The sequence below is a fragment of the Saccopteryx bilineata genome, chromosome 2 (assembly GCF_036850765.1).
Source record: "Saccopteryx bilineata isolate mSacBil1 chromosome 2, mSacBil1_pri_phased_curated, whole genome shotgun sequence".
NCBI lineage: Eukaryota > Metazoa > Chordata > Mammalia > Chiroptera > Emballonuridae > Saccopteryx > Saccopteryx bilineata.
The window spans coordinates 322,521,175-322,665,353 of NC_089491.1; the positions used below are offsets into that span (position 1 = coordinate 322,521,175).

Genomic DNA, 144,179 nt, shown 5'->3' on the forward strand with positions numbered 1-144,179 from the left:
AATGAGCTCCACCTGCAAATGCAATGGTCAATTCTCCATTCTCATCGAACTGAAACTATCAGTAGCACTTGTCATAGTCTTTCACTCTCAATTCTCTTTGATACCCTTTCTTCACTTGGATTCCAATGTACCACAGTCTCTCAGCTTTCCTCTTACCTCACTTGTCAGTATCCTTTACTATTCTGTCTTTCATTCTCAAATCTATCAACATTGGAGCACCTCAGGGTCCAATCCTCTCTTCTTTTCTCTCCTCTACCTCTGTTTAAGATCACAATCTCCGGGATTTAAACACTATACATATGACCAACCAATTTCAAATTCATATCACAAGTACAGACTTCTGACCTGAATGCTTGCTCTTATATCAAAGTCCATATTTTTTGCCCCCTTGCCATTAGGTAATATAATGTGACTGGCTTTGATCAATGGGCAATCAGGGAAAGTGAATGATGTCATTGGGACAATATATTAAGAGTCATGATTCTTTAATTCTCTTCCCCTGTTTCATGACTCTGGAGGTCATATGTTTCCAATGCAGTTGCAATATGGCAGTGCCAAAGCATCAACTTTGGTCCTTGAGTATTATATGTGAAGCCGAGTCTTCACTATCCATGTTTTATGTGCAACATGAGTGAGAAGTAACCCTTATTAAAGATTAGTGTCAGTGTTAGGTCACTGACAATTTGAGTCTTTGTTGTAACTACAGCATAATTTAGATTACCCTAGATAAGAGGTCAAACAGACATCTCAATCTTAACATAACCACTATGTAATTTTAGATGTTACTTCTTAAAACTTACCCCACCTGCTGGTCTGCCATGTAATGTCTCCATCAGTCTAGTTGCTCAGGTAAAAGTATTTGAGCCACTCTGACGTTTTACTTCTCACATTCCATATTCAATCTAGCAAGAGATGACATTGGCTCTACCTTCAAAACATACCTACATTTCAAGCACTTTACAAGACCCCAGTCCTAATATTCTAGTCTGTTGGTTGACATCACCTCTCTCAGATCACACCAGTAAGTCACCTAATGGTCTTCTTTCTTCCATTCTTGAGCTCTATAATATGCTCTCAAGACAGTGGTCAGAATGGTCATTTTAAAACCTAATTTAAATCATATCACTCTTCATCAAACCCTTCCAAATTTCAAGGTTTACTCTGCCTAATTTGCTTGCTTATGCCAAAATGGCTCATGCTAATGGCTTTGTTTTACTGGCTTTAACAATTGATTTTATCAAAAAATATTTTGATGAAAACAGGTAACAGTTTCAAGACAAGTCTAGTATAGAGATGTGACTTAAATAAATTTGCATATTTATTTCCTGTGCCAGAATACATATTGCTTATTTTCAGGAAAGCTACAATTGGCTCATGATCTAACTTTGATTCATCAAAGTTTCCACAAGGGATGGAAATAATAAACAAGTTGTTATTAGTTATTAGTGATCTGTACTCATAAACCACATGTGAAGTGAAGATAATTCTCTGTTAAGACTTTGATTTTATGGTGCTTTTCTTATATTCAAGAGTAAAGAAAAAGCAAACAAATATTTTAAATATGTTGGCCACATGCAAAATGTAATTCAAAGTCCTCATTAAAATTTTCTCAACCCAGCAACCTTAACTAACACACTAGATCAGCTGGATTTAATTTATGTCTTCAGAGCATTTCACCCCAAAGCAGCAGAAAATGCATTCTTTTCAAGCGCACATGGAACATTTTCTAGAATAGACCACATGTTAAGACACAAAACAAGCTCAATAAATTTAAGAAGATTGAAATTTTATCAATCTTAGCTTGGGGCAGAGGGAGCATGATACAGTGTGCAGATGGTGTTTTATATGCTTGTAAATTTGAAACCTGTATGGTGTTATGAACCAATGTCATCCCATTAAACTCAGTTAATAATAAAATAAATTGTTAAATACTTTTTTATAAAAAAGATAAATCATATCAAACATCTTTTCTGACCATAATAGTATGAAACTACAAATCAATCACAAGAAAGACCTGAAAACACACAAAGACATGGAAGCTAAATAACATGTTACTAAATAAATAGGTTAACAATGAAAATAAAAAAGAAACCAAAAGTTTCCTTGAAACAAAGATGAGAACACAACAATGCAAAGTCTATGGGACACAGGGAAAGAAGTCCTAAGAGGGAAATTGCCAGCATTACAGGTCTCCCTCAAAAACAACAACAAAAAAAGCTCAAATAAACAATCCAACTTTACACTTAAAGGAACTTGAAAAAGAACATCAAACAAAGGCCAAAGTGAGTTGAAGAAAGGAAGTTATAAAGGCTAGAGCAGAAATAGGTAAAGTAAAGTCTTTAAAAAGTAATACAAAAGATCAGTGAAACCAAGAACTGGTACTTTGAAAAGAAAAACAAGGTTGATAAACATTTAACTAGATTCATCCAAAAAAAAAAGAGAACCTAAATAAATAACATTAGCAATGAAAAAAAAAGTAACAACTGACACCACAGAAACACAAAGGATTGCAAGAAAATATAAACAACTAGATGCCAACAAATTAGACAATCTGGATGAAATGGATAAATTTCTAGAAATATACAATGTTCCAAGACTGAATCAGGAAGAATCATATCATCTGAATAGACTGGTTACAACTAATGAAAATGAAGCAGTAATCAAAATCTCCCAAAAACCAAAAGTACTGAACTGAAGGCTTTACAAGTGAATTTTGCCAAACATTCAAAACAGAACCAAAATCTATTCTTAAACTATTCCAAAAAATTCAAGAGCAGGGAAGACTTCCATGCACATTTTACAACACAAGCATTATTCTAATTCCAAAACCAGATAAACTATAAAGAAGAAAACTATAGGCCAATATCCCTGATGAACATACTAAAATCCTCAAGAAATTGTTAACAAACTATATCCAGCAATACATTAAAAAGACCATACACTATGATCAAGTGGGATTTATTCCAATAATACAAGGTTGGTACAATATCTGTAAAGCAATAAAAGTGATACATCACATAAATAAAATAAGGATAAAAACTGCATCATATCAACAGATGCAGAAAAAGCATTTTTAAAAATCTAGCACCCACTAATGTTTACAATCCTCAGTAAAGTGGGAATAAAGGGAACATACTTCAAGGTAATTAAGGCCTTATATGACAAACCCATAACCAATGTCAGAGGCAAAGGGCAAAAAATTAAAATGTTTCTCTTAAAATCAGGAATAAAAGAGATGCCAACTTTCACCACTCTTATTCAACATAGTTCTGGAAGTCTTAGCCACAGCAATCAGACAAGCAGAAGAAATTTTTAAAAAGTATCCAAATTGAAAAAGAAGAAGTAAAATTGTCATTATTTGCAGATGACATGATACTGTGGATAGAGAACCCTTAAGGTTACACTAAAAACCTACTAGAAGTGATAAATGAATTTAATATAATATCAAAATACAAAATTAATGTCAAGAAATCAGTTGCATTTTTATACATCAATAATGAACTATCAGAAAGAGAAACTGAAAAAAAAATCTCATTCACAATTGCTTCAAAATTATAGTACTTAGTAATAAATTTAACCAAGAATGTTATAGACCTGTACTCAGTAAATTATAAGACACTCAAGAAAAAAATTTAAAAAGATAAAAATAAGTAGGTGCATATACCATGTTCATGAATAAAAAGAATTAACATCATTAAAATGTACATACTACCCAAAACACTCTATATATTCAAAGCAATTCTTATCAAGATATCAGTGGTGTATTTCACAAAACTAGAACAAATATTCAAAAAACAAAATTGGAAGAATCATGCTGCCTGAAGTCAAACTATACTACAAAGCCATAATAATCAAAACAGTGTTGTATTGACATAAAAACAAACATATAGATCAATGTAACAGAATAGAGAGCTTAGAAATAAATTTATACCTTTATAGTCAATTAATATTTGACAAAGCAGGTAAATATAGTCTATTTTATAAGTGACATTAGGAATATTGGACAGATGTGTGCAAAGAAAAATAAAAGTAGACCATAATTTTACATCATACACAAAATAACTCAAAATGAATTAAAAACTTACATGTAAGACTCAACATCATAAAAATCCTAAAAGAAAACATAGGCAGTAAAATCTCAGGCATTTCTCATATTTTTTCTGTTATGCCTCCTTAGGCAAGGGAAACAAAATAGAAAATAAACAAATGGGACAACAGAAAACTAAAAAGTTTTGCACAGTAAAAGAATCCATCAGCAAAATGAAAGGACAACTCATTGAATGGGGAAGAACATATTTTCAATAATACATCTGATAAAAGATTAATATGCAAAATTTATAAAGAACTTATACAACTCAACACACACTCCCCTTAAAAAGAAAAACCAATTCAATTAAAGAATTAGCAAAGGGGCCTAAATAGACACTTCTCCAAAAATGACATACCAGTGATCAATAGACATATAAGATCCTCAACATCACTAATCATCAGAAAAATGCAAATTAAAACCTCAATTGGATAGCAACTGTCACAATGACTATCATCAATAAATCAACAAGCAACATGTGTTGGCAAAAGTGTGGAGAAAATGGAACTCATTGTGGAAAACAGTATGGAATTACCTCAACAAATTAAAAATAAAACTGTCTTATGACCCAATGATTCTACTCTTGGAAATATATCTTAAGAAACCCAAAACACTAATTCAATAGAATATATACACCCCTATGTTTATTGTAGCATTATTTATAAAAGCCAAGATTTGGAAACAGCCCAAGTGTCTATCAATAGATGAGTGGATCAAAAAGCATGGTACATTTACACAATGGAACACTACTCAGCTATAAAACAGAAGGAAATCTTACCCTTTGCAACAGCATGGATGGACCTAGAGAGCATTATGTTAAGTGAAATAAGCCAGTCAGAGAAAGAAAAATGCCACATGATTTCACTGGTATGTAAAATTTAATAAACTGATAAACAAAATTGAAATAGACTCATAGATGCAGAGAATAGACTGACAGCTGTCAGAGGGGAAGGGGAATGAGGTAAAAAAAAAGTGAAGGGACTAGGCAAAAAAAATTTTTCACAGACAATAAACTTTATTAAATAATATAATTGCCATTATTATTAATGATTTCTTGCCAGTGTGAGGGCAATTTGTATATCCCATTTTGAAAAATGTTTTATCTTTTGATGCGAAAAATTGAAGCAGTGCTTGTTTGATATCTTCTTCATTTTTTAATTTTTTGCCCTTCAAAACATTTTGTAAGGACAAAAACAAGTGATAGTCGGAGGGTGCTAAGTCCAGGAAATATGGTGGATGCAACAGACATGCTTCTGTAGCATTTCTTCCTTGTTGAAATTCGTAAAAATTACAGTGGCGTACATGAACTTTACCAGTAGCCATGGGTACACTATGGCTTCACACATAAGACTAACGTGAATCAACTTTGTTTTAGTTAATTTGCTACGTCAGTATGTATACATTAAGTAATAAAAATAGAGAGGCGCACATGCGCCAAATAAACGTGCTTACGTGTCGAAACTTGTTGTGATAGAAACGGACAGAACTTTCCGGTAGACCATATATATATATTTGATCCATGAAACTGGATTTAGGGAGATACATTGTAGAGGTTCCTAGGTTGGTTTTCTATAATATAATGTTAATGTTTGCAATAGTTCCATGTCTATACTGTTTACACTTTTAATTTTGGCATGAACTTGATTCATATTTATTGTGTCACATCTTTGAGCCAGACTCTGCAAAATACACCATTATGCCCTTACCTGAAACATTTCAACCTTTTGTGGAAACAGATACAGAAAAAAAAATTAACTGCAAAGCAAAGCAGAATTAGCTTAAAGGAGCTAAGGAATTTGTAATGAAGAGACATTTGAACTAAAATAATGGTTTGATTTCAATCATTAGTGTTTTATCAAATGCAGCCTAGTTTTCTATATAAATACAATTAAGATGTGTTTTCCTTAGGAGTAAGACATTTTGCTTAACACAAACTAAAATAAATTTAAAGCCAAATAAATATGTTAATTATCTTTTTAAATTAAGTAATTGCTGTCTCACCATCTTAGCAGTGCTAAATGAGGTATAAACTCCCAGATGTGCTTCAGGTGGTTAAATGTTGAGTAGGGTTATTACCTAAGAGTTGTTACAGTTTTTCACAATGGTAAATACTGTAGGATTCATCATCAGCTCAAGCATTTTTTAGACATTTCTTTACAAATCTTGGAAGAACTTGGGAATTACACTAAAGAGTTTATGTTTTATTCTAAAGGCAAAAAGAAGGCATTGGAGAAATGTGTTGTGGAGTTGGGATCCTGAAGCCTGTATGGTTATGTTAACTAGAGTCACCCTAATCAATTCAATTAATTTAAAACAAGAATTTTAAATAGAAAAGCAAATTTGCTTTTCAAAAAGATCAAACAATGTGAAGGATAGGCTGGCAGTGGCGAAAGAAACCAAGTGGAGGACGATTTCAGTAACACAGGAGTGAAATGCTGGGCATCTGAAGGCAGGAACAGAGAGGATGCAGAGGAAGAAGTGGATTTTGAGGGATTGTTAAGACAGAGAATTAGCAAGATACAATTACGGATCAAAAATAGAGAATAACAGAGAGGAAAGATCATATTTTTTTTGAGTAATAAAATGTGTGAAGTTACTAATAACAGAAAATTCTGGAGGAGACAATTGGGTCAGAGTAAAAAGAGAGGAACATTTAATAAGGAAATGTGTAACAACCCAAGTGAAAATATCTCAGACCACATATGAAAGTTATTTTATGTAATACATCTAAAGAAATCCTAAATCAGGGGTACAGGGAAGAGGTTGAGGTGTTCAAAGCGAAGATTTAGTTCTTAATGTAAATTTTGAGAAAGTACATTAATAGAGAGTATAGATTTTCTGCAACTGGCAATAAGGAAAGAAAAAATAAGTTCGGAGGCATTAAACACTGGGAGTGTGTGAAGGGGATCATGGACTCCCCTGCAGAAGCTATAAATTGAACAGAAAAGGGAAGAGTTGGATGCAGTTCGGCAAAGTAAGAGAGAGAATGCTGCAGTAAGTAAACTGTGACATCTCAAAATTAACAGAACATCCCTTATGAATAAAGGAGCAAGAAATTTCAGCAAATATAAGCCAATCAGATGCAGCAAAATAAAGATATTACATTAATACCAAGTGAGGTTTTTCCAATACAAGATTGACTCAAAATTCAAAGACCAATAAATATAATTACACTACTATGTTTAAAACCCATATGATTTTAATAGATGAAGAAAAATAATTTGAAAAAAATTAAACAGCATTCATCAGAAAAAAAACTTTTAGCAAACTAGGAACAGAAGCAATTTAATTTTATAAGGGGCATCTAAAAAATACACAACTAACACAGTTCAGAGTGAAATATTGAGAAATTCCCTCTGAGATCAAGAACAAAGCAAATCTGTCACTCCCACTACTCTTATTCACGTAATACTGGCAACACTACAGGGCAAGGAAAACAAAAGATACACAGATTGTAAAGAAAGGACTAGAACTGCTGCTATTTACAAATGTCATGCATGAATGCATAAAATAGCCTACAGAATCAATGAGACAACTGTTAGAAGTAACAACAAATTTATTAAAGTCTCAGAAGCCAAGGTCAGTTAACAAAAATAAACCACACTTCTCTATATGCATAATAATTGGAATATTAAAATTTAAAATTATCATGTATAAAATTATCAGAAAAATTATACACTTAGGAATAAATTTAACAAAAAGATATTGGATCCTTAACACTTTAAAACATTGCTGAGAATATTTAAAAACCTAAATAAATGGATAGATATACCATGTGCCTTTTTTTAAATTTAATTTATTATACCATGTGTCTTGATTGGAAGACTCTATACTTAAGATGCCCATGCTCCATACATTGATTTACAAATTCAACACAATTGCATTTAAGAATCCCAGTAGGTGGAGCACGGTGCACTGAACATATGGTGTTATATTGAGTTGGGCACTTGGAACCTGAATGGTTTTGCAAATCAATGTCTTTCCAATAAATTCAAGTAATAATAATATTTAAAAAGAAATCTATATTTAAGAAAAAAAAAGAATCCCAGAAGCTTTTCACAGAAATTGACAAACTGATTCTAATGCCCATACACACATTACACTCAAGATACATAAATTTACAAGTGTTGGCAAGTGTGCATAGCAACTGGAAATTTTGTGCAATGTTTTGAAAGTGTTAAATTGTACAAATAAACAGTTTTACATTTTTATATAGTCAAACATCTATTTATCATACAACCTTATTCCTTTCTATGTATTTATGTAACAAAAATGAAAACATAGGCACAAGAGGATTTATACATGAAGATTCATGGAAATTTTATTTGTATCAACCAAATACTGGAAACAAGTGAATGAGTAAACTGCTCTATATTCCTAACATGGAATATACTTCAGAGACATTCTACAGTTTCTGGAACAATTCTGGAAATTCACGCTTATTTAATAAATATCATTTCCTCTAGAGTCAGTACAATAAAATATGCTGTCCTTCAATGATTTAAAAGCTGTTTCCATGTTGGTAACTAACAATTGTTTGACATTCTCCGTATTTACTACTTAAATTTGATGCCAGAGTTCTGCTCCAATGTTGTAATGTTTCTTAAGAGTTTTCTAAATAACCAATCAACAACTCAGACAGTGTGGTAGATGACAACACCCTCATGTTGCTATTTTAAAATTTTTAAATAGCTCTTGATTTTCATTACAATCAGGAACACCTTGGAGATTTCTAGATTTAGGTATTGTTTTTACTTCTGCAACACAGGTTTTCTTCATGTCCACTTCCTCAATACTTAACAATGCAACTCCATATGTCCAAAAATTTTAGACAGCAATATACATTTTAGTGATTATTTCAGAGACAGAGAAATGCAGAAAAGTCATACAAATATTATTACACATAGTTCTTTTCCTGTGCCCTTCAACCGTCAGCAGCTAACACTTCTCCATCTCAGTTTCCCATCCTCCCCAATCACCTGCTTTCCTTCCCTCTCCATCCACTTCTCCCATCAGCCACTGCTCTCCCATCAGCCACTGCTCTCCCATCAGCCACTCCTCTCCCATCAGCCACTGCTCTCCCATCAGCCACTCCTCTCCCATCAGCCACTGCTCTCCCATCAGCCACTGCTCTCCCATCAGCCACTCCTCTCCCATCAGGCACTGCTCTCTTTTTCTTCAATAATTTTCTCTCTCAGTTTTCCTCATGAAGAAACTTATTATTCCCACTTGTACTCAATCATGAACATCTCATTCTCTACCTAATAATGCACATTATTCTTTCTCCCTTCCTGCCTTTCTCCCTTCAGTCAGTAATATAATACCAAAGAAGTAAAAACATGCTGTGTCTACTCAGGAGATGAGGCATGCCCATATAAATCTAAAGAATTCTAAAATAATTTGTGTACAAAGGACATCTAAAGGAAGGCATAAATGTACTAATTTGGCTCTTCGAATTATGAAAAATAACTTGTTATTTAAGAACTGGTGTTTTACTAAACAATTTTTTAATGAATGTATAGACAGGATGAATCTTTGATAAACAAATTAATTGTACAATTCAAACATAGCTATTTAATTTAAATGCATGTTTCTTACAATGGTAGAGCAATACTCATACTTCATAAACCTCTAGTGACTTGAGTCTAGTCAAACTAACAAAAATTCCAGTTTACAACAGCAGTGGTCATAGACATTAAATAGTAAAATTCTGAGAGCATTAGTTAAATATAGTTTATGAAATAAATGCCTATAAAAAAACTAAATAAAATAAAGCATAATAAATTACAAAATAGATACTAAAGATAAAGGAGACACTAAGTATGAGTTAGATATGTTTTTTTTTGAAGTAGATGAATTCCAAAAAAGTACTCAAAAAGAATTGTATTAATCTGGTAGGGCTGTCATAACAAAATATCACAGATTAGGTGACTTAAACAGAAATTTATTTTCTCACATTTCTTTTTTTTTAATTTTTTATAAATTTTTATTAATGTTAATGGGGTGACATTAATAAATCAGGGTACATATATTCAAAGAAAACATGTCCAGGTTATCTCGTCATTCAATTATGTTGCATACCCATCGCCCAGAGTCAGATTGTCCTCCATTACCCTCTATCTAGTTTTCTTTGTACCCCTCCCCCTCCCCGTTCCCCTCTCCCTCTGTCCCTCCTGTGTCCTCCCTCCCCCAACCCCTGGTAACCACCATACTCTTGTCCATGTCTCTTAGTCTCGTTTTTTAGTCCCACCAAAGTATGGAATCATGTAGTTCTTGTTTTTTCTGATTTACTTAATTCACTCCGTATAATGTTATCAAGATCCCACCATTTCGCTGTAAATGATCCTATGTCACCATTTCTTATGGCTGAGTAGTACTCCATAGTGTATATGTGCCACATCTTCTTTATCCAATCTTCTATTAAAGGGCTTTTTGGTTGTTTTCATTTCTTGGCCACTGTGAACAATGCTGCAATGAACATAAGGCTACATGTGTCTTTACATATCAATGTTTCTGAGTTTTGGGGGTATATACCCAGTAGAGGGATTGCTGGGTCATAAAATAGTTCTATTTTCAGTTTTTTGAGGAACCACCATACTTTCTTCCATAATGGTTGTACTACTTTACAGTCCCACCAACAGTGAATGAGAGTTCCTTTTTCTTCACAGCCTCTCCAACACTTGCTATTACCTGTCTTGTTGATAATAGCTAGTCTAACAGGTGTGAGGTTGTATCTCATTGTAGTTTTGATTTGCATTTCTCTAATAACTAATGAAAATGAGCATCTTTTCATATATCTGTTGGCCATTTGTATTTCTTCCTGGGAGAAGTGTCTATTCATGTCCTCTTCCCATTTTTTTATTGGATTGTTTGTTTGTTGTTGAGTTTTATGAGTTCTTTGTAAATTTTGGATATTAGGCCCTTATCTGAGCAGTTGTTTGAAAATAACATTTCCCATTTAGTTATCTGTTTATTTTGTTGTCAGTTTCTCTCTCTGAGCAAAACCTTTTTAGTTTGATGTAGTCCCATTCATTTATCTTTGCCTTCACTGCTCTTGCCTTTGGAGTCAAATTCATAAAATGTTCTTTAAAACCCAGGTCCATGATTTTAGTACCTATGTCTTCTTCTATGTACTTTATTGTTTCAGGTTTTATATTTAGGTCTTTGATCCATATTGAATTAATTTTAGTACATAGGGACAAGCTGTAGTCGAGTTTCATTCTTTTGCATGTGGCTTTCCAGTTATTCCAGCACCATTTGTTGAAGAGGCTTTCTTTTCTCCATTGTGTATTGTTGGCCCCTTTATCAAAAATTATTAGACCATATATATGTGGTTTTATTTCTGGGCTTTCTATTCTGTTCTATTGGTCTGAGTATCTATTTTTCTGCCAATATCATGCTGTTTTGATTGTCGAGGCCCTGTAATATAGTTTGAAGTCAGGTACTGTAATGCCCCCAGCTTCATTCTTTTTCCTTAGGATTGTTTTGGCTATTCGGGGTTTTTTATAGTTCCATATAAATCTGATGATTTTTTGTTCCATTTCTTTAAAAAATGTCATTGGAATTTTGATGGGAATTGCATTAAATTTATAAATTGCTTTGGGTAATATGGCCATTTTGATTATATTTATTCTTCCTATCCAAGAACAAGGAATATTTTTCCATCTCATTGTGTCTTTTTCAATTTCTCTTAACAATGCTTTGTAGTTTTCATTATATAGGTCCTTTACATTCTTTGTTATGTTTACTCCTAGGTATTTTTTTGTTGTTGTTGCAATCATGAAGGGGATTATTTTTTATGAGTTCGTTTTCTAATATTTCATAGTTGGCATATAGAAAGGCTATGAACTTTTGTATGTTAATTTTGTATCCTGCAACATTACTGTATTGGTTTATTGTTTCTAGTAATTTTTTTGTGGAGTCCTTCGGGTTTTCGATGTATAGGATCATATCATTTGCAAAAAGTGATACTGTTGCTTCTTCTTTTCTGATATAGATGCCTTTTATTTCTTTCTCTTGTCTGATTGCTCCAGACAGAACTTCTAGGACCACGTTAAATAAGAGTGGAGAGAGTGGACAACCCTGTCTTGTTCCTGATTTAAAGTGAAAAGTCCTCAATTTTATGCCATTTAATATGATGTTGGCTGATGATTTATCATATATGGCCTTTATCATGTTGAAATATTTTCCTTCTATACCCATTTTGTTGAGAGCCTTAAACATAAAGTTGTGTTGTATTTTATCAAATGCCTTTTCTGCATCTATTGATAAGATCATGTGGTTTTTGTTCTTTGTTTTGTTGATATGGTGTATTACGTTAACTGTTTTACATATGTTGAACCATCCTTGAGATTCTGGGATGAATCCCACTTGATCACAATGTATTATTTTTTAATATGTTGTTGTATTTGATATGCCAGTATTTTGTTTAATATCTTAGCATCTGTATTCATTAGAGATATTGGTCTGTATTTTTCTTTTTTTGTGCCGTCCTTGCCAGGTTTTGGTATGAGGGTTATGTTGGTCTCATAAAATGTGTTTGGAAGTATTGCTTCTTCTTCAATTTTTTGGAAGACTTTGAGTAGAATAGGAACCAAGTCTTCTTTGAATGTTTGATAGAATTCACTAGTATAACCGTCTGGGCCTGGACTTTTATTTTTGGGGAGGTTTTTAATAGTTTTTTCTATTTCCTCCCTGCTAATTGGTCTGTTTAGGCTTTCTGCTTCTTCATGACTCAGTCTAGGAAGGTTGCATTGTTCTAGGAATTCATCCATTTCTTCTAGATTGTTGAATTTGGTGGCATGTAGTTTTTCATAGTATTCTACAATAATTCTTTGAATATCTATGATGTCTGTGGTGATTTCTCCTCTTTCATTTTGGATTTTATTTATATGAGTCCTTTCTCTTTTTTCCTTGGTGAGTCTTGCCAAGGGTTTGTCAGTATTGTTGATCTTTTCAAAGAACCAGCTCCTTGTTTTATTAATTTTTTCTATAGTGTTTCTGTTCTCTATTTCATTTATTTCTGCTCTGATTTTTATTATCTCCTTTCTTTGACTGGTTTTGGGTTGTCTTTGTTCTTCTTTTTCTAGTTCCTTAAGGTGTGAAGTTAAGTGGTTCACTTGGGCTCTCTCTTGTTTGTTCATATATGCCTGAAGTGATATGAACTTTCCTCTTATCACTGCTTTTGCTGCATCCCAGAGATTCTGATACGTCGTATTGTCATTTTCATTTTTCTGTATATATATCTTTTGATCTCTGCGCTTATTTCTTCTTTGACCCATTCATTTTTTAAAAGTATGTTGTTTAGTTTCCACATTTTTGTGGGGGTTTTTCCCTCTTTTTTGCAGTTGAATTCTAGTTTCAAGACTTTATGATCATAAAATATGCTTGGTACAATTTCAATTTTTCTGAATTTGCTGATGTTATCTTTGTGGCCCAACATATGGTCAATTCTTGAGAATGTTCCATGTACACTAGAGAAAAATGTATACTCTGTCGCTTTGGGATGAAGTGTTCTATAGATGTCTATCATATCTAGGTGCTCTAGTGTTTCATTTAAGGCCAATATATCTTTATTGATTTTCTGTTTGGATGACTGATCTAGAGCCGTCAGGGTGTATTGAGGTCTCCAAGTATGATTGTATATTTGTCAGTTTTTGTTTTTAGGTCAATAAGTAGCTGCCTTATATATTTTGGTGTTCCTTGGTTTGGTGCATATATATTAAGGATTGTTATGTCTTCTTGATTCAGTGTCCCCTTAATCATTATGAAATGACCATTTTTGTCTCTGAGTACTTTTGCTGTCTTGTAGTCAGCATTATTAGATATGAGTATTGCTACATCTGCTTTTTTTGGATGTTATTTGCTTGGAGTATTGTTTTCCAGCCTTTCACTTTGAATTTGTTTTTATCTTTGTTGCTTAGATGTGTTTCTTGTAGGCAGCATATTGTTGGATTTTCTTTTTTAATCCATTCTGAAACTCTTTGTCTTCTTATTGGTAAATTTAATCCATTTACATTTAGTGTAATTATTGGCACTTGTGGGTTTCCTATTGCCATTTTATAAATTTCTTCCCGTTAGTTTTGTATCTTGTGTGATTCTTCTCTTTTGTTTTTCTATCATTTGTTTTTGTTCGTTTGTATTCCATACTTCTTTCTTCTGTTACTACCTTTTCAAAGTCATGTGCTTCTGTGGTGGTTTTTCAAGTGTGGTTACCAGTAAGTATTAAAAAGGGTACCTACCATATTCATTGTGATACCCTATCTTATGAGTGTTTCTGCGCTTCATCATCCTTTGCTACTGTTAATTTCCGTCCTCTTCCCCCCCCCTTTTTTTTATTGTCACAGTTTAAATTTGGTTTTATTGTGTTCTTGGTGGAGCTGTTACTCGTGATTTTGTTTTGTTTTGTTCTTTGAATCTGGTTGGAAAACCCCCTAGTATTTCCTAGAGTGGGGGCTTTCTGATGATACATTCCCTCATCTTTTCTGTATTTGTGAATGTTTTTATTTCTCCTTCATACTTGAAGGAAAGCTTTGATGGGCATAGTATTCTTGGCTGAAAGTTCCTCTTTTTCAGGGCTTTAAATATTGGGATCCACTCTCTTCTAGCTTGTAGAGTTTCTGCTGAGAAATCTGATGATAATCTAATAAGCCTTTCTTTATATCTTGTATTCTTCTTTTCCCTGGCTGCCTTGGAATTTTTTCTTTGTCCTATGTTTGTGCCATCTTCATTATGTTGTGCCTTGGAGTAGGTTTGTTGGGGTTAAGAAAACTTGGTGTTCTGTTTGCTTCTTGAATTTGAGCCTTTAGTTCTTTCCACAGGCTTGGGAAGTTCTCATCTATTATTTGTTTGAGTTATTCTCCATTCCATTTTCTCTCTCCTCTCCTTCTGATATACCTATTATTCTTATGTTATTCTTTTTGATGGAGTCAGAGAATTCCTGTAGGGCTTTCTTGTTATTTTTTTTTATTTTTAAGTCTCTTTCTTCTTCTCTCTGTTGTGCCTCAAGTTGCTTGTCTTCTATTTCACTAATCCTACCTTCTATCTGGCCTGTTCTATTAGCTAAGCTTGTTACCTCGTTTTTCAGCTCGTGAATTGAGTTTTCATTTCTGTTTGATTTGTTTTTATAGTTTCAACTTTCTTGGTAATATATTCTTTGTGTTCGTTGAGTTTTTTTCTGAGCTTCCTAAATTGCCTTTCTATGTTTTCTTGTATATCTCTGAGTATTTTTAGGATTTCTCTTTTAAATTCTCTGTCATTATCTCCAAGGTTTTCAATATATTAAATTTTTTCTCCATAGATTTTTCACATCTATCTGTATTACTTCTATATCTTTTGTATCCATGATATTCGATTTCTTTTTTCTTAATGCCGTCTGAGGGTGGTCTTGTTGATAGCACTAATGAGAATTATTAACGAATAAAAAGTAAAAAAAAAAATGAAAAAAGAATTTGGGGAAAAAAAGAAAAAAACCCACACACAAAAAAATAATAATTTATTATTCCCCCCCCCTTTTCTTTCTTCTCTTTCCCTCCTCTCCCCTCCTCCTTAGGAAAATATCATGATGACCTGTGAATTATATTATGCTAAATGGAACAAAAACTGCCTATAACAGAGGGCCTGAGTTGGGGGGAAATGTTCAAGGGGGCAAAAAAGGAAGTAGGGACCTACAAAATGCAAAAAAGGAAAAAATCTTGGTCAAGTATAAAATGATTTGCTTGTAAGTGATGGTCAACTAAGAGATATAGTGAGAGGAATAACAGGGAAACAGAAAAAAGGAAAAAAAACTATTGTATTAAGTGGAGCAAAGACTAAATAGAATGGAGATCCTGGGTTGGAAGGAATGCTAATAAGTTAAAAAGCGAAGTAAAAAGCACCCAAAATGCCACACACAAAAAAAACTGAGTCCCAAATTAAATAATTTGTTCATGATTGAGGATTGAATGAGAGGAAAATTAAAAGGAGAAAAAAAGAAACTAATAGAAAGGGAGAAACAAGAAAAAGGGGAAAAAGAAAGGAAGGAAAAGAAGAAAAACAAAGAGAGAGAGAGAGAGTTAAGTGTTTTGGAGTGTAACCCTCATGGAGAGTAAGGAAGAAGAAAAGAAATAAAATGTAACACATGGGTAGTGTAGTTAAAAAAAAAAAGGGAAGAATAAGATGGGCAGAGAATAAAAGGACCAAGGTGGAGGAAATAGAAATAATAATAATAAAGGCAAGAAGATAAAAGAAACAAAAAAAAATGGTGGAACAAGTTATAAAGTCTGTGGATTTTTCTTGATTTTGAGAGGTTAACTTCTTCCTTTTTCTTTCCTCTCCCTCTTCCTGGTCGGTGACTCTGTACCCCAGGCTCTGCCCCTGTGTCATGCTTACATAGGGATTTGCAGTTGATGAGACTCTACAGCAATGTCATATATTTGGCTTCAGTCTTGTTGGTAGTCAAGGCTTGTTAGCATTTGCAGACTCTGACAGTGAGAGAGTCCATTTTCCCGGAGCCTCTCTCCTAGTCTCCCCTTCCTGAATTAGCAGCTTGGTGATCCAGCTATGAGGCTGCCACTGCCTTTGCCTGGGGAGTAAGAGGCTCAAAGAGCTGGCAAATCCCCACTCTATCCCCACTCAACTCAGGCCTCTGGGTAAGGCTCTTTCAGTCAGAGCCACCAGCGTAATCAGGCCGGGCTGGGAGCCAGTTGCTTTCAAGGTGACTTTCTATGAGCCTTTAGGCCTGTTCAACACATCTAGCACTCTGTGGGACTACTCTCCCCAGGCTTCCCACACTTTGTAGCCTGTTTTGGCTGGGAAGAAGATGTCCTAGTCCCTGCCTGCAGTACTGGAGGTCTTAACATCTGCCAAGTCCCTCTTTTTAGTGTATATCCCTGAGTATGAAAGCTCTGCCAATCAGAAGTTGCCCCCACCCCTTTAGCAAGAGGCACTAAAGAATATCACGCCTCTTGTCTTGGATCGATAAACTGAGAGAGATCTTGTCAGTTAGAGCCACGTAGGTCAGTTGAGAGGTGAGCAGACTGTGGGTTAAGCTAATTTCAGCGATTGGATCCACAGATGTGCTCCAGGACGGAGTGCAGGCTTCCCACATGCCCCTCCCCCGATGCTTGATTGTTAGCTTGAATGGCTGGGTGAGGTGCCTCGCCCGCAGAGAGAAGCTCGGGCATAGGGAAGTTAGCTATGGTGCACTCCCAGCTTGCCGCTGGCGGTTGGGGTGCTCTGGTTGCGTGTGCAAATGGGGTGCTCTGGGCGCTCGGGCAAATGGGGACCCTCACAGGATGCTCGGACGCTCCTGGTGCGCCGGCGGTGGCTGGGGACGCCCGCAGCATGGGCGCATGGTTTCTCGTGGTGCAGTCGGCTGCTCAGGGTGCACGGGCTGTTGCTCGCGGAGTGCGGCCCGGCGGTTGCTCCTGTGGGTTGACTCACCACAGGCACACTCCCTCCTCGACTTGAACGAATGTCCCTGCTGCAGTTAGCTTCCTCCACACCCTCAGCTCCCTCCCAACTCTCAGTTCCAAGTGAAAGCAGCCCCTTCACCTTAAGTATGTGGATGGAACTCCCGGATGCTCCAAGGATAGATTTTTCTATCTCTGGTTGATGAATTTGTTGAAATTTTGGGGAGATCTGTCGGACGCGCTGCTCACAGCACCATTTCCATGACATCACTTTCTTTCTTACATTTCTGAAGACTGGAAATCAAAGGTCAAGGCCCAGGCAAAGCGAGTTTCTCCTGAGGCCTGGCTCCTTGGCTTGCAGTTTGCCACACATGACCTTTTCTCCACGCATGCGCACTCCTGCTGTCTTCCTCTTCTTAGAAGGACACTAGTTTCATTGGATTAGGGTCCCATCCTTATGACTTCCTTTAACCTTAATCCCTTTATTCAAGTATCCATCTCCAAATGCAACCACATTGATGATTAGGGCTTTAACATATACATTTTGGAGGAACATAATTCAGTCTATAACATGAATGATAAACATAAAGATTTAGATTAAAATGGTACTGGTGAATGTGTATTAAGTATAACATATTTTTCCCAAGAAAGAGAAACATGGCAATACTCTTACATTACTTTTCCTCACCATCTGTGTTTGCTTAGAATCAAAAGGACCATCCAGAGGAGGGAATGGTATGAAGAAAGGCACAGAGGTAAGAACAGGACAAACAAGCATGAGAAAGGCAAGCAGCCTGACTGGGGAGATATGAGAGCAGAATGGACAAACAGAGTCACAAGAAAAAAGGATTATATTTTAAAATTCAATGTCAATTTAAAGCAGAAATTTCAGCTTAAACTCAAGACTTTGACTTACACTGTTTTTTTTACTTTGAACAGTAACTTCATCTTCCTTGGCCTAAGGTACTGGGTAAAGTACTTTCTGTGTGTTTACTGTTATACTATTTTATTAATTATTCCACTATATCTATGCTTATGTTCACATATTATTTTTATTTCACAAAATAATTGTTTTAATTCAGAGGATTGCTTAAGTCAGTGGTTCTCAAATTTTTTAAAGTCAGGGTACATTTAAAATCTTACAAATAATTGTAGGTGCACTATAATTAATATGTTATAATAATTAAGTCAAATATTAAAAATATATATAAAGTCCAAATGTGCTTTTATGGTAAATAAATGAAACAAATATGACAAAATTTAATTTATTCTGACATTAAAAAAGCATTTTTATGTTACATTTTTTGAGTTATGCTTTTAAGAATTCATAAAAAAGAGGGGTTAAATAAAAAAAACAACAAAAAAGTTATTTTTCTGTATACATAGATACATTTTTAGTAAGATTTAGTAAATTTGGCAGGTCCTGGCACAAATGTCTTGTTTTTTTCATTTTTGTGTTTATGAGAAATGTGAGCCTAATGTGTCCTAGAAATTTCTTCAATGTTTGGGCATATATTTGAAAGGCAAACTCTCATTTCCTTGTTAATACATTGAAGAATTCCTCTCTTTTTACTCTTAATTGTGTTGAGGATAGAAAATCCTAATTCGCATAAATAGGATATTGAAAATTGTAGTAAAATGTTCAAAGCTATTTTAGATATTGCCACATATTCTTCTTTTATAGCAATCCAAAAGGCTTCAAAAGACAATTCCTTATGTTTAATCATCAATCCAAAACCCCCGCCATACATGTCATCTTAACTTACACCAAACAAAGGATAGAAGAAACTTGCCTCCAGTCTTTCCGGAGAACATAGGGGATAGTGTCAACAATCCAGCACCACAGCCTAACAGCCTTTTGCAACCTAATCAAGCAAGTGAGGTGGGAAGTTGGGCAGACTGTCAGCTTACAGCCAATTCCCCACACCTCTGTCCCCCAAAAATCTAAACTCCAAAAACATTGTTGGTTTTTTGGTCCCCAACAGGCACATATTTTTCTGGAATACCATAGGGCACACCTGGAAATCTTCTAGGGTGCACCAGTGCACCCTGACACACACTTTGAGAACCACTGGCATAAGTTATAGTTAAGTTACAGCAGACTTTAAAGACTGGACCTTTTTCTAAGATGAAAAAGAAGGACAATACCACATTAATTCAAAGATGCTTTTACTTCAAACAAGAAATAAATACTATTAGGATATACAAGACCAAGGATCAAATTACTGAATGGTGCAATTACTTTCTTGTCATGGTTACATACTTTTTGTACCCTGTTTCTTGCAATCAACAAGCTTAAAGCAAGTCTGGCCAAGTCTTCCACAGGACTCTTCAAAATGTTTTCTCTCTTCAGCCAAATAGAAGTAAATTGTTTTCCTTTTTTTAATGATGACATATTTTTAATCAACTTTGTTGAGATATAATTTACATATGTGCTTTTCAATGAGTTTTGACAAACATATACACCATGTAACCACTGAAGTCAAGATATGTGTCCATTGCCTCTGCAAGTTCTCAAGTGATGACCCCCAGGCCACTCCTCCCATCCCATTGAACTTTATTCTGTCACTTTAAACTAGTGTTGTCCTTTCTATAGTGTTGTATACTTGGCATTACACAGTATGTACTCTTTGGAATTTGGTTCCTTTAGCAGCTTAATAGTTCTGAGATTTATCTACATTGTTGCAGACACTGGTACTTTGGTGCCTTTTTATTAATGAATGAACATTCCATGTTGTACAAATAGCACTGCTTCTGATGGACACCTGGGTTATTTTCAGGCTATTATAAATGATGTTGCTGTGAACATTCATGTACAAGTCTATGCGAACTTAACTTTTCATTTTTCTTGGGTAAAAACCTAGGAGTGAAATTTCTAAATCACATTGTAAGCATATGTTTAACTTTATGAGAAATGGTCAAACTATTTTCCAAAATGGTCATACTGCCCTGTTTCCCTGAAAAGAAGACAGTGTCTTATATTAATTTTTGCTCCTAAAGATGCACTAGGTCTTATTTTCAGGGGAGACCTTATATTTCTAAGCTTGAAAAATATTGCATTAAATCTTATTTTGGGGGGATGTCTTATTTTGGAGGAAACAGGGTATTTATAATGCCCAAAGCAATGTATGATACTTTCAATTGTTCTACATCCTGACCCGCACTTGTGATGGCCAGTCTTTTTAAATTTATAGACAATCCAGTAGGTAGATGGTGGTATTTCACAATGGTTTTAATTTACATTTCCCTAATGACTAATGATGTTGAGCATATTTTCATGTGCATATTGGTCATTTGTAGATCTTTTTTTGCTTCTCCCTCCTGGCCTTTGTGCTGTTGTTGTACATTTCAAATCTATGTATGTTATACCCTCCAAAGCTATATTGTATTGTTTTTACTTTAAGCAGTTAAATACTTTCAAAAGATAAAAGTTAAGGGAAAATGTCTTAATAATTAAGCATATTTTTAGTTTTACTACTGTTCTTGATATCTTTGTATTGATCCATATTGTCATCTAGTATTATTTCCTCTCTATCTGAAGAACTTCCTTAAACTTTTATTGTGGTTCAAGTCTACCAAAGACAAATTTTTTTTAATTTTTTAGAAAAGAGTCTTAAGTTGGCTTTATTTGGGGGATTAATGCTAATGCTGCTGTTTACAAGCTTTCAGATTGAAAGCTTTTTTTTTTTTTTCCATCACTTTAAAAATGTCAATTCACTCTTCTCTGGCTTATATAATTATAGATGAGAAATCTGATGTAATTCCTGTCTTTGCTGCTTTGTACATCATGTCTTCTTTTTAGTTGCTTTTAAAATACTCTTTAAAAAAAAAGAAAAAGAAAAAAGACTACTGTTTCTCAGAAGCAGGGCTGCCTCACAGACTTGGATCACGAGGAAGAAAAACCTACAAGAAGCACATTCTTTGGTCTGACTCTTTAACTATGACAGTGGTTTTCTTTTTAGTTTGTTTTAATTATTTTTAATTTATTTATTTTATAGAGAGAAGAAAGGAGAGAGATTTTGCAAAGCGATTTATTATTCACTTATTTTTGCACTCATTGGTCGATTCTTGTGCCCTGACTAAGGATTGAACATAGAACCTTAGTGTATGGGAAGACACAAACCAAATGAACTACCTGGCTAGGCTGACAGTGATTTTCAACCAGTGTGCCACAAGACTTTTTAAAATGTACATTATCTGACTATTTAGTCAGAGGCTCTGGGCACTAACCTTGTTTCCCTTTGTTGGTCAAATAAAAAAATAACAGTCAACACAGTAGCCAGCCAGTGTGAATGAATCAAAATTATATACATTTCTTTGTCGGCTTGGCAAAAAATATTTTTGTTGTTGTGTTGCAGAATTATGGTAATCAGTTTATGTGTGCCATTAGAGGAAAAAGGTTGAAAATTGGGGGACTATAACAATGACTCCTGGCTAGGAACTCATGGCAGGGAAAAATAAATAAATAAAATGTTTTTTTCAGTGGCTTTCAGAAATTTGGTAGGGATGTACCTTGATGTATCTGTGTTAGCATGTGTGTGTTCATCATGCTTTGAGCCCATTGTGGTTTTAAGACCTGTGGGTTTAAAATTTTTGTCAAATTTAGAAAATTTAGAGCCATTTTTTTTTCATTTTTACATACTGTATTTTTCATTCCTATAAATTTTAATTGGTTCTTTTTAATAGTTTACATTTCCATCCTTGCTATATTCATGCTTTTAACATGTTTGCTACTTCTAACAAGACTGTAATTTCTCTGCTTTTTCTATTGATTAATTTTTTTGATTATGGGCCTCATTTTTCTTCTTCTTAGCTTGTTTATTAATTTTTTATTGGATGCTGAATATTGTGAACATTATGTTGTTAAGTGTTTGGCTGTTGTTTTCTTCTGTTATCACGTTAAATAAGTTTCAGACCAGTTTCATCACATTGGAGGTCTATTTATACATTTTGCTAGGGTGGGTCTAAAATAACCTCTACTCAGGGGATAAGTTCATTCCTGTTTCTAACAAAGAGTTCCTGGGGTCTCCATTAAATTTTGCAGATGATCATCAAGAGCTCTCCAATCTGGATGGTCAGACCTGAAATGTCTCCCTGCTTTTAATGAACTCTGGGAATATTTCCATTTATAGTTTTATGGTCATTCTTTGTCCATCTTTGTGAAGCTATGGTCTCCACATAGGCAGCTTAGTACTTAATACAGAGTAGAGAGGACACAGTGCACACTTGTGGAACTCTTTTCTTATAGAGTACCCCGTTTTCAAAACTCTGCCCTGTGACTGCCATTTTCTCCAGCCTTCCCAGACTGATGTCCATCCTCTCAAGACAGCAAGGCTTCCAGGATCTGCTGGGTTCCCCTTTCTGTGCCCATGGTTAGAAATTGACTCTGGTTAAAAAGCCAAGATCATAGAGTTTCTAGTTACTTCCTTTCTCTCTAGGGTCACAGTTCTGTGCTGCTTGTTCTCCAACCCCTAAGAACAGTTATTTCACTATTTTGTTCAGTTGTCTGATTGTTTACAATGGAAAGTTAGAGCTGGTCTTTGACACTTTGTTTTTTTAATATATCCCTGGTATAAGATTTATTCCTGGGTGGGACTATATGATGAGTGTAGACTCAGACTAGGTGGAGTTTATGTGGCAACTTCTTCCAGAAATTGCTACATGAAGCAATGTGTTGTTGGTACTGTATGATGAGTGTAGACTGAGACTAAGTGGAGTTTATATGGCAATTTCTTCCAAAAATTGCTACTCTTTGTTGCAATTACAACGTGAACATTTCCACATAGACATTGTCTGTCATGTCATAACTTGTTGTGGACAATCACCTCTAACTAAACACTAAGTTCAAAAGTCCCATACATCTTAAATAAGAAATATGAGCACTTAAAATTAATTTAACTTATTTAAAAGTCATTTTATAACAATTGTATTATTCTAAAGAAATACATAATTTTAGAGTTGACACACACATATACTTATTATTATAATATAGTACAAATGAGTTTTCACTTGGTTTTACCAGTGTGTATAATATATATGTACCCAAATTGTAATACTTCCATTAAGAATTGTATCCTATTCAAAGGTGTGTTTTCTGATTATTTCTAATATTCCCAAATTGATGCCACCAATATTTTCATTTGATAAATGTTCATTAGCTATAGTCATCTAGTGGCAATCAACAACCTCTTTTGCACCATTTCAATGAAACTTACTGAAGAACCTTAAAATTGTTCCTACTGATGATGTCTACCAACCCTACATATATGCCAAGTGCACTATTTCCTGCAGTTTTCAAAGCCATGACATTGTGGGATGCCAAGCAGGACTGAACTTCACAAAAAGTCAAGGAGAATGGTTCCAAAAATAGTTCTAATATGTCCAGAACTTAACAAAGTCTGTCATGAAAACTGTCCAACTTTTAGCATTTTCTTTCTAATCTCAATGATTCAATTCCAGTCTAAAAAGTCAAGCTGTGAAATATGCCATAACATCCTTCCATCTTACGGCTTACCCCATTCTTTATGATCCTTTCTTTCAACTGAACTCAGAGTGTGGCAGCAAAACAGAAGTTCCCAGCTACCAACATATCATAGATGCACGGTGTGTGTGTGTGTGTGTGTGTGTGTGTGTGTGTGTTGTGTGAGTTGACTGAGGACTTTGTGTGTTATGGATGGTTTATACTTCAGAAATACCTGCATCTTTATTCAGGAAGATGGTGGCAGAGTAAGTGAAAGCTACAGTCACCTCCACCCAGAACAAAAGTGGAATTATAACTAAATTCTAGAACAATTAAGCTGAATAACAAACTAAAGACTAGGTGAAGAGAAATCTCACAATCAAGGATTTACAAAAGAAGCCACATCAAGATTGCTCCAAATAGGTTGCCAAGGGCCAGTCACATGCAGTGTCTTATGTTAACTGACCTGCACTAGAGTCCCTTTTAAGAGGTCCAGAACCAACACACATAGAGGCCAGCTTCAGACAACATCAGAGCAGGATCTAGTAAGCTTCACAAGCAGCATATCCCAAAAGAGATTTTATGAGACATCAAACCCTAAGGTATGATGCTAAGTTATCTTCTTCATGTGGTCAGCACCTGCACAACAACTTATAAGCCATGGTAGTGACTGAGCTTCACAGTCAGCTAGCCTGAGGGTCAATCCCACACATAAATGGGTCAATAAAAATCAAGACTTAATTACAACATGAGGGTCCACATAACCCACAAAAAGGACACTCCTGGAGCACCTAGTTCAGTTGATCAAGGAGACAATCACTAGACCTAACAGAACACCTATTACATAAAGCCACCTCTTGAAGACTCAGTCATAGCAGATTTATCTAATTACAGGTGTCCCCAAACTACGGCCAGTGGGCCGATTGCGGCCCCTGAGGCCATTTATCTCCCCCCCACTGCCCCCGCACTTCCGGAAGGGGCACCTCTTTCATTGGTGGTCAGTGAGAGGAGCACTGTATGTGGTGGCCTTCCAATGGTCTGAGGGACAGTGAACTGGCCCCCTGTGTAAAACGTTTGGGGACCCCTGATCCAATACATAGAAACAAACACTAAGAGATATCCAAAATGGGGCCATAAAATAACAGGTCCCAAATGACAGAACAAGAGAAATATCCAGGAAAAGAGTTAAATGAAATGAAGATAAGCAATTTATCAGATATAGAATTAAAATAATGATTGTAAGAATGCTCAATTAGCATAAAAAGACATGTAAACTAAAAAAGGATCAGTCAGAAATAAAAAAAAAAACAGTATCTAACATCAAGAATACACTGAGAGGAATAAACAGTGACATTAGATAAAGCAGAGGATCAAATCAGTGATTTGAAAGGCAAGGTACAAAAAAATACCCAATCAGAGGAGCAAAAAAAAAAAAAAAAAAAAAGAATTTTAAAAATGAGGATTGCTTAAAGGACATTGAAACAACATGAAATGTTAACAACATCCACATCATGGGGGAACCATAAGGAGAGGAAAGAGAGCAAGAGATCAAGAACTTCAAGACACACAAGTCCAGGGAGCACAGAGAGTCCCAAACATAATGGATGCAAAGAGGCCCTCACACCAAGACACATTATAATTAAAATGGTACAGGTTAATGACAGAGAGAGAATCTGAAAGGCAGTAAGAGAAAGAGTAATTTACTTAAAAGGGAGCTTACCTTTAGACTATGAACTGATTTCTCAATGGAAACTTTGCAGGCCAGAAAAAATTTGGCATGAAATATTCAAAATGATGAAAAGCAAGGTCCTACAACCAAGACTACTTTACCTAGCAAGGCTATCATCTAAAATTAAAGAGAAAATAAAGAACTTCCCAGACAAGAAAAAGCTAAAGGGTTTGTTATCATCCAATCAGTATTACAAGAAATGTTGAGGGACCATCCTTAAGAATGAGAAGGAGAAGAAGAGAAAGAAAAGAAACAGAGAAACATAGTTAAAAGAATAAAGTGGCAATAAATATATATCTATCAATAATCACTTTAGATGTAAATGGCTTAAATGCTTCAATCAAAGGCATAGAGTAGCTAAATGAATAAGAAAACAAGACCCATATACATGCTATCTACAAGAGACCCATATCAGAACAAAATATACACACAGAATAAAAGTAAGCATAGGCAAAAAGATATTTCATACAAACAAAAACAAAAAAAAATGTGGTACAGCAATGCTTATATCTGACAAAATAGACTAAAAAGCAAAGACTGTGAGACAAAGAAAGACACTACATAATGACAAAGGGAGATATCTGCCTGACGGATGGTGGTGCAATGAATAAAGCATCAGCCTAGGATGCTGAGGTTTCAGGTTTGCAATCCAAAGGTCACCAGCTTGAGTGCAGACCCAGCTGGCTTGAGCACAGGCTCATCAGCTTGAGAGTGGGGTCACTGGCTTGAACGTGGTATCATTGACATGATCCCAAGGTCTCTGGCTTGAGCAAGGGGTCACTGCCTTGGTTGAAGCCTCCTGGTCAAGGCAGCTATGTAAAGCAATCAATGAACAACTAAAGAGCCACAACTACGAGTTGCTGCTTCTCATCTCTCTCCCCTCCTGTCTGTCTGTTGTTTGTCTCTCACTCTTACTTAAAAAAAATTATAAAGGGAGCAATCCAAAAAGAGGATACAACCCTTGTAAACAATTATGCATTCAACATAGGAACACCTACATATGTAAAGCGAATCTTGATGGACATAAAGGGAAGGATTAACAGTAACACAGTCATAGTGAGGGATTTTAAAATTCCATTAACATCAATGAAAAGGTCTTCTAGACAGAAAATCAACAAGAAAATGGTGGCTCCAAATGACACTCTAGATCATCTGGATTTAATTGATATCTTCAGAGCATTTCACCCCAAAGCAGCAGAATATATATACATTCTCCTCCAGTGTGCATAGAACAGTCTCAAGGATAGACCACATGTTAGGACACAAAACAAGTCTCAATAAATTTAAGAAGATTGAAATCACATCAAGCATCTTCTCCAACCATATGGTATGAAACCAGAAGTCAATCATAAGAAAAAACTGAAAAACACACAATGACATGGAGGCAAAATAACATGTTAGTAAACAATAAATTGGTTCACAGTACGATTAAGGAACATATCAAAAGATACCTTGGAACAAATAAAAATGAGACTACAACAACCCAAAATCTGTGTGACACAGTGAAAGCAGTCCTAAGCGGAAATTCATAGCATTGCAAGGCTACCTCAAGAAACAAGAAAAATCTCAAGTAAACCATCTAACTTGACGCTTAAAGGAACTTGAAAAAAGAACAACAAAACCCAAAGTGAGTAGAAGGAAGGAAGTAATAAAGATCAAGCAGCAATAAATAGAGTCTGAAAAATACAAAAGATCAATGAAACCCAAGAGCTCTTTCTTTGAAAAAAATAAAAAAGATTGACAAACCTTTAACCAGACCCCCTAAAGCAAAAAAAAAAAAAAAAAGAGAAAGGATGTGAATAAAGAAACTAGAAGTTAAAAAGAAGTAACAACTGATACCAAAGAAGTACAAAGGATTGTAAGAAAATATTATAGCCCTGGCCAGTTGGCTCAGTGGTAGAGCATCGGCCAGGCATGTGGATGTCCCTGGTTCAATTCCCAGCCAGGGCACATAGGAGAAGTGACCATATGCTTCTCCACCCTTCCCCCTCTCGCTTTTCTCCCTCTCTCTGTATCTCTCTCTTCTCCTACCCGCCTGCATCCAGGGCTCCATTGGAGCGAGTTGGCCCCGGGCACTGAGGACAGTTCCATTACCTCCGCCTCAGGTGCTAAAAAAAATGGCTCAGATCACAACAGAGCAACACCAGAGATGGGCAGAGCATCGCCCCCTAGTGGGCTTGCCGGGTGGATCCTGGTTGGGATGCATGCATGTAGGAGTCTGTCTCTGCCGTTCCTCCTCTCACTGAAAAAAAAAAAAAGAAAGAAAGAAAGGAAAATATTATGAACAACTATGTGCCAACAAATTGGACAATCTGGATAAAATGGATAAATTTCTAGAAACATAAAATATTCCAAAACTGAATCAGGAAGCATCAGAGAATTTGAACAAACAGATTATAGCTGGGGAAATTGAAGCAGTAATCAAAAAAATTTCAGCAAACAAAAGTCTTAGTCTGGATGGCTTCACAGATGAATTTTACCAAATATTCAGCAAAAACCTTACACCTATCTTTCTCAAACTATTCCAAAAAATTCAAGAGAATGGAAGATTCCCAAGTGCATTTTACAAGGCCAGCATTCATATAATTTTAAAACCAGATAAAGACACTGCAAAGAAAGAAAAGTATATGGCAATATTACTCATGAAAATAGATACTAAAATCCTCAACACAATATTAGCAAGCCAGATCTAGCAATATATTTAAAAGAGCATATACCATGTTCAGGTGGGATTTACTCAGGGGATGCAAGATACAATATCTGCAAATCAATAAATATGACACACCATATAAACAAAATGCAGGATAAACACAACATGATTACATTAACAGATGCAGAAAAACATTTAATAAAATCCAGCATCCATTTATGATTAAAAACTCTCAGTAAAATGAAAGTAGAGGAAACATACTTCAACAAAATTTTGTTAACCAGTGTCATCCCAAATAATTCATAATAAAAATGAAATATCTGCCTCCCAATTCAGACAATGAAAAATATGCTTTATAGCGTATTAAATAGTCACTGAGATTTCAGAGTCCATCAAAATGATACCTACCTATTCTGCATTTCATAATATATACATTTTATTTCAAATCCCTTTAACATTGTCAAAATCCCAACTACTCAAAATATCCTAAAATAATTATCACTTTAAGACACTTTGAGTAAGTATCTGCTCAATAAGATGTCATTTTAATACAAGTAATTATAATGGGTTACAGAATGCACAAGTTAGAAGACAAAAAAAATGGGAAAAATACATCAGCAAAACAACTTTTGGAGAACCAGATAATAAATTTTACAACGCCAAAATTAAAGTAGATAAATACCCAAACCTACCATTCTCTGTAAAATATGGAGAACATCTAACATTTGTTTTTGCAAAGCATTTACACTGATTACAAAAAATTTATAAGAATCTTTTATATAAAGATTAATTAAATTAATTAAAGTCATTTTATAATAAATGTATTATTTCAAAAAAATCATAATTTTTAGGATTACACACACATGCATGTAAACATACAAACTTAAACATAATGTTGGTGTTACATTACTGTTAGCCACAATTTGGTAAAAAGAAACTCTAAAAAATCTGTAGTCATTCATTCACCCACAGATTTAAGTAAAGCGACAAAATGGGAATTTATGATAGTATGCTTTGCTTTATATATGCACAAGCTTAGTACATCCATACTAAAATAATAGTAATAATTTAATTGATACGACCAGGTTATGACAAGAAAGGTCATCACACGATTACTCTAAGATCACTGAGGAACTGGGAGGACAGGAGTGCAAGTAAGAATTCCCCTGTTCTGGGTTTCTCAACTCCACTTACGATCAGCAGGCTAGAGTAAACCTTATTTGCTTCGTCCCATTCCCAATGCAATTTGGAATTCTGCCTGTAGTACAATCCACACCAAAAGCTTACTGTGGCCACCAAAATACACTACTCAGATCTCCCACTGTGGGGAGCATAACTGAGAAATGTCCCTAGCTGCTGCTTTCTGAGTCTGAGACCACACTTCCCACTGATTGCCCCAAAACAATTAAATTGCTGACCTTGAAGACCCTGAAGCCAGCCCAAGCTTTCTTATAACTCTGCGGCAGTCTAGGACTCATCCTAACCAACTCTTCTTCCTGCCCTGTTCCCTTCCTATTGCACTGTGATCTGACCACTCTCCTCACCACCTCTAGCCTTCTTTTCCTTTTCTCCTTACAGGCGTCTTTTCCCCACTCTCTCCTCCAAGAAGGCTTTCGCAGCACTGAGCACAGCAGCACGATGAGTTCAGGATGGGTGAGAAGTCTGCCTTCCTTTGGTATAAAATGGAAAAGGAGCAACTTTCAAAGGAGAGATGGGAAAGGAATAAGATGATGAACTATCGGGCAAATTGATTTTGTTAAAGGACAAATGGAGATGGAACAAATGAAGCCTGATACCCTTAAAACTGCTTTGGCTCAAGTCCCCCTAAGACGGCCTCCAAATGTCTCTGGTAGAACTAAGGATGTGATTCTACTTGTCCTAGTGATAAAGATGAGGAAAAACTCCTCACTTACTTCTGTGAAACCCTATAAGCCACCTACCTGGACAGGGAATCATCCCAGCCCCCTTATCATAGGGACGCTATTTTACATAATCATCAAGCTCTGTTAAGCTATGAATTTATAAAATTAATTTGGCAAAATCCCAATTACCCAATACTTGATGAAGTTTGAATTTTGTAAATATTGGTTCAGTAATTTTCTTTTTACCTTTAAGACAATTTAAACCAGCCTACCAACATGAATAATAACTGACCTAGTCAATAAACAAATTCTTAGTGAGCCCAAATCACATGCTCAACTTTGTATTAGGTCCTGAAAGATCTCAAAATAAACCAGGCAAAAACCTTGTCTTCTGAGAGTTGCAGTCTTCCTGGAGAAAATAATTTATTGCCCCTAGAAAAAAATCTGACTAATAAAACAGTACACTATAACTTAATATAGTATACAAATACAATATGATCTAATACAATATAATAAATACACTATAACTTAATTGCTACATGACAGATCCAGGGGAAAGACATTAATTATAAACTATAAATTATGTGAAATGAACAAAGAACTTCCACAGTTGAGAATATATTTGGGGATAAAATTATTTAAATGTGCATTTTAGAAGTACAATATTATACCTGAAAGGCATATATATTTGCAAACATTCTGAACAAAAGTAAAATTCATAATTAGTTGTCAGAAAAATAACAATAAGTGCTATGGTCTAAATGTCTGTGTCCCTGGAAAATTCATACGTTGAAATCCTAATGCTCAATGTGCTGGTATTCGATAGAATTTTGGGAGATACTTAGGTCATGAGGATGGAGTCTTCAAGAATAAAATGAATGCTCTTATAAAAGAGATCTCACAGAGCTCCTAACCTTTTCCATCATGGAAGATGAAGCAAAAAGAAAGATGTTAGTGAAGCAGGAAACACTCAGTAAACACTGAATTTGCTGGTGCCATGATCCTAGACTTCCCAGCTTCCAGAAATGTGAGAAATAAATTGTACTGTTTATAAGCCACACAGTCGGTGGTATGTTGTTACAGCATCCCAAAAGGACTAAGACAGTAAGATACCACTTGTCATCCAGTAGGATGACTATATTAAAAAATAAATAAATAACAAATGTTGATGAGGATGCAGAGAAGCTGGAACACTCAAACACTGTTGGTGAGAATGTAGAACGGTGCAGCCACTTAGGCAGTTTGGCAGCTCATTAAAAAAACAAACAGTTACAGCATAACTCAGCAGTTCCACCCCTAGATAAATATGCAAGAGAAATGAAAACACATCTCTACCAAAACCTGTGCACAAATGTTCATAGCATCATTATTCATTATAAATAAAGAGTGGAAACAATCCAAATGTCCACCACCAGATGAATAAATAACATTACTAAAAGGAAATATTATTCAGCAATAAAAAGGGGCAAAATACTGATTTGTGATCCAAGTGGATAACCTTGGAAATGTTATACTAAATGAATAAATGAAAGAAGCCAGACACACACACACACACACACACACACACACACATTGTATAAATTCATTTATATAAAATGCCCAAAGTACACAGTTTCTTCCTCTGTAAAATGGAGATGATAATCGCATCTCTTACAGAGTTGTTGTAAGGAACATAGATAACACGTGCAAACTGCTAGGTTGACTGTCTAGCACAGTGTCTTTGTCAATGCTTGCTATTGTTATTATCGCCTCCTTAATTACGGTATTTGATTTGTCCTCTGTAGATTGTTAACCTGCTGAGATGTGTAGGTTGCCATTTTACATAAAAACAGGGACTAGTTTTACATAGTACTTTGCTTACAGCTGGTTTTTCCTTCCCTGACTACTTGTTTTATTTCCTTCCTCCTCAACATTGTCACACATGACCCTGTACTGATCACATGACAAGGCTGACTGATGGGTAAGTTATGTGTCATAGAGAGAAGGGTTTGTGGGTGCATGTGTTTTTTCATATTATAGATACAATAGGCAAATTGAGAGACTGACTTGTCCAGGGACACATAGGCTCTACATGTCTTCTTGCTTATCTCCTGTGCCATTTGTCTCAGAAAAGTATAATATTCTGAAGACTGCAGAGGGCTCCTTACATTTGAATTATGGCCCTTCATAGTTTTTTAAATATTGAGGATTCTCTTCCATCTAGAATTTCTGATTTTGAGTAAGAATGTTGAAAGATTCCACCTTAAACATGCACACACAAAGTAGGCAAATCTACATAGACAGAAAGTAAATCAGTGCAGACTGGCATTAATACCAGTCATCTAAACTGTTAGTTTTTATACTTACAAAAGTGTGGATCTGCAGCCATGCCCACTTCCCATGTTCACTGGTATAAGGTTAATTTTACTCAGAATGTGGACAAAAAAACAAGTGATAGGTAAGAAAAAATTAGCCTAGGATTTGAGGAGAAGAATTGATTAGGGGATGAGAGCTAAGGTGCAGTTTTCCGTAGGGTGACGGAAAAGTTCTAAAATTGATTATGGTGAGCACTGCAGAATTCTGTGAATATACCAAAAATACTGAATTGTAAACTTTATTTATTTATTTTTTTTTGTATTTTTCTGAAGCTGGAAACGGGGAGAGACAGTCAGACAGACTCCCGCATGCGCCCGACCGGGATCCACCCGGCACGCCCACCAGGGGCGAGGCTCTGCCCACCAGGGGGCGATACTCTGCCCCTCTGGGCCATCGCTCTGCTGCGACCAGCCACTCTAGCGCCTGGGGCAGAGGCCAAGGAGCCATCCCCAGCGCCCGGGCCATTTCTGCTCCAATGGAGCCTTGGCTGCGGGAGGGGAAGAGAGAGACAGAGAGGAAGGAGGGGGTGGGGGTGGAGAAGCAAATGGGCGCTTCTCCTATGTGCCCTGGCCGGGAATCGAACCCGGGTCCCCCGCACGCCAGGCCGACGCTCTACCGCTGAGCCAACCGGCCAGGGCCTGAATTGTAAACTTTAAATTTATAAATTGTATGTATGTGAATTATAGTTCAATAGAGTTGTTACTAAAAAAAAAAAAATCTAAATATATTTCTAAATTTTTCCCATACGAGTGCCATAATCCATTTAGACCAGTGGTGGGATTCAGCAGGTTCGCACTGGTTCGGCAGAACCGATACCTAATTTTTTGTTGGGTTCGGCAAACCTGTTGTTAAAATGACACTTGTAATCAGGGTTCTCTCTAAGGTGGGCCTGGGCAGCTATCCAATGTGAAAATCACAAATTTACATTTGTTACTTACCCTTTTTTAACATTCATCTGCACAATAAGATATCCTAAGCTCCCATAGTAATGTTCATTCCAAGTGAGGATGTCAATGAGGAAGCAATATGGAAATATCTTGCATAACAGTTTTATTGGTTTTTTAGGTATTATTTAATATACTTTCATTAATATTTTAAAACTCTTATAACATAATCTAGTTTTGTATACTTTTTTAAAGTATTAAATGCATGAAATAATTGACTTTCGGTGTATCATTTTTTATACTTAAAACAGTCCTTACGGCAGAGAACCAGTTGTAAAATTATTTGAATCCCACCACTGATTTAGATCATTCTGCCAAATCATGCAAAGTACCTGTATTCCCTTCTATGCTCTTATTTCAGTATTTTCTGAGGCACTTCAAAGCTATTTGGGCTGATCCTGCAGCTGTGTGGGTGGTCCCTTCTCTCCCTGTGCAGGGGTCAGCCCACCCCCTTGGAAAGACATGAGACACTCCCATTGACTTGGAACATTGTTCACCTATTTTTCCCTTCTGTATTTTGTTGTTGAAAAACTATCAAAATCCTGACTAGTAAGCTCCAAAGTTTTAGGATTAATTCTAGCTTTTTCTTGCTATCAATTGGAGAAGGTACTGAAAAATAATTCTAAGTAACAGTTTGAAATTATGGTTTACTTTTTATTTGCTTCTGAAATAATTTTATACAAGATTGAAATTATTAATTCTATTTTAGAGATGTAATATCAGAATTTTCAGAGCATAACTGCTGCCCCTGAAAAGAGGGCTGAAGGAAAACTATCTGAGTATATCTAGCACTGAGGGAAAAGAAACTGCAGGATTGACCATTTGTTCCAGAATAACCATAATTATGTCATACACACTCAGATAATGAAAGGATTGTGGTTTTATCCTTTAACTGCCTCTAGATTTATAATCAACACCTCAGTTGTGTCAGAAAAATAAAGCAAACATATCAAAAAACACCTTATTTATTTTATTAAAATTTTATTCAAATCAATCCATTATGCAAGGCCTGGAGACCAGAGTTAATTACCAATCCATTCATTAGAAAAAGAAAGAACCAGACATGTTGGGGAGAAAACCCTGGATCAAAACTCAAGAGACTTGGGTTTCTGTCCTACGCCAAATATTTAATAATCATGGAAACTCTGTCAAGTCCATGAACTGCCCTGAGCCTCAGTTTCTTTGTCTCTAATATGGGTATAATAATAATAGCCCTGCTCAACTCACAGGACAGTTCTTAGCAACAAATGTAAAAATATTGAGAAAAATATAAGGGAAGTATACAATATTAAAAATTGTGAGTTGAGTGAGAACATTGGACACATTCAGAGTGAGTTCACACCCCCTTCCTTCCATTACCTTCTTATCTGCAAGCATTGAACCTCTGAGGAAGATAAAATGTATTGAGTACCCTATGTGGCAATGCAACGTCAAACACTTTCTTTTGCTTTTCACTTCATTCTGTCATTGCCGTTTTATAATAAAGAACCCAAGGATAAGATAGGTTGAGTAACAGTGATTTTAAACAAAGGAATTAAAATTTTTAAACTCATATTTTTTTCTACTATATTATACTTTGGAGGTATGGGAGAATTCTCCTTCCCTCAATCTCCAGAACAACCCCCATCCCTTTAAGGCAACCAAACTACAGTCTCTGTCATCCACAGCCCATGGAAATTAGGAAAGATAGTCTGAGGACTATTCTCAAGCTTGATGGCAGCAGGTCCCAATTTTCCCAGGACAGTCTTTGTCTGTGCTGGTGATCCTGACGCAATATCAACAGAAGCCTCCTTTTACTCTCAGAAATATTTTGACCTGGACCTGAGATGCTAACACTGGCTTTAAACCATGAAGGTTACTCAGAATCATCAAGGAATTAGATCAGTACTCAGCTGTCATCATCAAACATCAAAATTTTAGATGTATAAATGTACTACAGATTAATATTTTAAAAAATTATATTTCACTGAGCTAAAAGGGAATCTATATGTCTGGTGAAAATAAAAGCCAGATGAGAAGAGATAACAAAGCAAGAGAAATAGAGAAGTCATGGATATGTAAATGAAGAATTGTGATACTAAATATGTCACCATATTCTGAGAAGAATAATCCACTCACTTATAATAAGATATTTAAAACAGTTTATAAAAGTAAGATCTCTCTTGTAACACTTGATATTATCTCTTCCCAGGAAGCAAGTGGAGTGAAGAAGAATGCATTTTCCACTCCCCAAGGGAACATTTTAACTAGGATGATTATTTTGGCCCCAGTGTGTTCCTGTGAGTTGATGTTCTCCAGCAACAACGCCCTGGAAAGAATATTAGTTTCAAACCAATACCCAAATGCTCTTCATCTCCCGCCTGGTTTTAGGAAGGATCTTTTACTTTTCACTCTTGATATTGCCAACTTTAACATTTTCTTGTATTCCTGTTGAGTTATCTAATTTTTAAAATTTTTGTTTGTTTGTTTGTTATTTAAAAATCAAACTTGTATGTGCACAAGGTGAGGAAGGTGAACTACTGGAACTCTCACTTACTGCTGGTGTGAGTGCAATTGCTTTATAAAATTGGAAGTAGCTACTATCATTAAACATCTATTTACCCTCAACTCAGCAGGTCTTCTCGTAGGTCGGCACCCAATAGAAACTTGTTCTTATCTACACGAAATACAGATTCAGAAATGTTTATAGTAATATTACTCATAGCAACCTCAAACAAGAAATAACCCACATATCCGTCAACATTACAATAGATGAATACATTTTGGTATTCATACAATGAAACACCACTGCACAGCAATGAAATGAGATGAAATGAAAATGAAAGAAACACTCCCCACTACAGCTTCTTACAGTCATGCTTAATGAAATGAATTGGACTCAGAGAAAGAGTATTAGGTATAATTCTTTTTATGTGATATTTAAAACAGGTAAGTTTTATTCATCGTGTTAGAGTTCAGTTATTTGGAGGGAGAAGATGAGAGTGCTGACAGACACAGGATGAGACAGATTTCTGGGCTCTGGTAATGTTTCATTTCTTGACCTGGGTAGAGGTTATAGCTCATTTTTTCCTTGTGATAACTCATTGAGCTCTATATTTATGAATTGTTCAGTTTAACATACCATATATATATTATACTTTAACAAGAATATTCATTAAATTGCACACTCCTTTTTCCCCACAATAAGTCTAGTTAGCACCTACCAACACACATAGTTACAAACATTTTTTCTTATGATGAGAACTTTTAAGACCTACTGTCATAGCAACTTTCCAATATATAATACAGTATTATTAACTATAGTTGCCATGCTATATATTACACCTCTAGGACTTACTTATTTTATAACTGGGAGTTTGACTTTCTTTTCCCATTTCACACTCCCTCACCTTTGGCAAACAACCCATCTAATCTGTTCATCTATGAGTTCAGTTCTTTTTTTAGATTTCATATATAAGTGAGATCTTTCTCTGATTTATTTTACTTATCAAATGTACTTGAGGTTAATCTATGTTGTCATAAATGGCAGGATTTTTTTTCTTTTCATGGCTGAATAATACTTCAATGCATATTTATACCACATCTTTTTTATCCACTCATCTTTTGATGGGTATTTAGGTTGTATCCATGTCTTGGCCATTGTAAATAATACTTAGGTGAACATGACAGAGGTGAGGGGCTGATACTTTTCAAGTTAGTGTTTCAGATAAATAACCAGAAGTGAAATTATTGAATCGTATTATTATTCTAAATTAACAACTTTTTTGGATATACTTACAAATGACCAGATCATTGAGAGAAGGCCATGTCCGGGAGAAGAGCGGCAGCAGAATCAAATACAGAACCTACTGAGGTGGCTCAGCTGGGATGTGAAGTTAGACCAGGGAGGGGAAGTGGACACAGAGGATGTGAAAGCACTGGGTTTGGAGGTAGAACTCACAGGCTTGTGGGGAAAGAGACACTGAGGGAGAGAGAGGAATTAAAGCTGAACTGCTAAATTCTGACCTTTGTGTGATAAGAAAGATCAGAGGATCAAGTATAGGGATAGAAATCTTGGAAATAGGCACAGTCAGAGCTATAAATTTAGAAATTGTCAACATAAAGATGGTAATTTTTTTTTAATTTTAAGAGTATGTTTATAAAGCTGGGGATAGTGAAAGGAAGGGGCAGCCTGACCAGGCAGTGGTGCAGTGGATAGAGCATCAGATTGGGATGCTGAGGACTGAGGTTTGAAACCCTAAGGTTGCTGGCTTGAGCACAGATTTATCCAGCTTGAGAGAGAGGTTGAGGTTGGCCAGTTTGAGAGTGGTATCATAGCTATGAGGCCCTGGTCGCTAGCTTGATCCCAAAGGTCTCTGGTTGAAGCCCAAGGTTGCTGGTTTGAACAAGGGGTCGCTAGCTCAGCTGCAGCCTCCTGGTCAAGGCACATATCAAAAAGCAATCAATGAACAACTAAGGTGCCACAATGAAGAATTAAATGTTTCTTATCTCTCCTTTCCTATCCATCTGTCTCTCTGTCTCTCTCTCTCTAAAAAAAAAAAAAAAAAATAGAGAAGGAAAAAAAAATAGAGAAGGAAAGATCATAGCAACAGGAATGAGCCTAAGCAGAACTGCCCTGGCCCTTTGGGCCCTTTGGAATCATGAAGAAGAGTCAAGCCAAGTGAATCTGCCTTGGCCCTTTAAGATGAAAGTCACAGAGACAGAAGAAGTGAGTCCACTGAGCTGCATGGACTCAGGAAATGAGTTAGGAGGCAAAAGGAGAAAACCCTTGAAGACAGTTTCAGGGGATTAGCTCAGGATGAGCTGCCACTACCCACTGCTCCCCTGTTTGCAAGTCTGGTGGGAATCCTTAAAGTTTAGGAGAAAAACACAAAGACACATGCCTGAGGGAAAAAGGGGGAGAAAGGTACAGGTGTGCCCCAGCGACGGTGTGCCAACACATGGATGGTATTTATACACATTATATAGGAATGCTTCATGACTCGGTTTCTAACTCTGCCTATTCAACATTTTATCAATGACTATGGATCAAGATGAAAGCAAACTTGCAAATTAATAGTAAAGTAATGCACTAAAAATACTGTCAGAAATAAGAAAACAACTCAAAGCACGATAACATTTAACAGGAATGATGTAGTAATCCTTTTAAGTTCTAATTATTAATTAATTTATATTAACAGTGTAATATACCCAATATTCAAATAAATATAGAAGACTTAGAGATCTTCACCATCCAATGCGATTGAGCAAATTGAATCAGTACTAGAATAAAGCAGCCAAAAACATCAGTCTAGAGATTAATACCAAGAAGGTAATGTAGTATGCCTGTTTACCATGTACTGCTCAGAACTCAGACCAAGTGTTTTACTTTAAGTGCAATTTTTGAGACACAAAACAGGTTCAGTGACCAAAAAAAAAAAAAAAAAAATTATAAGAAGCATTAGGAAATAGTGACATGTGAAGAACAACCAAAAGGAAGGAATCTAGGGGCAGGGGTTGATGTTTAAATCTACCTTCAAACATGTCAAGTGATGACATTCTACACTTTAATAAAACTGTATAGGGCAGAAGAAGACTAATGGGGGAGAGAGAGAGAAAATAAAAAAGAATGGAAGGAAGAAAAGGAAGGAAGAAAAGAAGGAAGGAAGGAAGGAAGGAAGGAAGGAAGGGAGGGAGGGAGGGAGGGAGGGAGGGAGGGAGGGAGGGAGGGAGGGAGGGAAAAGAAAGAAATTTCAAATAGATAATACTGGAGCAAATAATGAAGAAATATATAGCAAACATATTTGGGTTGCTTTATATTGTAAAGTAATTTCCTTTGCTAAATATTCCAACACAGCCTGTTTGGTCACTTAATGAAAATTCATTGATGGATGATCATTGGTCTAAAACCTCTAAAATTCTCCTCAACCCTGAGATATTGTTAATGAGCAAGGCTGTGACTGGGAAAAACAACATTTTGGAAAGGAAGAGAGTAAGAAATCAAGCAAGAAAGAGAAAGGACAAGGAGGGAAGGGAGGAAAAGGGAAACAGTTCTATCATGGAAACACTTTCTCTGGCAGGAGAGAGCAAACCAACAAGACAGCTCAGGGCATGGCTGGGTGAGGGAGGTGGAAAGACTGAGCAAAAACAAACAAACAAAAAAATAAGTGAAAAAACTCATAGACATGGACAACAATGTGGTGATTGCCGGGAGAGGGGGTGAGGGGAGGAGAAGACGGGAATGGTGGGGAGGGAGATAAATGGTTCTGGACGGAGACTTGACTTAGGGTGGTGAACATACAATACAGTGTACAGAGATATGTTGTGGAATTGTGCACCTGGAACTTTTATAATTTTGTTAACCAGTTTAACCACAATAAATTCAATATAAAGGGGGAAGAAAGAAAAGACTGGAGAAACAGTGGAAACAGACCCGTGGCAGGAGTATGAGCTTATAAAGTAGGTTTTAATATCCTAAAGCATCCCCCCTCACCTAAAAAGAACTTAACTATATTTTAATCTCTCCCTAAAGGACAGTCCAACTCTGATTGATAATTGCCATCCTACAGTTATAAATCATTTAAATCTAACAGTCTTCCATTTGTAACCTTTCATTTCTTCTATTGTATTTTTAATGAAACAACTTGCAGTTTATACATAGTGAAATTGCATAGGATTTTGCAAAATGATAAAGTAATAACTCTATTTTTGGCCCAAACAGTTAGCTATTTGTGTCCTACTCCTTCAGAAATACTTTGCTTTCAAAGTAAGAGTCTTCAGAACCAAGTAATTTGAGTAACATGCCCTTTACAGCAATATCCTGCAAATTCTATGATTTCCAAATAAAGTAGTGAGCAGTTTTTCAGGACCCAAGTGCTTTGCTATCTAAGTTTATTTTCAGTGACATGTTTATCCAAGAATTTCCAATGACCACAATAGTTTTTAGACAGGAGAAAAACATACTTGTTAGTAAAATGTGAATGTATACAGAGTGATAACAAGTGACAAGCATAATTTTATATTAATTCACTATTAAGGGGAAAATAGTAATTCTTGTCTGGCAAGTAATTGTAATCATTTCCCAAAAGTTAGATGGTGACATACATACAGACATATTTTAATAAAAATTCTGTTGTTTTTCTGAGGTCAGCATGATAAGAATTTTATGAATGCTTTGAAGGATTTCTTTTTTTTTTTTAATAACTCAAACATCTACTAAAATTGCTTTGAAATAAGACACATATTTGTTTAAATAATTGTTTAATTAGAAAAGAACTATCGTATTTGGACACATTAGAATGTCAATTGTCCTACTTATAATGTATTTAATAGGATAACCTTTTAAATATCTACCTTCAGATCCAAACCTCTCGCTGTCCTAAACAAGGAAGCTACAGGCTAATCGGCGGTTGGCAGACAGTGAGCGTACCTCAGCTTCAGTGGCCCAGACAGTGTTGATACAGACATCTAAGTTGTCTAACCTATTTCATGCCTTTATGTAGTGTTGAAATCTGCCTTACAGTTTCGTGTAACCACAGAACAAAAATAGACATTCCGTTAGTAAACTGTCTGGAAACAAAATTCTTCCGAGATATTTATTGATAGGAAAATATAATCTAAAAATTATTCTGCCCAGCCCCTTGGCAACATCCCAGACTCCCAGCTGCTCTGTGCAGCTGGGTCCCCTTTGCTCTGGACCCCAGGTGACCCTCTCAAACATTGAAGGTCACCTAATAGACACCAAAACAGAAATAGACAAGAACCAGGTGCAAAGTGTTGTGTTCTTGTCCTATTTCTTCTATTGGAAATATGCAATTGGTTGAAAAATTTGTAATAAAATAATATGGAGCGAAGCAAAGAATTCCCATCCTTTTTTCTCTTGACCAATGTAGATTAGCTATGTTACTTTTAAAACTGACATTTACTCTAAATGGAAGTAGAACAATATTTGTGAAAAGACTTATTAGAGAAAGCAACGGCTTCACATTGAGCTATGATAACATTTTTGTCCAAAATAAAACCCTAAATCAAGAAAACCACCTCCAGCTCTGATGTTTTAGTAACTAGTGATCTTATTGTGAACATTTCAGTTGGTATTTGGAAAACATTTAACTATACAGCTTTGCAGAAACATGTTCCCATTTGAATATAAAGGAAGTTGTACTTATTAAGAATTTCACTTGAAAGCTAGTGCTCACCAAAAGTTGATTAGTGCCAATTTCACGTTCTGGAAAGATAAAATATCAAAGTCCCATGGAAATGTTTCATTTCTATATACAGTATTCCAGAAAGCAATAGAATACTCAAAAGATGAAACAGGAACATCCTTTACTTATAGAAAACAAAACAAAATAAATTTAAAATTAATTGTCATGCATTGTTTCAAATGAAAATGGAATGACCTCCCTTATCAACTCTAATTATGAATACAGGCTTTTCTAGAAGGTATCTTCTTTCCCATCTATTTTTAAGAGCCAAGTATTCCCAAATACCAGTTAATTTTAAAAATTCTTGTGCATGAAAAGAGGTGTTATTTGAAACAGCCAGAAAATTAAATTGGCACGAATTACAAAAAAGCTATTGTGCCTTAATATTAAACTAAAAATTCCCTTGTTCACTGGTACAAGGTTAATTTTACTCAGAATGTGGACAAAAAGACAAGTGATAGGTAAGAAAAAAAGAATGAACAAACTTTCATTAAATGCCATTAAACTCTCTGGCTGGCACAATTCCACAAAAAGTTAATTATTGAATAAGTTTAATAACAGACATTTTTTTTCGTCTGTTCTTTTAAACATCTTTGTCCTGTGCATTGGAGAGGGAATAATTGCAGGATAAGGGGGGAGGGAGAAGAAGATGAAAAGATACATTGATGAAGAAAGACTAGGGGATTAGGAGATATGCAAGAAAATGGTTTAGCCAAGCCCACTATCCAAAGAGAATGGATCCTACAGGACACTGTAGGTCTTTCCAAATTTCTCAGGCTTAACCATTGCTGACAGCAAGCAAGTCTGAGGAGGGACACTTAGAGGACATGGTCAGCATCTGGCTGGCTGGCCCGCTGACAAGCCCATGGGCTTCTCTGTGGAGGTCACCTAAAACTTGAAAAAGCCATTCAGTTGTTAAAGAGTATCAAAATGTCTAAATTTTACAGTCCTGAAGTGGAATCAACAAGTCCCAAATCTCTGTTTTTCCAGGTAGAATTATTACCATCCTGGCCTTTGTAAGGGAAGTGGAGGCTGCAGGTAGCCAGGGTGTAGAAGTACTTTTTAATGGTCTCCTTAAAAAGTATATGTATCCCTCAAACAATACCAACATTGTTGGTCAAATGAGTTTGTAAAATATAATTTTTATGTTTGCTCGCTTATAGTTTGCATTGGAGTCTGGACAGAGCCAGGTATATGTGATCTGTGAAATTGCAAATTACCTTCCTGCTTTGGAAGGGCCATTGTTTTGCTAATGTTTGCTGGAGAAGAAGTTTTCATACCAGGAAGTGTTGAAAAAAGAGAGAAGAAGAAGGAAGAAGCAGAGAGAGAGAAGCCATGTTGGCAGAGGGAGAGCAGAGGGAATGCTGAGTGCTAAAGAAGAAGCCAGTTTGTGCAGAGAAGGGAGAAGGTGTGCAGATGGGGGACCAGAGCTGAGGGGCTTTTGTGAGCTCCGCTGAGACTGGTGAGGCCTTTGATTCCAGGAGGAACCAGAGAAAATTCTCCTGGTTGTGGAACCAGAGAATGAATGTATCAAGGCTTCGTGAGCTCTGAATGAAGAGGGAAGTGTTTTCCCTGTGTGTTACTCATTGGCCAGTGTGAGACTTTAATAAAGGAATGGCCCACCAGTTTTTGGCTCCACACTTCCTTTACCGTCTGCCTGAATCCAATGAGAACCTGCATGTGCACGCCACGACAGTGGCGACTACTTGCCATACAAACATCATATTGAAAACTTGAGAGCAGGTTCCCGGCTTAAGCATGAGATCATAGACATGACCCCAGGGTCGCTGGCTTGAACCCAAGGTTGCTGACATGATCAAGGGATCACTGGCTGGACTGAACCCCCCGCCCCAGTCAAGGCACATATGAGAAGCAATCAATGAACAACTAAAGTGCCACAACCATGAGTTGATGTTTCTCATCTCTCTCCCTCCCTCCCTCCCTCTCTCTCTCTCTCTCTCTCTCTCTCTCTCTCTTTCTTTCATCAAAAATAAAATAAAAATACTATATTATACAGCAAACAATTATACTTATGCTTAATTTTAAAAATCCCTGGAGTGTCTGACAAATTGTTATTACAATTCTCAGATTTCAGCATGAGTTTGTAAATGGACAGTTGGATCTTGATTTCAGCAATGTCTTATGCAATGGACTGAGCCCAGGAAAGGAGTGGAAGGGTGATTCTGGCCCCCAGAGGACATCTGGCAACATCTGGAAACATTCTGGGTTGTCATGACTGGGAGTGCTATTGGCGTCTAGTGGTTAGAAGCCAGGTATGCTGTTAAACATCCTGCAAAGCACAGGAGAGCCCTCCAACAACAAAGAATGGTCTGGTCCAAAGTATCAACAGTGCCAATGCTGAGAAACCCTGTCTAATCCTAATGCTTTAAATATTATCAAACCATAATGGGGAAATCAAGAAGTCATTATTTTCATTAATAACCAATTTACATAAGGCAGATCCTGCCTGAAATTGTATGTAAGCTATACAGGGAAAAGAAATGACACATTTGTAATTTGAAAAAACAGAGAAGAGAAAAAATTAGTTTTATTCATTAAAGCATTCACATGATATTTTCAATTAATCAGATAAATACCCTTCTTTCTTAAACACATTGCTGAGAATAATGAGGAACAATATAATTATAAACTCTCTTGCTCACAAATACTAACTGATTATCAAGTTGTTCATCTTCAAATATATAAATATATCCTCTGAAAACCAGCAGTCTAGTTAGAGGTTTTGATAACAGCTAGAAGATAAATGCATTAGTATAGATTTATTATGAATTTTTTTAGTTTCCTTGGTCATACGGTAATTTTTTTAAAAAAAATTAAAGAAGGCTTATTTGGAGAGTAAGCCTGTGGTCTGGGAGATAACAGAATGTGCTCAGCCAGTAGCTCCAGTCCACTTCCTATGTTCTCACTTTCCGGTAGGTGTCCCCTCCAGTCAGTGGAGACACGCCCTTTGCTGTGGAATCACTGCTTTAAACTCCTTGAGAACAACAGTAGCTAATACTTTCTAAGCATTCACTAGTAAGATAAGCAAAATCATTCTGATAGCTCCTGTCAAAAATCTTATGCATTAAAATGGTGAATTGGACAAGAATTTTATCAAATTAAGAACCTCATAGACTTAACCCATTGTGGGGGCAGGGTGTTCAACAACAAATGTGTAAAAGAATGAACTCATGTATGCATCCTACTCTTTTAAATTCTATGCTACACGCAACAAACCTAGATGGGTCTCTGTTAACTTAAGTTTTAGAGACATTTTTTCAAAGATGGCTATCACTTTTTTTTTTCAGATAAATCTATAACCTAAACTAACCCATTAAGATCATGTTAATTTCACTTTCCTTTTGGCTTCCTAGCCACTGACTAAAAAAATTTTTTTAAGTCAATTACTTGTGAAACAATTGCAAATGTTTCAGTAATCCCACTAGAAATGTAAATGTAATCAGAGGGCAAAAATAATTATGAACAAAGCCCTGATGCAGCCACTGCTTCAGACTCCTCTAACACTCAGGGATGACTTTCTTCTTCGGATGAAACTCCTTCAAATCTGAGGTTATAATCTAAAGAAAAATTGTTGGGCAGATAAAATATATTATTCTCACTTTGTTAAAGATGGCGCTGCCCACATGGAAGCCCGTCGCCCAGGTGATATTAATGTATGTTGGGTGCGGGGCTGTGGGCAGGCAAGATGCTTGTAGCCTGGGGCTTGGTTTTAGGACTAAGCCTTTTCCACCCTTTTTGATGTGGGGTGGTGCAATCCCATCATGCCCCAGATAAGTGACTTTGTATTAGAAACTTCCCTATTTTGTATATTAGATTAAAGGTTTTGATTTCTACATTATAAAATAGGGGCAGAACGAGAGCTTGCTCTCTCGGTTCCTGAGATTAGTATTAGAGAGCAGAGAGCAGAGAAAGGCCACGTGGAGGAGGCCAGGAGAAGCAGCCAAGATGGTGGAGTGCTGAGGGAGAAGCCAGTTTATGCAGAGTTTGTACAGGAAGAAAGAAGGAGATGGAGAGCAGAGGTAAGTAAGTCTAGTGAGCTAGAAACCTTTGATTCTAGGAAACGGATAAGTCAGTAGCTTTGTGAGCACTGAATGTGAGTGGGTTTTGGAGCCCAGTGTGTGTTTTTACTTGCTGTTGGGCAGATAAAATGTATTATGCTCACTTTGTTAAAGATGGTGCTGCCCACGTGAGGCCGTCGCCCAGGTGATATTAATGTGTGTTGAGAATCCTTGTAGCCTGGGGCTTGGTTTTGGGATTAAGCCTTTCCCACCCTTTTTGATGTGGGGCGGTACAATCCAACCATGCCTCAGAGAAGTGACATTGTATTAGAGACTTCCCTATTTTGTATATTGGATTAGAGGTTTTGAATCTACACTATAAAATGGGGGCGGAACGGGAGCTTGCGCTCTTGGTTCCTGAGATTATCATTAGAGGAGAGAGCAGAGCAGAGAGCAGAAGGAGGCCACGTGGAGTAGGCCAGGAAAAAGCAGCCACGATGGCAGAGTGCTGAGTGAGATGCCAGTTTGTGTAGAGTTTGTATCTGGGATAAGGAAGGAGATGGGGAACTGAGGAGAATAAGGCTGGTGAGCTAGAAACCTTTGATTCTAGGAAACTCGGATAAGTCAGTAGCTTTGTGAGCACTGAATGTAAGTGGGTTTGGGAGCCCAGTGTGTGTTTTTACTTGCCCGCCAGGTGCAAGCTAGAATTAAAGACTATGGCCCACCAGTTTGTGGCTCCGTTGTTTCTTTACCGACTGTCCAAATCCAATGCGAACCTGCATGGGCCAGGCTGCTGTGATAGTGGCCCTGGCCGTGGCTTCTGGCTTTACACTTGCCCACCAGGTGCAAGCTAGAATTAAAGCTAATGGCCCATCAGTTTTTGGCTCCGTTGTTTCTTTACCAACTGTTCGAATCCAATGCGAACCTGCATGTGAATAGCCACAATGGCGGCTCCTGGCCTTACAAAAATAAACCTTTACAAAATGTTGTAAAGCTGCAAACTCACTTGTTTTCCATTTCCTAGTAACTGATATTACAGATTTCCTTAAGGATTAAAGTCTTGCATTCAGCCTGACCAGGCGGTGGCACAGTGGATAGAGCATTGGACTGGGATGCAGAGGACCCAGGTTCGAGACCCCGAGGTTGCCAGCTTGAGTGTGGGCTCATCTTGTTTGAGGAAAAGCCCACCAGCTTGAACCCAAGGTTGCTGGCTCCAGCAAGGGGTTACTCGGTCTGCTGAAGGCCCGCGGTCAAGGCACATATGAGAAAGCAATCAGTGAACAACTAAGGTGTTGCAACGCGCAATGAAAAACTAATGATTGATGCTTCTCATCTCTCTCCGCTCCTGTCTGTCCCTGTCTATCCCTCTCTCTGACTCACTCTCTGTCTCTGTAAAAAATAAAATAAAATAAATAAAAAAAATTAAAGTCTTCCATTCACTTTGGTGAATACTTGTTGGGCAAACTTTCTAGAAGAGTCTCAACTATCATAATTGCAGGGGGAGGGGGGGAATAAAGAAGGTAGAGAAGGACAGAGCAAGCAATAGGAGAATGTCCAGCTCATCACTTTGGAAGTAACTGAACATAAATAAAATGGGAAAGAAAAGTCAGAAAAAAGGAAGAGGGAAAGCAGGTCCACCTCTGGAAGAGGACAGGCAGGGTAAGTAAGTGTGAGCTCCGAGTGTCACATTGGGCAATGTTTCAACACTGCCATCCCCAAGGAGCATAGCGGGAGGTACACTTTTTACTTAATCATTAGAAGTACTGAGTTTGGGCTCCAAGTTATTTTCCCAATTCAGATCTTGTTCTGTTTTCATAATTGTTATTGTTTCAAACACTCTATTTTCATTTGGAAGAGGTAATTCTTCAAATCCAGCTCACACAAGGGGATTTGGTACGTGCAGTGAGTTCCAAAAGCACTGTAGTCAGTAGCATTTACTGTGTTCCTGCGGTGTTTTAGCCCTGCACAAGCTGCAGGCAACCCCTCCAGGCCAGGACCCTTTTCCCTCTCCACAAACACGTCTAAGTACACCAGACCTCTAACCCTTTATGAACACGCAAACCTCTCCTTTCTAAAAGCTCTGAGTGAGTGGTCTGCAGGCAGGTTCATCTTTTGCACTGCGACTTTTATGCTAAGGGTTTGTCCCCCAGTTCCAACAAAGCAGTTGCAGATGTGACTGCCAGGAATTTTTGAACGGAGTCTGAGTCAAAGGAAACTTGAGTTATAATTTTGAGAGAGGGAGGGATCAGACCTTCCTTCCTAGCCTGGAGGTACAAACTCCTAGGGGCAGGAGGCTCACCCACAGGCTCACCCACCCAACTCCATCGCCTCATACACTGAGGGCCTGGGACACCTGGCTGGCTTGCGGAGTCACCTGGCATGCACGCGGGGCAGCCCGGCCATCAGGGGTGTCGAGGATTCTAATCTCAGTGCAACAGCAACAACGTGGTTTCGGAGCACGCTGTATCTTAGGGACCCTCTAAGGGTTTAACAGAAATTAACTTATTTAGTTTTCACGTGACAGGTACCATTTCTCCCATTTCATAAGGAGGCAGCTGAGGTCCCGATGTGCGCCGCAGCCGTGACCCGAAGAGCCAAAGAGGACGACAGACCGTCTGACCCGTATCCGCGCTCCAACCCGCCCAGCGGCCTCCCTGCAGGGTGGTCAGGGCATCCCGTCCCGGTCCAGCGCGGTGACCGGGCCTTCCGGCCCCTCGGGGTGTGTGTGTGTGGGGGGGGCTCGCCCCGCGCCACGCCTCCCGCCCGGGACGGCCGGGCTGCCTGGTTGGGACGGTTCCCCGCGTTCCTGGCCGGGGGCCGGGGCGGGGGGTGCGGGGCCGGAGCCACCTCGCCGCCGCGACCGCCCCCGCCCTCCCGGCCGGCGGGGCGGGGCGGGGCGGGGCTCGGGTCGCTCCGGGGTCGGGGCCGCGGCGGGAAGCGGCCGCGCCCGGTGGCGCAGGGCGGGCGAGGCGGGGCCGGGCCGGGCCGGGAGGCGGAGCGGGCCCGGAGCCGCCCCGCCAGCCCGCTGCCACCGCCGCGCACCGAGGCCGCGATGGGGCTGGAGACCGAGAAGGCGGACGTCCAGCTCTTCATGGACGACGACGCCTACAGCCGCCACAGCGGCGTCGACTATGCCGACCCTGAGAAGTTCGCGAACTCGGGCCCAGATCGGGATCCGAACCGGCTCAACTCGCATCTCAAGGTGAAGCCCGGGGTGGGCCGTAACCTGGACCCGAGGCGAGTCCCAGCGCCCCGGGCGGCCCGGCCTGGGCGTGCGACGTCCCCTCCACCCCCGCCCCGAACCTAACCCCGGCCCCCACCTCGCCGCCGTCCGCCCCGCGGGTCCCGGACCCGGAGTCCGCCAGCCCCGGGCTGCCTGCGCGGCCGGGAATGCAGAGCCAAATTCCTGTGCGCCAGCCGTGACCCTAAGAGAAGGAAAGTGGCCACCCCAGCCAAGTCCCTGCTGCTTCTCCCGCGCTGAGAGCTCCTGGTTCCCAGGGTGGCGGGCTGGGTGTCCGTGGAGGATCCCTGAGTCTTGTCTCTGCAGGTGGACTTCGAGGATGTGATCGCAGAGCCCGAGTCTACGCACTCCTTGGACAAAGTGTGGATCTGCAGCCATGCCCTCTTTGAAGTCAGCAAATATGTGATTTACAAGTTCCTGACAGTGTTCCTGGCCATCCCTCTGGCCTTTGCTGCGGGGATTCTCTTTGCTACCCTCAGCTGTCTGCACATCTGGTGAGAAGGGGCAACTGGGAGGGACTAGCTTCTGAAACATAGGAATGTTCTTTGCCACCTGCCACCTGCCCTCCACCTCCCCCAGACGGGCTTGCAGGGGGAGGAACTCACATCAGTTCCTGACACAGAGCAAGAAGGGGAGGTCTGGAAAGGCAGTGTGCTTTCTTTAGAAGCAGAATAAATCACAGGTGGGGTGGGGGAGGGGAAATAGATGGGTTAGGAGTTTAGACAGCAGAAGGAATGTCCTGTCCTCGGGTGGGTGTGATTTTCCTCTGACTGTGAGGTGGAGACCTGGAGGCCGGTTCCTGCCACAGGCTGCTGCTCTCATAGGGCTGTGTTAGGACTTGTGCCTGTGGTTTTGGGCAGGGCTCTTATGTTTTTCAGCACCTTTTATTCATTCACCACCTGTGCTTGAGGTAAAACAAAAGTATTCTCTGAGCAGAATGCCAGTGACAATATCACTGGGGAGGAGGGATGTAAGATCTGGCTAAGCAGTGCTATAGAGAGGCTGCTCCAAGCATGGGGGGCCTGCAGGTGGGGTTCAAATGGCCAGGATAAGTCCAAATCAATGAAAATCCAAACTGCAGGATAATGAAATGAGAAGGCTTCCAAATTACTTTTTCACCTATAAGGAAAAATTCTAGGTAAAAGGAGAATAAATAAAAGACACCTACTGGACATTGGTAGGGTGTTTTGAGTAACTTTATTCACACTCAGAATGCATCATAAAGCTTTGGAAAACAGTTTTAAGTATTAACACATTTTTAAAGGAAAATGTCATATTTTACCAAGAAGCTTTGCTGTTGTTTTACAAGATATCCACTTTGTTCTGAGGGGAAGGACACTCAGACCATCCACAGCCCCACAGCAGCTGCTACGCTATGCTTCAGAGCTGTCCAGGGGAGATGTACAACCCCAGATGCCTCAGATCTTTCCTAACTTACAGTGTGTTCCTTATTAGAAGTTACAAAGTTATTCTCCGTTTGCTTTTATCATCCCAATCAATTTCTTTTTCTCTCTCTCTCTCCCTTTTTAAAAAAAAAAAAAAAAAAAAGTGAGAGTAGGGGAGATACAGAGATATACTCCTGTATGCACCTAGACCAAGATCCATCTGGCAACCTTGTCTGGGTCCGTTGCTCTGCACATCTGGAGCCATGCTCACAACTGAGATATTTTTAGTGCCTTAGGTGGAGGCTAGACAGAGCTATCCACAGTGCCCAGGGCCAACGTGCTCAAACCAATTAAGCCATGGCTGAAGGAGGGGAAGAGAGAGAAAGAAAGAGAGAGAGAAGGGGGAGGGGAATGGATGGAGGAGCAGATGGTTGCCTCTCTTGTGTACCCCGACCTGGAATCAAACCCAGCACTTCCACAAGCTGGGTCAACACTCTACCACTGGTTCAACTGGCCGGGACCCAAATCAATTTCTTTAGTCAGTTAGCTAAATATTTTAGTTTAGCAAAGAAAATGTATTGAGTGCTTAATGTGTGCAGGGGGCTCTGGGCCTGGGCTCCAGGGTGACCACAGTGCAGGATCGGCCTTCAGCTTCCTCAGGGCACCACAAGCAGCTGGCCAGGACAGAGGTTGATGCTGAGGAGACTCCCTCACATCTGTGCAAAAGGAGAGAAAAGAATCTGAAAAGGGAAAGCAAAAAATCAACAAATACATAAAGGATAAATAATGAACAAAATTTCAACTTGATCACTAAAGACTGTAAACAACTAAACTACATGCAAAGTGCTAAAAGACCATCAAAGGCATGAAGCCTTTGCCTTGTATAGCAGCAGGTTATAGTTGGTCCGTATCCTGTGTGGACCACAGAATATGGTCCATAGTGCATGGATTTTTTTTTTAAAAGATACCTAAGTCAGCATAGAAAATTGTGAATTCTTTATTAATTAAAACCAGTCATCTAAACTGTTAGTTTTCATACTTACAAAACTGTGCAAAACGCAGTGACCACGGAGCATATTGTGAAACGTTGGCTATGAAGCTATTTGGAAATATCGAGTGCCATGTTTATAGCCAGCAAAGCTAGGTTCTGCTAAAGCGCTTATGGAAGAACTGAAAACAAACAGGTTTTCATTTTCTAAATGGTGGAAAGAGACAAGTAAACCTACACTGAAGCGCATGCTGCTCTCCCCACCTGGCCCTCCCGAGAACAGCCAGCATTGTTGTGTAGCTTCCAACTGTGAGTCATCAAGCCCTTCTTTCAGCCACATCAAATGTATTGTTTAACTTCAGCTTGTTTTCCAAATTACACTCACCTGGGGCATTAATATTTAACCATCATACATTTGGCATCAGGGAGCTGTGATTGCAAGTTAGAAGAGTAACTTCAAACAAAAATGCTCAAAAGTTAGTTTCTACCTTGATAAAATAGATTGATCACTCATCGACTACATGACATAGAATGAACCAAGGAGAAACCTTAGAGAAGAGTAAAGCTGTGTTAGGAACTTTCTCCCCCTCTCTATCCTTCTCTTTTTTGCTCTCTTTCTTTTCTTTTCTTTTTTTTTGGCAGAGTGTATTTGACCAAAGCTATGAAAACATGAAGTAATACATCTTCCAACCATATCACATCATGACAATGGATCTGATTTTTAAATTCTTAAAAAACAAACAAACAACAACAACAACAAAAAGCACGCTGAATTCAGTGTGATGATATTGTATCCCAGGCCAGGGGACCCAGGGAATTGGTCTGACTCCACACCACAGTCAGACTGAGATAGCCACCACATGGCAACTGCAGGTTATTGGTCCTAAGTAAATCATACCAAAGAAATATAGCTGAAGTTCTCCAACCCCTTATTTTGGCGGGGATACAATTCAAATACCTGGTTCTACTGATGGGAATGCAGTAGTATCTGTCTCATTTTCCAAAAGAGTTTTAAATATAGTAAATTGCCATGACGGTACAGTCTGCATGACACTATAGTTAATACAAGACTAAATAAAAGTCTCTGTCTAAGGGCTTTATTATCCAATGGAGAAATTGATAATCTTATAAATTATAAGATTTATTTAAGAAGTGTTTGGTTGGCCACATTGAGCCTCAGCCAAGTTTTATGTCATTCCAAATTGCCTGTCGCTTCTGAGGGGGTACTGTTTGGGATGTTGAGGACACGGTTTGATATCAGAGGATCATTGGACCTTTGGAATCAAAGTGAGAGAACAGTACTGTAACTTAAAACAACATTAAAATAAATGCACCACATCCTATGAACTGAAGTCCTCAAATGTGAGCTGTTGCAGTCTGCTAAACTGGAAAATCAACTTTTGTCCCAAGCTTAATCGCATCTTAGGACATGAACATCTAAGGAATTACGGGGCTAGAAAATTTCTTAGTCTAATGAACAAAGGAAAGTTAATTATATTCTGAGTGAAGTGGATTTGGTTAGAAAGCTTTCCTATCTAAACTTAAGTCTGGTAGTATGTCAATTTGAGATTATTTCATTATAATTTTCATTTTATATTCTGACTACAAAATAGTTTTCTTTTTTTTTAAATAATGACAGCATCATTTGGACATTTTAAGGGTGCATAATAATCTAAATCCTGGTAGCCAGTCTGTCAGTTGTCCAGTTCATACTTTAATTACAGTGATTTACCCAAAGCCAAACTTAGAATGAGAAACATAATGGAATAAGAAGTCAAAAGTTTCCATCATTCAGGTCTCTATTCAACTATTTAGCACTGAAATACCTAGTAATTAATCATTTTTAAAGATTGCTTCAAGTGTTTAACACTTAGAACAAAACACAAGATAAGTTTAATCTGTGTAGTAAACAGTCAATATGAATAATTCAGTGTTCCAAAAATATCTCAATCAGACGGTCGCCTGTCTTCCCTTCCCTTCGGACTGAGTACAACAGACCTTTATTTAAGTCATATTTAATAGCAAATCCAGAAGATCAACCTTACTTCCTTGTGCCCACCTAAGGTAATAATAAAAATACCAATGCAACTACTAGCAAGACCTGAGAATTCATAAATACTCTTGTGCTCAAAGAGCACTACTTCAACAGAAAACATTAATCAGAAGATTACTTACGAGTATGTAATTATCTAAAAAAATAATGTTTGTGAAAAAAATAATTTCTGTTCAGTCAAGTTTTAGTCTAAGAGTTCTGACATGAGTGCAGGGCCCCTTTAACTATGCCACATAGCTCGCTTCAGTGTATGTAATTGCTATGAGAAATTAAAAATAGAAGCCGTAGTAGCATGCTAAGTTCAATTCACTGCAAACATTTACCAAGGGTCACGGTTGTCCTCACTTAGAGAACTGCCATTCTAGTAGGAAAGACAGAAATATGTCTATATGATACCTTTTGATAAATTGGAGGATTAAGAAGTTTGTTTTAGTATGTTAGAATCACACACACACACACACACACACACACACATCATCATCATCATCATCATCGTCATCATCATCATCCAACCCAGCCTGGACCACGGGGGCAGAAGTGGAATAAGGCAACAGGAAAGGCTACCAGGAAGCAGAACCCCAGGGAAATATGGAGAGTTGGGCAGGTTAATATTTAAGTGCAGACGTCAGATAAATGTACTGTTTGAATAATTTTGCTTTACTGATTCAGAGAGCATGCCACCTATAGAAAAAAATTTCTCTTTATCATCTACATGCCTGCTTATTTTTGAAGTAACATATTTTCTGTGCATCTTATCACTATGTGGGTCTCTTTTATTTGTTTGTTTCCAAAGTTCAACCAAATTTAGGTGAACTGGGCCATTATTATATCTTTTCTAGCATGTCAGTGGCCTTATTCGGTAACACCATAATCCTTACACATCCCTTCCTCCTTTCTAGGATTATAATGCCTTTTGTGAAGACCTGCCTCATGGTCCTGCCTTCAGTGCAGACAATATGGAAGAGTGTGACCGATGTCGTCATTACGCCATTGTGCACCAGCGTAGGACGCATCTTCTCTTCTGTCAGCTTTCAACTGAGCCACGACTGAACACTTGGACCGGGTCTGGAGATGGGATACTGTAATACTTTTCTGTGTTACCACGTGAAAGCACTGCTGTTCTGTTCATTCCCCGGCTACTCTAATTAAGGGAACTATTAACATGGCCAACCACATTCAAAAATCTTTATTAGCAAATCTTTTCAAATAATGCTATTCTAATTAATAACCAAGAATTTCATACTTACCTTTATAACCAGAATTCTACAATAGGTTGACAACACTTTCTGCTTTAGTACACGAGTATACATTTTATCATGATGAATTTATAATGATCAAGGGATGTTTCTGTCAAATACTACAATGATTTTTGTGGACAGCTGCACATGAGAATATGAGATTTCTTGGGTTTTGTTTTTTGTTTTGTTTTTACTCTGGAGGTGATACTTTTAAATTACCTTGGCAGATAAAGTCATGTGATAAGATTTACAAAGATCCTAAAAATTGCAATAATGAAAGCATACCGTGGTGATAGGGTCTATATAATATAATAAAATAAATGTGAAAATAGAGTCATGCAAATGTGTTCCTTTAAATAAGGTATTGTTCATCTACAGTCCTATTTAACAGATGTTTCACTTTACTGTATATTTTGTACTTAATGTAAATGTTGCTCTAATCAGATTGCTCTAAAGCACTTTTATTATATTTGTGTTCTTGTTGATCTAATATATAGAGTGAGTAAATATATCTCCCCCAGGGAGCGTCATTGCTGAGATTGTGCTGTCGTGATTATTGTAAGAATTTGTGTCTTCTTTGGGAACAGAGTGTAAAAGAGCAATATACTGGCTTTTCTTTATAACTTTTCCAAGCAGGGCCTTGAAATGTTTTATAATGAATTTTTACCTGGTTGTGATCTTAAAATAACCTGTAACTAATTCTTATTTTGTCTAGGAAATGCTTTCTCTCTTGTATTTAGAAATTAAATCTGTGCGCTGCAATTCCTAATTGGTGCTATTTAATAACATTTTACAATAAAGGCTATTTCTGACAGCATAGTATGATTTCAACTAGCGATTCCTGTAGAGAGATTTTCAAGAAAGATGTCAATTTGTTGGGTCCATGCTACTGAGCTGTTATATATAAATTAAACACTAACGGCTATACCTTTCAATATTGTCTAATATGAGTTTTGTTACATGATATAGAATTTTTCTTATCATTTTGAATTGTAGAATCCTATTTTAATGTTATGAGTTGCTCTTGTTTTAAAAATCTCATTATTCCAATATGATAGCATTTATAAACAATGTCTATGATGTGAGTGGTTATTATAATTTAAACAAACATCTCCAAAGTGTAAAATGCTGAAATTTGAGAATTGCTATAAAAACCAGAATTAACATTCCTTTGAATATCTTTATAGATGACAAATTTTCATTCAAAGATTAATTTTATTTTTCCAAATTGCCGGGACTAGCAAAATAAAGGAGGGTCAAACTGGAATACTATTGGGGACCAAAGTAAATGAATAATTAAATTATGAAACTTGTATGTTTCTTAAAAGAGACTTTTAAAACTGTCTTAGGCCATTATAGCATCTTTAGAAAAAACCCTCATAATCATTACCACTCATTTGACTGTATAGATTTTATTATGTTAGTTAAAAAGGTCACTCAGTCTCATGACTTTATAATTAATTTTACCTTGTATTTAAAGTGTTCTTAAAAGATATTTGGATATGTTGATTGGCTAAAATATTTGATTAATAAAATATCTATTTAAATAACTTATAAGCTCCTATCTTTTCAAAAAGCTTTTGACAAGTTTTAAATTCAAAATATAGGCCCTGGCTGGTTAGCTTAGTCAGTTAGAACATCCTCTGGAAATGACAAGGTTTCAGGTTCAATCCCTAGTCAGGACACACATGGGAAGCAACCAACAAATGCTCATGACCGAGTGGAACAACAAACAAATGTTCCCTTCCCTCTCCCCTCTTCCTTTCTTTCTCTGTCTCTCTAAAAATCAATCAATACATAAAAAATAAAACCCTGGCTGGGTCTCTCAGTGAGTTTGAGCATCATCCCAAAGTGAAGAGGTTGCTTGTTCAATCTTTGGCCAGGGCATATATAGGAACAGTTCAATATCCCTGTCTCTTTGTTTCTCTGTCCCTGCGTCTCTCACAAAAAGAAGAAAGAAAAAAAAAGAAAGAAAGAAAGAAAGAAAGAAAGAAAGAAAGAAAGAAAGAAAGAAAGAAAGAAAGAAAGAAAGAAAAAAAGAAAGAAAAGAGAAAGAAAGATATACATGGTCATATAACAAAACCTATTAACTTTTAACAAATGAGACATATGACCTCCTTATTTCTGAATAGCTACAAAATGAATTTTTAGCTATTTCAAAGATTGAAATTTTATACCAAGGGGACCCAGGTTTCATGTGCAAATATGTTATTTTTGCTAGATTTCGGTGAGAAGTGACTGCTCAGGAGACTTTCCTAATATTCATAATAAACTTCTAAAAACCCATTGAAGCAGTCATTGCCTTTCTTATATTAAATATAGAACTGATCAATAAAGAACCTTTTCAAACTAATTTACTCTATTAAAAACTCATACTAGAAAAAAATACATGTTATTGCTTATTCATGAATGTGTTGGTGAAAATTATGAGATTGGTAATTTAATTCTGGGTTTCCTCAGGACTTAAAGAAGTTCCTTCCCTACTAATTTTTCTATCATTTGATGAATAGTATGGAATGTTTGTCCAAAAACACACCATATTTCATCCTATTCATAAAATAATGTCTCTGGCTAATCCTAAATAAACTGATATTTCTGTTTTCAATTTTTTAAATAAGAAAGTAAAGCAATATAAATCACATGTTCTTGGATACTGGTACCATGAAGCCAGACTAGAGTTTAAAATTATTTTTGACAGTGAGTATGTAAAAAATAACTGCTGATATTGGCATAGATTTTCTTATTGTTTTTTACCTGGAAAATTGACCAACTTCGAATAATAAAGCAGATGTCTGACTTTTCAAAATTCTCTTTATAGTTTCAAAGAACTTTAAAAGTCCCTCTTTTTTTTTTTTTTTATAATTTTATTTTTTTACTGGAGTGACATCAATAAATCAGGATACATATATTCAAAGATAACAAGTCCAGGTTATCTTGTCGTTCAATTAGGATGCATACCCACCACCTAAAGTCAGATTGTCCTCTGTCACCTTCTATCTTGTTTTCTTTGTGCCCCTCCCCACCCCCTATCCCTCTCCCATTCCCCCCTCCCCCCCGTAACCACCACACTCTTATCAATGTCTCTTAGTTTCACTATTATGTCCCACCTATGTATGGAATAATACTGTTCCTGTTTTTTTCTGATTTACTTATTTTGCTTCGTATCATGTTATCAAGATCCCACCATTTTGCTGTAAATGTTCCGATGTCATCATTTCGTATGGCTGAGTAGTATTCCATAGTGTATATGTGCCACATCTTCTTTATCCAGTCATCTATTGACGGGCTTTTTGGTTGTTTCCATGTCCTGGCCACTGTGAACAATGCTGCAATAAACATGGGGCTGCATGTGTCTTTACGTATCAATGTTTCTGAGTTTTTGGGATATATACCCAGTAGAGGGATTGCTGGGTCATAAGGTAGTTCTATTTTCAGTTTTTTGAGGAACCACCATACTTTCTTCCATAATGGTTGTACTACTTTACATTCCCACCAACAGTGTATGAGGGTTCCTTTTTCTCCACAGCCTCTCCAACATTTGCTATTACCTGACTTGCTAATAACAGCTAATCGAAAAGGTGTGAGGTGGTATCTCATTGCCGTTTTGATTTGCATTTCTCTAATAGCTAAAGAAGATGAGCATCTTTTCATATATCTGTTGGCCATTTGTATTTCTTCCTGGGAGAAGTGTCTATTCATATCCTCTTCCCATTTTTTTATTGGATTGTTTGTTTGTTTGTTGTTGAGTTTTATGAGTTCTTTGTATATTTTGGATATTAGGCCCTTATCTGAGCTGTTGTTTGAAAATATCATTTCCCATTTAGTTGGCTTTCTGTTTATTTTGTTATCAGTTTCTCTTGCTGAGCAAAAACTTCTTAGTCTGATGTAGTCCCATTCATTAATTTTTGCCTTCACTTCTCTTGCCATTGGAGTCAAATTCATAAAATGCTCTTTAAAACCCAGGTCCATGAGTTGAGTACCTATGTCTTCTTCTATGTACTTAATTGTTTCAGGTCTTATGTTTAGATCTTTGATCCATTTTGAGTTAATTTTTGTACAGGGGGAAAGACTGTAGTCCAGTCTCATTCTTTTGCATGTGGCTTTCCAGTTTTCCCAGCACCATTTATTGAAGAGGCTTTCTTTTCTCCATTGTGTGTTGTTGGCCCCTTTATCAAAAATTATTTGACTATATATATGTGGTTTTATTTCTGGACTTTCTATTCTGTTCCATTGGTCTGAGTGTCTATTTTTCTGCCAATACCATGCTGTTTTGATTGTCGTGGCCCTATAATAGAGTTTGAAGTCAGGTATTGTTATGCCCCCAGCTTCATTCTTTTTCTTTAGGATTGCTTTGGCTATTTGGGGTTTTTTATAGTTCCATATAAATCTGATGATTTTTTGCTCTATTTCTTTAAAAAATGTCATTGGAAGTTTGATGGGAATTGCATTAAATTTGTATATTGCTTTGGGTAATATAGCCATCTTGATTATATTTATTCTTCCTAGCCAAGAACAAGGTATATTCTTCCATCTCATTATATCTTTTTCGATTTCCCTTAACAATGGTTTATAGTTTTCATTATATAAGTCCTTTACATTCTTTGTTATGTTTATTCCTAAGTATTTTATTTTTTTTGTTGCAATCGTGAAGGGGATTATTCTTTTGAGTTCCTTCTCAGTTGTTTCATTGTTGGCATATAGAAAGGCTATTGACTTCTGTATGTTAATTTTGTATCCTGCGACCTTACTGTATTGGTTTATTGTTTCTAGTAGTCTTTTTGTGGATTCTTTGGGGTTTTCGATGTATAGGATCATATCATCTGCAAAAAGTGATACCTTTACTTCTTCTTTTCCGATATGGATGCCTTTTATTTCTTTGTCTTGTCTGATTGCTCTGGCTAGAACCTCTAGTACCACATGAAATAAGAGTGGAGAGAGTGGACAACCCTGTCTTGTTCCTGATTTAAGGGGGAAAGCCTTCAGTTTAGTGCCATTTAATATGATGTTAGCTGATGGTTTATCATATATGGCCTTTATCATGTTGAGATATTTTCCTTCTATACCCATTTTGTTGAGAGTCTTAAACATAAAATTGTGTTGTATTTTATCGAAAGCCTTTTCTGCGTCTATTGATAAGATCATGTGGTTTTTGTTCTTTGTTTTGTTGATATGGTGTATTACATTAACCGTTTTACGTATGTTGGACCATCCTTGAGATTCTGGGATGAATCCCACTTGATCATGATGTATTATTTTTTTAATATGTTGTTGTATTCGATTTGCTAGTATTTTGTTTAGTATTTTAGCATCTGTATTCATTAGAGATATTGGTCTGTAGTTTTCTTTTTTTGTGCCATCCTTGCCTGGTTTTGGTATGAGGGTTATGTTGGCCTCATAAAATGTGTTTGGAAGTATTGCTTCTTCTTCAATTTTTTGGAAGACTTTGAGTAGAATAGGAACCAAGTCTTCTTTGAATGTTTGATAAAATTCGCTGGTATAGCCGTCAGGGCCTGGACTTTTATTTTTGGGGAGGTTTTTAATGGTTTTTTCTATTTCTTCTCTACTGATAGGTCTGTTTAGGCTTTCTGCTTCTTCTTGACTCAGTCTGGGAAGGTTGTATTTTTCTAGGAATTTATCCATTTCTTCTAGGTTGTTGAATTTAGTGGCATAAAGTTTTTCATAGTATTCTACAATAATTCTTTGTATATCTACGGTGTCCGTGGTGATTTCTCCTCTTTCATTTTGGATTTTGTTTATATGAGTTCTTTCTCTTTTTTCCTTGGTAAGTCTTGCCAAGGGTTTGTCAATTTTGTTGATCTTTTCAAAGAACCAACTCCTTGTTCTATTAATTTTTTCTATAGTTTTTCTGTTCTCTAATTCATTTATTTCTGCTCTGATTTTTATTATCTCCTTTCTTCGGCTGGTTTTGGGTTGTCTTTGTTCTTCTTTTTCTAGTTCCTTAAGGTGTGAAGTTAAGTGGTTCACTTGGGCTCTCTCTTGTTTGTTCATATATGCCTGAAGCGATATGAACTTCCCTCTTATCACTGCTTTTGCTGCATCCCATAGATTCTGATATGTCGTATTGTCATTTTTATTAGTCTGTATATATCTTTTGATCTCTGCACTTATTTCTTCTTTGACCCATTCATTTTTTAAAAGTATGTTGTTTAGTTTCCACATTTTTGTGGGATTTTTTTCCTCTTTTTTGCAGTTGAATTCTAGTTTCAAGGCTTTATGATCAGAAAATATGCTTGGTACAACTTCAATTTTTCTGAATTTGCTGATGTTGTTTTTGTGGCCCAACATATGGTCAATTCTTGAGAATGATCCATGTACATTGGAGAAAAATGTATACTCAGTCACTTTGGGATGAAATGTCCTGTAGATGTCTATCATATCCAGGTGCTCTAGTGTTTTGTTTAAGGCCACTGTGTCTTTGTTGATTCTCTGTTTGGATGACCGATCTAGAGCCGTCAGCGGTGTATTGAGGTCTCCAAGTATGATTGTATTTTTGTCAGTTTTTGTTTTAAGACAAAAGTAGCTGTCTTATATATTTCGGTGCTCCTTGGTTTGGTGCATATATATTAAGAATTGTTATGTCTTCTTGATTCAGTGTCCCCTTAGCCATTTTGAAATGGCCATTTTTGTCTCTGAGTACTTTTCCTGTCTTGTAGTCAGCATTATCCGATATGAGTATTGCTACACCTGCTTTTTTTTGGATGTTATTTGCTTGGAGTATTGTTTTCCAGCCTTTCACTTTGAATTTGTTTTTATCCTTGTTACTTAGATGAGTTTCCTGTAGGCAGCATACAGTTGGATTTTCTTTTTTAATCCATTCTGCTACTCTGTGCCTTTTTATTGGTGAGTTTAATCCATTTACATTTAGTGTAATTATTGATACTTGTGAGTTCCCTATTGCCATTTTATATCTTGCTTTCTGTTAGTTTTGTGTCTTGTTTGATCCTTCTCTTTTGTTTTTCTATCTTTTGTTTTTATTTGGTTGTATTCCATACATCTTTCCTCTGTTGCTATCTTTTTTATCTCATGTGCTTCTGTGGTGGTTTTTTCAATGGTGGTTACCTTTGAGTAATGAACAGGGTCCCTACCCTGTTCATTGTAGCGAACTATTTTGTGAGTACTTTTGCACTCCATCGTCCTTTGCTACTGTTAATCTCCATCTTCTCCCCCTCTTTCTTTTTGTTTTTGTCACAGTTTAAATTTGGTTTTATTGTGTTCTTTTTGGAGCTTTTACTTGTGGCTTTCTTTTTTTTGTTCTTTGTATCTGATTGGAGAACCCCCTTTAGTAATTTCTGGAGTGGGGGTTTTCTGATGATAAATTCCCTCATCTTTTCTGTATCTGTGAATGTTTTTATTTCTCCTTCATATTTGAAGGATAGCTTTGATGGGTATAGTATTTGTGGCTGAAAGTTCCTCTCTTTCAGGACTTTAAATATTGGGGTCCACTCTCTTCTAGCTTGTAGAGTTTCTGCTGAGAAATCTGATGATAATCTAATGGGTCTTCCTTTATATGTTGTATTCTTCTTTTCCCTGGCTGCCTTGAGAATTTTTTCTTTGCTGTTGGTTTGTGTCAATTTCATTATGATATGCCTTGGAGTAGGTTTGTTGGGGTTAAGAAAACTTGGAGTTCTGTTTGCTTCTTGAACTTGAGGCTTTAGTTCTTTCCACAGGCTTGGGAAGTTCTCATCTATTATTTGTTTGAGTATGTTCTCCATTCCATTTTCTCTCTCTTCTCCCTCTGATATACCTATTATTCTTATGTTATTCTTTTTGATGGAGTCAGATAATTCTTTGATGGAGATAGGGCTATCTCATTTTTTTTAATTTTTGAGTCTCTTTCTTCTTCTCTCTGTTGTGCCTCAAGTTGCTTGTCTTCTATTTCACTAATCCTCTCTTCTATCTGACCTGTTCTATTAGCTAAGCTTGTTACTTCGTTTTTCAGTTCGTGAATTGAGTTTTTCATCTCTGTTTGATTTGTTTTTATAGTTTCAATTTCCTTGGACATATATTCTTTGTGTTCATTGAGTTGTTTTCTGAGCTCCCTAAATTGCCTTTCTGTGTTTTCTTGTATATCTCGGAGGATTTTTAGGATTTCTATCTTGAATTTTCTGTCATTTAGCTCCAAGGTTTTCAATATATTAAATTTTTTCTCCATAGATTTTTCCTCATCTAGCTGTGTTACCTCTTTCTTTTGTATCCATGATATTCAATTTTCTCTTCCTTAATGGCATCTGAGGGTGATTTTGTTGATAGTATTAATGAGATTTAATAAAGAATAAAAAGTTTAAAAAAATAAAAAAAATAAAAAATCGAAAAGAGTTGTTTTTTTTTTAAAAAAATTAATAATGAAATAAAGAAAAATAAAATAAAATAAAAATTTTAAAAAAAAGGAAATTATTCCCCCCCTCCTTTTTTCCTCTCCTCTCCTCTCCCCTCTTTCTTGAGAAAATCTTGTGGTGGACTGTGAATTATAACAAACAATGCCTGTGATGGAGGGCCTGAATTGGGGAAAAGTAATAAAGGGGCAAAAAAAAAAAAAGGAAAAAAAAAAAGAAAAAAGAAAAAAAAAAGAGCGTATGGACCCACAAAAAGCAAATAAGGAAAAAATTTGGGTCAAAAATAAAATGATTTGCTTTTAGGTGTTGGTTGTCTAAGAGTTATGATGAGAGGAATAAGAGGAAAACGGAAAAATGGGGGGACAAATTAAAAATTACTATTGTATTTAGTGGAACAAGAACTAGATAATATGGAGAGCCAGGGATGGGAGCACTGCTAGTGAGTTAAAAAGGTGAAGTAAAAACCCCTCAAAATGCCACAAACATAGGTTTGAGTCCCAGATAAGATAATTTGTTTGTTATTGAGGTTTGAATGAGAGGAGATGTAAAGGAGAAAGTAAGAAACTAATATAGAGGGAGAAAAGAAAGAGAGAGAGAGAAAAAAAGAGGGAACCACTAAAAGAAGAAAAAAGAAAGGAGAGAGAGAGAGAGAGAGTTAAGGGTTTTGGAGTGCAACCCTCATAGAGAGAAAGGAAGAGAAGAGAAAAGATAATGGGAGATGTAACACTTATGGGTAGTGTAGTTCAAGGAGAGGAGAGAGTAAGACCGGTAGAGAGTTGGAGACCGGGTAAAATGGCCGCTCTGCTTTTCTTTCTTTGTTTGGGTTTGGCGCGAGTGTTAGCTTGTATTGCCTGGGTTGCCACAGGATCAGTTTTTCCTCGGCTTGGATCTCCGTGCCACAGCCTGGTTCGGCCGTTTGTGCCGCGGCGGCCTGGATCTATTCACCCCCTTTGCCCGCCTCAGTTTCTATATTCACAGTTACCAGAGAAAGCCGCCCTGTTTAGGTTAGTGAGGAAGGCGGAGCATTTCTTACTCCCTATTTCCTTTGGGGTTTGGTTATATATTTAGCCAATTTTTCACTCAATCATACCTTTGGGTGTATTGTGAAGCATCTGGAAGCTCCAAGTATAGGTTTTTCTGTTTCTGGTTGAAGATCTTGTTGAGTTTTGGGGGAGATTTATCGGTATCGCTTCCTACCCTGCCATTACTCTGACATCATCTCAAAAGTCCTTCTTTTCAATCATCATCCACACCCCGTGAATTTATTTAGAGGCCATCTTGGGTAGCAGCTGGACTGTAATTACAGCCTCCCCCCAAGATCAAGTGTCTGGATTCCAGCCCCAGCACTGCCATTACGGAGGTGTGTCACCTCCTGCAAATGGGTTAATCTCGGGGGTCTCAATTTTCTTTAATGAAAGAATTGAACTAAAAATAAAATTCTCTCGGGAGCTTTCTAGCTCCTTGTTTTCTGAAGCTGCAGAAGAATGAAGACTGAGCTGTCGACATGCAAACCGCTTTGCTCAGTCCAAGGATTTTTTTAGCATCGTGAGTTTTCTATCAATTACAGGGTGGCTGTACTATAAATGTGATATAATAGTTAATTCATTGGCTTTTCACTCTTCAGTTGATTGTGAAACTGTCACAATATATGGCTAGATTTATAATTGTTTTAAGTCTTTTTTACTGTGACATGTCTACCCAAAATAATGTCATTCTATATTTTAAATTATTTAACATTTATTTTTTTTGAAGATTTGTCTACCAAAATCACTGCTGTCCTGCCATAAGGATTGCTGATCTCATCTGTTGCCTAGCTAGCCTGCGCACCGGTCTCACTCCCACTCCCTGCTTCCAACGTGTCCTTCTCCACCATCTTCCTCTCAAGACAGAAGCGATCACAGGAAGACGTCCGTGTCATTCTCCTGCTTAAACGATCAGTTGTATGTGACTGCCTTCATAATCACCTCCAAACTCCTGAGCAGGGTATACCGGGCCTTCACTATTGGCCACTGTCAGCGTCGGATGCTTCCTCCGCTGCCTCACTGCAGTGCCCGCGCTGCTCCCACGCCCAGCTCCCTGCGTCCCTGGCCAGCGCCACTCTTCTCCTCGCCGCTGTCTAACCTCCTGTTTCTAAAACTCCTCTGTGTCTTTTTATAAAATCTTGTACAAACCGCAGTTACCACTTACAACGCGGTAAAATTAACCTTGGTAACTAACCACACTGGACTGCCAGTTAGATATCAAAGTATGACCTCACCTTTGTTTCCTGTGATTCGGTGACAGTGCCCTGCACCCAAGAGCTCAATCAGTGTTTTCTGAATGAATGACTATGTGAAGCAATAACAGAAGGAAACGGGATGGTTTTAGAACTAGAGAGGAAATCACATTTTGACTTCAGAATTTTCTTCATTTGCAAGCGGGGTTTGAATTGTCCTAATTCTAATAATTACTCCCAATTCTCATATCTGAAATTTATTCCATGTCTTCAGAAATAGGAAACACAAACACTTAGAAACTCATTTGGAAACCTACTTTCTGGCATTTCAGAATGTTTCTATTTTTTTTACTATCCTATTTCTTATTTTGAAATTTATAGTACTAAAATATTGTTTTATAACATTTTACACTTTAGAAAAACAGTCCCATACATTGTCTCATTTTAATCCAGGACAAGTTAAATAGCAAGTGGAGAAATCATATAAATAATAGCTCGGTTTCTTCAGCTTGCAACTTTTTCACTTATAATGTTTATTTAAGATAACAATAGCTTAAAGAATTTTTACAAGGGAACACACTATCTAAAGAAACTTTTTTTAAAAAGTAGGCAGTGCAGCAATGAAAAAGTTATTACTGCTAATGCAATTTTTCACAAATCAGGATTTGTATATATGTTTTTCTTCAAGGTATATATAAATATATGTATGTAGGGAGGACAAGTGAAGGAATTGAAGGAGGAGGGAGGACAAGTTAAAGATATACTGGATATTCAGCTTATAGATTTTAGGAATAAAAATAATATGTGCTTCCATAATTTTATCACCCAAATTCCCCCATTCACCCTTAAATAGTCAAATGAGCAAAAGAAACCACCTGTTCTATTTTTTTAAATCATTTCGTATCTACTCCTCAAAGAAAACTACTTTCTTTGAACATTCTGAAATGCTACTATTGAAAACTTATGCTTTGCCCTGGCTGGTTGGCTCAGTGGTAGAGCATCACCCTGGTGTGTGGAAGTCCTGGGTTTGATTTCCTGCCAAGGCATATAGGAGAAGCATCTATCTATTTCTCTACCTTTCCGTCTCTCCTTTCTCTCTGTCTCTCTCTTCCCTGCCCACAGCCAAGGCTTCATTGGAGCAAAATTGGCCAGGGCACTGAGGATGGCTCCATGGCTTCCAGCTCAGGAACTAGAGTGGCTCTGGTTGCAATGCCCCAGATGGGCAGAGTATCACCCCCTAGTGGGCATGCAGGTGGATCCTGGTCTAGTGCATACGGGATGCTGTCTCTGCCTCCCCATTTCTCACTTCAGAAAAATACAAAAAAAGAAAAAGACAACTTATGCCTTGATGCTTGGTTAAGTGAAAGATACTTTGAGTAGGTTAATGATTCAATCCATTAGCAGTTATCCATGACTTTAGGTGAATGGGTGATCTGAGAGGGGGATATTGAAAAACTGCATAAGGAACCCACGCATGAGGGCCTTGAGCTGAGAGCCATCTGAGAGCACCTGACACTGATAAAAAGACATGCCACCAAACAGAAAATCAGGACAGCAACGGGAAACCAAAGGTCTCCAATGACGCAATCTTCATCCCTCACAATTTTGCTGTAGAACACCCCTGTCCCAATGCAGAGGGCAAGGGAAACTGAACAGGAGTGGAGGGAGAGGTAGTCAGTAAAGACTTTTCCTTAAAGAGAAGTTGCCTGTCTTATTGAACGAAAAGGGCCCTGGGAAGAGGGGTGAGGGCTCTGCTAGACTCAGGTACCCTATTTTGTTAAAATGAATCTTGGACTACAACTTGTGACCACCTGTCTCTTCCACCTCCTTTTCCTATGCTGTTGACTGTTACAATGTGGCAAAGAAAGACTGTGTAGCAGTTAGAGAAATCAGAGGACACCACTTCAACAATCGTCCAAAAATAGGACGGACACCTATCTGCCTGCACTAGGGCATGTTAGGTCACTCGGCTCGGCTGCACGACTGGAGAAGTCATTTTGCCATTATAGGAAAAGGTAGGCGTCGAGAATAATGAGAGAAAGGAAGAGCCATGACTCAGATTGGGAAACAGCACGTAACCAAGGGTGAGTATGTCTCCCAGACATGAAGGGACCAGGAAGAGATCGAAGCAGCAGGTCATCTTCGGAGCATGCTTTTCTTTCCCTGTCCCTGAGTAGCTTGTCATCGAGCACCTGCCACTAACAAAAGGGGAGAGAAGAGCAACAAGCAGGACCTGCTTCTCTAGCTGAATGGCACACCAGTCCGGCCAACTGCTGGCTCGGCTAACTGGGACAGTGAGACAAGGAGTGATTTGGAAAGTTGCAAGGATAACACACCGTTTCCCACTGAGGCAGGTGACAAGGGCTGACATGCTTCTTTTACAGAGGAGGAAACAAGTTGGAGTCCTGATCTCTGGAACAAACAATAACCTTTACATTTGTTGAACATTTATCACCTGCTGGGCATTTATTTACCCTGCACAATAACCCTATGATGGGGGTTCTGTTATCATCCTCATTTTTCAGATGAGAAAACTGATGCCCTGAAGTTCAAACATTTTCCCAAGTCGTCACACTGGGAGGACTCAGGCTTTGAGCCAAGAGAATCTGACACCAGAGTTCAGGCTCTTGATTACTATAGAGATTATCTGTTATTTCTAGAATTTGTGTACAGCTGTTCCAATGACTTGTCCTCCATTCTCTTCTATTTAGCATTCAGTCATGTCACTTTTCATGCTCTGAGAAGCAGCTTTTTTTACTTTCTTCCATCAATGGAGTCAATTCCAAGTCTTCATTCAGTAGTGAGAGCTCCTCTCCTCACCCTGTCCCCTTCTAGTCCCTGAGCCCCGCCCCAGCCCTATACCCTGCTTTCCTGAGCACGCCTTTTCCTTCCCTGAATGGTCTGTGCTCTAGGCCCGACATTCCAGCAAAGCTCAAAAAATATTTTTTTTAAATATCATTATTCTTATGTTTTTTAAATTTCATAAAATATATTGCCTTTAACCAAGAAGAATTTCTTGATATGTATCAAAGTCACACTGATATTTCTCTCCAATACTAGACTCTTTGACACATAAAATATTAATAATTACAGTAATGATTTCTATTTAGAGTAAACATATATTTTTCTAGATAGAGGCATTTTTCTTCATTTGGTTGGAATTTTATTGCCAGTTTGTACATCTTTTTTTTTTTTTTTTTTTACAGAGACAAAGAGAGAGTCAGAGAGAGGGATAGACAGGGACAGACAGACAGGAACGAAGAGATGAGAAGCATCAATCATTAGTTTTTCATTGAACTTTGCGACACCTTAGTTGTCCATTGATTGCTTTCTCATATGTGCCTTGACCGCGGACCTTCAGCAGACCAAGTAACCCTTTGCTGGAGCCAGTGACCTTGGGTTCAAGCTGGTGGGCTTTTTGCTCAAACCAGATGAGCCGGTGCTCAAGCTGGCGACCTCGGGGTCTCGAACCTGGGTCCTCTGCATCCCAGTCAGACGCTCTATCCACTGCGCCACCGCCTGGTCAGGCTTTATTTTTATTTTTATTTTTTTACAGAGACAGAGAGAGAGTCAGAGAGAGGGATATACAGGGACAGACAGACAGGAATGGAGAGATGAGAAGCATCAATCATTAGTTTTTCATTGAACTTTGCGTGTACATCTTTTAATACATGATCCAATTTTATTGTCAGTTTTTTTTTTATCTTGGAAATACTAAGGGAAAGTATGTACAAATTTATGTCCCATCTATTGAATAATTTGCTCCTAATAAATTTTCAAAAACAGAAAAGCTGTACTGAAGTAAACAATTATATTAATGGTTCAGTTATATATTGACATACTGTTTTTCAATAGGTTTGTATAATTTATAATTGAAATAATAGTGTACATGTGATGGTTTCTCTACACTGTATCAACATATTTATCTATATGTATATTTATATCAGTAAAAATTTATGTATATGTACATAGCTATGTGTAATTTTTACTGAGGTATTAGGTGGTACTATAAGAACATTATAGTGTTTTGTTTTACACACATAATTTACATACAAATTTCCTATAGTGATACAAATTTAAAAATCATTTTCTATCATATTATGATGTCCATGCTCATTTTTTCCTCAAGTTTGCATTCACATCTAATATAAGAATGCTGGCCGGCCTGTGCAATGCTGGTTACATTGACCCTATCATGGGGACCGGGCTTTCTGTGTCCTATCATGTCAATGGTTAGCATAGATTCATCCACTCCTCTCCTCCTTTCCTCCCTCTCCAGGTAATTTGCTAGTTTTGATGGCTTTGAAGGGTAAAAGTTGATTTTGCTTTGAGACAAAGAGTAAGTAATTGAACCACACAATAGTATCTTGATATCTTTAGAACGTTATCGTAAATGAATTAGTTTAGTATGCTTTCTAATTGAAACTTAATAAAAGGCAATGAACCAAAATAAAAATAATCACCAAATGACAATGTCTGTAACAAAATATACTGTTCACAAAAATTAAGGGATATTTTATTGCTTCATATTCATTTTGAAATATTCCCTAATTTTTGTAAGCCGTATTTTTTATATACATGTTTTCTTACAAAAGAACAACAGTAAACATCAAAATAGAAAGCAATCATAAAAATGAGAAGTCATGACATTGGAATATATAAACAGAAGCATAAAATGCAACCAACTCTTCCTATCTAGTTTAGATACAACCTTGCTGAGACAGTCACCGGAATCACACACATTATTTAGAGGTAGATAAACAAAATGAAAATCTCCAGACCGTACTCTACATACTCAATCACTCTTATGGGCTCCATCTCCAGGGGTCATGAAGGAGGTAGACGGAATGCAGGGAAAGGCATGAATAAAGAATTGGAAATAAAACACCAAAAAAATATAATTTGTTATCATGTAGAAGAAACAAGTAAGCAATCAACTGATTTACATACATATTATTAGACAAGACGAAGATTCTATGATGATTAAAAAGAACTATTGCTGTCAGTATTATTTGTTCTAAAGGTGATTAAACTACCACATAAAACATGAAAAATATTGTACAAAAATGATTTTATTAAAACAATTTTTTTTCTGAGAGAAAAAATCTCAGTAGAGTTATCTTAAGTGATCATTTTATTAGATCAGGCATACAAGAAATGTGATCATAAATATATGCAAACAAGAGAAAATGGTAAAAAGTAAATTGTAAAATATTCCAGGAAGAACTTGGAGACTGTTGATCACTAATCTGTTTGAGCCAGATCAGATGCAGGCAGGTTCTATGCTGTAGGATTTCATTTAAAGATTTTATGATTCTTAGAGTAGAAGAAATACTCAGAATTAGAAAGGAAAATCTCCCAACCCTAAAACCTTCAGTGAATGAAGTCTGCCAGCTTGAAATGCTTCCCAGTGTGGGATGGGTTTGGAATACTTTCCTGAAGGAACTGTGCCGTCTTCTTAAAAGATGAGTAAGCCAGGGCTACCTCAACTTTTGCCACAGGCCAATACCTTATGAGTATGGTTAATGGGGGAGTTTAATACAGCTCAGATCCCTTTGTAGAAAATAAAAATCACCTTGGCTGCTGCCCAGTTGGTAATTCTTGATTTCACATTCCAAAAAGCCTTCAGTTTATAGAAATGAAAAGAACTGCCAGTTCTCTGTAAACAACTTGGCCAGCTTAGCCTGTAGGGTTCCCCCCTAAAGGATGCTTCCTTCGATTTGTTTACAAACATTTCTTTAATAGACGTTACTTCCTCTTGCAGAATTGGGATTCCCTGTAAGGCATCCAGGCTGTAGTTCTATTGCTTTCCCCATGATTGGAGGCTCTCTTACGCATGTATTTGTGGAAAGTTTTTCTTCATTCATGGCTCTTATATAGGACAGTGGTATTTGCTGGTATAACTTCTGCCTTTTAAAATGCCTTCAGAAAATGTGTGTTCCCAAGTTACTCCCTAGATCACTGCTTCTCAGAATTTCATGTATGTACAAATAACCTGGGCCTGAGATTGCAGTTTCTGACAAGCTCCCAGGCCAGGCTGGTGCAGATGCTATAGGTCCCAGGACCACACTGAGTAGCAAGACCCAAGTGATGAGTAACAAGCCTGAGCAAGACATGGAAGGAGGTGAAGACCAAGTATCTGCAGACAGAGAAACGAAGACACTCGTTATCTGATTACTAGAAAGTAAGGTTCTCTATAAAGGCAAGACCACTTGGTGACCAGTCAGTATGAACTTACATACACTTTTTAAAGAGTGAAATACTTTATAATTAAACATCATTGCCTTGAAGTAGTGGTTGTAGAGATAAATTTCCCCCCAGGTTAAAGCAACTCCTGGTAAATAGTTTATTTTCTAGGGAAAAGTACAAAAGGAAAGAGAGTTTCCTTTGTTGAAATAATAGAACTCTGACTTAAAGCCAGACCAGTTGGTAAAAAACAAAGGCCCTTTGTGGAGGATGCATCTCAAATATTTACACTCATTAACTTAAGGAAAATGTAGAATTTTTACATATAATTTCATGTAGCCATTCAGGGGCTATTAACATTTTCATGATAATAAAATGATTTATAAATTATCCATAAATTTTGTAATAATTTATAAATTTTTCTATTGATTTATGTGAAAGAGAAAGGAATGGGTTGTCCTGCCTGGTTGACACAGAGGTAGAGCATCAGCCCAGGGTGTGGAAGATCTGGGTTCGATTCCTGGTCAGCACACAGGAGAAGAGATCATCTGCTTTTCCACCCCTCTTCCTACTCCTCCACTTTCTACTCTTCCCATAACCATGGCTAGAATGGTTTGAGCAAGTTGTCCCTGTGCACTAAAGATGGCTCCATGGCCTCGCTCAGGTGCTAAAATAGCTCTGTTGCCAAACAACAGAGCAGCAACTCCAATGGGCAGAGCAGGTGAATCCCCATCTGGGCACAATCAGGAGTCTGTCTCTCTGCCTCCCTGCCTCTCACTTAATAAAAAAAAAGTGAAAGAAAAAAATGGAGGGAGAAAGTGAGGGAAGGAGAGAGAGGGAGAAAGAGAGAAAGAAAGAAAAAGATAAAGAAGGAAAGAAAAAAGAGAAAGAAAGAAAGAAAGAGAAAAAGAGAAAGAAAAGGAAAGAAAAAAAAAGAGAGAAAGAAAAGGAAAGAAAGAGAGAAAGAAAGAAAGAGATAGAGAGAAAGAAAGAAAGAAAGAAAGAAAGAAAGAAAGAAAGAAAGAAAGAAAGAAAGAAAGAAAGAAAGAAAAAAAGTGGGAGAAAAAAGAGAAAGGAAGAAAGGAATGGGTTGAGGGAGTGGGGATGGGGGAAGGAAGAAAGAGAGAGAGAAGCAGCAAACACATTGTTTACCTCTCCTATGTGCTCTAACTGGGGATCAAACCTATGACTTTCATGTGTTAGAAGGACACTCTATCTCTGAGCAACCTGGCCAGAGCCTAAAATGAAATGTTCAAATTAATTATTTGTTAAGATAAAATATTTAATATTTCTAATATGCCGTTTAAATATTCTTTTAGTATACCATAAAATGGTAAATATCTCAGATTATATTCTATTTCATTATATCATATAATATTATATTATAACTTGTCCTAGCAAGTTTTTGATAGTTAGTCACACTTTGGATAAGATTTATGGAGTTTTTATATTTCTTAAGAGTGGTCATAATTTTGTTTCACTTGAATAGGAGGAAATACAGTCATTGTCTACATATCTAAATATTTTACTTCTCTCAACTAGTTGTAATGTAGTAATCTAGTTTACCACCTGACCACAATTTTTCTGAAAATTCCTGTGCCCAAGTCTTATATTAAATATTTTCAGTTTTGGATTAGATAGGACTGCAGTTATTTCTTTTATTATAGATATAAATCTACCTAAATGAAAAATTTGCCAAATATTTATTTACATCTCATTTCATGCTTTCTGAATACATTATCTCTTCATTATATTAGTGTTTGAACTAAGACTTTCTCTTTTTAAAGAATACTAGAACAATTGTTTTGGTAGGGTTATTACAATCCAGTTATTAAAGTAGTCAAGGTAGGTCAATCACCCAATTCCATGGCAGTTTGTGTGATTTCTCTGTCATCATGATGAGTTGATGAATTGCCCTGGAATTTTGCATGGACTTCATGCAAAATTAAAAAAGAACTTAATGTGATTTTTGTTTATCATTTATTATTGTCTCTATATCCAAATTTACTTGTGTGCTAACTAATCAGATTGTGTTACAATTTTTGTTTTTAATATAATTTGTGGGAAAATCTCAAAGAAAAATATTTATAGATAAAAGAAAAAGCAAGTTATAAATTTTGAATACCTACTTTTAGAGATAAAATTTTGCTTCATTTTCAAAGAAAATCACAAATTTCATCACACTGACTTTAAAATCCAGGAGAATGATGAGAATGGCAATAAAATGATAGTTTAATTTTGGAAATTAGGGTAAATTGTCAAGCACCTTGAAAAGTCACATTCTGTTTTAAGGCCAGGGAATATATCTCGTGACCAGTCCAGGCCCTTTGTCACACATCATATTTGAGAATATTCATGTAAAAGTTTGTATTTAACAAGATAAAGAATTTTTTTTGTTGCCAACTATTTAATGGAAAGATTTTTAATACTATATAAACTTTTTTTGAGAATGAAATAAAAGATGGAAAAATGGTACATCTCAGAAATTAGATTAAAACATTGAAAATTGAAAGCCAAAAACAGCCCCTGATGACTAACATATTTTACATGATTTGGGCTCTTCACACTATGCTGTATGCACAACCTTGCCAGAGCCTCATCATTAATGACTTCATATCCCCAACCTTTGACTTTATGCTGGGTCAAGTGACTTGCCTTGGCCAATAGAAAAAGGCCATGTCCAAATCTAAGCTTCCAGGAGGCTTGCATCTTTTACTTTGTTCTCTCATGTAGCTGCTACTCCTTAGATCATGAAAAGAACCTACCCTGACTAGCTTGCTGGTCCAAGGTGGGTGATAGACATATGGATAGGAGCTAGCACAGATCTGCAGTGAGATGCAAAGCTTCCCCAGCTACCTCAGTCTAGATCAGCCGAGCCCCAGCCCAACCAATGAGAATAAATGGTTGTTCATTAGAGCCACTGAGTTTTGCAGTAGTTCACTATGCTGAATTATTGTAGCAAATATGTGTTGGGTATATGATGACAAAAATGTGGTGGTCACATCATCTTTCTCTTTTAATTATCTATAAAGCTTCATCTGCACTGATTTAATACTTACAATAATACCTTTACCAATTACAGTGAGGACACTAAGAAGGATTATACTTTTCTACACATGATTTGCTACCTAAAACTTTTCCCAAGAATTAACTGCATTTCAATTATATTAAATAACCAGAGAGTTTAATTTGGTCTTGAAGAACAAAAGACTTGATAACATTTTAAAATGGAATAGTGATAACTAAAGGTCAGATATATTATTTCACTATCAATATTTTGAGTTCATTAGAAGGATAAAAGCATAGTGGCAGGCTATCATTGAAATATAAATATTGGCAAAAGTTCTAAAATTAATATGTTTAAATTTTGAGTTTGAGGTTTTGTTATGATTCATACATACCAGATAGCTTCTCAGTGTTCAGAAATGTTGGAAAGATGCCTGCTTCTTACAACCTTGATATCATTGTAAGTGATCAAACCTTAGATTCCTAATCCTGAGGCGGCAATTAGAGTATGAAGAGGATCGAAGGTGGTGGGAACTGTGACAGGAGGCTGTGCCAGGGTGAGGGGGCTTGAGAAGATTCCAGAACACAAGGGGCAACAACTTTCACATGTCACTAGACGACGTAAGAATCCCATGGCCTGTAAGTTGCTAACAGGTGCTAGCTATTTACCAACTTTAAAATATGTCATTACCCTCACAAAACTCAAGAACAAATCCTATTTGTATATTTAAACTTCAGTTTTCTCATCTCTATGATAGCTGGGTTTGCAGATCTGTGTCCCACTTAGCTCTGTACTTTTACTAACATAAGCTGGCTGACCTTTAAGACTGCTTCTTTAAAGAAAAAAAAAATAGAGGGCAAATGAGTCGCCACTTACCCATTTTTTAGTAAATGATTTGGAGAAAGTTATTAACTAGCCTCCAAGCCTAAAGTTAACTACGTGGGTATCAAAGAAAAAATATTTTGTGTTTTTTTTATATCATCTATTCATTTTAATTCTTTTAGTATGCTAACAATGTTCTTCTTTATCTTTCCTTATTTCTCATGCATTCAGAGCCAATTCTCTAACTCAGCTATTAGAACCACAATAAGGTCTTCCTCTCTTTTGTGCCAGCTTCTTGTTGAGGCAAGTTAATGAAGACTTGTGGGTTTTCCTCTCATTAGGAATTCATTTGGGCATTGACAACGCTTCACTGATTATTATGATTCCATGCGCTGCTGTTGGTTCCACTCAGACTAGACTTCCCCAGCCGGGCTCCTTTCCCTCCTTTGAGCACTGGTTAAGCATTCACTCGCAGGCCTCCCCAGAAAGCCCATTTCTTACTGGAATGCAGGACATGCTCTCCCCCGGTTCCTGTTGACTTTTTTTCAGTCCAGATTACTCATCACAGCTGAAGACTGAATAACAATACACAGGAGTCAGTTTCCACATTTTTCCATAGAATATATAATCCCAGTTGCTTTGTAGCCAACATTTAGAAAGGAAGACTTAGGTGAACGGCAATCGTTTCGCAATCATCAGAAGTAGAGCACTCACAGCGCACGGAAACTGACACCACCTTTTCTAGAATAGCGTGTTTGATAACACATAATTTGTTCAAAGAATTTAGAGATGCAATTTGGCCAAAAGAAAATGTAAAAAAACAAAAAAACCCAAAACCAATTCTGGGGAGATCTTTAGTATTCTAATGATGATTAGCCAGCATAATTAAAGTCATGCCAACGTATGTGACATTTCCCTGCCATGTGTTGAAACTGATCGTTTCAAAAATTGGATTGGCTTTTTGCTGTCAACAATAGGCTGTCTTTTGTAGTTCTCCTTTATAGATACTCAACTCTAAGTATTCCTTCCTCTATTTCCCCCCTTTCTCCTCCTTTTCTGCCCTCCTTATATTCTCTTTTCTAGAGTGTCAGTGTTTTTCATGTAACCTGTGTCCCTTTGGGTGTATTTCCAGCTTTTTTATTTCGAGTCGTAATTTGACTTTTGATTGCATCTGGAAACTTAGGTTAAAAAAAAACAAAACCTTTCCATTTTTAGATAGTAAATTTCCTGACTTATTATAGCCTGAAAGTAAAAATGACTGATTATTGTTTAATTCATCTTGTGCTACTTTATAAAAAGGTAAAGCGAGAAGCCCCAAATTCAGCTAAAATATTTCAATTACTAACAATTGTAAATATTTTATAACTATGGCATCACCTGTTCACATAAATTTCCTTTGCTTCAGAAAATCGACCAGTAATAAAATAGTAGAAAAGTTAAATATTTTATATATTTTTTTCAAATTATTCGGGAGACATTTCAGAAGCGGTTGGAAATGCATGCCTGTTTCTCCAAGTTTCCACCCGCACTGACTCAAACCAGTGTCACCAAGAGCACATCACACACGCACCTACACAGATTCCTTCCTTCTGGCTCGATATGAAACGCACCTAAAAGTTCCGAGCCATTTTTTTTATCCCTTCCTTTTGAAACAGGGAGAAAGTTGTGAGTTAGGCAGCGATGGAACGCGGGCGATGGGAAGACATGGCTTAGAACAGGGCAGAATTCTCTCTAAAGCTCGGACGCCTTTGCTGGGCATCTCCCTCTCCAGGCACATGGGATCCTTCACTCCTCACGCCGGTTGAGATGATGCATTGAGAAAACATTCACTCTCCCAGGACGCCTCTCAGCGGTTCCTAGCTGGGAAAATGTTGCCTTGGGTTGAAAAGCTCTGCCCACGTAGCCCAGCGCGGGTGAAACGCTCGCTCACTGCACTTCGCTCCCTGCGGGCGCTCCCCGCCCTCTGCTGCCAGAACTTTGGGGATGTGCCTAGACCCGGCAGAGCGCACGTCCCAACCAACCCCGAGCAGAACAAACCCTTGGCGGGCGGCCAGGAGGCTCCCTCCCAGCCACCGCCCCCCGCCAGCGCCTTTTTTTCCCCTATACAATACAAGATCTTTCTTCCTCGGTTCCCTTAAATCACAGCCCAGGGAAATCTCAGAGCCTGCATCCAGCCACGGGCCAGCATGTCTGGGGGCAAATACGTAGACTCCGAGGTAGGCTTGGGGGAGCGCGCGCCGCGCGGGGCGCGCAGGGAGTGCCCGCTTCTGCTATCTCCCACTCCAAATGCTCCGGCTGCTTTCCCTGCCCCAGCCCTCGCTCCGCGGGGCACTCCTCTCGCCTTGGCACTGCTGAGGAATGGGCCTGGGCGAGGGAATGAAGAGGAGGCAGGAATGTTTGATGTTTTCCAAGTGGAAAGGGAGCCGGGGGGCGGGGAGGTCCTAAACTAGAGGAACGGGGGAAAGGTGGTCGAGGTTCTGAAGTTGGGTTTCTCTGACCGAGATCGCTTTTCTAGACCGGTCCAGGTGTTGCCCAACGGAGGGACCCCCATGATCCGGCCCTTGCCTGCGGGGAGCGGGGAGCTCGAGAGCAGGGTGGGAGGTCATTCACCCGCCGTCCTGGGGACAATCCCAGCGACTCCCCGCCAGGCGCCTGCAACCCTGGCCGGGGCGGCGGCGCGCGCCGTGTTTGCACTTTACAAAGCTCTTGGGCCACCTCAAGAACTCCTCCTGCATCGCGGCGCCTGGCAGGGGGGGCGTTTGAAGAAGGGCGGACTTCCCTCCCCCTAACTCCACCACCCCTTCCAACTACCCTCCCGCCCCGGGTGTGAAAACCTTGTTTTCCCAAACGCAGCCGCCGTTCAGCCACAGGCCTGGAAGTGACTTGAGGGCGGGTTGGGGTAGTGGTGCAGGTGAGATATCATTCCAGGGTTAGGGGGTCTGACACAGGGCTCCGCTCAGAGGTGGGGACATGCGGGACTGTCACCACCACGGGGGCTGGGGGAGCTGTGGAGAGACAAAGAGGGCATTAGGAGGGTGGTGCCCGGGGAACCGGCCGGGGAGCAAAGAAATGGGGACATTCCATTGGTGGGGTCAATTTGAATTGTAAGGATTATGGCAGGATTGTGGAAACAAGGGGCCAGGGGCCAGGGACGAGAAGATGAGGCAGGTGAGGCATCGCGGTGAGAGAGGGGCTGGAGAGAAGTTCGAGGCCGAGTCCCTCGCGGCCGCGGGGCCGGCGGGATTCCCAACGAGGCGTGCGCAGGGGGGGGGGGGCCGGGCGGGCTGCGGCGGGCTTCGCCCTGACCCCTGGCGGCGGGTGCGGGAGGCAGGAGCTCCCTGCCTGGTACCGAGGGGTGTGGTGTCTTCCCCCGATCCTCTTAAAAAGCTTGCGGCGCCAAGGAGTTTACTGTGCTCAGAGCCACTGCTGCAGAAGCAGTTGGTTCGATTTTGAGCCTGGAGGTCTGCTCCGCCGCCAGGCTGTCTTCTGATCGCTTGTTTTTCTTTTTGGAAATTTCTTCCGCCCGCCGGTGCCACCCTCCCTCTCCTGGCCGTCCGCCCTCTGCAGGGACATCTCTACACTGTTCCCATCCGGGAACAGGGCAACATCTACAAGCCCAACAACAAGGCCATGGCAGACGAGATGAACGAGAAACAAATGTACGACGCGCACACCAAGGAGATCGACCTGGTCAACCGCGACCCCAAGCATCTCAACGACGACGTGGTCAAGGTAAGGCGAGGCGGCCGGCGAGGAGGCGGGCGAGGAAGGGGCGTCCCCCTAGGGGCGCTGTCAGGGCTGGGACAACTCTCTTCCGGCGAGCAGCCTGTGCGCCCTTCTCCACCTCGGCCGCACGCACACCCTTTTCCGGGCTTGATGTGTGGGATCTCCCGCGGTTGAGGGATGGCTCGTCTCCCCTCCCCCTCCCGCTGGTTAGTTCAGCTGGAGTTTAGCTAACTTGAGTTTTATAGGCGTTCATGTAACGGCACTCTTCTGGCAAATGACCCTCCTGGTCTCAGCGACGGTCAGACCCCCACTGCTTGGAAGGGTGACAGGGTTACGCTGCAGGTCACTCTCTCTTCATTCCCGGGTTGAAAGTCAGTGAAGCGTGGTGGTCTCACTGCACCAAGAATTAAAGCAGTAGGTCCTTGTGTAAGGGCTGGGGCCAAAGGCCGAAAGCCGAAATACAGAGTGGGCATGTTCCCAGCAGCGAAAATTAAGTAAGGTCAAGTGCTTTTCTTAAAAATAATAAAATGGGTAGAAAAACTTCCAACTAAAGACCAAGATTATATATCTATATCTATATCATCTATATCTATATATCTATATCTAGATATCTCTATTTCTATATGTATAAATATATATCATCTACTGCTCACAAAAATTAGGGGATATTTTATAGCTTCAATTTCATTTTGAAATAATCCTTAATTTTTGTGAGCAGTATAGGTAGATAGGTAGATAGATAGAAGATATACATCTGCATATATGAAGGGTATATTGACTGGTAAAACAGGGCACCTGTGCTCAGCTCAAGAAAATGACAAAATCAAAAAGAATGTGCGCCCCTTGATTTCTCTGGCAGACACCTCTGGTTAGGTGTGGCAAGTAGTGGCTTCTTTAGTGACCCCTTGCTGCGCTTCCCCTGAGCTAATGGGACATGTCCCTGGGAGTTCCTTTTTACACTTCCAGGATATACTTGCTGCACAGGTGAATTAAACAGGTTATTGGCCAAATTTAGATCTGACTCAGTGATCAGTTTTTTTTTATTTCATTATATGTTATACAACTTTGACCCTTTGAGCAAATCAAATCAAATCAGAGGAGTTGATCGTCTGAACCCACCTGGATTGTGAAGTCATGGGTGTGAACCAGGCTTGGCAGAGTGTTTCCTTTGAGGCAGGAGGAGGGCCCAGGAAAGTGCTGGCCTGTGAAGACCCGATTCCATATAACTGCAGAGCAGTCAATGGGGCAGGCGAGCACTTTCCACCCACCAGGCCTCCTCTCCAGGGATGAAAGAAACTTTAGTTCAGAGACTGTTCACATTTATGAATAATATATTTTGAAAAAGGGGGAACAGTTTAATCTGTAACTGGAAGGAAAACGTAACTGTCAGACTTGACTGTCTTGGCTTGCTGGTGGAGGAAAAAGGAAAATTGGAGCCTTAGCAGGTTTTTTCAACCAGCCAGATTATGGAATATTTCAAAGCAACAGCAATAACAAAAGTAGTTTATAAACTGAAAGTTATAATTTCTGAAAACTATTTACTGAAAACATTATCTTAAAAAGGGCAAGGGCATTTTTGCGTTTTCCCATCCCCTGTGGTTTTGGACAAGGAGGAGAGAAGCCAGGAAAAAAGGCAGAATTCAGAGAGGGCTGGCTCGCTGGGGCCTCCCTGTTGCGCCACCAGTGCGAGTGAGGTTCCTGGAGCAAGCTAGCCTCCGCATGAGTCAGAGAGGCCGGCAGTGTGGATGTGGGTCTCCACACAGGGCATGACTAAGTCGAAAAAGAAAAGCCCTCTGGGAGAAGAGACTTCAACGCAGATGGAAAAAGGGCATAACAGGCTTAGAGGAAATAGCAGTTTACAAAATAGCATTTCAAAGAGCAAGTGTGGATCCTCATATTAAAGAAATTAAAAAAGAACAGTTAGAGCAAGCTCCTGCTGGCCTAGAGAGAAAGCAAACCCCACCCACCTGCTCACGGAGCTGTGAGCTCAATGAGACAGTTAGGCAGAGGAATCCACCTTGAGTGGAGCTGGGTAGGCTCACTCACTCAGACGCCCTGCTTCCAGAACGCCCTGCAGACAAAACCCGAACAGTGCCACCTGCAACAGGGCCTGCACCTTACAGAGACCCCGAGTTTGTAAGCGTTTTTCCTTTAAGTCCAAGTCCAGAAACTTATGACAGAAACAGAGATAGTCTTTCCCATGTTACCATGGCTGTAAATAATGAATTCCCCTAAATTTTACGTTGGTGGCACAGACTTCTTAAAATAATAAAGACACCGAAGCTTCACAGTGAATGCATGGCAGCTTAAAACTTCACAGGATAGTAAAGAAACAGGGATCAACTGAATCTACTCTTTGTGGCACCAAGTCAGGTAAGGAAAATTCTGTTCCAAGGTGAGCAGGTCTGCCCAATGCTGGAGTCACTAGCCACTTTAAATTTAAAGTTCAAGTAATTTATGTAAAACAAAATTTAAAATTCAGTTCCTCAGTCACCCCAGCCACGAACGAGTTCTCAGCACGTGAGGGCAGCGGCTACCCTACTGGACAGGGCCGCTCCGTCAGCGTGGAAACCGCTATTGGACAGTGCCAGGCTGCAGAGTTCCTGCACTTCACAGAGGCTCCTGTACCAAGCTCAAGAAAAGAACTCCCGGTGGAGAAGAAATTAAACCCTGATGTACAGTGTGAGGAGCAGCATAGTGGGATCTGCATAGTTACCCTCTCAGGCCATAAGGCAGCCAATTAGGGATGGAGAGCAAACTCAGAATCTGGGTGTGTCATGCAAATATTTCAAGAAGGTGGAGTTTTACCACCTATTCCACTGGTGATGATGACATGAGTTAGTCTATACCATTTAGTTCCAGTGAATTTGTTTCTTATCTTACTAAAATTATGCTGCTCTATATTATGAGATATCTTTATAGATATTTATCCAAAAATAATGGGCTGTGCATGCTTTTTATTTTTATTTTTTTAATTTTTCTGAAGTGAGAAGTAGGGAGGCAGAGAAACAGACTCCCACATGCACCGGATTGGGATCCACTCAGCAAGCCCGCTAGGGATGATGCTCTGCTCATCTGGGACATTGCTCCGTTGTAACCAGAGCCATTCTAGCGCCTGAGATGGATGCCATGGAGCCATCCTCAGCTCCTGGTCCAACTTTGCTCCAATGGAGCCTTGGCTGTGGGAGAGGAAAAGAGAGGTAGAGAGAAAGGAGAGGAGGAACGGTGGAGAAGCAGATGGGTGTTTCTCCTGTGTGCCCTGGCCGTGTGCATGCTTTTTAAAATTTCCTTTAGTTCAAGTGGTCACAACTTTAAACCCTTTATCCCCTTCCCCAAGACTCCTATGTCTTCTTCTTACGTTCACATTTTTATTCTTATGTTTGTTAGTATGTATTTGGGATGTCTAGATAAATAAAATTGTTTCTAATTTATTATTCTGATATCACATTGCTCATCAATCACTTCACTTCTTAGTCTTATCATATGCTAAACTAATATTGTGCTATATACTATGAAGAGTAATTTCTAAAAAAAGTCCTAGAAATCACAGAGATTAGAGTTATGAGACAAAGTGCATACAGATAAAAAGTTTAAAAAAAAAACACATAAACAATATCTTAACAGTGAGTCACTACCAAATGGTAACTAATGGGTTCTTTCGTGCTCTGACTGCCAGGAAATATGTAACTAGGTTTTTAAGTTTCATGGACCCGGGTTACTTATTCTTTCCCACATATGGCTTTGAATTGTCACTTTCCTTTTCAACTGGCATCCTGTTTTATGTGGTTCTTCTCGTAAGCCCTCTTACCATCATTTTGGAATTAAACCAAATATACAGTATAATAAATCAAAAAAAAGTAAGTAATATTGAATATTGCATAATAAAAGGTTTACAAAAAATAGGTAGTATTAATTATCTTCATCTTGGTAATCATTCTACAATGTAGATGTGTAGCAAATAATCACAATGTACACTTTAAATATATACAATTATATTTGTCAATTATTCCTCAATAAAATGTTTTTGGGTTTTTTTTTTTCTGTATTTTTCTGAAGCCAGAAACGGGGAGAGACAGTCAGACAGACTCCCACATGCGCCGGACCGGGATCCACCAGGCACGCCCACCAGGGGCGACACTCTGCCCACCAGGGGGCGATGCTCTGCCCCTCCAGGGCGTCGCTCTGTTGCGACCAGAGCCACTCCAGCGCCTGGGGCAGAGGCCGAGGAGCCATCCCCAGCGCCTGGGCCATCTTTGCTCCAATGGAGCCTCGGCTGCGGGAGGGGAAGAGAGAGACAGAGAGGAAGGAGGGGGGAGGGGTGGGGAAGCAGATGGGCGCTTCTCCTGTGTGCCCTGGCCGGGAATCGAACCCGGGACTTCTGCACGCCAGGCCGATGCTCTACTACTGAGCCAACTGGCCAGGGCCTCCTCAATAAAATGTTTTAAGTGAATGGTGTTGATATGAAGTGTTAGGGAGACCCTACTCTGGGTAGGACATTGAGGAGGGACAGGGAGGATGCGTTAGAAAAAGTTTAATAAGGAGGAGCCTGAAGGGGATGCAGATAGCTGAGGAAAGCACTGGAGGGTGGTCCAAAATGAGCCCAGCATGGGAATGGGAGTGTCTCACTTAGGGAGGGGCCTAAAATGCTTAATAGCCCATTTTGATTGGCATTACAGTTCACATGACAGAGTGGTTGGCCACCAAGATGAAAAGACTTACAGTATTGTGAACAGATGGCAGAGGCCTGGATCTGGGACACATAAGTTTAGACTTGATCAGGTCAGCAGTGAAAAGCCAGGAAGACTTCAAGCATGAGGATGGTGTGCTGAAGGTGGGCACTTTGGGGAAGCTGTCAGGTTAAGGTGTAGGGTGTAATAAGGCATAGCCAGTCTGGATGAGCAGACAACAGTTCCAGTGTGATTGCAGGCAAAGAGAAACAGCATGTTGTGGCATTGAGGATAAAAATATATAAGCACAAAATGACAGAATTTTAGAATTAGGAAGGAAAAATAATGATTATACCAGACTAAATTCCAATTCCTCTTTTTTTAACATTAAAAGGAATTTAGGGGTTAGAGAGTTTAAAATTTTATCCATGTTTTCACATGGTTACTCTCCAAAAAAATATTTTGAAAGGTATTACAAGGGAAGAAACGACAAGATTGTGTGATTCTCACGGGCTGTTGTTATGAGGGGAGTAATGAGCTGAGCGATTCTGATGTTAGCTCTGAACAAATCAAGAGATCTGAGAGATTTTGTTGGAAAACAAAAATGTGCTTTAGTAACTTTCTTTTCCAAAACTTGAATGTAATGATTCTTAAATATACATGAATTTTTTTTAACAGTTAAGAAAAGGCATGTACATGATTAGATCTGTTTTGCTTTCAAAATAACAGCTTCTGTGATCTCTTTCAACTCAAAAGCATTCTAGAGCAACTGATGATTAATATCAATATGATAGTAAATTTTAAGTTTATTTGATATACCTGTAATCAGAGCATAAGATTAAAAAAAATCAGATTATCTTGAAGCACTCGGCATCATGGTGATGGTCTCTTCTATTAGCCTGATATCAGCTCTGCTTGTTTGTTTGTTTGTTTGTTTCGGCGCAAGCTTCACAGATGGTTATTGATATTCTGCCACAAGTGAGATCATGCCTGGGAGTCAGAATGCCCAGTTATAAAAGACCGGTATAGTCATCTCTGGTGGAGAACTATCCTCACATGACTGAGCAAAGAACTGGACTAAAATGGGGGGTTTTATTCATTCTTAAGCACCTGAAACATTTTCACATTCAGCCAACAATGATATATAAATACATTTTAAATGCTTATGGAAAGTCTCCTTTTTAAATCTTCTCTACCCCCTAATTTCAATCAAAAAACACTGAATAATTAGCTCAACTTTGGTTCTAACTGAATAGGATATCATATTATTTGAATTGTGAAAAAGTTCGTGATGTGGGTAATTCTCCCAATTAACAGCAGAGTTGGCTACATTTTAAAGGGGCTTAAAGTAACAACAGCTGCAATGTTAAGCAGCATCTGGAAAGTCCAATGATTTCAAAAACCACCTGCTTACGCAGCCTGCCCACTGGAGTCCATAAAACTAACAGACACTTTCATATTCCATATTCTGCTTTTTAGTTTGCCCTAGTTTCAACGTAAGTTCTTTCTGATGAAATGGTCTGAGAAAGCTGGTCCCTGGGAGAACAGGGCTGTGGGCACCTTGCGGTTCTTGCCCTTTTCATGATTCAACAGCAGGGAAAGGGAAAGGCTGCTATTTTTCATACAAAGAGGGTTTAGCCAAGGAACATACTCTTTCTTCTTCTTGGACTTTGTCCATATGTTATCTTTGTTACTGTACACAAAGGTCCTGGAGGAAAAGACTTGTATACTATACTTCTTTTAAAAGAAGTTTCAAAAAAAATAAGCCCTTGGCCCCTAGAAATATCCCTAATACATAGGTGCTCAGAGGCACCCTGATGAACTGATTCTTTTTTTTTTTCTTTTTTTTTTGTATTTTTTCTGAAGCTGGAAACAGGGAGAGACAGTCAGACAGACTCCCGCATGCGCCCGACCAGGATCCACCTGGCACGCCCACCAGGGGGCGATGTTCTGCCCCTCCGGGGCGTCGCTCTGCCGCGACCAGAGCCACTCTAGCGCCTGGGGCAGAGGCCAAGGAGCCATCCCCAGTGCCCGGGCCATCTTTGCTCCAATGGAGCCCTGGCTGCGGGAGGGGAAGAGAGAGACAGAGAGGAAGGAGGGGGGGGGTGGAGAAGCAAATGGGTGCTTCTCCTATGTGCCCTGGCCGGGAATCGAACCTGGGTCCCCCGCACGCCAGGCCAAGGCTCTACTGCTGAGCCAACTGGCCAGGGCCTTCTTTTTTTCTTTTTCTTTTCATTTTTTATCTATTCAGTTTTAGAGAGGGGAGAGAGAGAAGGGGGGAGGAACAGGAAGCATCAACTCCCATATGTACCTTGACCAGGCAAGCCCAGGGCTTCGAACCGGTAACCTCAGCGTTTAAGGTCAATGCTTTATCCTCTGCACCACCACAGGTTACGTGCGGCACCCTGATAGAGTGCAAAGAGTATTTATTGTGCCAAGATAAGAAAAGATATTTTTGCAACGTTTTCCTTTAAAACTTGAATGGGATGATTCTTAAATATGCAGGCAGTTGGTTTCAACATAAGCCAAATGCTTTTGTGGTCTCTTTCAACTAGAGTGTTTTTAGTTAGAGTGGGACTGGACACCGAGTAAAGAAGGCTGGAAAATGTTAGGGCAATAGATTTCTCTTGTTTGGGATTCCCTGAGAGTCTGACTTATACACAGGGAGCAAACCTGTTTGGATAATAAAAACTAATAAACACCAGCCCGAAAAATATGTTGGGCAAGCTATTTTATGTTTCTATGCTTCAATTTCCCCAACTATGTATTTTTTCTTTCCTTTATTCTTTTCCAAGTGAGAGGAGCGGAGATAGATAGACTCCGCCTCTGTCCTGAGTGGATTCCACCCAGCAACCCCAGACTGGGGCTGATGTTCTGCCCATCTGGGGCCATGCTCACAACTGAGCTATTTTTAGCACCTGAGGCAGAGGCTCCAGAGAGCCATCCCCAGCACCCAGGCCAGTGTGCTCAAACCAATGGAACCTTGGCTGTGGAAGGGGAAGAGAGAAAGAGAGAGAGATAGGGGAGTAAATTCTTCAGTTATAAAGGAGAGAATGAGTCATTCTCATATAACAGTGTTCTCCCCTCACAAAAACTATCCACATTTCAATAAATAATTAATATGCATCTATTATGTGTGGGAACTACAATAAGGGACAAGGTAGGGGAAGCACTGCCCAGAGTTCATGACTCTTCTTGCCACTTCATACAGTTTCCTCTGAGAACTTTTGCTGAAATTCCTTTACCAAATTCTGCTATTTGATAAAACCTTATGACCTTCAGGGTTTAGTTAAAAAATACCTCATCCTTAATGCCTTAAATAGTTCCTGAGCCAGTAAGAAGTCTGGGGTAGAATAAGAAACATATATCTTTCAAACAATTGCCCGTGTTTAGGTCCTATAAATATTTGTAATTAAATTATAGACAATATTTCAGTTCTCTAATATTCTCCCTTCCTATATTGATGCTCCATTTCTAATGTTCTGATTGAAAATTTGAAATTTTCAGCTTTTTAAAAACCTCATAGCCTCCTTACAGATCCAAATTTCGCTGGACATCAGAATCACCAGATGAATTTTTAAAAATGTTTTATTGAATTTATTGGAGTGGCATTGGTTAACAAAATGATACAGGTTTCAGGTGCACAACCCTATAATACATCATCTGTGTATTACACTGTGAGTTCACCACCCCAAGTTAAGGGTCCCCCATCACCATTTATCCCCTTTACCCTCCTCTACCTCCCCATCCCCTCTCCCTCCTGTTATCCCCACACTATTATCTGCATCTATAGGTAATTTTTCTTTTTGCTTAATCCCTTCAACTTTCTCCCCCAGGTCCCCACACCCCATCACCTCTGACAGCTGCCAGTCTGTTCTCTGTAACTAAGAATCTGTTTCTGTTTTGTTTGTTAGTTTATTTTGTTAATTAGAGTCTATATATAAGTGAAATCATATGGTACTTGTCTTTCTCTGCCTGGCTTATTTTACTTAGCATAATAATCTCCAGGTCCATCCTTGCTGTCACAAAAGATAAGATTTCCTTCATTTTTATGGCTGCATAATATTTCATTGTGTATATGTACCACGGATTCTATATCCATTCATCTACTGATGGGTACTTGGGCTGCTTCCAAATCTTGGCTATTGTAAATAACATAGGAGTGCATATATTCTTTTGAATTACTGTTTTGGGTTTCTTTGATATATTCCCAGAACTGGAATTACTGGTTCATAACACGGTTCCATTTTTAATTTGTTGAGGTAACATTGTACAGCTTTCCACAATGACTATACCAATTTGCATTCCCAACAACAGTGCAAAAGGGTTCCTTTTTCTCCACATTCTCGCCAACACTTGCTGTTTGTTGATTTTTTAAAATTAATTAATAATTTATTTTTTTTGACAGAGACAGAGAGAGAGTCAGAGAGAGGGACAGATAGGGACAGACAGGAAGGGAGAGAGATGAGAAGCATCAATTCTTCAATGCAGCTCCTTAGTTGTACAGTGATTGCTTTTTCATATGTGCCTTGACCCTGGGGCTACAGCAGAATGAGTGACCCCTTGCTAAAGCCAGCGACCTTGGGCTTCAAGACAGCAACCCTTGGCCTTAAGCCAGCGACCATGGGGTCATGTCTATGATCCCACACTCAAGCCAGTGACCCTTTGCTCAAGCTAGTGAGCCTCTGCTCAAGCCGGATGAGCCCACACTCAAGCTGGCGACCTCGGGGTTTTGAACCTGGGTCCTCCATGTCCCAGTTTGGCCTTCTATCCATTGCGCCACCACCTGGTCAGGCTGTTTGTTGATTTATTGATTATAGCCATTCTGACAGATGTGAAGTAATATCTCATTGTGGTTTTAATTTGCATTTCTCTGAGGATTCATAATGTTGAGCCTCTTTTCATATGTCTATTGACCATCTGTATGTCTTCTTTGAAGATGTGTCTATTCAGGTCCTTTGCCCATTTCTCAATTGGATTATTTGTTTTGGGGGTGTTGAGTTTTATGAGTATCTTGTAAATTTTTTATATTAAGCCCTTATCAGATGTATTGACAAATATGATCTATTCAGTGGGTTGTCTTTTTATTTTGTTGATGGTTTTCTTTGTTGTGCAAAAACTTTTTAGTTTGATGTAGTCTTGTTTGTTTAGTTTTTCTTTTGTTTCCCTTGCCTGAGGTTTTATATCAGAAAAAAATATAACTATGAGAAATTTCTAAGATTTTAGTTTATGTTTTCTTCTAGAATTTTTATGGTTTTGAGTCTAACATTTAAGTCTTTAATTCATTTTGAGTTTATGCTTGTGCATTCCCTAGAGGAATTTTTAAAAATACAGATCCTGGGTCCATTACAGATCTACTAAGTCAGCATTTCTAAGGATGGGGCCTATGGATCTGTATTTTTCAAAGCTTTCTACATTTATGAAGTTGAGTTTAGAAGTAATTGTACTCAAGGTTGTCTTAAAGATATACATCCTTGATGGTTCCACTAAAGATAACAGATGCTGTATCACTCCAGATGTTCTTTCTGGCAGAAAAACACATGAGGGTCGGGCCAAATTAAACCATGCCAGGGAGCTCTGGAACACCATAGAGAGTTCCCCAAAAAAACCATGCTCAATGGTCCTCAGTTCCTTGAGGCTACTTTGGCTTACAGCCAACTGCAAGCTTAGAGCTTCACCGCGACCTACGAGTAGGGTGGGCATAGGTCCTAGGTTGTCCCATATAGACCAGTTAATACTGGCCAGCCTTGAGTGCCCCCTTTCATGCTCAGTGCATGAAAAATTATATGGTCACAATGGATTGGCAGTCACCTGTCACTGGCTGCTATACTTGGAATGCACAAAAGTCCCTACACACACTATTTTTTAACTGAATGGGCAAAATGTCCACATTCCAGCATGTTGTGCCTTTTTTTCTTCTCCACTCTCGAGTATCACCTCTCTCCTGCCCTTCACCGCAGCCACAAGCTACACCAAAACTTAGAGGAGCAGCTCTTAAACACCAGTCTGTTCTACCCTCAGACCCCGGGTTCTTTTCTTATAACACGGGGTTAATAGAACTGACATCTTTCCATCACATATTTTGTCAGCTACTCAGTCAAAGATTAAAATGTTTAAAATTGTTTAAACTATTTTTCAATTAGTTTAGGAAACAAACAAAAAAAATGGCATGCTTTCACATGCACCATTGTTTAGGGTGGAGGAAGTGTTTTTAATTCTGGCTCAGAGGAAATCTGCACGATCAATGTACCACACAGCCAGCCAGGGAATCACTGGAGGACAGACTTACACCTGCACGGAGTGCATGTTTCCTGCCTCTCATGGGAACATGCTGGTGTTTCAGATATAAAATACATCTTGTTTTCTTTACTGAAACTTGAGAAGATGTCTCTGGTTGGTCATTATTTAGTGCCAGAGGAAGTACATACTCCTAAAGACACACTGCGCTTCCTCTTAGCCATTGTGAGCTGTTTAGGTAATTAAGAGCCAGGCATTTATAACTTTGTGGAAGCTAAGGATATTTTGATGGTGTATGCATGTGCTTAATCTCATAGCAATTTAACAGTAAAATTTTTAGAAGATGCATTTAATATATAAACGTTTCCTGAGCCCAGCAAGGACATTACAATGCAAATGGACATTGATCGAGTCTATGTAAAAAGATAATTTACATCTAGAGATTGTCCTGGGTCAGTTCACATGTGTTGCAGGTATCAAACACAATTGCATTTTCTCACTTACAATGACAAAAGAGATTGTTAAGAAAAAAGCAATGATATGAGCCCTGGTTAACTTGACACAGTGGTAGAGCCTCTGCCCTACATATGATGTCCTGGGTTTGATTCCCCGTCAGGGCACACAGAGAAGCGACCATTTGCTTCTTCTCCCCACCCTCCTCCTTCTGCAACTATGCCTCATTGGATCACATTGTTTCAGGCCTGAGGGTGGCCCCCTGGAGCATCCGCTTCAGGCACTAAGAATAGCTTGGTTGCAAGCATTGGCCTCAGATGGGGTAGCCAGGTGGATCCCGGTTGGGGCACATGTGGAAGTCTGTTCGTCTCCTCTCCTCTCTCTTGGAAAAGAAGAAAAATAAATAAATAGAAGCAGTGATTTTAAAAGCCCACAAGGCCCCTCTCCCTGCCCTGCTATCTGCTCTGTATTGCACTGAGGTTTTTTTTTAAAATTTTTTAATTAATTAATTTTTTTTTAGAGAGGATAGGGAAAGACAGAGGGAGAGAGAGAGAGGAGATACAGAAAGAGAGAAGGGTGGGGAGCTGGAAGCATCAACTCCCATATGTGCCTTGACCAGGCAAGCCCAGGGTTTCGAACCGGCAACCTCAGCATTTCCAGGTCGACGCTTTATCCACTGTGCCACCACAGGTCAGGCTGCACTGAATTTTGTACCTGCAAACTCTGGGTCCACATCCATAGCTTCGCACAGTGCTGCCAAGGTTAATGAGATGATCAGCTCAGATGTCAAGTCAGTCGGTTGATGGGGTTTAGAGTTTATCAGGGAGGCACACAAGTAAGTACATCTGCATAAGGTCGTGTAACTAGGGACAGACCAAAACAGGGCACAGAGCAGGGAATTCTCCAAAGGCAGTAAAGGGTCCTTGATTTGACTCACAAAAGGAACAGCAGGAGCAAAAAGGCCCAGAGACCTGAGGGTACTCAGCATGTTCTGGGCACCAGTAGCAGGTCATTGGGGCCAGAGCAAGGGACACAAGCAAGAGCTAGATCAGCAGGACCTCTGTGCTCCACCAAGGCATTTGTCCCCTTGCAGGCCAGAGACTCACAGAGTTCTGTTTAGACCAGGGCTGACCTGATGAGATATAGCTTATACTGATTAAAAGGACTGATTTCGGTGCAGTGGGGCAAACCAAACGGTACTAAATGTGCAGGCGGAAGTGAAACGAGTGAGGGGCTGCTTCCTCCAGCACTTCCTGTGGCGACTTACTCCTCCAACAGGCCTTTGACGAGGACACTATTGTTGTTACACACGATCATATCTAGTGAGACCCCAGGGCCTTGTTCTTATGCCCTGAGCTCCAGTGCCTCTCTGCAGTAACTGGCCCTGATTTAGGCAGACAATGGTGTCACCATCGTTCCGAAAAAGATGACGGTGGGCAGCATTTGGCAAGGTGAATTCCAGAAGTCATCAGTTTTGAGATTGACAGCCCTGCAGTGCCAGGGTCAGACTCTCGTTCCCCGCAGGTGGATTGGGGAAGGGGTGAAGGAACCACGTAAAGATGAAGGTAAAACTCAAGACCTCAAGAAAAGTAGATGCTTTGTGAATTCCAAACAAGGCAGGAAGGGTTGAGTCCCAAAGACCAGAAATAGATGCAAAGTGCAGTGTGATTGCAGTGCTTGGATGGGGAACACACTCTGTGAACCAGACAAGGTGCAATGCCAGCATGTGTTGAGCCACCTGGGTCTTTAAAGCACCCTGATTACCCAGCTCAGCCACAGCACCTGCGGTGCAGCTGATCCTGCCTGAGTGTAGGCAGCTGTCAGAGCATGAAGCAGATCCTGACAGGCACTTGGCATTCACAGCTTCATTTAAGGTTCTCAATTTGCCTGTTGGATTTCTCCAGGCATTTGTAGATTACATTACATCACAGCAACATGCTGTAAAAAAATCTTAGCTTTATCCTAGTAGGAGAAAGGCTTATTTCATCCCTCCAGTGGTTTCTCTGGGACTTCCTCCCTAGTTATTACATATTTGTTCTCAAAAACAAATGCCAGAGTAAGGAACAGACATAATAGTGTATTTCACTGGGCACCACTCATCTCTCAGGACAATTAAAATATTCTGTCAGCCATGGCTCGCTGTTTGCCTTTTCTATATTATGAGCAGTAATAACATAAAGCTGGAAATGGGCATACCAAAATATGTCAAGGAAATGAAATGGCATTCATTGGACTTTATCACCAGCTATTTGGTTAGATAGCAGCTCTCTCTTCCTTGCTTGTTGCAGGGCATCGGGCTGTTTTGTAGGGAGAGAAATTGTTCACTACACTACAGTATCTTTGGGTAAGCCCCTCTACTGCTCTAGTTATAAAGGTAGGAGTGTCATTCTCAGATAATGTGCTTCCCAGGAAGGCCATTCAACAACTATTTAGGAAGCACTTACTCCGCCCCAGACAGGGAGCACCCATGAGTCCTGTCACACCCCTGTGTGGGTGGTCCAGGACTGTACCACCTTCCAAGGCTCGCCTGGGGTACCTGGGCCTGTCAGCCCTCCTGACCACCCTCCTCAGAACTGCTCAGCTCTTCTCTTGCTTCTACCGCATGCTGTTTTTATTTCTATTTTAGCATCTATCAAAGCCTTATGAGTGTTTGGCTTCTCTTTCTGCATACCTCTCTCCCCATGCATGCCTCTGAGTGCCCACCACACTGCCCCAGACCGAGTCGGCCATTAGAACATAAACGCCAAATTAAAGCTGCTGAAAAGAATCTGAAGCTCTTCTTGAAGTAACTGAAAGTCTCCTCTAAGTGAAAAGACAGTAGGATTCACTATTGAGTGTCTTTCTTTAACCTTTTTTCTTTTCCTATAAAAGGCCACATTTAAAATTTTTAAGAAGAAACATATCCAAATAATTAAAGAAATCCTTATGGGGGCAAATAAATGGTGATGGATGAAGACCTGACTTGGGTGGGTGAACAAACACAGAACCAGGAGTACAGAGATGTGTTGTAGAATTGGGCACCTGAAACCTGTATGATTTTGGTAACCAGTGTCACCCCAATAAATTCAGTTAGAAAAAGGAATATGAAAACATTCACCCTATTTACTAATATAAAGAGAAAACATGTTCTGATATATGTATATATTTATTAAAATTTTTGTTTTAATCTCCATTTTGAGGAGGACACAAATATGTGTCTCAGGCAGCCTAAAGCCTGAGCAGGCAAAATCCCAGGATGCCAGGAGTTGCCATCTGGCTGCTCGGCATTGCTCCCTGGGGCCAGACGTGGAGAGGCCACATGAGAACTCCCCTGCCAAGAGAGACGTAAGAAGCCTCCCATGTGGCCCCAGACAATGGCAAACATCAGAGGAGTGTCTAGGTCAGGAGACATCTTGAAGAAAAATCCAAAATCTTCCACGCCTGAAGAAGAAAACAGCTTGTAGAACCAGAGCTTCTTCTTCCTTCTTCTTGGCTTCAGAACATTTAAATGTCAAGTACAGGGAGTCCTGAGGTTTCACCAGCTGAGAGGTGGTGACCATGGATCCACCATTCCAACAACAGAGAAGTACCTTTGTACCTCCGAGGTGGTCTCTCATAGATTTCAGATATCTTCTACGAGAAAAACCAAAGTCAAAATACTTAACTTGCCTCTAAACAGGGTCGAGCATTATTCATTCCATTACTGTGTCTGTGCTTAGTGAAGCGACCATTGGCTCCTTTCCCAGACATATTTCTTTCTCTTGTCTCCTTTGATAGGAGGTGGATTTACTGTAATATGTATAAAAGGGAGACTTGTCAATTTGATCCCACATAGTTTTACCACTCAACAAGCTAAATATAGGAAATCAGGGTCAGGATTCAGTTCAGAAGGAGCCATCAAAGAGGGTGGTGATGAGCAGTGTGAAGTTTAGGTGTGACTGCTCTCTTATATACAGCCGGTGCCACAGTCTTGCACGTGTAATATTTTATCAGACTGGAGTGAGCAAGTTAAGAGTGAGCTATCAACTTACAAATGGCATCAATTATAATGACCTTGCTAGCATCTGTGCTAAAAATAACATCAAAGCAATTATGACAAATTGCAAATACCCCATGAAAATAAGATAAAGACCAATACAAAGTAAAATAATATTTTATGAGCAGAAATAAAACAGAGATATTGAGTAGGAAACAAACAGTAAAATACGTACATGAAAAATAGGCAACACAGAAGAAGGTTATCATTTCTGTGGGAGCTTGTGATGTGCAAAACCAAGATGCATGGTGAGCATAATGGAAATAGAAACTCTTTGTAATAATTTCACAGCTTCCAAGACACCAAGATCTCCAGGGTGAAAATCACTATTGTAAATTCATCGTCCAATGAATTCACCATGTTTCAGACCCCTTGGGCAATAGGGGCCCCAAACTAAGTTTGTCGATTATTCCTGACCATTAAACATGTCAATAATTTAACAATTTTTTTTTATTTAGACAATTAAATTTAACAGGGTGACATTGGTCAACCAGAGTACACAGATTTAGAGAAAACATCTCCATCATCTGAACAGTTGATTATGCTGTATACCCATCACCCAAAGTCAAATCATTCTTCATCACCTCATATTTGTTTCTCTTTAAGTCCCTCTCCCTCCACCCCCCTCCCTCTCCTTGCTTCCCCTCCCCCTGGTACCACTGCACTCTTTTCTATATCCATGAGTCTCAATTTTGTGGCCCACCTATGATTTAACAATATTTTAAAGGAAGCATAAGGAATGGAATAGAACAGACAATGTGATAAGAGCAATGTCCTGTGCAAGATTCTTTATTGGCTATTGGTCAATATTAAAAATGGGTTCCTGTTTCAATCTTTTAAGAGAGGTAGAGATGCTGGGAAGACCAAAAGGAAGGAGATTGGGGATGAAGAGAAGCCTCAGGTATGGTTGTGGAGGGACCGTTTTGTCTGGATGATTTGTTAGAAGCGTTGAAAGGGAACTTAGAATGAGAACTGCTTACGGGTACTTCCAGATTATTGTGAGACTTACAACAAGATACTGCTCAGACACAATCACCATTCAGACAAGAAAGAAAAAGGGTAAACACTTATTTCTTGTTTCTTTTTAAGTGTTCATTTACATGGGAAAAGCAATTCCAGGTAGTGAATGTTAATCCCTGGACTGTGTCAAAAGAGGTTGTTTTGTTATAGTTGCGTGTTAAGTCCCTACTTGTCTGTGTAACTTCTTATATCCATCTACCTCCACAATTGCAATTTGGGGTCCAACAACAGTGACACACAGCCTCGTAATTAAGCGTAGGCAGCATATGGATGAGCGCTTTTCTCTATTTTCTCAAGATACCTGGTTTGTTTGGGGGCAAAGAGGAATTTATGTGGCAACTTAACAGTGGTTGAGAATGCAAGTGGTAAACATCTGAAAGCAGAAAACTGCAAAATGCATGCATTGTGTGTACTAAAAGGTCAGTATGAAACATTATCTTTTATGGCAAGCCTGCCCATCCACTCCCTCCTACACAGTGCATATCCACACAGCTTTGCAACTTGTATAAACCCCTATTGTGATTTAAACTCATGAGAGTGTGGTTTCTGCCAAGAGAGGCGGTTTCATGACTTGAGATCAGTGGTTCTTTACCCGGGCTGCAAATCATCTGGGGAACATTTAAAAATCCTGTTGTGCACACCCATCTCTAGAAATTCTGATGGCATTGATTGATGGTGGGGCCCAGGCCTGTGTATTTCTTTTTAAAGCTCCCAGGTGATGCTATTGTACAGCCAGACTTAAGTCTGGTCTAGACTCTCAGAATTTAATAATAAAATTCTGTGCCCTGATAAAACTTTCACGAACGTGTAATGGCCACAGTGAAGAATTATTACTTCTCATTCTGGGGACTGCTTAGCATTTTTATTGGAATATCCTATTTGCCATTCAAATTCCCGTTACAAGAAACACTTTCTGGAACGCTGCTGTAGCAACAGCGTAAGATAGATTTGTACGTGAGATCCATCCCGTCACGTCCGTAATCCAGCCCTGTTGCATTTCCCTTTACTTTTCTATTCTTTCTCTCCCCCAAGAGGAAGATGGACTGGCTGGAGTGTCAGTGTCATCTCCATGCCCCTTTTCCTACCTCGGATCATGGCTCGAGCATACGAGGAATGGAGCTGATAACACACACTGGTTTTAATGGTACAGCAAAATTCCTGTGTTGCCAGTGGCTACAAGAAGCATCACTGTATTTAGGGATGAGCCAGTGTCCTTCATTTCCTCAGTGCCTGACACAGAGAAGAGACCCCAGGTCACTGAAGAGTGCTTTACTGATGCCAGTCACTCCTCAAGCTGATGGGCACACTGAGCCTCAGAGGACGTTTCTACGACATGGATACCGAAGGTTACGTGGGCCTTGGAAGAGTCACTGTGCCCTCAGACAGCAGTTTCTCCCTCTAGAGCAATCAAGTTGAACTTAAACCTCCCTCAACCACTTTCATTTCTAAAATCTTTGATTCTGATTGGCCGGTGTTCATAAAAGAATGGAAGCCTATTAAAGACCTTCTTCCTAAACTTTACCAATTGTCATTTTCATCCTTAATATTCAGGCTGTGGGACTTAATGAAGTCACCTTGAAGTTCCGAGCTATGCAGCAGCAGATGGCACGCTGGCTGCACGTACACCCCAAGTAAACACTTGGCATTGAGGAAGGTCAGGAGCTAGAATTCCCTCCTTCTCTCATCTAGGCTCGGAACTCTGCACCTTCTTTTTTATTGCGCTTGACTCCAAATTGTCTGTTTGTGTTTCAGGATGGTTTAGAAAATCAGTTCCAATGTGATTGCAAGCTTTCAGTAATTTTTTTTTTTTTTTTTGTAACCAGCCAATTCCTCTTACTTCATAAACAGAGAAGTGCACAATGACTTGCAACTTTAGTTACAGCAATGGTCTTAAAAAGGTCTAGCTGAACAGAAAATGCTGAGACTTTCTGAATGCTGACAGTTGTCAAACTCACCCAGTTCATGTGGCCACATTTTGAAGTTCTTTCACAAGCCATCTGTGAACAAAGGACTGGATGACTACAAAGTTCAGGGCAGAAGCACAGTTACTTTGAGAAAAATTTTCCCGTTACCCGGCTATAAAGTTGTGTTTTTTTAGTCCCATCACTTAGCAACCCAGCCATGTGATTCTGCAGGTGAACAAGGTTGTTTGAATTCCAGACCACCTGAACCTTCTTAGGGAATTTGTCATCTCCCAAAACAAAGCTATGTCAAAATCTGTAGGGTTTGAATCCAAGGTTCATGATAAGCAAAAACTGAATTGATCTGTCTTCCCTGCCGTTAGTCACCCTTCATCCACCCTTACTGTGACTGGGCTAATATAAATAAATGGAGTCAATGCAGGCAATTACTAACCCTTCACCTAGATAATAACACATTCAGAACTTTTTTCCTAAAGGAGATTTTATCAGGTCGGTGCTCTTGTAAATGGGACAGAGAACTGTAACTTAAAAATGGTAGCATTCATTAATTCATTCATTTTTTTATTCAATAAATATTAACTTAATGGCTCGTACATTCCAGGGAGCTTACAATCCAGTAGCAGGAAAAATATCACAACATTAAATAAGTGTATGACTGGCTAGATGAAAAAAAAAGTCTAGGGGAAAAAAGAGGTGAGGACCAGAAAGAAGTCTTTGAAGAAAAAACATTTAGGTTAAACACGTTATAAAAATCTCAGAGTCAGACAAGTGTAGACTGATGGAAGGTGTGATCCTGGTAAACACCACAGCGAGTGGAAGGCCCCGGATCAGGAGAGGCCATGGGCCACTCTCCTGGAAGAAATCATTCAAGACTCCAGTCTGAACTCAAGAAGTTGGTGATTTGGGATGGTGCAAGAAAGTGACTTCCTCTATTACCTTAAAAGTAAGGGATGGCCCCAGGAAGGTCACTACCCTCCATGGGGATGATTCCTGAGTAGGCATCACCAGCAGAGACCATCCATTCCCAGTGTCCCCTTCCCAGTGACATGTACCAGCTCTCTAGCCCCATCCTGCCTCTGCTTTCTCACTTTACTTAATCCATCCTCAGAAAATGGGTGCTTCATCAATCCTGAAGGAATGAATAAATGAACTTACAAGGCCAAGTACTGAAAACGGAAAGTTCCTGCAATAAACAAGCAAGCATTCTAGAGTGTAAATATTTCCAAATCTCAGGCCCTGTCTCATTACATCATATTCTGATTTTCTAGAGCAGGGCTTTGCAACTTGGCATAGTCCCGCCCCTCCCCGTCTCTCTTAGGGAACATTTAGCAATATCTGGAGAAATTTAGGAAGTGCTGCCGGCATCTGAGGAGCAGAGGACAGAAATGCTGGTTCACAGGACAGCACCCACCATCTTAATGACAAAACGCCATGAGGGCCCAGATGCAGACACCCTGTGACAGAAATGAGGCCATGTCTCGAGAGCCGTAGAATGGGCTGCGATCGTCCTGCTTAGACCTTCCAAGAACCTGGTGTCGATCCTTTTCCTCACTTGCCAAAGCAATGTTCAAACCTGCAGAGATTTATTTCGTTCATTTTCTAGCTGTTTAATAAACAGACTCAAAGCACTGGAGGGGAAAATATTCCAGCAGTGAGGTAAGACGAAGCTGCTAGAACCCTACTTTGACTTAACTGAATAGAAGGAAACAGCCTCTGCCATCAGGAAGTGAACTGTAGAAACTGAAAAGAAGTTAATAGTGTTTAAAAAAAAAACCTCAAGTTCAAACAAATGTCTATGCAGACCAATTGGTAGCACAAAAATGGTGAAGACATTTCCGTTTCTGTGTCTTTGATAGACTCGAAAGAGCTTTTATTTTCTTTAATGTGGTGATCATTCATAGTTGTGCCATGACACACCCAGAAGTTGAAAAAATAACAAACTCCCGAGTGTAAACACGAAATTTTGTGAACAAGTGATGTCTCTGGATGAATCCTCATAATGACGTGTTTGGATTAAAATAAGATTTCCACGTGTTAAGTGATACGGGACTTTTCTATTTGGCAAGAGAACTCGCAACCCGTGGACGAGCTGTAGTTACTTCTCCTCTAGGATGGCAGCATCAGTGTCCCCAAAGTCTCACGTTTCCCTGTTCAAGTTCAGTGCTTTTATCACTAGCCTTTCTGTGGTCTGTTTTTGTGCCGTTCACAGTTCGTGTCAATTGCTTTGCAACACTCACCATCATCAAGTGCCACCTCATTGATACCAGAAGCCTGAAGATTATAAAAGGGATCAAAAGATAGGCAGCCTGCTTTGTACTGAGCTATCCGCTTTTGTGATAATGAAACTAGGTGCATTTTTGTCATAATGAAAATGTGAGCCCATGTGGACAGGGGCGGGGTTCCAGGTTCCTGAAGAAGGCCCACGGCCAGCCAGTCTCATGTGCACCAAAGTGTGGCTTCTGCCACGTGAAAAAGCGGGCGGCCCACGGAAGGCGCAGGAACCCTGATACCACCGCGTCACCAGGGATAGTCTTTAGCTCTTTCCAAAGGATTCAAATGCATTCATTTCTTAGGATTGCCTTAAGAAGAAACACACAAACTGGGTAGCTGAAAGCAACAGAAATGTATAGCCTAAAGTCCAAAATCAGCATGTCGGCAGTGCCAGGCTGCCCCTGAAACATGCAGGGTCTTTCCTTACTTCTCCCTAGCTCCTGATGTTCACTGGCAACCTTTGGTGTTCCTCAGCTTGCAGCTGCATCATTCCAACCACGTGGCCTTCTCCCCGTGTGCCTTCACATGGCCATGTTCTGACAAGGACACCAGCCACTCCGGAGGAGGGGCCCCCCTACTTCATGATGACCTCATCCTAATAACACCTTCAAGACCCTGTTGCATTCTGAGGAGCTGGGGGAAAAGCCTGTAACATATCTTTTTTGAGGGGAACATAATTCAGTGTATATCAGGATGTAAACTAGGAATGTATATCTTTGTTATAAAAGTAGGAAATTTCAGCTTACATTTTGGAGGTATACTACAAACCCTAGGGTAGTTCATACTCCTTTCTAAGAACAAAAGTTGGAGAAACTTAGCAGTTACCCTCAAACAAAAGGAAAAGAAACATGAAGCAAAAGGAATGAACCCAAAGTGAATAGAGGCCCACCTCCTGGTGTTGCTGCCACTCTCTGACACATCAGGCATTCCTGCAGCTGGGCCATCTCCTCCCCCAGGGGACATTTGGTCCCTTTGTGCTTCATGTTTGTAATAAACTCCAGAAGGCTGACACACTAGCTAGAGATGAGCTAACCCTTCTTGCTCACTTAAAGGCAGAATGAAAAATAAGCAGCCACCTCAATGAAACAATTTCAGGAATGCCAAGAAGTTCTTCTTTGCCAAAATATCTCCTCTGTCTTTCCAACACTGTTACTGAAATCTCTAACATTTTCTCACTTCTGATCGGGGCACCGGGGCCAAGAGTTCCTGATGTAGCACTGACCATTGCCCCAGACACTGCCCTAAACATTTGGCATAAGTTATTTAATACAGAGAACAATCCTATAAAGTAAGTACTATTATACCTGCATTTTAGCGATGAGAAACTGAGGCACAGAGAAGTTTAGTAGCATATCTGAGATAGCACAGCCAGCCCTCATGCTATCAACCAGGTCACCATATTGCTTTTCAAAAGTAGGAAGCAACACAGTCACTAACCTACTATTGTGCCCGCCAGGTCCTCTTGTCTAGCTGAGAATGAAATTCAATGCGATTTTTACTTCTCAAAGTGTCATCCTTGGATGACCTAAATCAATAGGGGGGAAGAAGGTACAGACACCTGGACCCTACCTTTAGATACAGAATCTCAGGAATTTTCATTTTAGCAAAATCCCCAGACAATTCTTGAGTTCATTAATGTTTCCAAACCACTGGCCCTAAAGGAATGGAATAAGAAAAGGCGCAATATTATGGTAAAGCGGGAAAAACCAAGGGGAGAGGAGGATGCAGTGGGGACGCCGATCAGTGAAGCGAAGCAGGGTCCTGGCCAGAGAGGAGCTTGGCCGCTGGGGAGTGAGGACAACGTTGACCGTGGATGTCTGAAGGCAGCAGAAGCCAGCTGCACCCTCTTGCCTGGATCACACACCCCTTCCTGATGGAAACGGCCATTAGCTGAGGCCGAGACGACATTTTCTATCAGCTTGGATGGGAAGCCAGGATGCAGGCAAGGGAAAGCATGTGGATTCAGAAACCCATTCACGACCGCTTGAATGGGCAGAGTCGCATAAACAGAATGAGATGGGGGTTACAAAGGGCGGGAGACTAAATGAGCACCAGGAGACCTAAGGCTTGGATTTGGCCCAGTCCAGTGCTGGGATTCAAATAACAATCGATTCTCTGCCCTAATGACTGTTCTAGGTATAAAAAAGCAATATATCGGAAGGTAGTTGATGATTTCATGCATTTCATACTTAAACAAGAACAATAAAAGAGGCACACAAAACTAGATTATGTTATAAAAGTTTTTAAATATAAATGAAAAAAATATTAAGTAATACCTAACAAAAAAACAATAAAACTGTTATTTAAGATATTTCCAATGGCAACTTATCACCCCCTGGTTTGGCACTTTTGTCTTTACGTTATATGTTTGTTTACTGAAGTAACAAATGTGAGGGAATTAAAATGTAGTATTTCATCAAAGGTATAATAAGTTTTACGAAATGAATAAATAAATATTACAAGCATAGTTCCATCAAGTTTTTTTCACCCATGGACGGAATGAACATTACTAGGGGCGCTTAGAATACGCCGTTGTGCAGATGAATGTTAAAAAAGAGTAAGGAATGTAAATTTGCAAATTTGTGATTTCTACATTGTGTGGCTGCCCAGGCACCCACCTTAGGAGAACCCTGATTACAAGTGCCATTTTAACAAACTGTTCGCCAAACTCAACAAAAAATTAGGTATCGGTTTTGCCGAACAAGTGCAAACCGGCTGAATCCCACCACTGGTCTAGTTGCTGATCGCAACCTCCCTGAGGCTCAGTCTCCTCATCTGTGACATGAAGGAAATAGCACCACTTTGCAGGCCCTCGCATATGGGGTGTGATGGGATAACGCCTATCGTATAAATTGTGGCTATTCCAAGGTGTCTGTAAAAGTCTGCCTCAGAACCCAGCTGCTGCACTGCTGCCTGAAGTCCATCAGTGGCACCTCAAGGACAATCGGCAGTGACACTCTGCCTTGCTCTGCACAGCCCCCTGCATGCCTGCCAAGAAAGGAACCAGTTACCAAATTCATTGTAAAGCACAAATTACTCATAGGCCTCCTCTCCTGACATGCAGACACACACACACACCCACGCGCACACACACACATAAGAAAAGTGGGGAACAAATGCACCTCCTTCCTCACCCCCTTCCCGGCCGGGCTCTCTGCGGTCCCTGCAGGAGAAGCCCGCAGTCCCTCAGCCTCCACCGGGATTCCTCTCAGAGGCCCCCCACCATACCCCAGTGTGCCCCCTACTTCGGGGCCAGGCCCACACAACTGTACTTATTCAGATCACTGGGGCAAAAACCAACCAAGCAAAAACATCCAGTAATCAATATTTCCTAAATATTATTTCCTTAAAGTTGAAAACATCTGATTCAAATTTCCCCTTTTGTAGGCTTTCCATGTTGCCCAAGTCATCTGAATGATAACCAACCCTCCACTCCATTTTGGTCCCAATGGTGATGGTATCATAGAAATGTGGTGAATAAGATCATTTTGAATAAAATGGGATACCAAAAGAGCAATTAATTAAAGTATACTTGTGATACCAAGTAAAAATTTATAAGAGATAATATATTGATACCAAGTAGAGAATTTATAAGAGATAGTATATTGATGAGTGCAATGTGATGTACATCTACATCTTTACAATGGTCGCTTACAGCTCCTTTAGCATATTACATATATTGAAGAAATATTTACTTGCTAATTAGTATGTGGCTACAACAGGCACAGACCTGCCCTAAGTTCTGGTTTGGTCCTGTCATTTATTAGTTAGACGTATCTTGCCTTCATGGAAAAATAAGACTATCTTCCATCCTTATTCTGACAAGAACCTAGAACTTCCCCGGTTTGTGAAGAGAAGCAGTTGAGTGGACACTATCAATGTAGGATGTCATTATTCTAAGGCCTCCGTCATGTCTGGAAAGAAACAAGGCAGAGGTCAGCCCGAGGGAGAGACTCAAAGGTTCCACTTGGAGGTCCAGGCCAGGCCCTGTGAGTCCCTCGGCACCCCGCCCCCTTTGGCTCACAGAGGTAGCTAAATACCCACATTTTACCCTCTCCAGCTTGAACCCTGATTAGCATGCAGCTTGCTCCTTCCCTCTAAGAGACAGCCCTGTGGTCTGGTGCATGGTAAATTGCCCAATGCCGCCCCCCCCCAAGACAGCCCAAGAATATGTCAGTTCCCACCCAGATTTACACGTTTCCTGAGGTTACATGTGGGTCCTCAGGAAATCCAAGTCACTGCAGGCATTGGCAACACAATCCAGACTGCCACTTTGCCTGCAGGACTGTGAGAACACCGTGGCCTTTTCCTCCAGTGCTGCCAGTTTGGCCCAGTAAGCACACGGGCATTTGCCCTCGCCCTGGACAAAACAGATGGGCATTGGAGCGAAGTTCCTGTGTTCTGGGAGCATTTAACCATGCTGGTCCTCAGCCTTCTCTGCACCCACACACTCATGCACAACATTTATTCCTTGACTTCAAAGGCTGCTCAACATGTTGGAAATGTGTGAGCCTGGCGAAGGGAGTTCGAAGTGTTCAATCCCTCCTCTGTGCCTGGATTTGGTACATCCATTAGGATTTCAGAGGTGCGTATTTGATTTTTGAAAACAAGCATGTGTTTAAGCTGGGTTTAGAATCATGAAAATAAATCAGGATTTCCATTGCCAGTTTGTGTGTTTTTCATAATAAATAATAGTCATTCATTCTTGTCCAATGATACATATTTATGGGCTTAAATTAGGAAAAGCCTTTCAAAGATGATTTCCATTCATCATCTACCAACTTCCAGATGCCACGCAGCACATGAGGAGCCTCTGGGGAGAAGCGGGGAGAGACACAGAGCTTCAAGGCACAGAAGGGGACAGCAGCAGAGACAAGAAGGAGCTGTCTCCAAGTCGAAGGCAGCATGACCTACTCTCGACTTTTGCATGGAAAAAAAAAGGAGAAATTTTGTTATAAGTACAGATTCCCCAGGCCCCAACCCAGAGAATCTGAGTCTGAAATGGGGCCTGAGCATCTGCATTTTAGCAAGCATCCCACTCTCACGCCCAGCTGGTCCTCTGCCACACTGCCCCTGCTGAGGACCCCTGGGCACAGAGGTGCCTATCAGTGCAGTCCAGGTTCAGTGGCGAGTCCTCTAGGTCAGTGGTCCCCAACCTTTTGTGGGCCACGGGCCAGTTCAGTGTCAGAAAATATTTTCACGGACAGGCCTTTAGGGTGGGATGGATAAATGTATCACGTGATTGAGACAAGCGTCAAGAGTAAGTCTTAGATGGATGTAACAGAGGGAATCTGGCATTTTTTAAAAATAAAACATTGTTCAGACTTAAATATAAATAAAACGAAAATAATGTAAGTTATTTATTCTTTCTCTGCGGACCAGTACCAAATGGCCCACGGACCAGTACCGGTCCGCGACCCAGGGGTTGGGGACCACTGCTCTAGGTGAAGCTGCTTCTTTGTCTTTGGTGCACATCTCAGTAGAAAACCAGCAATGGCCTAACAATATTATAATATTCTGTTTGACGTGAATTGTAAAAAGTTGAAAATTCTGTATTTCCTCCTCATATATTTCTGGATTTTTGCCCCAGGACCAAATCCTGGATATGTATATACATTCATTGTATACATTTTCTCTATAAGTATGAAAACCAAATTAACTAGTAGAAAAGACTAATAAAATAGAAACTAAGGAATGATAATCAAAATGAAAGTAGTTGCTTTGTAATTGTATTAGTGTTCCATAGCTGCATAACAAATTACCCTAAAATTTAATGGCTTAAAACAACAAACCTTTGTCACTTTACAGCGTGTCAGGAATGCAAGTGGGCTGAACTGAGTGGCTCAGGCTCAGGGCCTGTCACAAGCTGCAACCCAAGTGTCAGGGCTGGAGACGCCTCAAGGGCCAGCTGGGAGAGGGCCCACTGACAAGCTTACTCGCATGGCCGACGTCAGTCCCCCCCAGGGTGTTCGACTGAGGGCCTCAGTTTCTCAGTGGCTGTTGGCCAGAGAGCCCTTTCTCAGTGCCTTCCACCTAGACCTCTCCATAGGACAACTCACAACACGCTGCCCGGCTTCCAGCAGAGCAGGCAAGCTAGAGCCAGAGAGGAAGCAATCCGGCACAGTCTTTTATAGCCTGACCTGGGAGGAGACAGCCCATCATTTTTGCCATATTTTAGTATTTAAAAGCAAACCATGTCCTGGCTGGTTGGCTCAGCAGTAAAGCATTGGCCCAGTGTGTGGAAGTCCCAGGTTCAATTCTGATCAGGGCACATAGGAGAAGTGCCCATCTGCTTCTCCACCCTTCCTCTCCCTCTTCTCTCTCTCTCTCTCTCTCTCTCTCTCTTTCTCTCTCTCTCTCTCTCTCTCAACTTTCTCTTCTCCTCCCACAGCCATGGCTCAAATGGTTGGAGCATGTTGGCCCCAGTGCTAAGAATGGCTCCATGGCCTCGCCTCAGGCACTAGAATGGCTCAGTTTCCAAGCAACAGAACAGCAGCCCCAGATGGGCAAAGCATTGCCCAAGTAGAGGGCTTGCAGGGTAGATCCCCGTCAGGTTGCATGCGGGAGTCTATCTGTCGGCCTCTTCACCTCTCACTTGATTTAAAAAAAAAAAAAAGCAAATCACTAATTCTAGCCCACACTCAAAGGGAGGGCATTGCACAGGTCATGAATACCAGGAAGTGGGGGAGGGGGAGTCATTGGGAGTCATTGTAGATGCTATTACATAATACATTCATATATTTCTTTCATAGTTAATTTGTCATCCTAACAACTTTTTGCTAAAACTAAATGTTAATGCAAAGCAAACATTTTCTGATACAAGTTAGGCAGCATATTCTGGGACAAAGTTTGGTATAGCAATTTTCAACTGGTGTGCTGCAAGAACTTTTAAAATATGCAATACTTGACCATTTAGTCAGGGGCACTGATTTCTTTTCCCTTAGACTGTCAAATTTAAAAAAAATGACAACAGTCATCACAATAGCTGTCCAATATGAATGAATCAAAATTATGCCTACTTTTTTGTCAGATCAGCAAAAAGTAATATATTTTTTTTGACATGCCTAAAAAGTAATTAGTTTATGTGTACCATGAAATGAAAAAGGTTGAAAATCCCTGGCCTAGTAGCTTTGAGAAGATACACTGAAGTTTGACACTGAACTCAGGTTTCTAAATAAGATGTACACTTTCTGTGTCAACCAGCAAGAAAGAATGTTAATTGTATCACTTAGGAATTCTTTCTGCTATAGGCAACTAAAAATATGAATAGTTGTGGCTTAAAAATAAGTGTCTATATGTCACATAAGGGAAAGTCTAGGGATGAACAGCTACTGGCATTGTTTTTACAGCTCGATAAAGGCAAAATAGCACTTTATATTCTTTTACGCATGCATGTCACCTCATGGTCACAATATGACTTCTCTACATTAAAGCTACATATCATCTAAGCAAGATGAAAGAGGCAAAAGGCCACACTATATGCTTCTGTCTTTTCATAAGAAAAATAAAACTTTATTTGTAGTCCCACCCAACAGATTTCCACTTAGATCTCATTAGCCAGAACTGGGTCATGTGCCTACCATAAACAAATCATTCACCAAGGAAACTAACATTACTATAAACTAAACCAACTATGATTTATCTCTGAGAATTATTGCTACTACCTGGATAAAGAAGATTCTGTTGGCAGAGAAGTAGAACTAGGGATGGTGGGTAGGCAACTATAAGTCTTAGGTAAACATCTTGTGCACCATTATTTATGTGTTCTATACATCCAATACAATCACAATTTCTGCTACGTGTCTACAAAGAGATTTTCCCATAGAAATAGATATGTAAGCATCATGGTTTATGAAATCCTACATGTACTTAGAGTTTCCTTCTTAAAAATTTCTTACTCAGAAATAAAGTGTCCAGATTTTGAGACAAAAAAAATGACCTTATGTTTTTTTTAATCTTGTGTACATATAAAATGTTTTTTAAATATTGCCATCAAATATATTTAACAAGATGAAATCTTCTGAGATTTACTATATTAGCCCAGTATTATCAAAACACAACATGACAGATTGCTTTGCCTAATGTCTGCTGCTAGGTTTTCGTAACTTATGTTTCTGAAATTGTAGCATCATAAGTCAATGTTGCACAAAGGTATTTAATGTCATTTATAAAATCTAGTAATATAAACTGCTGATTCCTTATAAAGCATCTATTAAGACACAGACATATCACTAAAGCACATTTATGCCTTTGATCTTAAGCTCCACATCATGATTCTTGCCAGAAGGACAATTTGTTCCATAGACCACAGAACAGAAAATCAGTTCTTGGAGCGGTAGCTCAACCTCATCTTAGGAATCCCATTCTAAGAAACTAAATGGCACAGGCACTTCGTGTGTGTGTGTGTGTGTGTGTGTGTGTGTGTGTGTGTGTGTGTGTGTTTTAAAAGCAAGTCTCCAAATCTTGTTCTTCACCAAATCTAAGTGATCAGGTAAAGTTCGGCTCCAGGAAAGACCTGCCCTCTTATAAGGTATAAGAAGAGTGAGTCCCTGAGTAAATAGAACTCCAGAGTGATAGTTTTGATATGGAATAAATCGAACCAATGATGCATGGGAACCAAGAGCATACTGGGGATTGTCATAGGGAGACACCATCATTCATTCAACAGTAGACCTGCTGGACCTCTTAAGAGCAAGATAGTGTTCAAGTTCAGATACAAGCAAGCCTAGCTGCTTTTGGCATTGGCTATGGAATGTAGAAGTCAGACTGATTGAAGATGTGCAGTGGTAGCCCAAGTAGTAGTGGAAACGCCCAGGACAGTCCCTAAGCCTGAATTCCAGTCCTGTGTCTGCCATTAAAGGGAAAGGTATCCTCGATCCAGTCATCTGACAGCGTGGGCCATTAGTTTTTCTATCTCAAATGAGACTCCATTTCTTTAAGGATTCTTTCAACTTTAAATGTCTATGAATATGCTGGAGCAACTGTGCTTAGATTGATATGGAATTTTAAACTATCTTTAAATGGAATGACAGATTGATTACTAACAGAACTTTTTTGGGTTTAGTGCATTATCAATATATGTCAAAAGGTACAATGATATTTTATTTTAAAATTCCCTCCAGTTTTTTACCCTGGATAGATGTACAGAAATGTTCATGTTCATGTTGTGAAAAGGACGTTTCTCCTAACCTCACACAAAGATACCTTTCAAGTCAATGGTTTTTAGAAGGCAATGAAAGACTCACAGGAGACCTAGAGATACGATGGGGTAGGTAGAGAAGAGATATGGGGAGAGAGATGTAAGTTTCTAGGGAGATTGTGTAGAGTGTGGCGCTGGACCTAGGCCTGAGAATCAGGATGTTAGAGTTCTAATTTCAGCTTTCCCACTTATTCCCTTGGGACCTTGAGAATATCTGGCCTATTTTAATTGTTCTCTGCCTCAGTTTCCTTATCTGCCAACTAAAGTGGGAGTCCTTGGCTGGCTGCCCAGAATTGTGAGAACATACTGTGCAGGGCCATGAAAATACAACCAGTCCCCAAAATGGAAAACATCCTAGTTACTAGCTGTCCTGACTTACAATGGAAATATGAACAAGACTAATCCCTTTAATAATCAAAATGTGAATGTTTTAGAAAGCATACTATCTGGGTGAAAATTCAGCAAGCAAGAGTATTATAAGGGTTTGTCACCCCAGAAATACATAAGTAAAAAATAGATCAGACTTGAAGTTGGACGAGTTCCAGCTTTGTTCCTTAGCATTTATGTGAACTTGAATAATTACTTAACCTCCCACTGTATCCTGATCTGTAAAATGGGAACAATGGCATTCATCTCAGAGGGTTGTGGTAAAGGTGATTACAAATAGAAGGCACTTCTTTTGAAGTGGGTTTGAAATCGCAGCCACTTGTGCTTTGCAACTGGTTTTTTTTTTTTATTACAGTTGTAACCCAGACAATCTTAGTTACCCAGAGAAAGGAATATTTTAATGCCCCTATCTATTGAGCATTTACTATAAGGCACTGCTCTGTTCCCATGCGAAGCACTTTACAAAAACTATGTCATGTACTCTTCCCAAAACCCTATCACTACTCCTGTTGCAGAAATAGAGGCAGAGAGAAACTAAGACTTATTCCAGCTGCACTGCGTGTCCTTATCCTGCCTTGCTTGGTTTTTCTTATCTAATTGGCTGCTAGTTCTCTTAAGCCACCTTAAAGTTTCAAGACTAAAGCAGCAACTAACTGAATATATTTATATAACATGTTATTTTTTGTCATGTTGCTGTCCACCCCTGGGGACCTGCTCTAAGTTCACTTGGCTGTTTGAGGATAAATCATGCTCACTGGCAGTTTCTGGAAAACACTGATAAAACAGCCACCCTGAAATGTTCTAAGCAACTTAAAGTTTAAGAATGTCCATTATATTCACTGAAAACAGCATTAATATGTATGCTTGGAAAAATAAGGTTATTACCAGGAAATCTTACACGCAGACATGTGTTTATAGATCCTCACTAATAAACAGTTGTGCATGTGGTGTCTGTCTGTGATCTTGTCCTCAACACTCTACTGCGGGAATTCTTACAGTCACCAGAAAGATTAAATTCAGCAAACTCTTTTTTGTTCATGTGCCTTTTAATTGTGAAATACCGTAATTGCCTTAGAGAAGCTTTCAAAAACATTTTTTAAAAAGCGATGTGATTGTAGAAAGAATTGGTATCTTGCAGACCAGATTCGAAATTCAAATCCACCTCTATTTACCTAGACGATTTAACTTTTTTTTTTTTTTTTTTTTTTTTTTTGTATTTTTCTGAAGCTGGAAACGGGGAGAGACAGTCAGACAGACTGCCGCATGCACCCGACCGGGATCCAACTGGCACGCCCACCAGGGGGCGACGCTCTGCCCCTCCAGGGGGCGATGCTCTGCCCACCAGGGGGCGACGCTCTGCCCACCAGGGGGCGATGCTCTGCCCCTCCAGGGCGTCGCTCTGCCGCAACCAGAGCCACTCTAGCGCCTGGGGCAGAGGCCAAGGAGCCATCCCCAGCACCCGGGCCATCTTTGCTCCAATGGAGCCTTGGCTGCGGGAGGGGAAGAGAGAGACAGAGAGGAAGGAGAGGGGGAGGGGTGGAGAAGCAAATGGGCGCTTCTCCGGGACTTCTGCACGCCAGGCCGACGCTCTACCACTGAGCCAACCAGCCAGGGCCCGATTTAACATTTTGAACTTCACATTTTTCTGTAAAATGGAAATAATATATTACCAAGTTGCTGTGAGTTAAATGAGAGCAGTGTCTGATCATAACAGCCAGTCAACAAGTGATAGTACTATCTCTTTTCTTGAAAAAGAATCACAAGGCAGACGTGCTTAAAGTTTGTTCTGTAAAGAGACAGGAATCCTCTGTTCCAATAAAGTCCTTCCTAAACCCCATTGGTAATAGACTCTTTATTTTCATATAAAAGTAATGTACTTTTGTACATTGTACACTCAAAACATATATACCCATTTCAGGGAATTCATGGACCACCATTATCCTTTTTCTCTTTTTGACCCAAATTAAGAATGCCTGCTTTAGTATATTAATTTTGACTTCACCAAATCCTCTTACAAAACAAAGTCCTTTCTAAAAAATAAAATTCTCTTGGTACTTTGCATTTGAATGAAGAAAAACTACAGGCCTTTATTTTTAATTGCTTTGGAAAAATGCAGTGTTAGAACAAAGCCCCGTAGTAGACAATTAAATAAATTGCAAAGAAACCTCATTAAAGGATTAATCTCACTTGCCACATAGTTTGTACAACCTTTTAAAACAGACAAGTTAATGTGTACTTCAGAGTCTAGATCTAAATGAGCAAAGAAAAACTTAGAATAACAATAAATCTGTAAGTTATTTACATAATTGTGGACATACTTACATATTACATTATTGGGATATTGAACAACAAATCAAGAACCAGGGCGTTATGGAAAATATACTTTAACCACTGCTAAGCGTCAAGCACTTTTTCTGAAAGGTGTTTTAGTGTGTTGACTTCAAGGTGGCTCGTTGGCATTGAGCGGCTCTATGGAGTCACCCAGGTTTTCACTCTCTAATCCTGAGCTTGGCTGCATTGCTGCTGGAAGCCATCTACTTGTTTGGGGGTCTACATTAGAATCCTTCAGACATCTGCCAATACCAAGCAGTTGAGCTGGCTCAGTCCCACTCTTTTAGAAGTAATTTTTTTTTTTCAGTTTTTGTCTACATAAATCCTTCCAGATGGATAAAATCTGAGTATTGGCCCTGGCTGGTTGGCTCAGTAGGAGAGCATCCATCCAGTATATGGATGTCTCAGGTTTGATTCCAGGTCAGGGTACACAGGAGAAACGCCCATCTGCTTCTACATCCCTCCCATTTCTCTCCCTTCTCTCTCTCTCTACCCCCCTCACAGCCATGACTCGTTTGGTTCAAGCATGTTGGCCTCAGCCTGGGGCGTGGAAGATGGCTCTGTGGCTTCTGCCGCAGGTGCTAAAAATAATGGCTCCACAGCTGAGCAACGGAGCAATGCCCCAGATGGACAGAGCATCGCCCCCTAGTGTGCTTGCTGGGTGGATGGATCCCCATTCGGGTGCATGGGAGAGTCTGTGTGCTTCCCCTTTTCTCACTTAAAAAACAATCGCCTGAGAATTAATTGGTTAGGTGAACATGTACTATAGGAGAGAATGCTACTGGGAAAGGGGTCAAGTTTGCATTCTGGCCCCACTTCATAAAACGACCACCTACCTTCCCAGCTTGGTTTGAAACCCCAGATTGCATGGAGAAAATGCATGTAGCACTTGGTAACTGTTAAGTGCTGACTGCATCTCATTTGCTTAGTGGTCACGGAAACCAACCACTCGGGATTCATCCGGTGTGGACCACTGATATTTGCATCTGCCCTTATTCAAAACTTTACTGTTTGTTTATTCAAAAATGCTCTCTTTTAATATTCTTTTAACTGCTTTCCTTTCTAACTTTCTTCTTGATGTTAATATCACCTCTGTTCTCCCCAGAAGGCAAATTAAAAGCTCAACACTCATTTTTGGCTTTTCTGTATCCCAACCTTAAAGTACTCAAGTCCTGTGGATTCTTCTTTTAACACCCCTAAGATTCATTTTTTTTCTTTTTCTTTCTTTCTTTTTTTTTTCTTTTTCTTTTCTTTTTTTTTTCCTTTTCTTTTTCTTTTCTCCATGGTCACTATTCCAATTTGCCCCTACTGTCTCGACCTTGAGGTATCGCAACACTCTCTCTGCCTGGAGTGTCCTCCCTTCTCCCCACCTCCACAGTGCTTGCTGTCTAATTCATCCTGACCAATAACTGCGCTGACTGTGGCTGCAGGCGCATTCTCCCTCTCCAACATCTTCAATAGGCTCCCCACCCCCCACTGTAAGTAAAAAGATCTTGAGTCTAGCCTCAAGCTGCTTTGCCAGCCATGGCCATACAAGTCTCTCTGCCTGTGACATTCACTGCATTACCCTTCCTTGTTCCTGGGGCCTTGCTTACACTATATCCAAGCTTCCTTCTTCCTCTCCAAATCATACGCTATTGTTTTCCAAGTCCTGTTCAAGACCCATCACCCCATGAAGACTTCCTGAGTCCTCACAGCTCATAATGATCTAATTCACTGAAGAAATCTAACACTTCAGTGTTCAAGGAGTCTATAATCGATTAACTATCCTTAATACTACTGTGGGTGCGGTTGCTTAAGAGAGCAATTAACTCAGGCTGGGTCGTTTACTGAGTGCCTTGCATACTTAGCCACGTTGCCAGATTGGAGGCAGGCATTTCATCACATCCGTTTGGTTTCCCCTGGAGCCATGGTTCTCAACCTTTCACATGGTAAAGAAACACGTGCAGAACGTGTTCTCCTGGATCCACCCCCAGAGATGCAGTAAGATTAGGGCAGGAGCAAATATCTGCTTTTGCAGTTCGCAGTGAAATCGCTGCTGCTGCTGCTGCTGCTGCTGCTGCTGTGCTGGGTGCCTTGAGCACCACACATTGTACATAAGGCTAAAGTGTGTTTATGGATACTCAGTAGTGGGCTTTTTCTCTTTTCTGCTATTTCAAGCTCACGATCTGTAACTTCTTCCTTTCAGATTGATTTTGAAGATGTGATTGCAGAGCCTGAAGGGACACACAGTTTCGACGGCATCTGGAAGGCCAGCTTCACCACCTTCACTGTGACGAAATATTGGTTTTACCGCTTGCTGTCTGCCCTCTTTGGCATCCCAATGGCACTTATCTGGGGCATTTATTTTGCCATTGTTTCCTTCCTGCACATCTGGGTAGTCGTGCCGTACATTAAGAGTTTCATGATTGAGATTCAGTGCATCCACCGTGTCTATTCCATCTGCGTCCACACCTTCTGTGACCCGCTCTTTGAGGCTTTTGGCAAAATATTCAGCAATATTCGCATCAACATGCAGAAAGAAATATAAGTGACATTTCAAGGATAGAAGTATGCCTGATTCTTTTCTCTTTTTAATTTTCTTGGTGCCAATTTCAAGTTTTAAGTTGCAAGTACAGCAACAACATATGAATGAATTGTCTTGGTTCATAAAGAGATCACTCATTTTTCGTAACAATTATTTGTCTCTTCTGAGCTATTACATCTATTTTTATTTTGGTGGTCTGAATTTTTTATACCCATTTAAAATATCCTCCTTACATTGTTATTTGCATGTGTGTCATTGTTTTATTAGCTGAGATATGAAAGATAATTGGAGAGAAATATGAAGAACTGACGACTTCAACTGCCTATTCTAAAATATCGATCATTTTATGGTAAGGGAAGAATTCCAGACTACATCCATTGATTGTACAGATGTGTGGTTGGTTTTAAGCAAATTTTTCCCTCACAATCTGAGAAGTGTTAGTGGATTGCTGCCATTCATTTTAACAATCCATTGAAACCTGGTTATCATATTAGAAAACAGCCTGCATTCACACAATCTGACTAATGCCTTACCTTTCTTCAAAGTTTTAACCTGTGATACTTTCTGTGCCTCAATATTTGTTACATAATAAGACCTAAGTGCCTTCTTGTGCTTCATATTTTCCTTTTCAACTAGGGTCCAACTGCTGTTTCCACTAGGTCAGCAACCTCGCTGGAGATCACAATTAGAAAACCCATTACCTAGCTCTACCCACTTGTTTCTGACTCTGAGAAACAGAGTCGGATGAAGTGCATGTTTGTGCATATCACACACCATCTTTACCGATATCGGGAATGGTCTACAGCAGTCCCAGGAAATGCATTGAGGTGGACAAATGGGGCTGATTCCTCTCTGGGCTGGCAGGACTGGAAGCCAACGTTCCCTGTCTCTCATCAGCCGAATGAGGTCAGCATGTCTCGTCAGCTTCGTTTATTTTCAAGAATAATCACGCTTTCCTGACTCCAAACTAATCCATCACCAGAGTGTTTTAGTGGCCGGACATTTGTTCCCTTTTCAGCTGATCAGTGGGCCTCCAGGGAAGGGCTCACTGGAGGCCATTGTGTGAGACTGTCAGAGTCATTGCAAATGTGACCCCTTCAAAGTAAAGCACTTGCACCGTCTGTTATGCTGTGACACATGGCCCCTCTCCCTGCCAGGAGCTTTGGACCTAATCCAGGCATCATATTGCTCAGAAAGAAGATGGAGGAGGAGGGCAGTAATAAAAGATTGAGGTAGTTTCGCTGGAATAAATTCAAAATCTTCTAAACTCAAACTGAGGAATGTTACCTGTAAACCTGAGTCATACAGAAAGCCCTGGTACATCCAAAAGCTTTCAGTCCCCTGATCACATTAAGATTCTGCCCTTGGGGAATTTATTTGTAGTCTTCAGTTACACTGTTACTTTTAGTTTCATACACCTGTTGGAATTCTGCCTGACTTTATACTTTTTTTTTTCTTTTTTGCCTCTTCTAGTTTTCTTGACACATTACTTACCAACCTGCTACCAACTTTGATCTTTTGCATTTAAAACAGACACTGGCATGGACATAGTTTTACTTTGAATCTGTGTACATAACTGAAAATGTACTATACCGCATCCTTTTTAAGTGTAATGATATTTTTTTAATCTTTATATAAGAACAATCACTTGGGAAATTGCTTTGCGATTCGGTCTGTAAACTGTGTACCCTAAGACATGTCTGTTCTGCGTACACGCTTAGTCCCCGTGCTCATCCAAGTGCCACTCCAGACAACGGCTGACATTTGATACGCTTACTGATAGATTTTACACTTGTTTATCTTGCATGTCCTATAAAGGGCGTATGCCTCCGCACAATAAAGATGTTTACCAATTCTACACCGGCTTTGCTGTTTCTCCCCAAAGCGGGCGTATACATCAGTGTCTGTGTCAGTGTGTGTGTGTGATGTCCATGTCCATAGTGTGCACATATTTGTAGGCATTTGTGAGGGGCGGTAGTCTGCCACTTGGAAAATATTACAATCGTTTAAGTGAGATCTTTCTTCTAAGGCCATTGCCACTCGTGAGTTACATTAGAGAAAAGTTCTAATTCATCAGAAAGATGTGTTCAGCAGTTGCACCAATGCTTTATTATATGCCGTTTAATTTGAACCCCTAACAACTCTGTGTGATGATTATTAATATTCTCCTTTGGTAAATGACACATTCAGGAGGGAATGCCTTGAATTTTGCTGTGCCTTATGTGGAATTTTTTTAAAACGGTACACTTCAGAAACTATTTTTTTGGCCTTGGGTAAGTTTTAAAATCAAACTTCTCTTTTAGTCAAGGTTTTCCAGAGAAATAGAACCAATAAAATTATATATGTGAAATATATGTGGACATGTAAGGAATAATATGTGTTTAAAGAGGTTTATTATAAGAACTTGGTTCGCACAATTGATAGAGGCTAACAAGTCTCAAGATCTGCATGATGCATCAACAAGCTGGAGACTCAGGACAGACAGTGGTTGTTCCAGTACAAAAGCTGGCATGCCCCAGACCCAGGAAGAGCTGAAGCTTCAGTGTGAGTTCAAAGGCAGCAAAAAAACAAAAACAAAAACAAACAAACAAAAAAAAAACAGAGTTCTAGCCAGGAGGAATATCTCTTACTCAGGAAAAGATCAGTCTTTGTGTTCAATTCAGTCCTTCAACTGATTGGATGAGGCCCATCCACAATGAGGAGAGCTCTCTACTTTACTTAGTCTACTGCTTTAAATGTTAATCTCATCCAAAAACACCCTCACTGAAATACCCAGAATAATGTTGACCGGATAATCCCAGTCAAGTTGACATGCAAAGTTAACCGTCAGTTTCCAAACAAATTTTTCCCAAAGTAATTAATTTCTCTCACCCTGAAATTCCTTCATGCAGTCCCTCTCTTTGAAGGGCTCTCAAGCAGGCACTAAGGCTGCTTATTTAATAACCCAGTCTGGTATTTGTGTTGACACAACAAATCCATTTCCAGTATGTGGTATGGAGACCTGCTTCTAACCATAGCAGCATGTGTGATTCTGGCCAAAGTCATGCAAATCATGCCCCTAATACAAGCTGAATCAGTGAAGTGACTTTAAAGAAACTTTATCATTCTATTGGTTTTATTATTTGAGTTTCTAAATATTAAATAAATGAATATCTTCTTTATTTATATTGGTTCAGCCACACACATAAAGCCATTTCATTCTGGTTGCACAAATAACTACATAGCTTCAGAACACTTTTACTCCATATTGGAAATAAATAGCCTCATACTTCACACATTTTGTAAATGTTAGTTACATAATAATACACACCAACCTAGTGGAATGGACTTTATTTAAATTTCTGACTCATACCTCCTCGGATGCAGATGCTGATATTTAAATGCTTGGTTTATAAATTATAATATATATTTATAAAATTGAGAGGGGAGACAGAGAAAGACACACTAAACATAACACAAAAAGTGAACAGCAACCATATGAAAATTTTTATTGGTAATGAGATAATAAAAATCAAAGCAATAACATGTCATTTTTTCCTAAGTTTGCAGTGAACAAAAATAAATAATATCTCAACTAGTAAGGGTACAGGGAAGCAGGTACGCTAATCAAGGCTTCAGTGAGGGTGATTGGCATGAGCCTTCTGGAGGACAATTGAATGTACATGTAATTAATCCACCAATTTCACTGACTAAATACAAATGACAAAGGCATCCAGGAGTCCCCAAACTTTTTACACAGGGGGCCAGTTCACTGTCCCTCAGACTGTTGGAGGGCCGCCACATACAGTGCTCTTCTCACTGACCACCAATGAAAGAGGTGCCCCTTCCGGAAGTGCGGTAGGGGCTGGATAAATGGCCTTAGGGGGCCACATGCAGCCCGCGGGCCATAGTTTGGGGACGCCTGGATACCCAAAGTTCATCACCATGAATGCTCATTATTTGATTCTCAAGAGTAGAAAATATTGGAAACAATATATTCAGATATATGAAATTAGTTCAATAAATTATGGTATATACATTTAATAGGCTACTAAATGTGCTTTTAAATTTTTTTATGTAATAGAATGTTTAATGAAATAGAAATATGCCCATGATTTGCTGTTAACTTTAATAGTATATATACATGCCTGACCAGGCAGTGGCACAGTGAACAGAGCATTGGCCAGGGACACAGAGGACCCAAGTTCAAAACCCCAAGGTTGCCAACTTGAGTGCAGGCTTATCAGCTTGAGCACAGGGTTACCAGCTTTAGCATGATGTCACTGGCTTGAGCACGGGTTTATAGACATGACCCCATGGTCACTAGCTTGAGTTCAAGGTTGCTGGCTTGAGCAAGGGGTCACTGGCTCAGCTGGAGCCCCTGGTCAAGGCACATATGAGAAAGCAATCAATAAACAACTAAGGTGCCACAATGAAGAATTGGTGCTACTTATCTCTCTCCCTTTTTGTCTGTCATCCCTATCTGTCCCTCTCTCTTTCTTGTTAAAAAATAAAAATAACTGAACAAATAAAAAGAAACAAACTGTTAGATACAGAACACTGGCCGGTTGGCTCAGTGGTAGAGTATCGGTCCTGTCGGCCCGGCATGTGGAAGTCCCGGGTTTGATTACAGCCAGGGCACACAGGAAAAGCTCCCATCTGCTTCTCCACCCTTCCCCCTCTCCTTTATTTCTGTTTCTCTCTTCCCCTACTGCAGCCAAGGCTCCATTGGAGCAAAGTTGGCCCAGGCACTAAGGACAGCTCCATGGCCTCCACCTCAGGTGCTAAAATGGCTCTGGTTGCAGCGGAGCAACACTCCAGATGGGCCAGCATTGCCTTCTGGTGAGCATGCAGGGTCTTCCTGCCTCCCTCGCCCCCCCCACACACACTTCTTACTTCGGAAAAAAATCCTTTTAGATACAGAGAACATTTTGATGGTTGCCAGATGGGACGGAGGTTAAAAAGAGCATGGGATTAAGAAATACAATTATAAAAATAGTCACAGACATGTGAAGTACAGCATAAGGAATATAGTCAATAAAATAATAAGACTATGAATAGTGAATAGTATCAGATAGGGGTGGTCACTTAATAAGTTATACAAATGTCTAATCACTATGTGGTATACCTAAACTAATGAAATATTCCGTATCAATTATAATTAAAAAACAAAAATATATGTTTTAAAAACTAAAGAAGCCTGCTGGCTGTGTGATTTTGCTGGCTGAGGGCAATTGCTGTAAGGGGTACATAAACCCAGGGGCACAGGAGCTGCCAGCAGAATTAAGGACATATTTCAGAACAAGCCTGTGATTGTTTTTACATGCAAATACTAAAAGTATGTATTTATTGAGAAAAACCTCAAGATATTTATGACTACTTTTAGAATCTCTGCCTTAAACAAAAATTGACTATTAACTAGAGAAGACTTTGATAAATAACTTTAAAGTTCAGTAATTTTAATTTACTTTTCATAAAATAAATGTGAAATTCTAAAAAAAAAGTATGTATTTGTTGGATGGTTAGATGTTGGATGGTCAGAGTATCCTAGAAACTAAGAAGTCATGAGATGCCAAATTTCTGTTTTACTACTCATGGTGCCATGAGAAAGTCACCTAACCCATTTTTTTTTTATTCAGTGAGAGGAGGAGAGGCCGAGACAGACTCCCTCATGTGCCCTGACAGGGATCCACCTATCAAGCCCACTAGAGGGCGATGCTTTGCCAACTAGGGCATTGCTCCGTTGCTCAGCAACCGAGCTCTTCCTAGCACCTGAACTGAAGGCCATGGAGCCATCCTCAAGTGCCCGGGGCTAACTCACTCCAATTGAGTCACGGCTGCAAGAGGGAAAGAAAGAGAGAGAGAGAAGCAAGAGGGAGAGGGATGGAGAAGCAGATGGGTGCTTCTCCTGTATGCCCTGACTGGGAATCAAACCCAGGACATTCACAAGGCAGGCCAACACTCTACCACTGAGCCAACCAGCCAGGGCATCCTAACCCATTCTGAAATAAATTACAACATTCCCAACAACATAGTTTCCATTTTTTCTCCCACTTCAATTTATTTTTTGTGACTTTTTCCCCCATCAAAACTGTCTGTTTTGTACCCATTTGAACATTCTAATATGTCAAAATAGGAGTTTCTCTAATAAAAACTTGAGCAAGGACTACCATGGATATTTGATACACACATTTCTCTTGAATAATAGCAAACACATGTTGATACAGTTATTAACAAAAATGATTTTCCAACAGCTGCTGATTTCATCAATTCCACTATGTGATGAGTCACTCAAACTTCCAGAGTTAGAAAGTTACAAGTCAAGAAGAAGAAATTTTTTATTGTAATGAGAAAGGAGTGAAAAGAATTAGACCTAGCAAAGTGAGTAAGTCACCTGGAATAAGGATTTGAGGCTATAGGAGGTTAAGTAATTCATATATCAAACAAAAGCAGAAACTGTACACCTATCTAGTACTTTAACAGAAGAACTGAAAAAGAAAAAAAACATGTGAAAAGTGGCATAAAGTATGGGGCTTTTGCAACAGGAAGAGGGCAGTCATTGTTTTAAAGGCAACAGCTGTCAGTTTAAACTACTCTATGAATGGGTAATAACAAAAACCTACTCCCCTCCTTCATTTTTATTATCATGATGCCAACTGTTAGGAGATTGTAACTATCCCAGGCATTAGTCATAACCCTTTTTGAAAAGCGATTTCTTAAATCCTTCATTACATTGCATAACCTCTTAGAAAAGGTGAGATTTAGTTACATGCCAACTCTAAAACAGAGTTCTATCAACTACATAACACAAGTCAGTGCTCTGTGAAACGCACAGCACAATGTTGCATTGATGGATATAATTTGGTTTGACATTGACTTTGAACTTTCACCATGATTTTGTTCTTTGCTTCATTGCCTTTCACGTTGCCCTCAAAATAAAAATAGCTTTCATTTATTGAGCACATACCATATGCCAAGCAGTGTGCTAAGCCTCTTACAAATAATACTCCTAACAACAGCTCTATGGCTTTTGTGTAATTATCTAAACACCATTGTTCTGTTTCTGAGATCAGAAAATAGAAGCTTAGAGGAGGTACATAACTTACTTAAAGTTACCCAGAAAGTTTAACGCCCATGACTATTAGCTCCAAAGCTCTTGTTTACAAAGAAACTCCCTATATATTCTTGAGAGAAATTGCCAATGTGGAACACCATTAAGCAGTATTAAAACAGCATTGTGTGTCATCAAGGAGAAGAGCAGGAAATGGTAAAAGGTCATGCAGACAATATATTCCCAAATCCAAGGGTCTGATCACAGAGTTTTCACTTCTTCAACAGGCAACTTTGGAGCAACTATTTGGTCCAGCAGGGGACAGAAAAATAAGAAAGATGAAGATTGGTAAGACAAGGGCCTTTGTCTTCAAGAAGCTCAGTAAGGCATCAGTGAAGGCACAGTCTGAGACGAAGTTAATACTTTATTATTTTTCTGCTGAAAAAATAGCTTTTGGAAAAATAAAAACAACTGACAATAAATTGTATGGTTTAATATAGCAGCTTTAGAAACCAAAAGCGTTAACTAGCTCTCCTAAGAAAACAGAGGTGGGCTAGAGGTAGAGATGAGAGAAGCAGCATCTGACCACTTTCCTTCAAAGGGACAAGCCCCATTCTCATTTCTTTTCATATTCATTTTCAGCATAATATCTTGTTTGACTAAACAGTTCCATTACTAAGAAAAATCTTAAAACCATGGACTGAATTGGTAAAATAAATGCGTATTTTATACCAACTTAGATCTTAAATGAAATGCAAGTACCTGTTTTTGTGAATGTCACTTACATATGTCTCAATAATGTTTTGAAGATGCAGGCTCAACTGAAGAGGTGACCAAACTCAGAAAATATCTATCAAACGCATAAACAAATGCCAATTAACATACATGGTAGCTTTGCAAACTTACACTCTAGTTGCAACAGAAATGAGTAATGATTTGAGTGGGATAAGTAGGAAAAAACTAGTAGTGTCATTTTTGTTCTTGAAGAGGAAATAATTTAACAGTGAAGATTTAGGCATTAGAAAAAAATATCTGGGATGATGTCAAATATTGCTCAATTTACAAATAGAATATAAGCCTTCAGTATCTACACTGGGTTAAAACAATTTCCTTAGATCTTCTTTCACCTTCAGTTCTAAACAATAATAAATGCAAACAATGACATCCTGTAGTATACATACACACACACACAAATTGAACTTAGAAGCAGGAAGCTGTAATTAAATCCTCAGCCAAACTTAGAACCATCTGTGTGAGTTGGATAAGTCTCATAACTGAAGACATTCTCTCACACCAGCTACCATCATGCCTCCTGCCTCAGTAGACTATGGTTCAAATGACAATGTGAAAATGCCTCAAAATGGAGCCAGACTTCATGGGAATTACAGAGAGATAGATGGTGACGGAGGAGACTCAACTTGAAGTGGCAAACGCAGTACAATATACAAATGATGTTTTGAAGAAGTGTACACCTGACCCCTTTACAGACAGTCCCATACCTCATCACTCTGTCTGAGTCACGTGCTTTTCATAACACACCCAAGCCATTCTCTCATCTCTTTTCACAGACCACATTTCTATTTGTTTTCATCGATATTTCTTTTCATCAATACTTCAAGGATCCGCTATTGTATTCCATTTCTGTGTTACTATGTTCATAGGCTCCTGGGGGAAACCTGCTTGGCCCAGACTAGATTACAGATTGGCGACTCTACATTCATGGTCCACCCTGGTCCAGTCAGTGGCAACTCTTATTGGAGACTGCAAGCCAACAGGATCTTTGCGGTTTAGATTTTTGGGGGACAGAGGTGTGGGGAAATGGCAGTAAACTGACAATCTGCCTAACCACCCACTTGCTTAGTGAAGTTGCTAAAGGATGTTTCTCCGTACCTCCATGTTAGCCATGGTGCTGGATTATTTGAACTCTCCCATCTTCCGTGTCCCTCAGAAAGACTTGAGGCAATTACCTTTTTATCCTTTGTTTAGTGAAGTTAAGATGTTATGTATGGTGGGTGTTTTCTGCACTTGGGAGAATTCTTGGGTTGCCTTGGAAATGTGACTTTGTTTTAATGATCTCTTTGATTTGCTAATGAATTCATTTGCCTTATAAATAAAGCAGGTGGGGGGGGTGAAGAGCTCTCTGTTCTTGCCATCAGCTTGCAGAGACCTCCCACCCAATTTTTTTATTTTTCTTTTCTACAAGTCTTTTTTTTATTTATTTAATTAATTGTGTTTACATAGATTCTAGGGTCACCCCAATGCATCCCCCCTCCCCCATATTCCCTTCAACATCTCTCTTGCCCCCCTCCCTACGGCACCCTCCCCCCTTCTCTTCAGGTTTATCCCATCCTATCACGCCCTTTCCCTCTGTCCTCTTTTCCTGTGGTCCCTTTGATTCCTCCTCTGTCTTGATTTCTTCCTCAGTTCTCATTGTTCCTTGGATTCCTCAAATGAGTGAGGTCATAATGATAGTTTCTTTCTCTGCCTGGCTTATTTCACTTAACATAATAGTTTTTAGATCCATCCATGTTGTTGCAAAAGGTAATATTTTCTTCTTTTTTATGGCCCCATAGTATTCCATTGTATATATGTACCACTGCTTTTTAATCCACTCGGCCACTGATGGACACTTGGGTTGTTTCCAGATCTTCACTATTGTGAACAATGCTGCCATAAACATGGAGTGCATTTCTTTTTTTCAGTTGGTGATATGATGTTCTTGGGATATATTCCTAAAAGTGGAATAGCTGGGTCAAAAGGCAGATCTACTTTTAATTTTTTGAGAAATCCCCATACTGTTTTCCACAGTGGCTGCAGAAGTGTGCATTCCCACCAGCAGTGCAGGAGGGATCCTCTTTCTCCACATCCTCGCCAGCACCTATTGTGTGTTCTTTTGTTAATGAGCACCATTCTGACTGGTGTGAGGTGGTATCTCATTGTGGTCCCATCCAATCTTATTTCTCTTTAAATTTACTTTCTTCATTCCACATCGTTCTTCCTCAGGACCTGGAATTACTAGTCGCACTGGTTAATGGCAAACTATGATAGCAGAGTGCCCTGATTTGGAAAGTTGCCCATTTAAGGAAAGAAGGGGGAAGCAAGTCAGAAATAAGGATGTAGTATGTGTAGTATTACACTCTAAGTATCCATAAAACTCTAACCTTCTAAACTCATCCACACCTATGCCCTGAGGTGGAAAGGGCGGTATTCTTATAACCTCATTTTACAGCTAGGAAGAGTGAAACACCAAGGACCAATGACATGAGTAGCTAGTGAAGCAAAAATAAATCCAGATTTTCTGAGAGCTTAGGTTGTCTGATCTTTCTTCAACAATTGAGACTGCAAAGATTTTGAAACATACATCAAGTACAACAATGTCACATCAGTACCAAGTGTAGAGGAAGAAACACAGGGACATGTAGAAGAAGGACCTATCCAGGGTCACTAAAGTGAGGGAAAAAATCAACTTGAAATAGACTTCTGTCTCAACAGTATCATGCTTTCAACCCTGGACAACCTCCTCTCCGTAGAATAGCATTAATGTCAGAAAGGAGAGGACCTGAAGGTTAAGTTCTTGGCACTAACACTAGATGACAATGGAGAACTCCCCCCCCCCCGCATAATTTAGCCAATGAATAAATGTCCCTTTGATACAAGTCTCAGAAAACAGTTAATATTTAGCAACCACCCACAAATTAAATGAGAAGTTATGTTACTGTAAAAAAAAACAAAACGATTTTATTAGGAGAAGAGACACAGACAGCTGCTTCCAGAGATTTCAATAAGTTACTGCTGGACATTCTTAGAACCGTGGGGCCATCGTTAAACATACATGTCTCCTGCACCTGACCCACAGAGCGGGGGGAGGGCCAGGAACAGAGGTTCTTCCAGCTTGAAGGAGCAGAGTGCCAGAGAAGCATCTTGGGCATGAGATCCAATTGCCTGCCTGATGAGCCACGTTACCAGGCAACTCTGGGGTTGTTACAGTTCCCAACCTATGATCCAGACTCATTTGTGAACTAGAGCAAAGGGAGCCAGTGCTCTGAGAATGTCGATGCAATATTATAATAATGGCTTATTACATAATACAGTTATTAAAGTATTTTCTGTGTTGCTCTAGAAACAAGGTATGTACATAGGTAAAGAAGATAGAAGAAATGGGCATCTTTGTTTCCTCCTGTCACTTTCACAAGCAGAGAAGTTGGCCTTGTCCTCCAGGACTGCGCTGCATTCATATCACCATTGACCTGTAAGCCACTGAAGGGCGGGACCAATGTTTAGCCATCTGTGTGTCCACCGTGTTCAGCCTAGTGACTCGCACAGTAAATATCTGCTATACCAAACTGATACTCTGTGATAGAATTTATGATGATGTCTTCCAAGTCCTGCTACAGGCATACAATAATTATAAGTTCTTACAATGGAAGGACCAGGTCTCTGCCTTTAAGATTTTTATAACTATGACTATAGAACAATGCTGGGTAAAAGACCTCTGTGATTGTAGAACTGCTCTATTTCCATTATCATACATGGAAAGCTTTAAAGAAACTTTCCTTCTTCAAGAACCTATATCTAAAACCTACATAATTGTATTAACCAATGTCACCCCAATAAGTTCAATTAAAAATAATGAGATAAATCTACATGTATACTAACATGAAAAGACTTCTAAAAAAAAAGACTGTATCTGCTCTGTTCAATAGTAACCACTACCCATATGTGGCTATGGAGCATTTGAAATGTGGCCAATGTGATTGTGAACTGAATCTTAGAGCTGTGTTTAATTTTATTTAATTTAAATTTAAGTCACCACTTGTGTTGGGCAGAGCAACTCTGGAGTTTAGGATGGTGCTTGGCACAGAGTAACTGCGGTTTGAATGTTTCTGAAAGAATGAATGACTGCACATACCTGCTCCTTTCAGGATGCTAACATCCCTCCCATCAGCCCTCAGTGCAGAGGGCCAGGAGCCTGCAATACCTGCTCACTTACTTGGCTCAGTTGGGGTTAAATGTGGTCAAAAGGAAGACAGATTTTGGTCATTCACTGGATATTCTGAGCAAAGTCTGTGGCTAATTTGAAAAATGTACTTCAACGTAACTGATTTGTTTAAGATTAAGTCATCTCTAAACTGTATTTCCACTCCTACTCTTCCAGCTTGGGGCAGCAGAGTGGTCAAGTGGAAAAACAACCCCCTTGGATTCCAGTCCCACTTAACTGTCTACCGGCTGACAGACTCTGGAGCTAAGTTAACATGAAAAGCATCTGGCTTTCTTTAGCTGCAAAGTGGGGAAACCCTATCTACCATACTCCTTCCTGGGATTTGATCAATAGCAAATGAAATTGCATGTATGAAATATGTCATGTTAAGCAAACATAGATTATTATTAAAATGTTACTCATTTTGAATTAAATAAAATTTTTAAATAATGATTATCATAGTAATGATGTTTGTGTTCTTAGCATATAATTGAGTATGTATTTCCTTGCACAGAAAAGACGCATGTGCCCCCCTCCAAGAAAGGTCAAATTACTTTCTTTCACTTTAAGTTGATTTCCACTTTTTTCTCTGCCACTTCATATCACTTAATGTCACATCCTGTTTGCTGGGTAGCTTCAAGTGACAATTCTGTAGCTATTCCTCTCACCCATCTGTCAACATTGTTGAATATGGCTGTCAGCACTACAAGGTTCCATTGTAGGATCCGTGTTTGTAGGAAAAATCCAGTACTGGCATATTATTTTCCAGCCACTCCTCCAAGGGGGAGATTTTATATTGTGTTTTCAAAGGCAGCCTTGAACAGTGATTATATGGATCCCCTTAGAAATAAAAGGAATAGAAAAGGCATGATCAGAAGGCAACTGAGGAGAAGTCTCCCAAGACTGGGGAAGGAGCAACATGAGCCTCTGCCCTGTCGCCCTGCAGTGCCCCACGATGCGACGGGACCACATAAGGGGACTACCACCTAGACTTCCTAAGGAGGCTGGACACTGAGCACTGGGTGCTTGACCTTGGCAATGACCCCAGGCCCTAAGAAAGTCCCCATCCTTGCAGAATAGTTCTGAAGACTGACTCCATCAGGTGTGTCCTTTAAGGATCAAATAGCAAAGACATGCTTAGTGCATTCACATGACACCTAGAAGGACTCCATCACGACAGACTTTGACCTTTCTACCCATCAGGCTGAATGAGGGCTCGGAGCATATTAAATTTAGAGAAAGGAAAGACGGAATATTACTCACATCCTGTGTTTTGAAGAAAAATCATATGGCTTCCCACTTTATGACTGTGCTTAGGGCAGGGCTGCCTTCACTCCACATTTATATAGAGGCCACAGTGAGGTGGCTTTCTGACCCTGCCTTTGTCACAGACTCATCTCCCTAGAACTGAGGGCTGAGTTGGAGACAAGTCCAGTTGCACTCACTAGGTTGTGTTCAAAAGGCAGCAGCATTGTTCTCTAACCCTCAAACACTTTTCTATGATCAAATGAGTGAACCGAGGGAACTGACTTCAGCTCAAAATTTGATGGCTCATGAGTTTTAGACTATTCTAATAGATCGGCCACCTCCAGTAGCTGGGAGCGGGTGAGAATTATAATTCTCCTCCCCCAGTCTTACTACTGAGTGTTGTATTATAGTGAAAGCACATTTCAGACCAAAGAAGCCACAGGTTTAATTATTAATTACAAGCAGGCCCAGAAACAACTAGATCACCTGAAAGTAAGTGCAACAAAGTCCCAGGCAATACTATATAAAAGGGTCACTGGAGGCAGATACATCAGTGTCCTGGGGAAGAATTCCACTAAACTCCTGAGAGAGGTCAGGCCACAGGCTGTTCTGCGGAGCTGCTGAACAAGGCCTGGATGAGGTCCTGGTCCAGGCAGGCCTTTGCCAAGGGTGCGGGCTGTGGGGCTCCCTCTAGCCTTCCTCCCGTTGTTCATAGGAGGGCAGTGCTGTTTGTACGTGTAACACCAGTCTGCATCACTTGATCACTGCCCATTTCACCAATGGAAATAAAATCCCTTGTGCTTTTATAGCTTTTTGTTGGTTAAATGAGTGGCGATCAAGGTAAATCATAATAGGATGGCAAGTTATGGTTTTTTTATGTTAGCTGAGTATCCTGGAGTATGAATTCCTTAGTCCGATATTTCAGAAGTTAACTCTTCACTGCAAAGTTGTTCTCTAAACACTCACACACACACATACACTCACACTCACACATGCATACACACATATCTCTCTGTTCACGTGAATGGATTATAAAATAATTTACAGAAAACGTAACAGTACAGCACTCCCTTCAAAAGAATTCTTCCCCAGCCCTGGCCGGTTGGCTGAGCGGTAGAGCGTCGGCCTGGCGTGCAGGGGACCAGGGTTCGATTCCCGGCCAGGGCACATAGGAGAAGCGCCCATTTGCTTCTCCACCTGCCCCCTCCTTCCTCTCTGTCTCTCTCTTCCCCTCCCGCAGCCGAGGCTCCATTGGAGCAAAGATGGCCCGGGCGCTGGGGATGGCTCCTTGGCCTCTGCCCCAGGCGCTAGAGTGGCTCTGGTCGCAGCAGAGCGACGCCCCAAAGGGACAGAGCATCGCCCCCTGATGGGCTTGCCGGGTGGATCCCGGTTGGGCGCATGCAGGAGTCTGTCTGACTGTCTCTCCCCGTTTCCAGCTTCAGAAAAATACAAAAAAAAGAATTCTCCCCCAAGTGACTAAACAATTTGATCTCTTGCCTCTTCCAGGTCGTAGGGCTTAATCTTGAAGTTGTTCATTCCTTCATTGACTTTCCTCCGCGGTCTTCTGTACAAAGAAGCCTCGGGTGAACCTGCAGAGCTGGCTAACCACACGGCTGTGAGATCCCAGGAAGCATGCGGCTCTGCACACCCGCTGCTGGTTTCCAACCAGCCGGACGGAGCCCGGAGATCCCCTTTGAGCATGCGCGAGCCCTCAGAGCCCCAGGCCTCGATCACCTACTGTCCCACTGGACTCCCCAGGGCTTCTCCTCACTGGAATGGGGGACCGGGAAGATTATTGCATGAATACTCCCGGTCCCAGCAATGTAGTGTTTTATTTATTTTTTCTTTCAGATACAGAGGGGATATATGTATGTATAGGTTCTAACAACAAAGGTCATTGGACAGCTATCCTGAAGGACAAGTAAAAGTTTGCAAGTCCCCTCCTGGAACTTTTTTTGCGGAAAATCCCTCTTCTGCCAGTCTCTGCTTTGAAATGCGTGTCTCTTTCAGCCACTGTTTCTCCCACTGTGAGTGCTAACCTGTTAGAGAATCGTGAAGTTGATTTAGTGGATAATGGCTTTCATTTCTAAATGAAAATGTAACTGAATGGAATGGGACGGGAAGGGATGGGATGGAGTAGAAACATCAGAGTAGATCAGCTAGCAGGGAGCATAGAAATTAAGTCCTGTTTCACTTTCAGGAGGTGCCTGTAGTAAGTTGCAATGTAGAGCATATTTTTTACTGAGGAAGGACAGTACCCCAAAAAATCTCAGGCCATTTCTCTAAGTTATGTAAAGACAAACTTTCTTTAGGGCTCAAATAAAATGAAGAAAGTTCTAATGGGAACTGCCCATGTGTCTATAGAGAGAGTAGCCAGGCAGGAAGGTTGGGAGTGAATTCCACCGTGATCTTGAAATATCTGCCTGGGGGAAACCTTATTTGTAAAGTGTCAGATGACCCCCTCTCACAGCCCTAGCTATTTTCCAGGAAAGCGGAGTCTTGGTTTGCATTCTCCCAGGAACAGAGTCTGAGACAGGGATTCACACACAAATAGTTTATTTGAGAGGAGCAGGGAACATCAGTTGAGAACTAGGAAAGTGATACTGGGGACAAGAGATGTTGCTAGGGGCAGAGGGGACACGATGGGAAGGGCTGATGGTGTTTGTTGAGTGAGGCACTTGAAACCTGTACCGTTCTGTAAACCAATGTCATCCCAATAACTCAGTAAAATAAATATTTTGTTTTGTTGTTTTCTTTTTTTTTTTAATACAGTGATACTGGGAATGGAAGGCAGCTATCAATAAGAGTAGCCTTGGCCCTGGTTGATAGCTCAGTTGGTTGGAGTGTCATCCTGACCTGCCGAGGTTGTGGGTTCAACCCCAAATCAGGGCACATGTAAGAGCCAGCCAATGACCTACATGAATAAGTGGAATAGTGGGTCAATGTTTTCTCTCTCTTCTTTCTTTTTCTTTCTCTCTTTCTCCCTCTTTCTCTAAAAAACCCATGCTCTCTCTAAAGAACAATAAATAAAAATTTTAAAAAAGAAGAGTAGCCCAGGAGTAAGTAACTACATGGTCAACTTATGTACATGGGAATACTCGGGGCAACGGTGCACAACACACACAGTGGAATTAGCCCAACCAAGGGCAAGAAAGCAAGCAGGTGGACATTCAGATCCCAATCCCCGTTAGTTGACACCTGCTGCTGGGGTAGCAGGAGGTGGTAAGTCCTAATTCCTGGCACTTCCAGCCTGCCATATTCCTGGGCACAGTGAGGCAGAGAAGTTTGCACTTCTCTCACCACCAAGAAAAAAAAGCCCTCAGACCCCACCATGCAGATGCTGAAAGGTCCAAGCTTGTGGGTGGGATGCTACTGACAACATCTGCTCAAGTGGCCTGACCCTACAGAGAAAGCCCATGGCATCCTCTCCATCCTGTCTACTCATACTCACTGTGGAGATGGCACCGGTCCTGAGCTGAACACCCTGGTGCAGCTGAGAGTGGGAAACAGTATGAATAATGTCAACTGTTGTTTTGCTAGTGTTTGGAAGCACGTGAATGGTGGGTAAAACCTTTAGGGTCGCCCTAGAACTTTCACCATTTTGAGATAAGAGGAACAGAGCCTGCAGAGACCTAAGAGAATGCCCTAATTTTGGCCGATTTAAACCACCACTCAATTTAGTGAGTTTCTCTGGCTCCAAACTACACTGCTCACAAAAATTAAGGGAGCAGGGAACATGCAGACACTTCAGTACTTCCAGCCTTTTGTATAGTGCATTTTCACCAATGAAATAAAAGTTGATTTTGCATCTCATTCGCATACTAGAACAACTTTCCTTGAATGTCGTTTGCTTTTCTGATGTTTTTGTTTAATTAAAATAAATCAAATGCTTTTTTTTAATCACTTCATATTCATTTTGAAATATTGCCTAATTTTTGTGAGCTGTATATCAACTACACCAGTGGTCGGCAAACCGTGGCTGGCAAGCCACATGTGGCTCAATCAGATAGAGGCCATTTTTAGCAAAGGCCTTCTTAGGAGTACCCTAATTAAGTTAATAACAATGTACCTACCTATATAGTTTAAGTTTAAAAAATTTGGCTCTCAAAAGAAATTTCAAGCATTGTACTGTTGGTATTTGGCTCTGTGGACTAATGAGTTTTCCGACCACTGAGCTACACATTTCAGCTTCACCTGCTGTAAATCTGTCCCTGCAAGATTTAATGCACAAGCTGGGATTCTGGGGCATGCGCCCTGCTTGGTTTCTGAAGTGACCCACTCTTCTAGCCTCAGTGTACCCAGCCAGCTAGAGGAGAGTGGGCGGCCCAGTGCAGTCCTCAGCCTCTTAGAGCATCTCTCACACTGAGCCCAGAGCCCAGGACTGGTGCCTGACTTGTATCAGTCCTGCCTTCCGGCCCCTGCCACATGAGGGGGAGAGGGGTTTGCTGAAGTCCATAGTCATGTGGATTCACTGAGCGGAGATGGACAGATCCAGGCATCTCCACATCCTCTGCTGGGAAATGCTCCCCCTGAGTGAGGGGTTCCTCACAGATGAGAAGGGGTTCTAGAGGGCCACAAGGAGACTTCCACACTTTCTCATCAATCACACAACAGCAGAGCCACACAGGTGACTCTGGCTCTGCCAAGTTGCCTGGCCAGATAAATGAATGAATTTTCCAAGATGGGTTTAATGAAATAGGCCTTGGAGATTCAACTACACTAGAGTCAAAAGAAGAGAAAAATAGGCATGTTCCTCAGCATCAACCAATTGAAGAAACTCAAGATCTTTACTCTGCTTGGCTTCAGGGTTCATCCCGCCAAGTCTGGCAGAGAATAGAGACCCCTCTCCACCAGGTGGTATGGCCTAAAATTTGACTTTCCATATTGTGTCCAGAACAATTTTCCCAGACCCTGAATACCTACCCAAGTTACGCCTTCTCCTAATTTATTGGCCAAGAAATCATGACTTAGCTTCTGCCTTGGGTTTCCTGAGGTTACTTGGGCTTCTCCTGAGACTGAAACCAGTTCCAGCTCAGATCATTTGTCTGTGACCTTTCAGCCTGCCACCCTGCCTGGTTCTTCTAACCCTTTTTTCCCCATCCACAGAGAGCTGAACCCTATCCTCCATGTCTCTGCCATAGCCTCTTAAAATAAGCAGACAAAACTCATCCTCTTACTTCAAGACTCCCCGTTGCTTGAAGACCAGCACCTGTGTTGAACCCCCAGATCCCTGGCATCAACAGCCACCACACTGGAAGGTGGACTTGTCCACTGTGACAGAGGCTGGTAGTTTGCGCACAAAACTCTTACTGTTTCTTCTGGGCACAATTAGACTGCATTTCGCAGCCTTTCTTGCGTGGCCATGTGACTCAGATCTGGCACTGGAACTTGGGCAGGAATTATATGCTCTGTTTCCAGGTCTGAACCATAACAGCCTCCCACGTGTCCCTCCATCTGTTGGCTGGACATCGAGACCAAGAGCATCTATGAAAACCATGTGCTGAGATGGCAGGCACCTCTCAGCTTGGGTCTCCAAAGACCGTGCAGTAGAAGGGCCTGTCCCACACCACTCTCCAACACTAGGCACTCACAGGACTAAAAGCTGAGCTGTTAAGATTTCAGGGTTTATCTGTTACAGCAGCTGCACTTACATGAACCAACGCGGCCGCCCACGACGAAGGAGAGGCATGCTGCCACGTGGGCTCCCCCCGCTGTCCGTGGCCTGCTTCCCTCCCCGTGCAGCTGCGGAGGTTCCAGCTTTCTGTACTGCCCAGGAGGAAGGGTTATACATGTCGGGTTTGTAGATGGGTGGGAGACACTGTCAAGGAAATGTTTCTCAAGGGAAAAACTTTTGACTTTTCCATGTTTTGTAGTCAGAATTTTCCATGGTCACAGTGAGTCAGAGGCAAAGCAAAGAATTTTATTCTCCCTCTACTGGGGCATCTGTCCCCCATTGAAATGGGGCCTCAACTCCGTGCTGAGTGAAGTGGGGATCTGTCACAAGAAGGTCATGAAACCAGGATCCTATCTTCCGGCCTAGACCATTGAGAAGACATTACGCTCACCAACCTCTGGCAAGTAAGGAAGTTTAAAACCAGCCAAATAATCCCTTTTTGGTTTAAATATAGTGCTGTTCACTCACCCTGCCAAGTGACTTTACCTTGTCTGTACTCTCATGTTATCAGAAATGCACATTCTCATTGTTTAATTTGTAAACTACACTGTCCGACCCAATTGGACAAAGAAGTAAATTGAAAGTTCTCCCCCAGGTGTTACCACACTTAGCAGCTGAGTGCTGCCACCCAGACGCACAGCAAACCAGTTTAAAAACTGGGAGGAAAACACGTCATAACAGGGTGCCTTGAGGTCCCTACTCTGTGCCTGGTCCCTTCCCTGTTTCTTCCAGGGAAGAGTCAGGCAGAGCGCCCCAGTTTCATGGGCCCTCGGGGAATTTAGGAGCACGTCACTGTCACTGGCCCTACCCTGAGAAGGAAGATTCCACGGAGCTGTGCGAAGGCTCCAGGCAGAGAAAGGGGAGGAGGCTCATGACAAGCAGCAGGCCTGTCCACAGAGAAATGGCTGGGCCTATATTTAGCTCATCCTGTGACATCTCTCCACCTCCTGTCATCTCTCACGAGAGCAAAGTTCTGTGAGACCCAATGTTTTTCTCATTGGAGCAAGGCTCTGACTCACTAGTTAAAAAAAAAAAAAATTTTTTTTTAACAACAATAAGACCCGAGGGGACAAGCGAGTTCCAAATAATAATAATAATAAAAGAAACAGTTGAGCATTCCTGTAGGCTGAATAAAAATATAACAGTTCTGGAAAACTTTTCCAGGAGGCATCTACTAAGCTAGTTTTTCTTTCTTTCTGTCTTTCTTTTTTTTTTGCTAGAGCACAAATCCAAATGGCACCAAACACTAGTTTGTAACTCCCAATGTGTTCTGAAAAACACAGGCCTATTTTTGTAATGAGTCTTTGCAAAACTAAAATGTTAGCACCCACTACAGACGAGCACTCTTGCTCCTTTGAGGGGCTGACTGCAAATCGCAGAGGTACCCCATTCAAGTGGTGGCCTGTTTTGGTTTGTTCTTGACCCCCAAAAGAGATGAGAGACAAACTAAATATTTTTCAACCAATTATCTTCTAAATCTGTAAATAATTTAATACTGGGGTTGGCAAGCATTTTCTGAGCCAGAAAGTAAATATTTTCAGGCTTTGCAGAACATATGGTCTTTGTCACAACTAGCCAACTCTGTCATTCCACACATTGGCTGTGCTCCAATAAAATAATTTATTAGAAAAAAGTGGGTGGCTGGCTGGATTTGCCCTGTGGCCATAGTTTACTGACCCCTGACTTAGTATTCAGAGCCAGTGTTGCTGAGGTCAAGCTCACAGACACTGCCCAAGGCTTCATGCTGTCCTATGGCCAGAGATATCGCCATACCCCAAAACCAGCAGTCTGTTTCACAACCCTCTCCTGGCCAAGGGACACAAAGCAAGAGACGGTGAATCTATTCCTGTTTCTATCAGCGCCACAGACAGGATTGTTAGCTCAAACCCTGTTTAGGAAAGAGAAAGTTACTGAAAATTTAGAAATGTCTGCATATTCTTTGCAGTTTAAACCTGAAGGAAGAATGAAGTTTCTAGAAACTCCTGTATCTACCAATAGGAATTCGACTCTTGGTTAACTTATTTGATGTCGGGCCTTTGTAAGCCCTGGTTTTTGTGATTACAGATGGACTCTGTTCTGGGACTATTGTATAAAATTTGGTTTCTAAAAGGTACTCACACCCAGACCATTGTGAGCAGTATTTGTGGAGCTGGAGGCTGGGTGAACTCTATTGGTTCTTGCCTAAAGACCAATATTAATGGATGGTTGGATAGTACACCCAAAGTGTGGATATCTCTGATTTCATAGTATGTGGTAAGTTACTTTAGGAAAATAACAAAATAATTTACCTACATAATAGTGGTATACAAGCTTATAAATAATCTACTTAGACATGTATAAATAATACATTTTTCCAAAGGAAATAGTGAACTCTTACAATCCCAAATGAAATCTCAAAATCTAGGTCGTGGTTCTGTCTCTTTTCAGAGAGAAAAAAAACATGGAGGTGGGTGAGAAAGAAGAGTCCTTTTTATGTCAGGATAACTTTTATATATATAAGACAGGAATTCTGGAAGGGACCAGCACCTGATTTAGACTCAGCCCAGTTGTGAAGGACAGGTATAGAATGGGGCAGTACATGTCTCATATGTAAGTAGGATGTGGCATCAGGAGACAATGTCAAGAAACAATAAACAGTTTAGTAGCATTTCTAAACCTCTCTGATCCACTGATCATCAATAGCCAATAGAAGAAAGCAACAGCATGAGTATGTGTTCATGGCAATCACTTGAGTACCTTTTCTCACCTTTCATCCTTGCTGTCAGCCCAACTTCCCAGCTCTGTTGTCTTCTAAACTTTCAACCTCAAGGAGAGAGAACAGAGTAGCTATTAGCAAATTGGGCTTTAGTACAGTGCTTCTGAACCTTGGATGGGCTTTCCAGTCAAGATGGCAGAGCAGGTAAATGTTGTGCTTGCCTCCACCCACAACCACATCAAAATTACAACCGTAGAACAACCACCCTTGAAAACCGCCAGACTAATTGAACAGAACAACTCTAAGGAGATGATGAAGAAGCCATGAAAAGACTGATAAGACTGGAAGGAGGGTGAATATGCAACACCAGCTTGTCCTTCCACAGAAAGGTTAAAAATCAGGAGAGATATCTGGGCAGCAGAAGTCCCCACTGAGCACGTACCAGACTCACACCAGGCTCCCTGAGTCGAAAGCACTGCTGCTAGGAAGAGGAGCCCTCTCATAAACTGGCTGTGAAAATCAGTATGTGCCCAGTCCAGGTGAGACAAGGAGCAACTGCAGACCCAGGCATCCTCTTACAGGGCCTGAGCTTAGATTCACTTCCTCATTTACAATCACTCACCCTAAGCTCCAGAGAAGCAACAGCAACTTGAAAAGCATCAGGGACATAGGAGAAGAACTGCATTGTCTGACTTCAGTGCAAGGGCTGGCGGGGCAGCTCCCTAGAGGACTAAGGTGCTGGCAGGCATCACTGTTTCCTTGTTGAGCTCTATCCACACCCAGCCTGCAAGTGCAGGTGGGCACCAAGTCTGAGTCTCCATTAACCTCCTAACACTGATTAGCGCACCAAGGTGATTCCCTGAAACCCTGCCCCACCCAATTCATGGCCCAGCCCAAACTTATTTCAGAGGCTTATCCACACAAACAGCCTGCCCAGGCCTGCACTGTAGACCTTCCTAAAATCTCTAAAAAGTCTACAAACCCCCCAAAAGAAGCCTCCAGTCTTGGCATGTCCTATACCAGTTGCTAAGTAGCCCCAAGCCTGGCTCACAGAAATACCACTGCCAGGCATACCTCCAAGGCCAGCACAGGCTGCTACCAACTGCAGATCACTTTGTAGCTCCTACCATGTGGCCCCAGGGAGGTCACAGGTAGGGGCTGTACTTGACCTGCACTGTAGCCCCTCCCAAGAAGCCCCAGAATCAACACACTTGATGGCCTACTTCAGACCACACACCAGAGCACCACCGAGTTAGCACCACAAATGATACACCTAAAGAGTAAACACGGCAGGCACTAGAGCCCATTAAAGCAAATTCCACTCCCTGGTGTCAGCCCCTACACAATAGCATGTGTGCTATAGTCACGGCCAGTCCTCACAGCCAGTCAGCCTGAGGGGCAGTCCCACCCACTGATGTGCCAACATGGCTCAGCTACAGGAGGAACACAACCCACACAAGGGACACACTTGGAGCACCCAGCTCAGGTGACCAGGAAGACTGTGCCACTAAACCCCACAGAACACCTGCTACACAAGGCTGCTTTACCAAAATGGAGACGTAACAGCACTACTAATGCATAGAAACAAACGCAGGGAGGCTGCCAAAATGAGGAAACAAAAAAACATGTCTCAAGTTAAGGAAGAGAACAAAACTTCAGAGAAAGAGCTAATCAAAATGAAAACAAGCAGTCTACTAGATGCAAAGTTCAAAATGCTGGTTGTAAGGCTGTTCAATGAACTTGGGGGGAAAATAAATGATCTTCATGAAAACTCCAACAAAGAAATAGGAAACAAAAAATAACTAGTCAGAAATAAAGAATACAAATAGCTGATATGAAGAATAATATATTAGGTCAGAGTAATGTCACGGTAGGAAGCGATACCAATAAATCTCCCCCAAAACTCAACAAGATCTTCAACCAGAAACAGAAAAATCTATCCTGGGAGCCGCCAGATGTTCCGCAATACACCCGAAGGTATGGTTGAGCGAAAAATTGGCTAAATATATAATCAAACACCGAAGGAAATAGGAAGTAAGAAACACTCTGCCTTCATCACTAACCTAAGTAGGGCTGCTCTCACTGGGAACTGAGAGTATAGGAACTAAGGCAGGCAAAGGGGGTGAATAGATCCAGGCCACAGCATAAATGGCCGAACCAGGCTGTGGCACAGAGATCCAAGCCGAGGAAAAACTGTGTTTGTAACAATCCAGTCAATACAAGCTAGCACTCACGCCAAACTCACACAAAGAAACACAAGTGGGGCAGCCATTCACCTGATCTCCTGTTTGGCGAGCACAGATAGTGGGCGAGAGATTCCTGTTAGAGCCCCGGGAGTGGGCACCCATGTTACCCCACAGAGAGGCAGAGTCATAGGCCTTTGTGTGGGCCAAAAACAGAATCTCGAGACCACCCCAGCACCCTGAAAAAGCCGTGCACGGGGAGGAAGCGAGAGCTAATTCCAATGCTGGAACTTTTCCATGCGGGGATGGGTCTCAATTGGAGTGTGAGACCGCCAGCCTGATATCCCGGCCGGCATGCATGGAGAGTGGACAAGAGATTCCTCCAAGCACTACGGGAGTGAGCACCCGTGTTCCCGGACAGAGGAGCAGAGTCAGGGGCCTTTGTGTGGGCCGAAAGCGGAATCTCAGGCTGCCCCAGCACCCTGAAAAAGCTGCACATGGGGAGGGAGCAAGAGTTAATTCCAATGCTGGAACTTTTCCGTGCGGGCAGGAGTCTCATTCGGAGTAAGAGACGGCCTGCTCCATACCCCAGTCTGCGCGCGCAGATAGTGAGTGAGATATTCCTCCGAGCGCCCCAGGAGTGGGAGCCCGCCTGTGTTACCAGACAGAGTGGCAGAGTCAGAGGTCTTTGTGTGGGCGGAAGCCCCGCCTGATTATGCTAGCAGTTCTGACTGATTGAGCCTTACCCAGAGCCCTGTGCTGAGTGAGAATAGAGTGGGGATTTGCCAGCTCTTTGAGCCTCTTACTATCCAGGCAGAGGCAGGAGCAACCCCATACCTGGATTATCAGGCTGCTAATTCAGGAAGGAAAGACTAGGAAAGAGGCTCAGGGAACACGGATTCTCTCACTGTCGGAGCCTACAAATGCTAATGAACCTCGACTGCTAGCGAGACTGAAGCCCAATATATGACATCGCCATAGAGACTTATCAACTACAAAGCTCTACCTGAGCGTGCCACAGGAGCAAAACCCGGGGTACAGAGTCACCAACCAGGAACAGGGAGAGAAAAGAAAAAGCAAGAAGATAACCTCTCAAAATCAAGAATAATCCACAGACTTTATAACCTATCCCATTTTATTGTATTTGTTTGTTTGTTTCTCATCTTCATGTCTTGATTATTTTTTTCCTTTTCCAATTTGGTCGTTTAATTCTCTGCCGGTCTTACTCTCTCCTCTCCTTGAACTACACTACCCATAAGTGTCACATCTCCCATTATCTTTTCTTTCTTCTTCCTTTCTCTCTAGGAGGGTTGCACTCCAAAACCATTAACGCTCTCGCTGTCTCTCTCCTTTTTTTCTTTTTTCTTCTTTTTGTGATTCCCTCTTTTTCTTCCTTTTTTTTCCTCTCTCTTTTTTTTCTCCTCTATATTAGTTTCTTCCTTTCTCCTTTACGTCTCCTATCATTCAACACTCAATAACGAACAACTTATCTTATCTGGGACTCAAACTTATGTTTGTGGCATTTTGGTGGGTTTTTACTTCACTTTTTTAACTCACTAGCAGTGCTCCCAACCCTGGCTCTTCATTTTATCTAGTTCTTGTTCCACTAAATACAATAGTAATTTTTTAATCCCCCCCCATTTTTCTGTTTCCCTCTTATTCCTCTTATCATATCTCTTAGTCAACCAACACCAAAAAGTAAATCATTTTATTCTTGACCCAAATTTTTTCCTTATTTGCATTTTGTGGGTCCATACCCCCTTCTTTTGCCCCTTTATTACTTCTCCCCAACCCAGCCCCTCTATTATAGGCATTGTTTGTTCTCTTTAGCACAATATAATTCACAGTTTACCACAAGATTTTCTCAAGAAAAAGGGGAAAGGAGAGGAGAGGAAAAGAGGAGGGGGGGAATAATTTATTTTAATTTTTTTTAATTTTTAATTTTTTTTAATTCTTTTCTATATTTTATTTTTTTAACTTTTTATTCTTTATTAAATCTCATTAATACTATCAACAAAACCACCCTCAGATGCCATTAAGAAAGAGAAAATCAAATATCATAGATACAAAAGAAAGAGAGGTAACACAGATAGATGAGAAAAAATCTATGGAGAAAAAATTTAATATATTGAAAACCTTGGAGCTAAACGACAGAGAATTTAAAATAGAAATCCTAAAAATACTCAGAGATATACAAGAAAACACAGAAAGGCAATTTAGGGAGCTCAGAAAACAACTCAATGAACACAAAGAATATATTACCAAGGAAATTGAAACTATAAAAACAAATCAAACAGAGATGAAAAACTCAATTCACGAGCTGAAAAATGAGGTAACAAGCTTAGCTAATAGAACAGGCCAGATAGAAGGTAGGATTAGTGAAATAGAAGACAAGTAACTTGAGGCACAACAGAGAGAAGAAGAAAGAGACTCAAAAATTAAAAAAAATGAGATAGCCCTATCTCCATCAAAGAATTATCTGACTCCATCAAAAAGAATAACATAAGAATAATAGGTATATCAGAAGGAGAAGAGAGAGAAAATGGAATGGAGAACATATTCAAACAAATAATAGATGAGAACTTCCCAAGCCTGTGGAAAGAATTAAAGCCTCAAATTCAAGAAGCAAACAGAACTCTGAGTTTTCTTAACCCCAACAAACCTACTCCAAGGTACATCATAATAAAATTGGCACAAACCAATGACGAAGAAAAAATTCTCAAGGCAGACAGAAAAAAGAAGAATACAACATATAAAGGAAGGCCTATTAGATTATCATCAGATTTCTCAGCAGAAACTCTACAAACTACAAGAGACTAGACCCCAATATTTAAAGTCCTGAAAGAGAGGAACTTTCAGCCATGAATACTATACCCATCAAAGCTATCCTTCAAATACGAAGAAGAAATAAAAACATTCACAGATACAGAAAAGATGAGGTAAATTATCATCAGAAACCCCCCACTCCAGAAATTACTAAAGGGGGTTCTCCAATCAGATACAAAGAACAAAAAAAAGAAAGCCACAAGTAAAAGCTCCAAGAAGAACACAATAAAACCAAATTTAAACTGTGACAACAACAACAAAAAAGGGGGGGGGAGAGGATGGAGATTAACAGTAGCAAAGGACGATGGAGTGCAAAAGTACTCACAAGATAGTGCACTACAATGAACAGGGTAGGAACCCTTTTCATTACTTAATGGTAACCACCATTGAAAAAAGCACCACAGAAGCACATGATTTAAAAAAGATAGCAACAGAGGAAAGATGTATGGAATACAACCAAATAAAAACGAAAGATAGAGAAACAAAAGAGAAGGATCAAACAAGAGACAAAACTAACAGAAAGCAATCTATAAAATTGCAATAGGGAACTCACGAGAGTCAATAATTACACTAAATGTAAACGAATTAAACTCACCAATAAAAAGGCACAGAGAAGCAGAATGGATTAAAAAACAAAATCCAACTGTATGCTGCCTACAAGAAACTCATCTAAGCAACAAAGATAAAAACAAATTCAAAGTGAAACACTGGAAAACAATACTCCAAGCAAATAACATCCAAAAAAAAGCAGGCGTAGCAATACTCATATCTGATAATGCTGACTACAAGACAGCAAAAGTACTCAGAGACAAAAATGGTCATTTCATAATGGCTAAGGGGACACTGAATCAAGAAGACATAACAATTTTTAATATATATGCACCAAACCAAGGAGCACCAAAATATATAAGACAGCTACTTAATGACCTTAAAACAAAAACTGGCAAAAATACAATCATACTTGGAGACCTCAATACACCACTGATGGCTCTAGATCGGTCATCCAAACAGAGAATCAATAAAGATAAATTGGCTTTAAACAAAACACTAGAGCATCTGGATATGATAGACATCTACAGGACATTTCATCCCAAAGCGACAGAGTATACATTTTTCTCCAGTGTACATGGATCATTCTCAAGAATTGACCATATGTTGGGACACAAAAACAACATCAGCAAATTCAGAAAAATTGAAGTTGTACCAAGCATATTTTCTGATCATAAAGCCTTAAAACTAGAATTCAACTGCAAAAAAGAGAAAAAAAATCCCACAAAAAATGTGGAAACTAAATAACATACTTTTAAAAAATGAATGGGTCAAAGAAGAAATAAGCACAGAGATCAAAAAATATATACAGACAAATAAAAATGACAATACGACATTTCAGAATCTATGGGATGCAGCAAAAGCAGTGATAAAAGGGAAGTTCATATCACTTTAGTTGTTCATATATGAACAAACAAGAGAGAGCCCAAGTGAACCACTTAACTTCACACCTTAAGGAACTAGAAAAAGAAGAACAAAGACAACCCAAAACCAGCCAAAGAAAAGATATAATAAAAATCTGAGCAGAAATAAATGAAATAGAGAACAGAAAAACTATAGAAAAAATTAATTGAACAAGGAGCTGGTTGTTTGAAAAGATCAATAAAATTGACAAACCCCTGGCAAGACTTACCAAGAAAAAAAGAGAAAGAACTCATATAAACAAAATCCAAAATGAAAGAGGAGAAATCACCACGGACATTGTAGATATACAAAGAATTATTATAGAATACTATGAAAAACTTTATGCCACTAAATTCAACAACCTAGAAGAAATGGATAAATTCCTAGAAAAATACAACCTTCCTAGACTGAGTCAAGAAGAAGCAGAAAGCCTAAACAGACCTATTAGTAGAGAAGAAATTAAAAAAAAAAAACCATTAAAAACCTCCCCAAAAATAAAAGTCCAGACCCAGATGGCTATACTAGCAAATTTTATCAAACATTCAAAGAAGACTTGGTTCCTATTCTACTCAAAGTCTTCCAAAAAATTGAAGAAGAAGCAATACTTCCAAACACATTTTATGAGGCTAACATAACCCTCATACCAAAACCAGGCAAGGATGGCACAAAAAAAGAAAACTACAGACCAATTTCTCAAATGAATACAGATGCTAAAATACTAAACAAAATACTAGCAAATCAAATACAACAACATATTAAAAAGATAATACATTATGATCAAGTGGGATTCATCCCAGAATCTCAAGGATGGTTCAACATATGTAAAACAGTTAACATAATACACCATATCAACAAAACAAAGAACAAAAATCACATGATCTTATCAATAGATGCAGAAAAGGCATTCAATAAAATACAACACAATTTTATGTTTAAGACTCTCAATAAAATGGGTATAGAAGGAAAATATCTCAACATGATAAAGGCCATATATGATAAACCATCAGCTAACATCATATTAAATGGTACAAAACTGAAGGCTTTCCCCCTTAAATCAGGAATAAGACAGGGTTGTCCACTATCTCCACTCTTATTTAATGTGGTACTAGAGGTTCTAGCCAGAGCAATCAGACAAGACAAAGAAATAAAAGGCATCCATATCGGAAAAGAAGAAGTAAAGGTATCACTTTTTGCAGATGATATGATCCTATACATCGAAAACTCCAAAGAACCCACAAAAAGACTACTAGAAACAATAAGCCAATACAGTAAGGTCGCAGGATACAAAATTAACATACAAAAGTCCATAGCCTTCCTATATGCCAACAATGAAACATTTGAGAACGAACTAAAAAAAATAATCCCCTTCACGATTGCAACAAAAAAAAAATAAAATACCTAGGAATAAACATAACAAAGAATGTAAAGGACTTATATAACAAAAACTACAAACCATTGTTAAGGGAAATCAAAAAAGATATAATGAGATGGAAGAATATTCCTTGTTCTTGGTTAGGAAGAATAAATTTAACAAGATGGCCATATTACCCAAAGCAATATACAAATTTAATGCAATTCCCATCAAAATGCCAATGACATTTTTTAAAGAAATGGAACAAAAAATCATCCGATTTATATGGAACTATATAAAACCCAGAATAGCCAAAGCAATCCTAAAGAAAAAGAATGAAGCTGGGGGCATTACAATACCTGACTTCAAATTCTATTATAGGGCCACGACAATCAAAACAGCATGGTATTGGCAAAAAAAATAGACACTCAGACCAATAGAACAGAATAGAAAGCCCAGAAATAAAACCACATATATATGGTCAAATAATTTTTGATAAAGGGGCCAACAACACACAATGGAGAAAAGAAAGCCTCTTCAACAAATGGTGCTGGGAAAACTGGAAAGCCACATGCAAAAGAATGAAACTCGACTACAGCTTGTCCCCTTGTACTAAAATTGATTCAAAATGGATCAAAGATCTAAATATAAGACCTGAAACAATAAAGTACATAGAAGAAGACATAGGTTCTAAACTCATGGACCTTGGTTTTAAAGAGCATTTTATGAATTTGACTCCAAAGGCAAGAGAAGTGAAGGCAAAAATTAATGAATGGGACTACATCAGACTAAGAAGTTTTTGCTCAGCAAGAGAA

The 144,179-nt window shown here is 39.7% G+C and overlaps 2 protein-coding genes across 4 annotated transcripts; both read left to right on the forward strand.

Moving 5' to 3' along the window:
- The first annotated feature begins 48,570 nt into the window (after window positions 1–48,570).
- Window positions 48,571–56,138, forward strand: CAV2 (caveolin 2). 2 transcript variants are annotated; one of them, XM_066262154.1, is made up of 3 exons: window positions 48,594–48,885; window positions 49,231–49,418; window positions 54,250–56,138. In XM_066262154.1, exons 1-3 carry the CDS (start codon window positions 48,736–48,738, stop codon window positions 54,398–54,400), a joined length of 489 nt encoding a protein of 162 aa, XP_066118251.1. In that variant the 5' UTR covers window positions 48,594–48,735; the 3' UTR covers window positions 54,401–56,138. The 2 variants fall into 2 exon arrangements, with proteins under 2 accessions (XP_066118252.1, XP_066118251.1); XM_066262155.1 differs by lacking the exon at window positions 49,231–49,418 and having other exon boundaries at window positions 48,571–48,885.
- Window positions 56,139–77,194: 21,056 nt separating this feature from the next.
- Window positions 77,195–115,785, forward strand: CAV1 (caveolin 1). 2 transcript variants are annotated; one of them, XM_066262156.1, is made up of 3 exons: window positions 77,195–77,388; window positions 78,740–78,904; window positions 113,589–115,785. In XM_066262156.1, exons 1-3 carry the CDS (start codon window positions 77,359–77,361, stop codon window positions 113,928–113,930), a joined length of 537 nt encoding a protein of 178 aa, XP_066118253.1. In that variant the 5' UTR covers window positions 77,195–77,358; the 3' UTR covers window positions 113,931–115,785. The 2 variants fall into 2 exon arrangements, with proteins under 2 accessions (XP_066118253.1, XP_066118254.1); XM_066262157.1 differs by lacking the exon at window positions 77,195–77,388 and adding an exon at window positions 77,950–78,083.
- The last annotated feature ends 28,394 nt before the right edge of the window (window positions 115,786–144,179 follow it).

Coding starts and splice junctions, on each gene's coding strand:
- CAV2 (XM_066262154.1), top strand. CDS start 48,736: ATGGGGCTGGAGACCGAGAAGGCGGACGTCCAGCTCTTCATGGACGAC. Junction 48,886..49,230: donor GGCTCAACTCGCATCTCAAG/GTGAAGCCCGGG, acceptor TTGTCTCTGCAG/GTGGACTTCGAGGATGTGAT. Junction 49,419..54,249: donor CTCAGCTGTCTGCACATCTG/GTGAGAAGGGGC, acceptor CCTCCTTTCTAG/GATTATAATGCCTTTTGTGA.
- CAV1 (XM_066262156.1), top strand. CDS start 77,359: ATGTCTGGGGGCAAATACGTAGACTCCGAG. Junction 77,389..78,739: donor GCAAATACGTAGACTCCGAG/GTAGGCTTGGGG, acceptor CGCCCTCTGCAG/GGACATCTCTACACTGTTCC. Junction 78,905..113,588: donor TCAACGACGACGTGGTCAAG/GTAAGGCGAGGC, acceptor TCTTCCTTTCAG/ATTGATTTTGAAGATGTGAT.